This window comes from Oncorhynchus kisutch, linkage group LG13, assembly GCF_002021735.2.
Source record: "Oncorhynchus kisutch isolate 150728-3 linkage group LG13, Okis_V2, whole genome shotgun sequence".
Lineage (NCBI taxonomy): Eukaryota > Metazoa > Chordata > Actinopteri > Salmoniformes > Salmonidae > Oncorhynchus > Oncorhynchus kisutch.
In genome coordinates, this window is record NC_034186.2 from 71,670,167 (window position 1) to 71,775,752 (window position 105,586).

General features: G+C 42.5%; 3 protein-coding genes across 10 annotated transcripts; 2 read left to right on the top strand and 1 right to left on the bottom strand.

Moving 5' to 3' along the window:
* Positions 1–17,779: 17,779 nt before the first annotated feature.
* On the bottom strand, positions 17,780–28,901 carry LOC109878890 (carcinoembryonic antigen-related cell adhesion molecule 1). 8 transcript variants are annotated; one of them, XR_004202511.1, is made up of 10 exons: positions 28,767–28,901; positions 28,153–28,473; positions 27,439–27,714; positions 26,743–27,009; positions 25,432–25,707; positions 23,435–23,549; positions 22,563–22,606; positions 22,255–22,315; positions 22,108–22,148; positions 17,780–19,624 (listed from the first exon to the last, which is right to left on the bottom strand). XR_004202511.1 is itself a non-coding variant. In XM_020471082.2 (9 exons), the coding sequence occupies exons 1-9, from the start codon at positions 28,816–28,818 to the stop codon at positions 19,493–19,495; spliced, it is 1,524 nt and encodes a 507-aa protein (XP_020326671.1). In that variant the 5' UTR covers positions 28,819–28,901; the 3' UTR covers positions 17,780–19,492. The 8 variants fall into 8 exon arrangements, 4 of the variants coding, with proteins under 4 accessions (XP_020326671.1, XP_020326669.1, XP_020326675.1 ...); XR_004202509.1 differs by having other exon boundaries at positions 22,255–22,403; XR_004202510.1 differs by having other exon boundaries at positions 22,108–22,151; positions 22,255–22,403.
* Positions 28,902–31,563: 2,662 nt separating this feature from the next.
* On the top strand, positions 31,564–40,355 carry LOC116376724 (carcinoembryonic antigen-related cell adhesion molecule 1-like). The gene is made up of 4 exons (XM_031838105.1): positions 31,564–31,600; positions 38,743–39,063; positions 39,222–39,497; positions 39,671–40,355. The coding sequence occupies exons 1-4, from the start codon at positions 31,564–31,566 to the stop codon at positions 39,922–39,924; spliced, it is 888 nt and encodes a 295-aa protein (XP_031693965.1). The 3' UTR covers positions 39,925–40,355.
* Positions 40,356–60,984: 20,629 nt separating this feature from the next.
* Positions 60,985–97,710, top strand: LOC109878897 (NXPE family member 3). The gene is made up of 6 exons (XM_020471101.2): positions 60,985–61,075; positions 93,774–93,890; positions 94,851–95,623; positions 95,768–95,838; positions 96,089–96,307; positions 96,401–97,710. The coding sequence occupies exons 2-6, from the start codon at positions 93,789–93,791 to the stop codon at positions 96,943–96,945; spliced, it is 1,710 nt and encodes a 569-aa protein (XP_020326690.1). The 5' UTR covers positions 60,985–61,075; positions 93,774–93,788; the 3' UTR covers positions 96,946–97,710.
* The last annotated feature ends 7,876 nt before the right edge of the window (positions 97,711–105,586 follow it).

The following is a 105,586-nucleotide window of genomic DNA, read 5'->3' on the forward strand; positions in this document are numbered from 1 at the left end:
AGATTATATTGAATCATGTGTGTTAGAGTTGGGCTGGAACAAAAGCCTACACACTACCCTGTAGTCAACCCCTGTGGTTTGTGTATGATATCCCCCTGGTTAACTGGGTCACTGGAGTTCTTTACTGATCAAGATCCCTGACCTCTTGGCAATACTGTGGTAGTCAGTGACTAAACTGACTGGACATTACCGTCACTGTAATCTAGTTCCCCTGCTGTGTGCAGTAGCATGGGGATGAGGTTACTGTCACTGTAATCTAGTTCCCATGCTGTGCCCAGTAGCCCGGGGACGAGGTTACCGTCACTGTAATCTAGTTCTCCTGCTGTGCCCAGTAGCCCGGGGACGAGGTTACCGTCAATGTAATCTAGTTCCCCTGCTGTGCCCAGTAGCCTGGGGACGAGGTTACCGTCACTGTAATCTAGTTCCCCTGCTGTGCCCAGTAGCCCGGGGACGAGGTTACCGTCAATGTAATCTAGTTCCCCTGCTGTGCCCAGTAGCATGGGGATGAGGTTACCGTCACTGTAATCTAGTTCCCCTGCTGTGTGCAGTAGCATGGGGATGAGGTTACTGTCACTGTAATCTAGTTCCCATGCTGTGTGCAGCAGCATGGGGATGAGGTTACCGTCACTGTAATCTAGTTCCCCTGCTGTGTGCAGTAGCATGGGGATGAGGTTACCGTCAATGTAATCTAGTTCCCATGCTGTGTGCAGCAGCATGGGGATGAGGTTACCGTCACTGTAATCTAGTTCTCCTGCTGTGCCCAGTAGCCCGGGGACGAGGTTACCGTCAATGTAATCTAGTTCCCCTGCTGTGCCCAGTAGCCTGGGGACGAGGTTACCGTCACTGTAATCTAGTTCCCATGCTGTGTGCAGTAGCCCGGGGATGAGGTTACTGTCACTGTAATCTAGTTCCCCTGCTGTGTGCAGTAGCATGGGGATGAGGTTACCGTCACTGTAATCTAGTACCCATGCTGTGCCCAGTAGCCTGGGGACGAGGTTACCGTCACTGTAATCTAGTACCCATGCTGTGCCCAGTAAGTAGCCTGGGGACGAGGTTACCGTCACTGTAATCTAGTTCCCATGCTGTGCCCAGTAGCCCGGAGACAAGGTTACCGTCAATGTAATCTAGTTCCCATGCTGTGTGCAATAGCCCGGGGATGAGGTTACCGTCACTGCAATCTAGTTCCCCTGCTGTGCCCAGTAGCCCGGGGACGAGGTTACCATCACTGTAATCTAGTTCCCCTGCTGTGCCCAGTAGCCTGGGGACGAGGTTACCGTCACTGTAATCTCGTTCCCCTGCTGTGCCCAGTAGCCTGGGGACGAGGTTACCGTCACTGTAATCTAGTTCCCATGCTGTGCCCAGTAGCCTGGGGACGAGGTTACCGTCACTGTAATCTAGTTCCCATGCTGTGCCCAGTAGCCCGGGGACAAGGTTACCGTCACTGTAATCTAGTTCCCATGCTGTGCCCAGTAGCCCGGGGACGAGGTTACCGTCACTGTAATCTAGTCCCCATGCTGTGCCCAGTAGCCTGGGGACGAGGTTACCGTCACTGTAATCTAGTCCCCATGCTGTGCCCAGTAGCCTGGGGACGAGGTTACCGTCACTGTAATCTAGTTCCCATGCTGTGCCCAGTAGCCCGGGGACGAGGTTACCGTCAATGTAAAGGAGTGTAAGGTGTGTCTGAGCTGATGTGTTTGCAGGTGTGACCAGGAGCCACCAGGGGGTGATCAGGTTGCAGTATGTTCTATGACCTACTGTTTTACCTGACTACACCATGGACTGCACCAAAGATGTTCTATTATATTGACAACACTGTCGAGTAACCGTTGTAACAATGGAAATACATGTCCTCAAAGATGGAAGGCAGGCGGGAGAAGGCGAGATCAGGTGGGACTATTCTAGCCAATGAGAAGGCAAATGCAAGTGTGAACGGGAATGAAGAATCCAAAATACCACGTATGTCCACTTATATCAGTGCATTCTTAACAATCTAACATTACAAAACTTCTATTCAGTTTTGTACCACTCTTTCTGTGGCCACCCAAAATATATGGACACCTTTATAGCCTCAATAGTACAGGGAGGGTTATGTTGACATACTATAACGTCCTGGATTTCAACATCTGACTCACAAAATTATATTTATTCATACATTCTTCATTCTTTATACACGTCTCAGTCATCATGTGCTGAGAAACATTGACTAGAGATTCCAGGTAGTTAATAGATGATGTGTTTATTGTTTCCCTGTTTCCTTAAAGAGTGGGCTGGTTTAAATGATGACTTCAACACTACTATGTGAGTTCAGACTTGTGTAAAATGCCTTCCTCTCTTTCCACATTCCTTCATGACTGCTACGGCTACTGTAGCCAACCCCGGTGGTTTGTGTATGATATCCCTGTGGTTAACTGGGTCAAAGTCCCCTGACAAAGTTGTCCCCTGACAAAGTTCCCTGACCTCTTAGCATAGCTGTGGTAATCAGTGACTAAACTGACTGGAAGTTATCGTCACTGTAATCTCGTCACTGTAACATCATTCACACACTGTGAATGATGTTACCATCACCGGGTTAAAGGTTAAAGTTTAAAGGGATTGACTTATTGTATGTCGTCCCTTTAGCTAAAGAGCACCATCTTATTTAGGACTGGTTGCTGCATTCAGAAGATAACAACATTAAATACAGCATCCTCAATTTAAAATCTATATCACCAGAGGGCACAGACATGATTCAGCAACTGGCTATGGCCGATGAACCAAAACTAAACAGGTTGCTATGCCAGTCCAGTCTTCATGGTCCTCATAAATATGACTCCAAAGAGTAAAGGTTGACATGTAAAGCAGCAGGTGGAATGGAAATGGGACTAGGTCCGGACCAACACAATACATGTTGCAATTTACCAGCACATTGTAAAAGGGTTGCAATGCTGCATTATTCCTGGCAGTGACCCTACATTTGCCTTTTATGGGCTTTGCATGGTATCATCCATAAACCTCTTCCTCCCTCCTCTCTCTCTCTCACTCTCCCTCTCTCTGTTTCTCTCTCTCTCTCTTCTTTAGGATAGCATGAATACATTTTGAGTTATTGAGGGGAACTTAGAACTTCCTCAGCATTTGATGCTAATCATTTCTTAACTACACTTTCAGTAACTGCAGTCTATGGGTTTGATATAAAGGTGTTGCTTATGCTTCCTGTGCCACTGTATTATTGGTTTTAAATATGAAATGAAAGTTAGTTATTTTGCTCCTTACTTGTGGAATAATATCCAGTGCTCTAAAATTGGATGAATTGGTATCTCAGGGGAAATTCAAAAGGCTGATTGAGGACCTTTTTACTGAAGAATGTGTTTGTTTTCTATGATTGTGTTTTGCTTTTTGTTATTTATGTAAATATTGATATGAATATTGATGTGAATATTGGTATGCGTATTGATGCCTCATCTGTCAAATAAATCTTGACAAAAAATGATCAAAATGAAGGTTAAATAAATACAAAATATACACTGAATTAAAAAAATAAACACAACGTGTTGAAAATCCCAGAAATGTTCCATATGCACAAAAAGCTTATTTCTCCAACTGTTGTGAACATATTTGTTTACATCCCTGTTAATGAGCATTTATCCTTTGTCAAGATAATCCATTGACCTGGCAGGTGGTGCATATCAAGAAGCTGATTAAAAAGCATGATCATTAGAGGTGCACCTTGTGCTGGGGACAATAAAAGGCTACTTTAAAAATGTGCAGTTTTGTCCCACAACACAATGCCACAGATGCTTAACGTTTTGAGGGAGGCTGCAATTGGAATGCTGACTGCAGGAATGTCCACCAGGGCTGTTGCCAGATAATTGAATGTTCATTTATCTACCATAAGCTGCCTCCAGTGTCATTTGATAGAATTTGTCAGTACGTCCAACCGGCCTCACAACCACAGACCACGTGTAACCACGTCAGCCCTGGACCTCCACATCTGCCTTATTCACCTGGGGGATCATCTGATGGCAGGTGATAGTGGGGGATGCTGAGGAGTATTTCTGTCTGTAATGGAGCCCTTTTTTTGGGAAAAGCTCATTCTGATTGGCTGGGCCTGGCTCCCCATTGGGTGGGCCTAGCTAACAAGCAGGTGGGCATATGTCCACCAAGGCCCACCCATTGCTGCACCCCTGTCCGGTCATGTGAAATCCATAGATTAGGGCTTAATTTATTTATTTCAATTGACTGATTTCCTTATCTGAACTGAAACTCAATGAAATCTTAGAAATTGTTGCATGTTGCGTTTATATTTTTGTTCACCAGTTTTAGAACACATACTCAATCATGAGTTTTTCTTTGTTGTTACCATGTTCAACATTGTAGAATAATAGTGAAGACAGCACAACTATGAAATAACACATGGAATCATGTAGTCACCAAAAAAGTGTTAAACAAATAAAGATATCTTTTATATTTGAGATTCTTCAAATAGCCACCCTTTGCCTTGATGACAGCTTTGCACACTTTTGGCATTCTCTCAACCAGCTTCATGAGGTAGTCACCTGGAATGCATTTAAATTAACAGGTGTGCCTTGTTAAAAGTTACATTGTCAAATTTCTTTCCTTCTTAATGTGTTTGATCCAGTCAGTTGTGTTGTGATGAGGTAGGGGTGTAAACAGAAGATAGCCCTATTTGGTAAAAGACCAAGTCCATATTACCGCAAGAACAGCTCAAATAAGCAAAGAGAAACGACAGTCCACCATTAACTTAAGACGTGAAGGTCAGTCAATACGGAACATTTCAAGAACTTAGAAAGTATCTTCAAGTGCAGTCGGAAAAACCATCAAGCACTATGATGAAACTGGCTCACATGAGGACCGCCACAGGAATGGAAGAGTTACCTCTGCTGCAGAGGATAAGTTCATTAGAGTTACCAGCCTCAGAAATTGCAGCCCAAATAAATACTTTACAGAGTTCAAGTAACAGACACATCTCAACATCAACTGTTCAGAGGAGACTGTGTGAATCAGGCCTTCATGGTCGAATTGCTGCAAAGAAATCACAACTAAGGGACAACAATAAGAATAAGAGATTGCTTGGGCCAAGGAACACGAGCAATGGACATTAGACTGGTGGAAATCTGTCCTTTGTTCTGTTATGTACCATTTTTTTATTTTTGGTTCCAATCTCTGTGTCTTTGTGAGACGTGGTGTGGGTGAACGGATGATCTTTGCATGTGTATTTCCCATGGTAAAGCATGGAGGAGGAGGTGATATGCTGTGGGGGTTCTTTAATGGTGACACTGTCTGTGATTTATTTAGAATGCAAGGCACACTTAACCTGCATGCCTACCACAGCATTCTGCAGCGATACGCCATCCCATCTTGTTTGGGCTTAGTGGGACTATCATTTCTTTTTCAACAGGACAATAAGAGAAGGAGAGTGAAGGAGTGCTGCACACAATCCCCCCACCTAACCAAATTGAGATGGTTTGGGATGAGTCAGACCGCAGAGTGAAGGAAAACCAGCCAACTAGACTGTTGGAAAAGCATTCCAGGTGAATCTGGTTGAGAGAATGCCACGTGTGGAAAGCTGTCATCAAGGCAAATGGTGGCTATTTGAAGAATCTCAAATATAAAATAAAATTTGATTTGTTTAACACTTTTTTGGTTACTATATTATTACATATGTGTTATTTCATTTTTTTTATTATTCTACAATGTAGAAAATAGTAAAAATAAAGAAAAACCCTTGAATGAGTAGGTGTCTAAAACTTATGACCGGTAGTGTATATTAAAAAAATGGCTGCCTTCTTGAATCAGGTAAAAGAGATTTGTTGTCTCAATGGCATCACGTCTATAAATAAGGATCACATTGATTAAAAAAAAATATGTATGTGAGATTCTGTTAAATGAAGAGTTAGATGAGGTTGATGGGTGGCTGGTGTGTTTTGCTGAATTGAGTTTTTCCAATCTTTATTGAGCTTTGATAGTGCAAAAAATGAATAAACAAACACTGCAATGGTGACAACCTGTATGAATCAACATAGATATGATACAAATACACACTAATACATTAGCAATTTGTCTCCCTTTAAAAATAGGTAATTAGCCGCTTCCCCTGACTGTTACTGTTCCAACCTCCTATTTGCATTCTGTGAAACCCAATGTCACATGTGATGTACAGTATAACTGTATCTTTGTGTTTCAGAGACAGATGTGTATTCACGCTTCTAATGAATGTAAAACATATCCAAACTCATGTGAGAGGGAAAGAAAGTAAGAGAAAGAGAGAGAGTGTGTGTGTGTGTGTGCCTGTGTACGTTCAACTAGGACATTCCAGAAGCGTTACATTGTTAAAGGGCAACTCCACCAATTTTCAACCTCATTTTCATTATCTCCTGAACAATACCAGTGTCTACATACGTGAAACCGGACCATTTCTAAGTTTTGTAGAAAAATATATAAAGTTAAAAAGTTCTACCCAATGACATCCTCAAACATTGATTTTCAAACAATGTGAAATTTGAGGAGACGTGAGAGCAAGAAAATGACCCTCCCCCTGGCCAGAAACTGTTTGTAGGTTTTGAAAATTCCTGTTTTTTTGTGTTTTTTTTATTCTCCCAAGTTATGTCACAAAGAAGCATTTTTTAGGACCTTTCATATGTTTTCACATATGTCGATACTAGTTTGGTGCTGGAAATAATAAATATGTGATTGAAAAGTGGCGGAATTGCCCTTTAAAAGAGAGAAGTGCTTTAAAATGTTCCAGAAATATTACACTGTTAAAAAGAGACAAGGGCTTTAAAATTCTACATCGACCTCATTCATTACAGTTAATTATTAAAATTGAGAAAATGTTACTAATATATTATTTAGTATAAACCATTTAAACCCCAAATAGTCTGAAATGTACTTTGTCTGTACTACACAGCAATTTGAAAGCAGAACCCCATGTGTTTATTCCCTGCCAATCCAAGACAGAAATGTTAACCATGTTACAGCAAATATAATTTATTGGCATAAAAATTCAAATTCTTCCATAAATGTGCAATTATTTCAAAACAAATAGTTGCATTCCTCTTTTTTTAAAGGCAGACAAGTCTACAATTCATTATGACAATAATCATGTGCAGTATGTACAGTAGCAGTATACAGGTCAGAATGATAAAACTTCAATGACAAGCCCAAATTGACATCATAGGAACCAATGGATTCATATGAGTACAAAGGAATTACTAAGTGTATTGAGAGGGTTGACCGAGAGGGCCTTTGATGTTGGAGTATAGCAATTACCCACGCTGTGCCTTCCCCTGTGTTCTTACATAACTCTATGATTGGTTTGGTAGTAGATAAACTGGAATGTTTGGTTTGGTAGTAGATATGGAACTAAATCATGTACAGTACATTTGACATTAAATAAACCATTCTTAAGCATACAGACACTTCTGTTTTTGCTGCAAAATACATAATGACTCAAATATACGTGGATTCACAAATAACAAAAATGCTTGGAACCACAATAAACCATAAAGATTAATAAATGTATCTTACTGTAAATCAAGCCTGCTTTCTCACACATTGTACATTAATTTAATAATTTAAACATACAAATATAGTAGGTAGTTGTTGTGTAATTGTTAGATTATTTGTTAATATTGCGGCACGGTCGGAACTAGAAGCACAAACATTTCGCTACACTCATCTGCTAACCATGTGTATGTGACCAATAAAACTGGATTTGACTTCATATAAGTTGCTGAAGGAAGTTTGAGGTACAAGCATCACTGTAGAAAATGTCCCAAATAATAAATACAGCTTTGTTATTAAAGCTAAATGGGTAGTGTGGTGTTTAAAAACTTCCCATGCATGGCTGGGACTACAGTATGTTGTCCTCAAGCCAAAATACAGGTAGTTTTATGATGGATGTGTGTGGTACTGCACCTTGTCACCGACATAACCATTGTTGGTTTCGTTCATTTCAACTTACAGAAAAGAGCTATTGTTAATAAACAAAACATTTACACATACTGCACACAGGGCTATTTCATTTCCCGTAAACGATATCTAACAGCACTTAAGGTATCATGTACAGCGTACATGACCAGGGCAATGGTACCCAGATCACCCTGAGAGATGATGTTCCTCTATGTTGCTATTCTGCTAAACCATGGGATGCATGCTAATGCTTTTCCCAATTTGTGGTATAGTACAGTTACATCTACAGTATGTTTTAGAACTGTAAAGCGCAGCAAGAGAGACTGTATCTTATATCTTCAAATTCTAAATCAAATAGCTAAATGATCCTTGGTATGACCATCTTAAAACATTCCATCTGTTAGTTTAGTAGAACCCCCCCCCACCCCGCCTGTCACACAGCTTGTGAACCAGTTATATCTTTCGTATTTCTTTCGGTTGAGTTTCAGGAGATTCAATTGCAACCAAATGACGACATTAGGGCTCATGGCACTTGACAGACATACATTTGTCATCGCTGAATAGCCAAGGCAACAGTCTGTTGTAAATACTTGACAAGAAAAGGTGTGTGTGCAAGCTCAATATAATATTATCTTCCTGGTGCAAAGTCCCTCAGCCTTACAGTAAATAGGCCACGCATACTGCCCCCTTTATAATGATATGAGGTTATAAACCTGGTTAAATGTCAGACTGTGGATTAGCAGAAACAATGCCAAGATATACAACGTTGGCTACCATGAGCTTGGCTCTGGTGCCGTTTAAACAATTACTGTATATTATCTTATAGTTATTTTATGAGATATTTATATGTGATGATCACTATAGTCTTATACAACGATAGTATCTACTATACTGATCATGATATCTGATAGCCAGACAAGATATGTCACCCAATGTGCAGCTCTTTCTACATGAAATGGCCTAATCAAAATAACAAAAGCAGCTCAGTCGCTTATCTGTGCGCCTGCATGATGTCAATACCATAAACAAGAGACATATTATAGATTGGTATTACATTCATCTGAGTTAAACAAATGTGCTCTCAAAGCTGAGAAAACAGAAATGCATGACATTTAAATGCATGACATGACAGTACATAGTACCTGGTTTCCTTTCCCCCTCCATTAGCAGAATGTGTATATGCTGGGATGACACACAAACAGCAGTTAGAGATGGGACTGTACTTTACAGTACTGTAGGTTTTACAATCATGTCGCAATAATCAACTTGGTCCATACTTACACCTTCAATCAAATCATTGCATTAGATTACAAGCATTGGTAGGTTAATTAGTATTTTGTGTGTCTGTAGAAGAGTATGGTAAGAAGGAGCAGAGAGATAGGTTTGTTTTCTCAAAATATTTCCAGATCTGGGCACTAGATAAATTCATTTACTATTTGATAGTAGTAGTACACAGTGCAGAAATAGATTTAGACCAAAGGTCATCAAGTTCTCTTTAAGTGTGAATCTGACCATCACCCCTGGTGAGACAAAACCGTGACACGTCAGTGTAGAGCACTTTTTGCCAGTCCTGTCTGGTCCAGCAATGGTGGGTTTGTGCCCATATGCGACATTGTTACCGGTGATGTCTGGTGAGGCCTACAGGCCTACAAGCCCTCAGTCCAGCCTCTCTCAGCATATTGCGGATAGACTGAGCAATGATGGAGGGATTGTGCGTTGCTGGTGTAACTTGGGCAGTTGTTGTTGTCATCCTGTACCTGTCCCACAGGTGTGATGTTCGGATGTACCGATCCTGTGCAGGTGTTGTTACACGTGCTCTGCCACTGCGAGGACGATCAGCTGTCCATCCTGTCTCCCTGTAGCGCTGTCTTAGGCGTCTCACAGTACGGACATTGCAATGTATTGCCCTGACCACATCTGCAGTCCTCATGCCTCCTTGCAGCATGCCTAAGGCATGTTCACAGAGATGAGCAGGGACCCTGGGCAGCTTTCCTTTGGTGTTTTTCAGAGTCAGTTGAAAGGCCTCTTTAGTGTCCTAAGTTTTCACAACTGTGACATTAGATGTTAGTGTCTTAACGACCGTTCCACAGGTGCATGTTCATTAATTGCTTATGGATTGTTGAACAAGCATGGGAAACCCTTTATAATGAAGATATGTGAAGATATTTGGATTTTTACAAATGATCTTTGAAAGACAGGGTCCTGAAAAGGGGACGTTTCTTTTTTTGCTGAGTTTAAATAAGAATGTGTTCTTAACTGACTTGCCTAGTCAAATAAAGGTAAACATTTTTTAAAGTTTGATCAACACGCATAGCTATTGAAAAGCTAACCCAATAAATTGAACTCATAGACACCAATCGTACAGAGCAAGGATATTTTTGTATATTGCTGCCTTTTTGGTAAAAGAGATGTGTCATCTCAACGGCATCACGTCTATGAATAAAGGATTAAATGGATAAAAAATATTTATTTGAGATTCTGTTAAATGAAGAGTTACATGAGGTTGATGAGACAGTGTTATATCAGTACATGGGTGTCTGGTGTGTTTTGCAGGCCCTGAATGGAGAAAGCACTAAAACTGAATTCTATTTGCATAATTCTGTTTTTCCAATCGATTCAATGAGCTTTGATAGTGCAATAATAAATAAACAAACAAACACTCCGCTATGGTGACAACCTGTATAATGAGTCTCAACATAGATATGGACAAAAATGCACACACTAACTATATTAGCATTTTGTCTCCCTTTCAAAATCATTCATATGCTCTTTCCCCTGAATCTGTCACACATCCAACCTTTTAGTTGCATTCTGTAACACCCAATGTCAAACGTGATGTACCGTATAACTGCATCTTTTGTGCTTCAGAGGCAGATGTGTATTCACTTTACTAATGTATGTAAAACATATCCAAACTCATGCGAGAGAGAAATAAGTAATAGAGAAAGAGTGGACATGTGCCCGTGTATATTCAACGAGGAAGTTCCACTGTTAAAGGGCAATTCCCAGTTGTGGAAAAAGTACTCATTTGTCATACTTGAGTAAAAGTAAAGATAGAAAATGACTCAAGTACCAGTACAGTACTACTTGGGTAAAAGTCTAAAAGTATTTGGTTGTAAATATACGTAATTATCAAAAGCAAAAGTATAGTATTCCTTACATTAAACAAATCAGACGGCACAATTTTCTTGTTTTTTAAATTGATGGACAGCCAGGTGCACACTTCAACACTCAGACACCATTTACAAATAATGCGTTTGTATTTAGTGAGTCCGCCAGATCAGAGGGAGTAGGGATGACCAGGGATGTTCTCTGTTTAGTGAGTCCGCCAGATCAGAGGCAGTAGGGATGACCAGGGATGTTCTCTGTTTAGTGAGTCCGCCAGATCAGAGGCAGTAGGGATGACCAGGGATGTTCTCTGTTTAGTGAGTCCGCCAGATCAGAGGCAGTAGGGATGACCAGGGATGTTCTCTGTTTAGTGAGTCCGCCAGATCAGAGGCAGTAGGGATGACCAGGGATGTTCTCTGTTTAGTGAGTCCGCCAGATCAGAGGCAGTAGGGATGACCAGGGATGTTCTCTGTTTAGTGAGTCCGCCAGATCAGAGGCAGTAGGGATGACCAGGGATGTTCTCTGTTTAGTGAGTCCGCCAGATCAGAGGCAGTAGGGATGACCAGGGATGTTCTCTGTTTAGTGAGTCCTCCAGATCAGAGGCAGTAGGGATGACCAGGGATGTTCTCTGTTTAGTGAGTCCTCCAGATCAGAGGCAGTAGGGATGACCAGGGATGTTCTCTGTTTAGTGAGTCCGCCAGATCAGAGGCAGTAGGGATGACCAGGGATGTTCTCTGTTTAGTGAGTCCTCCAGATCAGAGGCAGTAGGGATGACCAGGGATGTTCTCTGTTTAGTGAGTCCGCCAGATCAGAGGCAGTAGGGATGACCAGGGATGTTCTCTGTTTAGTGAGTCCTCCAGATCAGAGGCAGTAGGGATGACCAGGGATGTTCTCTGTTTAGTGAGTCTGCCAGATCAGAGGCAGTAGGGATGACCAGGGATGTTCTCTGTTTAGTGAGTCTGCCAGATCAGAGGCAGTAGGGATGACCAGGGATGTTCTCTGTTTAGTGAGTCCTCCAGATCAGAGGCAGTAGGGATGACCAGGGATGTTCTCTGTTTAGTGAGTCCTCCAGATCAGAGGCAGTAGGGATGACCAGGGATGTTCTTTGTTTAGTGATTCCACCAGATTAGAGGCAGTAGGGATGACCAGGGATGTTCTCTGTTTAGTGAGTCCGCCAGATCAGAGGCAGTAGGGATGACCAGGGATGTTCTCTGTTTAGTGAGTCCGCCAGATCAGAGGCAGTAGGGATGACCAGGGATGTTCTCTGTTTAGTGAGTCCTCCAGATCAGAGGCAGTAGGGATGACCAGGGATGTTCTCTGTTTAGTGAGTCCGCCAGATCAGAGGCAGTAGGGATGACCAGGGATGTTCTCTGTTTAGTGAGTCCTCCAGATCAGAGGCAGTAGGGATGACCAGGGATGTTCTCTGTTTAGTGAGTCTGCCAGATCAGAGGCAGTAGGGATGACCAGGGATGTTCTCTGTTTAGTGAGTCTGCCAGATCAGAGGCAGTAGGGATGACCAGGGATGTTCTCTGTTTAGTGAGTCCTCCAGATCAGAGGCAGTAGGGATGACCAGGGATGTTCTCTGTTTAGTGAGTCCTCCAGATCAGAGGCAGTAGGGATGACCAGGGATGTTCTTTGTTTAGTGATTCCACCAGATTAGAGGCAGTAGGGATGACCAGGGATGTTCTCTGTTTAGTGAGTCCACCAGATCAGAGGCAGTAGGGATGACCAGGGATGTTCTCTGTTTAGTGAGTCCGCCAGATCAGAGGCAGTAGGGATGACCAGGGATGTTCTCTGTTTAGTGAGTCCGCCAGATCAGAGGCAGTAGGGATGACCAGGGATGTTCTCTGTTTAGTGAGTCCGCCAGATCAGAGGCAGTAGGGATGACCAGGGATGTTCTCTGTTTAGTGAGTCCGCCAGATCAGAGGCAGTAGGGATGACCAGGGATGTTCTCTGTTTAGTGAGTCCGCCAGATCAGAGGCAGTAGGGATGACCAGGGATGTTCTCTGTTTAGTGATTCCACCAGATTAGAGGCAGTAGGGATGACCAGGGATGTTCTCTGTTTAGTGAGTCCTCCAGATCAGAGGCAGTAGGGATGACCAGGGATGTTCTCTGTTTAGTGAGTCCTCCAGATCAGAGGCAGTAGGGATGACCAGGGATGTTCTCTGTTTAGTGAGTCCTCCAGATCAGAGGCAGTAGGGATGACTAGGGATGTTCTCTGTTTAGTGAGTCTGCCAGATCAGAGGCAGTAGGGATGACCAGGGATGTTCTCTGTTTAGTGAGTCTGCCAGATCAGAGGCAGTAGGGATGACCAGGGATGTTCTCTGTTTAGTGAGTCCTCCAGATCAGAGGCAGTAGGGATGACCAGGGATGTTCTCTGTTTAGTGAGTCTGCCAGATCAGAGGCAGTAGGGATGACCAGGGATGTTCTCTGTTTAGTGAGTCCTCCAGATCAGAGGCAGTAGGGATGACCAGGGATGTTCTCTGTTTAGTGAGTCTGCCAGATCAGAGGCAGTAGGGATGACCAGGGATGTTCTCTGTTTAGTGAGTCCTCCAGATCAGAGGCAGTAGGGATGACCAGGGATGTTCTCTGTTTAGTGAGTCTGCCAGATCAGAGGCAGTAGGGATGACCAGGGATGTTCTCTGTTTAGTGAGTCCTCCAGATCAGAGGCAGTAGGGATGACCAGGGATGTTCTCTGTTTAGTGAGTCTGCCAGATCAGAGACAGTAGGGATGACCAGGGATGTTCTCTGTTTAGTGAGTCCTCCAGATCAGAGGCAGTAGGGATGACCAGGGATGTTCTCTGTTTAGTGAGTCTGCCAGATCAGAGGCAGTAGGGATGACCAGGGATGTTCTCTGTTTAGTGAGTCTGCCAGATCAGAGGCAGTAGGGATGACCAGGGATGTTCTCTTTATATGTGTGTGAATTGGAGCATTTTCCTGTCCTGCTAAGCATTGAAAATGTAACGAGTACTTTTGAGTGTCAGGGGAAATGTATGGAGTAAACAGTACATCATTTTCTTTAGGAGTGTATTGAAGTAAAAATAAAAGTTGTCAAAAATATAAATACTAAAGTACAGATACTCAAAAAACGACTTAAGTAGTACTTTAAAGTACTTTTACATAAGTACTTAACACAACTGTCAATTCTAACACTTTTCAACATCATTTTACATTTCACATTTTTGTAATTTAGCAGACACTCTTATCCTGAACGTCTTGAGAGCATACATTTTCATATCTTTTCATTTCATTATCTCCAGCACAATACCAGTGTCTACATATGTGAAAACTGCACAATTTTATACTTTTTATAAACAAATATATAAAGTTCTACTCAATGAAATCCTCAAACATAGATTTTCGTGCACTATGAAATTTGCAGTGACGTGGGGAGAAAGAAAATGCCCTCCCTCTGGCTAAAAACTGATTACAAACAAACAAGATTTCTGGCTCTCACAGATGTGTAACTTCTTCTTTAAGAGGCTCCTCTGTCCTCCACTCGTTACCTGTATTAATGGCACATGTTTGAACTTGTTATCAGTATAAAAGACACCTGTCCACAACCTCAAACAGTCACACTCCAAACTCCACTATGGCCAAGACCAAAGAGCTGTCAAAGGACACCAGAAACAACATTTTAGACCTGCACCAGGCTGGGAAGACTGAATCTGCAATAGGTAAGCAGCTTGGTTGGAAGAAATCAACTGTGGGAGCAATTATTAGGAAGTGGAAGACATACAAGACCACTGATAATCTCCCTCGATCTGGGGCTCCACGCAAGATCTCACCCCGTGGGGTCAAAATGATCACAAGAACGGTGAGCAAAAATCCCAGAACCACACGGGGGGACCTAGTGAATGACCTGCAGAGAGCTGGGACCAAAGTAACAAAGCCTACCATCAGTAACACACTGCTGCCAGGGACTCAAATCCTGACATGTCCCCCTGCTTAAGCCAGTACATGTCCAGGCCCGTCTGAAGTTTGCTAGAGAGCATTTGGATGATCCAGAAGAAGATTGGGAGAATGTCATATGGTCAGATGAAACCAAAATATAACTTTTTGGTAAAAACTCAACTTGTCGTGTTTGGAGGACAAAGAATGCTAAGTTGCATCCAAAGAACACCATACCTACTGTGAAGCATGGGGGTGGAAACATCATGCTTTGGGTCTGTTTTTCTGCAAAGGGACCAGGACGACTGATCCGTGTAAAGGAAAGAATGAATGGGGCCATGTATCATGAGATTTTGAGTGAAAACCTCCTTCCACCAGCAAGGGCATTGAAGATGAAACGTGGCTGGGTCTTTCAGCATGACAATGATCCCAAACACACCGCCCGGGCAACAAAGGAGTGGCTTCGTAAGAAGCATTTCAAGGTCCTGGAGTGGCCTAGCCAGTCTCCAGATCTCACCCCCTTAGAAAATCTTTGGAGGGAGTTGAAAGTCTGTGTTGCCCAGCAACAGCCCCAAAACATCACTGCTCTAGAGGAGATCTCCATGGAGGAATGGGCCATAATACCAGCAACAGTGCGTGAAAACCTTGTGAAGGCTTACAGAATACGTTTGACCTCTGTCATTGCCAACAAAGGGTATATAACAAAGTATTGAGATAAACTTTTGTTATTGACCAAATACTTATTTTCCACCATAATTTGCAAATAAATTCATTAAAAATCCTACAATATGATTTTCTGGAATTTTTTTCTAATTTTGTCTGTCATATTTGAAGTGTACCTATGACGAAAATTACAGGCCTCTCTCATATTTTTAAGTGGGAGAACTTGCACAATTGGTGGCTGACTAAATACTTTTTCCCCCCACTGTACGTACTTTCAGTTCATCCCATTTGCAGGTCTAAAATGTTGTTTCTGGTGTCCTTTGACAACTCTTTGGTCTTGGCCATAGTGGAGTTTGGAGTGTGACTGTTTGAGGTTGTGGACAGGTGTCTTTTATACTGATAACAAGTTCAAACATGTGCCATTAATACAGGTAACGAGTGACCAAATACTTATTTTCCACCATCATTTGCAAATAAATTCATAAAAAATCCTACAATGTGATTTTCTGGATTTTTTTTCTCATTTTGTCTGTCATAGTTGAAGTGTACCTATGATGAAAATGTACAGGCCTCTCTCATCTTTTTAAGTGGGAGAACTTGCACAATTGGTGGCTGACTAAATACTTATTTGCCCCACTGTATATCCTACCAACGGGACATTAAAAACTGTGATATCATATGTTTCACTGAGTCATGGCTGAACGACATTAAGAACAAAGAGCTGGTGGGTTTACACTCTATTGGCAAGACAGAACAGCAGCCTCTGGTGAGACACGGGGCGGGGGCCTATGCATATTTGTAAACAATAGCTGGTGCACAATATCTAAGGAAGTCTCATGGTTTTGCCTGCCTGAGCTAGAGTATCTCATGATAAGCTGTAGACCATACCATCTACCTAGATTGTTTTCCTCTGTATTTTTCATAGTTGTCAACATACCATCACAGACTGAGGTTGGCACTAAAAACGCACTCAATTAGCTCTATTCCACCATAAGCAAACAGGGAAACGCTCATCCAGAGCATTAAAGTTGCGGACGGCGACTTTAATGCAGGGGAACTATATCAGTTTTACCTCATTTCTATCAGAGTGTTAAATGTGCAACCATATTCCAGCACTTATTGATGAAGTCAGTGACTGATGTGGTGTACTCCTCAATGCCATCGGAAGAATCCCGGAACATATTCCAGTCTGTGCTGGCAAAACAGTCCTGTAGTTTAGCATCTGCTTCATCTGACCACTTTTTTATAGATCGAGTCCACATCAACAACAAACTAGAATGGCCAAACACACCTAGACAGTCGTGAAGAGGGCACGACAAACACATTCCCCCTCAGGAGACTGAAAAGATTTGGCATGGGTCCTCAGATCCTCAAAAGGTTTTACAGCTACCCCATCGAGAGCATCCTGACAGGTTGCATCACTGCCTGGTATGGCAGCTACCACACAGCAAGCGGTACCAGAGCGCCAAGTCTAAGTCCAAGAGGCTTCTAAACAGCTTCTACCCCCAAGCCATAAGATTCCTGAACAGCTAATCAAATGGCTATCCAGACTATTTGCACTGCCCCTCCCCCCCGTGCTGCTGTTATTCTCTGTTATTATCTATGCATAGCCACTTTAATAACTCTATCTTCATGTACATAATTACCTCACATTGACTCTGTACCAGTACCCCATGTATACAGCCAAGCAATTGTTATCTACTGCTGCTCTTTAGCGATTTGTAAATCCTGTCTCTTACTTCTTTAGAGATTTTCTTAAAACCACATTGTTGGTTAAGGGCTTGTAAGTAAGCATTTCACTGTAAGGTCTACACCTGTAAGGTCTACACCTGTAAGGTCTACACCTGTTCGGCGCATGTGACAAATTTATTTAGATTTGATTTGATTCGTTTTGTGCTAGAGATAATGAATATGAGGTTGAAAGTGGTGTAATTGCCCTTCAAAAGAGAGAAGTGCTTTAAAATATTCAATGAGTAAATTCCCGAAATATTACACTGCTAAAAGAGAGAAGTGATTTCATATTATACGTGGAGCTCATTCATTACAGTTAATTATTACAATTAAGTATCTGTTACTTAAAGATTCTTTAGTTTAAATAATTTAAACCCCAAATAGTTTGTCTCAGTTGTACTTTGTCTGTACTACACAGCAATTTGAAAGCAGAACCCCATGTGTTTATTCCCTGCCAATCCAAGACAGAAATGTTAACCATGTTACAGCAAATATAATTTATTGGCATCAAAATGTAAATTCTTCCATAAAAGTGCAATTATTTCAAAACAAATAGTTGCATTCCTCTTTTTTTAAAGGCAGACAAGTCTACAATTCATTATGACAATAATCATGTGCAGTATGTACAGTAGCAGTATACAGGTCAGAATGATAAAACTTCAATGACAAGCCCAAATTGACATCATAGGAACCAATGGATTCATATGAGTACAAAGGAATTACTAAGTGTATTGAGAGGGTTGACCGAGAGGGCCTTTGATGTTGGAGTATAGCAATTACCCACGCTGTGCCTTCCCCTGTGTTCTTACATAACTCTATGATTGGTTTGGTAGTAGATAAACTGGAATGTTTGGTTTGGTAGTAGATATGGAACTAAATCATGTACAGTACATTTGACATTAAATAAACCATTCTTAAGCATACAGACACTTCTGTTTTTGCTGCAAAATACATAATGACTCAAATATACGTGGATTCACAAATAACAAAAATGCTTGGAACCACAATAAACCATAAAGATTAATAAATGTATCTTACTGTAAATCAAGCCTGCTTTCTCACACATTGTACATTAATTTAATAATTTAAACATACAAATATAGTAGGTAGTTGTTGTGTAATTGTTAGATTATTTGTTAATATTGCTACACGGTCGGAACTAGAAGTACAAGTATCTTACTGTAAATCAAGCCTACTTTCTCATATTGTACATTAGTTGAATAATTTAAAATATAGTAATATGTTATTGAAATAGGTTTGAGGTACAAGCATCACTGTAGAAAATGTCCCAAATAATAAATACAGCTTTGTTATTAAAGCTAAATGGGTAGTGTGGTGTTTAAAAACTTCCCATGCATGGCTGGGTGTTTTAATAATCAAATAGCCATAGGGAAATTATTGATCCAAATAATTATTGAATGCACACACTGTACACTCAGACAAACAAATCAACAGTGAGAGAGCCATCTATTGCTAATAAACAAAGCAAACAGTATTTATCATGTACACATACTGCACACAGGGCTATTTCATATCTAACAGTACATAAGGTATCATGTACACCATACATGCAAATGACCAGGGATAAGGTACCCATGTCACCCTGAGAACTGGTGTTCCTCTGTGTTGCTGTTCTAATAAATCATGGGATGCATGCTAAAGATTTTCACTATTTGTCGTATAGTACAGTTACTTCAACAGTACTGTATGTATGAGAACTGAAAAGAGCATTTAGAGAGACTATCTTTAATGGCACATTGTGTATGTAGCTGTATTATTTGTGTATATCAATATATTCACTATCCATCACGATCTGATGAGCTATTAGGACATTATCATTACTATTAGTTGAGTATGCATTTTAAAACAGATTAGCACCCAATGTAATGATAATAGCTAAGGGGTCAACTGACATTATTGTTTGTCCAGGGATCTCCAGGCCTAATAAGGGATACATTATTAGAAAACGTTTGGTTGGCACATTGACACAGAGAAGGTTGTGGGGCTTCACTGACCATGTCTGAACAGGCCTAGTCACCCTGACTGACCCCAACTGGTCCAGATGATTGACAGGGAGGGTTGGTCAGTTCCTTCGGACGTCTGAGTAGACGGTGGATGCAGCATCAGGGGCAGGCTTATGGGCAGGTTTTTTCACCTGGGTGTACTGGGATTGGTGGGCCTGGTAGGTGGGTTAGGTCGGCTGACCGGGCCTGTTGTTGACTCTGACCGTAGCGTACTCTGTGGAGGAAATACCCAGGTTCCCCAGCTGAACTGACCCACCATCCCTCTTCTGGAATTGCGTGATGTCTGCATAGTTCAGCTCCTAGGAGGAGAGAGGAGAGACATGTCTTAGTTCAGTCCATGACCTGACAAGGACAAACTCAGGGCCCTTTTTATACTGCATCACATCTAGAGCTATAAGCACCAGAGCAGTGGATAATTACAAACACAGAGTTAGTTCAGTCAACTTTTTTTGGTTATTTCTCGTACAACTTCTTGAGGGCAGGGAACTTGTTACATCCCCTCAAACTGTGTGGTCGTTACTAGCCTTGTATGCCAGGAGTGAAGGTGTGTCACACAGCTAGTGAACCAGTTACCAGACTAGGCCATTATGAGCAGGTTGTCATGTTTCTATTATTATCTTGAAAGAGGTCAGTGTTGTTGATTACGAAGATAGTTCCTCATATCTTTTATATTTCTTTCGGTTGAGTTTTAGAAGAGATTAAATTGCAGCCAAATGGACACATTAGGGCTCATGGCACTTGAGAGACATACATTTGTCATCGCTGAGTAGCCAAGGCAACAGTCTGTTGTAAATACTTGACAAGAAAAGTTGTGTGCAAGCTCAATATAATATTCTCTTCCTGGAGCAAATTCCCTCAGCCTTACAGTAAACAGGCAATGCATACTACCCCTGCCTGAAAGTGTGATTATCTCTATGATGTGCGGATATATACACATGGTTAAATGTCAGACTGTGGCTTAGCAGGAACAATGCCAGGAGATATACTGTAGCTGACCAGGAGCTTGGCTCTGGTGCCATTTAAGCTATTACTGTATATTATCTTATAGTTATTGTATAACTATTATACTGACCCATCATCTTCTACATTGTGTGATGAGATATTTATATGTGATGATCATTATAGTCTTATACAACGATAGAATCTACTATTCTGATCATGATATCTGATAGCCAGACAAGATATGATATCGTACATGTCGCCCAGAGTGTAGCTCTTTTTACACAAAATGGCAGTATCAAAGGCAGGTCAGTTAATTATCTGTGCACCTGAATGATGTCAATACTGTAAATAAAGGAAATAAACTCAGAAAAAAAAGAAACGTCCTCTCACTGTCAACTGCGTTTATTTTCCACAGACATGTGACTAACAGAAATGGAATAATTGGTCCTGAACCAGGGGGGGGGGGTGTCAAAATCAAAAGTAAGTTAGTATCAGGTGTGGCCACCAGCTGCATTAACTACTGCAGTGCATCTCCTCCTCATTGCCAGTTCTTGCTGTGAGATGTTACCTCACTCTTCTACCAAATCACCTGCAAGTTACCGGACATTTCTGGGGAATGGCCCTAGCCCTCACCCTCCGATCTAACAGATCCCAGACATGCCTAAAGGGATTGAGATCCGGGCTCTTCGCTGGCCATGGCCTTGCAGGAAATCATGCACAGAACGAGCAATATGGCTGGGGGCATTCTCATGCTGGAGGGCCATGTCAGGATGAGCCTGCAGGAAAGGTACCACATGAGGGAGGAGGATGTCTTCCCTGTAACGGACAGTGTTGAGATTGCCTGCAATGACAAGAAGCTCAGTCCGATGATGCTGTGACACACTGCCCCAGACCATGACGGACCCTCCACCTCCAAATCGATCCCGCTCCAGAGTACAGGCCTCGGTGTAACGCTCATTACATCAAAGATAAACACGAATCCGACAATCACCCCTGGTGAGACAAAACCGTGACTCGTCAGTGAAGAGCAGTTTTTGCCAGTCCTGTCTGGTCCAGCGACAGTGGGTTTGTGGCCATAGACTACGTTGTTTCCGGTGATGTCTGGTGAGGACATGCCTTACAACAGGCCTATAAGCCCTCAGTCTAGCCTCTCTCAGCCAATTGCGAACAGTCTGAGCACTGATGGAGGGATTGTGCGTTCCTGGTGTAACTCAGCCATCCTGTACCTGTCCCGCAGGTGTGATGTTCGGATGTACCAATCCTGTGTAGGTGTTGTTACACGTGGTCTGCCACTGCGAGGATGATCAGCTGTCCATCCTGTCTCCCTGTAGCGCTGTCTTAGGCGTCTCACAGTACAGACATTGACATTTATTGCCCTGGCCACATCTGCAGTCCTCATGCCTCCTTGCAGCATGCCTAAGGCATGTTCATGCAGATGAGCAGGGACCCTGGGCATCTTTCTTTTTGTGTTTTTCAGAGTCAGTTGAAAGGCCTCTTTAGTGTCCTAAGTTTTCATAATTGTGACCTTAATTGCCTACCTTCTGTAAGCTGTTAGTGTCTTAACGACTGTTCCACAGGTGCATGTTCATTAATTGATTATGGTTCGTTGAACAAGCATGGGAAACCGTGTTTAAACCCTTTACAATGAAGATATGTGAAGTTATTTGGATTTTCACAAATTATCTTTGAAAGACAGGGTCCAGAAAAATGGCTGTTTCTTTTTTAGCTGAGTTTATTATACATTGGCATGACATTCATGTGAGTTAAACAAATACCCTATCAAAGCTATGAAAACAGAAAACAATGACAGTTAAATGCATGACATGACAGTGCACAGTACCTGGTTTCCTCCTTTCCCCCCTCCATTAGTAGAGCTTTCACCTGCTGGGATGACACACAAATACCACTTAGAAATGGGATTGCACTTTACAGTAGAGTAGGTTTCACAATCATGAAGCACTAATCAATATTGACTGCTAATACTCACACCTTCAATCAAAGCATTGCCTTAGATTACAGGCATGATGGTTAGTTCGTTTGTTTTGTGTCTGTAGAAGATTATGATAATCAGGAGCAGAGAGATAGGTTTGTTTTCCCAAACAGACAGAGGACGTTAAGTATTTACACAGCTGGGAACTAGAGAGATGGAGATCAGTTGACTATTAGACAAAGTAGAAATATATGTATACCAAAAGTTCATCAAGTTGCCTTTTCTGGAAACAGAAATGTTTGATTCATTTACAAAATGGATGCCTGTGATAGCATAGCAAGCACAAACACACAACTTATACTTACTGTTGCTAACTGTACTTCCACCGGAAGTTATTTTCTTGAAGCAGCTAATTGAAAATAAGTAGCAGTCAGTATCTTTGGGAAATTACTATTGTTATGTTCAGGTACACGTATAATTCAGATAATGCAAATTAATGACATTGAACCACCAACAAATAATTTGTTCATAACCTTGACAACTCCAGCCCTGACATCCAACTACAGGAAGGATGAATAATATCCTGTTATGAGAATATAACTTTCACCTTTACTGTAAATCATACTCCACCTCTCTTCTATTCACAGGCCGGAGCAATTCTTAGGTTGTTATCAGTCTATAGTTACCTTTTAGAAATTGTCAAATGCTTTCCTGCAATTGACCTTTCACAGCTCCAATGCCACATTGTTTACATCTATTTATTTTGAACCCCTCTCATATTACAGTATAACCAACTACTCCTCAATTCATATCTGATTACAGAAATGTGTGTTTGCTTACATGAAAAGCCATTTCTTGCAAGAAAATCCCTGAGCCAATGTATGATAAGATCAAGCCTCTACAAGCCCTGTACTATAATAAACAGTTTCGAGAGAAGTGGTGACAACCAAGGAAGTTGACAAATGAAAACTCAACTAAATAGGGAAATCTCTCTTCTGGTCCTCCAACCTTGGCACTAGGTTCCAAGAGTTAAAGTCTGAGTTCAATCTGCCAGTCTCATCATGAGCAAACACCTATTATACTTTGAGCCATCGGTCAGGGAGACACACATTAAGCAAACCTAAAGGGTCAAGGTTCAGCTAACTAGTTGGCTGTCTGACTAACTATTTCAAGCATAGAGCTTAAAAGCTAAACCAATATGAAACACCATACAGAGCAAGGATATGCTGTTACTTACCCCTTTTTCATAGCTGCCACCACACCTATCGCTGTCACTGCAACCACAGCTACTGCACCCAAACTACCACCAACGATGGCACCAACATTCGGTCCACCTTGTGTTGATCCCTTCACTGCAAAGAACAGGGACAGAACCATACAGCGATGAGATTGAGCATATACAGTACACTTTGAATAAGCCATGTTGCCATCTCATCGGGTGAGGAGATCATTTCAAAGCAGCAAACTACATGAAGTTTAAAATCACATTTCTTCACCTTCCAGATTAGGTTGGTGAGTTCACATCTACATGCATAATTGTATCAAAGTGTTTTGATACAAAATGTTGCCCTTATGTCCAAACTCAAGGAAATCTTAACTACTTACAGTGGGGCAAAAAAGTATTTAGTCAGCCACCAATTGTGCAAGTTCTCCCACTTAAAAAGATGAGAGAGGCCTGTAATTTTCATCATAGGTACACTTCAACTATGACAGACAAAATGAAAAAAAAAATCCAGAAAATCACATTGTAGGATTTTTTATGAATTTATTTGCAAATTATGGTGGAAAATAAGTATTTGGTCACCTACAAACAAGCAAGATTTCTGGCTCTCACAGACCTGTAACTTCTTCTTTAAGAGGCTCCTCTGTCCTCCACTCGTTACCTGTATTAATGGCACCTGTTTGAACTTGTTATCAGTATAAAAGACAACTGTCCACAACCTCAAACAGTCACACTCCAAACTCCACTATGGCCAAGACCAAAGAGCTGTCAAAGGACACCAGAAACAAAATTGTAGACCTGCACCAGGCTGGGAAGACTGAATCTGCAATAGGTAAGCAGCTTGGTTTGAAGAAATCAACTGTGGGAGCAATTATTAGGAAATGGAAGACATACAAGACCACTGATAATCTCCCTCGATCTGGGGCTCCACGCAAGATCTCACCCCGTGGGGTCCAAATGATCACAACAACGGTGAGTAAAAATCCCAGAACCACACGGGGGGACCTAGTGAATGACCTGGAGAGAGCTGGGACCAAAGTAACAAAGCCTACCATCAGTAACACACTACGCCACCAGGGACTCAAATCCTGCAGTGCCAGACGTGTCCCCCTGCTTAAGCCAGTACATGTCCAGGCCCGTCTGAAGTTTGCTAGAGAGCATTTGGATGATCCAGAAGAAGATTGGGAGAATGTCATATGGTCAGATGAAACCAAAATATAACTTTTTGGGAAAAACTCAACTCATCTAGTTTGGAGGACAAAGAATGCTGAGTTGCATCTAAAGAACACCATACCTACTGTGAAGCATGGGGGTGGAAACATCATGCATTGGGGCTGTTTTTCTGCAAAGGGATGAGGACGACTGATCCGTGTAAAGGAAAGAATGAATGGGGCCATGTCGTGAGATTTTGAGTGAAAACCTCCTTCCATCAGCAAGGGCATTGAAGATGAAACGTGGCTGGGTCTTTCAGCATGACAATGATCCCAAACACACCGCCCGGGCAACGAAGGAGTGGCTTCGTAAGAAGCATTTCAAGGTCCTGAAGTGGCCTTGCCAGTCTCCAGATCTCAAAGCCATAGAAAATCTTTGGAGGGAGTTGAAAGTCCATGTTGCCCAGCAACAGCCCCAAAACATCACTGCTCTAGAGGAGATCTGCATGGAGGAATGGGCCAAAATACCAGCAACAGTGTGTGAAAACCTTGTGAAGACTTACAGAAAACGTTTGACCTCTGTCATTGCCAACAAAGGGTATTTAACAAAGTATTGAGATAAACTTTTGTTATTGACCAAATACTTATTTTCCACCATAATTTGCAAATAAATTCATTAAAAATCCTACAATGTGATTTTCTGGATTTTTTCCCCTCATTTTGTCTGTCATAGTTGAAGTGTACTTATGATGAAAATTACAGGCCTCTCTCATCTTTTTAAGAACTTGCACAAAGAACTTGCACAATTGGTGGCTGACTAAATACTTTTTTGCCCCACTGTATAGGTTGTGTCATACTCACAATTAACAGTGAGATTGTAAGATGCATTCTCATTGCTGAGAAGGTTGGCGAGATGACACAGGAATATTCCAGAATCTGTTAAATTCAAAGGACTGATAGAAACGGTCTTATTATCCTCAGAGAAGATGATTCTTTCACTAGGAGACAGAGGCTGACCATCCTTCCTCCAGTCTCTGTTGCTGATGGAGCCAGAAGCATCACAGGTTAAGGTGACAGAACCCCCTTCGATGATTGGAGGGTTTGGGGAAATTGTGAGTTTAGCACTAGATATTCTTTCTGTGAAAAGGAGTACAGGAATGGTTACTTGAATGAGAAAGGCAATAATGTAGTTTATACATTACCCTTGTTTTACTAATAGTGAACAACTCTACAAAAAGCCTGTTTTAGTCTTACATTCTGTACATACAGTACCAGTCAAAAGTTTGGCCACATCTACTCATTTAAAGGTTTTTCATTATTTTGACTATTTTCTACATTGTAAAAAGTTGAGAAATCAAAACTATGAAATAACTCATATGGAATTCACGTAGTAACCAAAAAAGTGTACTTTAAGACATTTAAGTCAGTAAATGAGGAACATTTCAAGAACTTTGAAAGTTTCTTCAAGTGCAGTTGCAAAAACCATCAAGTGCTTTGAGGAAACTGGCTCTCATGAGGACCGCCACAAGAAAGGAAGACCCAGAGTTACCTCTGCTGCGGAGGATAAATTCATTAGAGTTACTAGTCTCAGATTGCAGCCAAAATAAATGCTTCAGAGTTCAAGTAACAGACACATCTGAACATCGACTGTGTGAGTCAGGCTTTCCATTAGTAAGCACAAAACTCACATTGATGTAACAAAGACCAAATATCAGCTGTGACTTTCCTGTACCAATGAAAACATCAAAGCCAGTCTTTGTTTTCTCCAATAACTGTCTATTCCTCTTTCCTACTTACCTAGCCATGAATCAAAATCCCTTTTGTTGTTTACAGTCATTGGAGTTCTCTGGGGTTCCCCAAAAAATGACACACAGCTCTCGCATTGACACATGCATTGGAGCACACTGGCACACAAGGCTAACTTTGCAAAGTGAGATCATGGCCAGGACTGGTGAGTTTTTGGGCACACACTGAATACCCAGCTGTTATTACAACTGGAAATATTTTTCAAAAGATGCATGGTTGAGTGTGGGAAATCTCAGAGCTATTTAAAATGTCAATTGTTGAAGTCTGAAACATTCAGTTCTGGACAGAACCGCTGACACTACCCCACAGAACTACAAACACCGGTAAATAGTACAATGTGGATTTTGTGTCACAGCTACCACTTACCCAGCACAGTGATGTCAGAGGGCTCAGATGTCTGGTACCTCAGGGTTCTGGTATTATGGGCCCAGCAGCTGTACCTACCACTCTGATTGGCCTGGATTTTCTCCAGCCTGAGTACTGGTCCCTGATTGGACAGCAGTTCTCCATTCAGAGCCCACTGAAACTGGGCAGGAGGACTGGACTCAGATGAGCAGGACAGAGTGAGGTCTGACCCTGATCCATACAGTACATCTAGAGGGGTCACCTTCAATGTTATGTTTTCTGGACCATCTGTAATAAATGGTCCATGTCAAACACCTTTGCTAAAAAATAAGGATGACCAAAAGTAATCTACATTTCTAATACTGTAGACCACATTCATCAATGTCATGAATGTAAAAGTGGATCTATCTAGATCAAGCGTCCTATCGCCAAAGGCACACCACAACTGTCTCCAAATGTTTATGGTAGTGGAAGATGTTAGAATAGGATGAAGGGAATTTGCATACTAAACAGGAATGTTTTTTTCTATGCCAGAACAAGGGGAGTTATTTTCAAGATGTTTGATGTCTTGTTATTTTTCAGTTGAATTGCCACTATGGGAAGCAAACTCAAGAAATTACAAGATGAAGTACACAGGTAAACAATGTTTACACATACTGTATCTCTTTCCACATGCAGTTCACTTAGAAGGATAAGACATGCAGGTTAGAGACTCACAGCTGATGGTGAGGGTTATACTCTCATTGTCACTGTTGATGGGGTTGGAGACAATACACCAGAACGGCCCCTGGTCATACCGGGTCACTCTGACTATGGTGAGAGTGCTGTTTCCATCATCAAGCTGAACTCCATCACTGGCTGTGAACTCTGAGCTGCCATTCAGCCAGCGGTAAGAGAGGGAGGTGCCAGAGGAGGAGCAGGACAGACTGACAGAGCTGTTGAACTCCACTAAGTCTATGTTGTTGGCAGTTATTGTCATCTTGGAGACTGGCGCTGTGGGTTAAAAACACAATAACAACTTCCTATTGGCTTAGAAAACAATCTGATCCAAAGCCATAGAGTGTTTGGCCAGATTTTTTACAGATTGTTCATTTGAATGGAGCACTTGGATCTGTTCCATCCAGAAGAGCTCAACAGTATTGACCAATTGTAACTTGAACCAGCAAATTGCCAGTAACAATTATATATTTACTGAAAAAAAAGTACATAGGGAGGAAAAATGTACTGTATTTCAAAATCATTCCTAAAGGATGGTGTATCAGTATTATGGTACAGTACAGGTGACACATTTTGGAAAATCCAGCCTTCCTTGTAAAGATAATATAAGGCTTACTGTAATTAGAATTCAAGGTATAGTGTGTGGAGTGTACCGCTGATGTAAAACCAAATTGGTATTGTCAGAGAATGACTGCAGCAACACAAAGTACTCACCATACACCCTCAATGTAGCAGTCCCTTCCTTTGGTTGTCCAACTGCTAATATAGTGACTACATATTCTCCTGTGTCACTCAGGACTAGATTCCTGAGTTCCAGAGATCCAGTAGTAGAGTTCAAAGTGATTCTTCCTACATATCCAGTCCCTATATCGTCAGCCCCGCTGCCACCACTGGTTATTACATTAGTACCATTAGTTGTCCAGGCTACTACCCTAAATGGTGTGCTTGGTGGATTAACAATTGTGAATGTCACATTGTGTGAAACCTCCCCGACCATGGAATCTGCTGGTAACAAACCTTTTCCATAACACAACCCTGGAGAGACAAGCATAGGTTTGAGTAACAATTATTTCCTGAATTATCCACTATTTCAACTCTATGGCATACCAACTCAAGTAGTAGTCCATGCATTTGTATTGTTTTGTAGGTTGATAAAACAATTACACTATACATATCTTAAATTCCAACATTCAGAATGTAAATGTAAATAAAAACGACTAATTAAAATATTTTAAATGAATGTAAGCAGCACATTACTCAATACTGTGTATACATTTCACAGTACAAATGTGCCATCTACAAAAATCTATAAATTATATTGGTCTTACCTACAACATGAAAACATAGTGAAAGGTAAAAGTTAAAGGGTGGAGAATCCATTCGAACCACTAGACAGATGCATGTATAGTAGCTACTGTGTACGCTTTAGTTTGGTGAACACACCCAGTTGAAAGACTCTTCTTTTTGCCCTGGAAGCCACCTCCCAGACAATCCAGCCTCAGAGGCTGCACAATAAAACTCCACCCTCTTGCTCCTACCAATGAAATTAAACCTACTCCAGAAAGGAAATTGCAGCTGCTCGGTTCAGCACATACACAGAGTGTACAAAACGTTAGGAACACCTTCATAATATTGAGTTGCAATTCATCGGGGCTGTACACAGAGGGTCACTTGACTGGCGAGAAAAGTAAATGTTTGTGAATTGCCCCAGATCTACTAGATTTAATCAACCTAGCAACACATACAGTATAATAGGCGAGATAAGGAGAGAGAAGATGCCCACTACAGGTTCACAATGGTGGATATAGGTGCATACGGCCAAGAGAGCTATGACAGAGTGTTTCAAAATAGTTATTTTGGGTCGAAACTGCTGAAAAAGACCCTTGATTTATCACTGCCTGCTGTCCTGACTGGTACCACAGCAGCAAGTCCTCATGTTTTAATGGGAGATGCAGCTTTCCCTCTACATGATAGCCTCATGCGCCCTTATCCAGGTAGACTATATACACAAAAGTATGTAGACACCCTTCAAATGAATGATTTTGCTATTTCAGCCACACCCGTAGCTGACAAGTGTATAAAATTGAGCACACCACCATGCAATCTCCATAGACAAACATAGAGAGGCCTTACTGAAAAGCTCAGTGACTTTCAACGTGGCACTGTCATAGGATGCCACCTTTCCAACGAGTAAATCCGTCAAATGTTTTGCCCTGCTTGAGCTGCCCTGGACAACTGTAAGTCCTGTTATTGTGAAGCTGAACCGTGTAGGAGCAACAAATGCATAGTACCAACTGTAAACTTTGGTGGAGGAGGAATAATGGTCTGGGGCTGTTTTTCATTGTTTGGGCTATGCCTCTTTGGTCCAGTGAAGGGAAATCTTAAGCAAATGCATACAATGCCATTCGAGATAATTCTGTGCTTCCAACTTTGTGTCAACAGTTTGGGGAAGGCCCTTTCCTGTTTTAGCATGACAATGCCCCCGTGCACAAAGCGAGGTCAATACTGTGGAAGGACCACCAGAGGGCAGGCTGGGCTCACGTATAGTAGCCCAACAAGGCATGGGAGACAAGGTAACCAGAGTCAATTAAGCACAGCTGACATATTCTCCTTCCCCTATAAGAGAGAGTATGGAACCAGCAGAGAGGGGTGGAAACTATCTGCGGAAGATGGCCACCGAGACAGAGGTGCTATCCATGAAGAACCACTAAGACGGTGACAATCCCGTGACTTTTGTTGTAGTTTAAAGATAATCATATTGTGTTCCTGTTTCATCTGGTGAAGAAGATGTATGTTTTTCCTTGGGAGATTTTCATTGATTATGTTGGAGTGTTTGTGTTGACCAAATGCCCTCAATAGAGAACTGTGTTCAGTGAAGAAAACCTACTCCTGACTCGTTTATTCCACCTTCCCGCTTTAGAGTGATGCCCAATTACTTGGTCCGCTCACAATACAGAAAGGGCTTTTTGAGATTGGTGTGGAAGAACTTGACAGGCCTGCACAGAGCTCTGACCTCAACCCCATCGAACACCTTTGGGGTGAATTGGAACACCAAATGCGAGCCAGGCCTAATTGCGGAACATCAGTGCCCGGCCTCACTAATACTCTTGTGGCCGAATGGAAGCAAGACCCCGGAGCTTTGTTACAACATCTAGTGGAAAGCCTTCCCAAAAGAGTGGAGGCTGTTATAGCAGCAAAGGGTGGACCAACTACATATTAATGCCCATGATTTTGGAATGAGATGTTTGACAAACACCACATACTTCTGATCATGTAGTGTATTTATGAGTAATATAAATATTTTGGGAACAGTAGTAAGTCTTCTGAACAAACATGTAGATAACAAAAGTGTCCATGGAATAAAATGAAAGTGTCTGACTCCTAAGATGTCTGAACAACAACATAACAAGTTGGCCTATGCCCTCCCAGGCCCACCCATGGCTGCACCCCTGCCCAGTCATGTGAAATCCATACATTAGGGCCTAATGAATTTATATGAATTGACTGATTTTTGTTCAGTATAGTTCTGCAGTAGACTTGTCATGCAATAAAAACAGCTGTTGCCAGTCAACATGCGAGAAGACCTACCACTGGATCAATCCTCTACAGTGGGGAGAACAAGTAGTTGATACACTGCCGATTTTGCAGGTTTTCCTACTTACAAAGCATGAAGAGGTCTGTAATTTTTTATCATAGGTACACTTCAACTGTGAGAGACGGAATCTAAAACAAAAATCCAGAAAATCACATTGTATGATTTTTAAGTAATTCATTTGCATTTCATTGCATGACATAAGTATTTGATCACCTACCAACCAGTAAGAATTCCGTCTCTCACAGACCTGTTCGTTTTTCTTTAAGAAGCCCTCCTGTTCTCCACTCATTACCTGTATTAACTGTACCTGTTTGAACTCGTTACCTGTATAAAAGACACCTGTCCACACACTCAATCAAACAGACTCCAACCTCTCCACAATGGCCAAGACCAGGGAGCTGTGTAAGGACATCAGGGGTAAAATTGTAGGCCTGCACAAGGCTGGGATGGGCTACAGGACAATAGGCAAGCAGCTTGGTGAGAAGGCAACAACTGTTGGCGCAATTATTCGAAAATGGAGGAAGTTCAACATGACGGTCAATCACCCTCGGTCTGGGGCTCCAGGAGGTAGAATACTTTTACCAAATGCTTTTATTTTACGTATTTATTTTCAACACATTTTGTTATGCTGTGTGCTCTAATGAACACAACTCAGCTTCAATATAGAAAATGTCAAATCTAATTTTATTGGTCACATACACATATTTAGCAGATGGTATTGCAGGTGTAGCGAAATGCTTGTGTTCCTAGCTCCATCAGTGGAGTAGTATCTAACAATTCACAACAATACACACATCTAAAAGTAAAATAATGTAATTAAGAAATATATAAATATTAGATTGAGTAATGTCTGAGTGGCATTGACAAAAAATATAGTAGAATAAAATAGAATACAGTATATACATATGAGATGAGTAAAGCAGTATGTAAACATGATTTAAACATTATTAAAGTGGCCAGTGATTCCAAGTCTATGTATATAAACTTAAGGTGCATCTAAGGTGCAGGGTTGCGTAACTGGGTGGAAGCCGGCTAGTGATGGCTATTTAACAGTCTGATGGCCTTGAGATAGAAGCTGTTTTTCAGTCTCTTGGTCCTAGCTTTGATGCACCAGTACTGACCTAGCCTTCTGGATGATAGCAGGGTGAACAGGCCGTGGCTCGGGGGGTTGTTGTCCTTGATTATATTTTTGGCCTTCCTGTGACATCGGGTGCTGTAGGTGCCCTGGAGGGCAGGTAGTTTGCCCCCGGTGATGCGTTGGGCAGACCTCACCACCCTCTGGAGAGCCCCGTGGTTGCGGGCGGTGCAGTTGGCGTACCAGGCGGTGATACAGCCAGACAGGATGCTCTCAATTGTTCATCTGAAAAACTTTGTGAGGGTTAAGGGTCAAGCCAAAGGGTGGTTCAAATCAATAGAGGACAGCATCAACAGGGTTGAGCTCAGGTGGATGACAATGTACTGTTGTAGCTTTTGCCTTATAGATATGGTCTTTATGCTGTATCATTGCTAAAGTATGAAAGTCAAGGTTATTTTCTACCTCCACTTAAATCTACTGTAACAGCAAGAGAAGGAAAGTGGAAAGGAACCTGTAAAGTGGGATCAGAAAGGGGACAGCAGTTAGAGTACTCTAATTCTGTTAATAATGTTGTTAAAACCATATTTATAAGGCAACAGCTGCAACAGTTGTAAAAACAAAATATAACAACAAAGATAAACCTTGTGTATTAAAAAAAACATAGCTACACCTACAGTAGATATATGAAATATAGATAAGATAAAGATAGATAGACAAACAGTTGAAGTCGGAAGTTTACATACACCTTAGCCAAATACATTTAAACTCCGTTTTTCACAATTCCTGACATTTAATCCTTGTAACAATTCCTTCTCAACAGTGTATTTTGTGTCAGACCAGCAATAAATAATAATACATCATTTGGTGGGTGCTTATATTTGTCATATTTCAAGTGTGTATTGATAGACATAATCTGAATTGAAAATGTTATTTTTGCACATCCCAACTCTCCCTTTATCAATAGAAGACTGGTGTATGACCAGCCTGTCACAAAATTTAGTTGTCAGACCCATATAGAACGCACAGTGTTTGGCCTTTCCCTAGACGCTACATATTATCCCCTTTATCAACATTAATGTAGGTATTATGGCCTCCTAACAGTCTAGTTTTCACACGTCACTGATCTGCCCTTACAGACAGAAAGAGGGCCTTTGGTCCCTCCAAGATGGACTAGGAGCAGATCACCCTCTAGTGGCTTCACATCTCCTCTGCACTCAGGACTTAGTCTGAGGATGCGGCTAGGGATGTCGTCTGGGCCGGCAGCCTTGCGAGGGCCGGCAGCCTTGTGAGGGTCACCAAAAGCACTCACAAACTTTTACAGATGCACAATCGAGAGCATCCTGTTGGGCTGTATCACAGCCTGGTACGGCAACTGCTCCGCCTTCAACCGTAAGGCTCTCCAGAGGGTAGTGAGGTCTGCACAACGCATCACCGGGGGCAAACTACCTGCCCTCCATGAAACCTACACCACCTGATGTCACAGGAAGGCCAAAAAGATCATCAAGGACAACAACCACCCGAGCCACTGCCTGTTCACCCCGTTATCATCCAGAAGGCGAGGTCAGTACAGGTGCATCAAAGCTGGGGCCGAGAGACTGAAAAACAGCTTCTATCTCAAGGCCATCAGACTGTTAAACAGCCACCACTAACATTGAGTGGCTACTGCCAACATACTGACTCAAATCTCTAGCCACTTTAATAGTTAAAACTTGGATGTAATAAATGTATCACTAGTCACTATAAACAATGCCACTTTATATAATGTTTACATACCCTACATTACTCATCTCATATGTATATACTCTACTCTATACCATCTACTGCATCTTGCCTATGCCGTTCGGCCGTCGCTCATCCATATACTTATACGTACATATTCTTATTCATTTCTTTACACTTGTTAGATATTACTGCATGATCGGAACTAGAAGCACAAGCATTTCGCTACACTCGCATTAACATCTGCTAATCATATGTATGTGACAAATACAATTTGATGTGGTTCGACCTCGTATCCCAACCAGCTACTCTCCCTGGAGTCCACCCAAAACACAGCACAAAACAGTCATACACAGACTGAAGCAACAGCATAGATACGCTAACATTATGACATATTGACCCTAATAAAACAGACAAACTCTACTGTAGATTATTAATTTTAATCAGGCAGCAGACAATGCCTCCTCCACTGGCCAGGAGGGAGTAAGACAGGGGTCAGAGAGGGGGATTTGCCCTGATTGAACACACCAAGATGTATAGTAAACCTTGTATTGACGTTTCAAGCTTTGTATACTCATTCAGTTCCATTATCTACACTTGTTAAATTAATGAGGTTGAAAAATAGCCACATATTAAATTCAAACATCATAATGATGAGAATGAATAGGCTGTAAATGGAACATGGCTCCACAAGCTTGGCCAGATACAGTACATTTTTTGTCATTTAGTCATTTTATTTGTCATTTTTTAAAGTCATTTAGCAGACACTCTTAACCAGAGTGACTTACAGGAGCAATTTGGGTTAAGTGCCTTGCTCAAGGGCACATTGACAGACTTTTCACCTAGTCATCTTGGGGATTCGAACCAGCAACCTTTCAGTTACTGGCCAATGCTCTTAACCACTAGGCTACCTGCCACCTGCCACCAGTATTGCCTTTACACAAACATACTTCCATACAAAGGATTCAGCCACATTGAACTCACTGTCTGAAGTTGTGTGTGTGCGTGTGTGTGCGTGCGTGAATGTGTGCGCGTGCGTGCTTAAGGAATAGGCACTAAAAGAAAGATTTTGTTGGCCAGTCCCATTACATATAGAGTTCTCTGGCCTCATGCTTCCTGTCTATAGGAATGTGTGTTGACTTGGAGTGGCCAGTTTCAGTGAATACTCTGAGGTGTGTATGTATAGTGACGTCAGGGTGGCGCCAAGCTCCCACATAAACCCATGTCAGGAAATGGAGAACCATCTGACACAGATTACCTGGACAATTTAGTCAATGTGGAATTGTGCTTTTCTATACCATCACACATGTTTTGTACCTACATTGCATTCGGAAAGTATTCAGACCCCTTGCCTTTTTCCACATTTTGTTACATTACAGCCTTATTCTAAAACAGATTAACTAAAAAATATCCTCCTCAATCTACACACAATACCCCATAATGACAAAGTGAAAACAGGTTTTTAGAAATGTTGGTAAATGTATTACAAATACAAAACTGAAATACAATATTTATATAAGTATTCAGGCCCTTTGCTATGAGACTTGAAATTGAGCTCAGGGGCATCCTGTTTCCATTGATCATCCAGTGGTAAATTCAATTGATTGGACATGATTTGGAAAGGAACATACCTGTCTATATAAGGTCCCACAGTTGACAGTGCACGTCAGAGCAAAAACCAAGCAATGAGGTCGAAGGAATTGTCTGTAGAACTCCGAGATAGGATTGTGTTGAGGCACAGATCTGAAGAAGGGTAGCAATAAATGTCTGGATTATTGAAGGTCCCCAAGAAGACAGTGGCCTCCATCATTCTTAAATTGAAGACGTTTGGAACCACCAAGACTCTTCCTAGAGCTGGGCCGCCTGGCCAAACTGAGCAATCAGAGGAGAAGGGCCTTCATCAGAGAGGTGACCAAGAACCCGATGGTCACTCTGACAGAGCTCCATAGTTCCTCTGTGGAGATGGGAGAACTTTCCAGAAGGACAACCATCTTTGCAGCACTCCACCAATCAGGCCTTTATGGTAGAGTGGTCAGACGGAAACCCTTCCTCAGTAAAAGGAACATGACAGCCCTCTTGGAGTTTGCCAAAAGGCACCTAAAGGACTCTCAGACCATGAATGCCAAGCGTCACATCTGGAGGAAACCTGGCACCATCTCTACGGTGAAGCATGGTGGTGGCAGCATCATGCTGTAGGGATGTTTGGGAGACAGGGATTGGGAGACTAGTCAAGACTGAGGGAAAGATGAACGGAGCAAAGTACAGAGAGATCCTTGATGAAAACCTGCTAAAGAGTGCTCACGATCTCAGACTGGGGCGAAGGTTCACCTTCCATCAGGACAACGAACCAAGCACACAGCCAAGACAATGCAGGAGTGGCTTTGAGACAAGTTTCTGAATGTCCTTGAGTGGCCTAGCCTGTTTTTTTTGTTTTTTTATCAATTTGCAAGAAATTCTAAAAACCTGTTTTTGCTTTGTCCTTATAGGGTATTGTGTGTGGATTGATGATATTTAATACATTTTAGAATAAGGTTGTAACGTAACAAAGTGTGGAAAAAGTCAAGGGGTCTGAATACTTTCCGAATGCACTGTATGTACAATCACACGTGTTGTAAAGGATACCTACAGTGTGTACAATCGTGCATTTTCCTTTTGAGCAACCACAAGACAGGAGTTAGCATTTAAGGTTAACTTTGTCATGCAGTAAATGTTTTGTTTATTGTGTAAAAAAATGTAAATCAGTTTCAATACTCTCTCAAGGGATCCTATCATCAACATTGTTTCCTGGTTTTCAGACATACTGACAAATCTTGCCCAAACCTAGCTGGTTTTCATGGTTGTACAATAGGGAGAGACAAGTGTCTCCCAAATAAATCAGTGGAGTTTTTCTTGGTTGTTTGAAGATTTTCATTCGCTCCGTATTGTGGCACCTGACCTCTGACCCTGTGCTTTACCACTCGTCTAGTGTCTTTGATCCTCCTTGCGTTGGAATGCATCACAATGACTGACCCTGCTCAAACACAACTTCCAAACATAACCTTGTAAACCTGGTAAACTTCTGTTGTATGAATCACTGATGTAGGTCAATTTTGACTGAAATGTGTTTAAAGGCCCAGTGCAGTCAAAAATGTGATTTTTCTGTGTTTTATATACACAAAGTGTCCAAAACATGACTATGAGTGTCCAAAACAACACTATGACACCTTAGTGATGTCACTTGCTAAATCCACTTCAATCAGGGTAAATGAAGGGGAGGATTTTTAAGCCTTGAGACAACTGAGACATGGATTGTGTATGTGTGCCATTCAGAGGGTGAAAAGGGCAAGACAAAAGACTGAAGTGCCTTTGAACTGGTTATGGTAGTAGGTGGCAGGCGCTCCAGTTTGAGTATGTTAAGAACTGCAATGCTGCTGGGTTTTTCACACTCAACAGTTTTCTGTGTGTTTCAAGAGTGGTCCACCACCCAAAGGACATCCAGCCAACTTGACACAACTGTGGGAAGCATTGATGTCAACATGGGCAAGCATCCCTGTGGAACACTTTCGATAACTTGTAGAGTCCATGTCCCAACAAATTGAGGCTGTTCTGAGGGCAAAAGGGGGTGCAACTCATTATTAGGAAGGTTTTCCAAATATTTTGTACACTCAGAGTATATTGCCACACTATGAGGTTGGAATAATACTGTGAAATTGTGAAAATTATGATAATGCTCTTTTAGTGTAAGAGCCGTTTGAAAAGATCGCCCGAAATTTCAGTCTGTTTTGGTGGGATCGAGTTTTTGCCTGCCTGGTGACATCACTAGGTGGTAAATTAGTTAATAGACCAATAAGAAAGAGAGTTCCAAATCTCTCTACCAATAACAGCACATTTTCAGTTTTCCCTTCCCCTCTCAGACCACTCCCAGACAGTCCAGGCAAAATTCTTACTTGAGAAAGTACTCTTTGCTAAGAAGCAATTATTTTGTTTATTTTCGATCATTTTAATTGAAACCATTATAGTAAGGTACCTAATTGTTAGCCAGAATAATTTGATATTGAGATAAAAATGACTGCATTGGACCTTTAACCTGTATCTAAATAATGTATACTATCTCCATTATGTACCAAATATCGCATTTTAGGATTCTATCAAGTATCTTCTTGATATTCAGCACCTCTACTCTTTGATCATTATATATATTGTTAGTAGACAGTGCACTGGATTAAGAAACAGAAGGGTTCATTTCATCTAGTTCCATTTTAGGCTTTATTGAGTTCATTAGATTGTTGAAGCCTCCATTGATCACTCAGATAGACCAAAGCCAATAGGAATTAATCATCAATAGGATAGGTTATTGTCTCAATGGTAAATGGTACAGATAAAGACCTAAAGAGGAAGTCTCTACAAAGCAATTGGATGTTATTTTCCACTCATCAACGTGACCTCCAATAACTTCTTAGAGTGGAAATGCCCTGAGGGCATTGTAATGTGTGTACACAGCAATATCATAAAGCTAGGGCCGGGCCTTGTCTTCAGAGGGGACAATCAGAGGGGTATAGGAATATAAAAGGAGTAGGAACATGGTCTGGTCAACACTATAGGTACTTCCATTAGACAGAGCCATCCTTCACCATGGACTATACACTTTTCACAGCAGCCATTGTGTTTCTAACATCAGGTATGCCTATTGCTACAATTAACATGCAAAACATAATAGGTTTTGAAGGGTGTTATTCAAATAGTTTACCTGCTGAAACTATTTAACTAGCTATAGCGATACTGGACAATACTATTTTTTTGTGTATTTCACAAGCAAGGTTTTTACATAAGCCCATTTACTTAAAAATATTTAAATGTTTTGTTTTTCTTTTCATGTATTGTTACATCTTATGTGTACATGATTACATTTCCTTCCTCCTCCCTCTGTCCTGTCCAGGTCTGTGTGTAGGTCAGAATGTGTTACCGCCAGGACCATTGACTGGAGCCATAGGAGGGAGAGTGAAGTTCACCACAACCCTCAGTCCACCAGCCAAACCTTTTATCTCAGTGAGCTGGACCTTCAACAGGGTCAACATCATCACCTCTACTACGGTCAACATTACTAATGCTGACCACAAAGACCGGATCAGTCTGGACAGAACCACTGGCTCTCTGGAGCTGTGGAACCTGGGCCTGAGGGACCAAGGGGAATACAGAGTCAGCATCATACCAGACGGGGCTCTGGAGTTACAAGGAGCTATCACTCTGGATGTCTATGGTGGGCCAGAGTTCTATTCTTGGCAGTCACATCACCGTATCTTAGACTCACCAAGGCATTTTTTTCAGCTATGAATATAAAAATTGTATACATTAAGACAGATTATTCATATGTACTGTACCCGTCTTACTCTCCCCATGCTGTTAACCTCTTTACAGTGTTGCTATCTGCTGCCACCATCAATAGCTCCCCAGCCACCCTGATAGCTGGCATAAGCTCCACCAACCTGACCTGTGAGGCTGCTGGCAACATCAGCTGCATACAGTGGATCAAAGATGGCCTCCCTCTGTGTCCCAGCAACAATATCATCTTCTCTGCAGACAACAGGACAGTCTATCTCAGTCCTGTTCAGGACATTGACAACGGAGAATATGAGTGTTTAGTCAGCAACCCTGTCAGCAACCGGACAGCATCCCACAACCTGACCGTCAACTGTGAGTACTGCTTACTAGATCCTAATTCCAGGAGTGATTGTGATTGTGCTTGGCAACCTTGTGTCAATTATCAACTCACTGGATGTTGCCTTTGCTTTTAAACAGTGTATAGACCCACGGAATAAGTATTTTGTTTATTGCATTGATCCTTATTTTATTTGACCATGTTGCAGTTGGACCCCAGAACATTTCAGTATATGGACCAATAGCAGCACCAACAGGATACAGGGTAACTCTGAGCTGTTCGGCTGACTCTATCCCTCCTGCTACATTCACCTGGATGTTCAACAGGACAGAGACAGGTGTTAACAACACACTGTACGTCATAGAGAGGATGGAGGCGCTACATATTGGGAACTACACCTGCACTGCCACCAATAACATCACCGGACTGAAAGACTCTGTGGTCCACAAGCTGAGGGGTTAGTTACAGCTTGATGTTGCAGTTAGGATTCATGGAAAAATGAAGTGTATCCAAGATTAAGTACACAACACATATAAGTTAACAAAATAAGTGTATTGTGTAAAGTAAGACAGCTAGAACTTTGTGACTTGGCATTGTACCTTTACTTTGTATTCTATAATCTGAGCCTGGATAATAAGTTGCAAACCTGATATTTCAGTCAATCTAATTTGTGTAAATACAAAGGGTTTATTCGTGCCTTACACTCCTCTGTAATTTCATTGGAATTGATGGATAAGGTTTATCCCTGAGATCACTGCACTGACCTGACGTAGCTTCATACCAGAGCAGGTGATATGACTTGTTCCCCTCTACAGGCTCCTCTGCTGCCCCCATTTGGTCGTTTGCTTTGATGGTGACCAGTGTCCTGGCAGCGGGACTGCTGCAACTGTAGATGTCTGAAAGGAGAGAGAGGGATAAGAAGGGTGAGGATGAATGTGATGTATGCTGTCATAAATATGATGAGTATGTTTACATGTTTTAATGTTTAAATATTATTTTTTAAGTCTTATATTTATCCAATTGAATACAGAATTGTATGACATTATGTAATAATATTTCATCAATTTATTGATAATGAAAAACAATTCTATAATAATAGCCTATTTGTTGTTGTTGGTATAATAATGGCCATGATTTTGTGTTGGTTACTCTGTGTAAAACATGTTTTGTTGTAAATATTTCTGTAGATTTGTCAACCCCAGAGCCTCTTTGCTGATGAAGGACAATCTTGATTTGAAATCAAGAGGATGTTGTATAGAATCAAACCTGTCGTTAGTTTTCATATGTAGAGATGTACTTTAGCCTGTCAAACTGCAATATTACCTGGGCTTTATATCAAATATTATGATTATATATATATATATATATCAGTATATATAAATGAATCAAAGCAATCCATGGTACATGTCATGAAAGATTCCTGTACACAGAGAAAACATAAATGCAACATGTTAAGTGTTGGTCCCATGTTTCATGAGCTGAAATAAAACATTCCAGCAGTTTTCCAGACAAAAAGCTTATTTCTTTACATTTTTTGCACATTTGTTTACATCGCTGTTAGTGAGCATTTCTCGATTGCCAAGATAATCCATCCACCTGGCAGGTGTGGCATATCAAGAAGCTGATTAAACAGCACGACCATTACAAATCAAATCAAACTATATTTGTCACGTGTCAAATACAACACGTAACACTTACCTTGAAATGATTACTTACAAGCCCTTAATCAACAAAGCAGTTCAAGAAAGAGGTATGAAAATATTTACCAAATAAACTAAAGTAAAAAATTAAAAGTAACACAATTAAGTAACAATAACGAGGCTATATGCAGGGGGTAGGGGTACCGATTCAATGTGCAGGGATGCAGGTTAGTCGAGGTCATTTGTACAAGTAGGTAGGGGTAAAGTGAATATGCATAGATAATAAACAGCGAGTAGCAGCAGTATAAAAAAGGGGGGGGGGGGGGGGCAGGGTCAACGTAAATAGTCCAGGTGGCCATTTTATTAATTGTTCAACAGTATCATGGCTTGGGGGTAGAAGCTGTTAAGGAGCCTTTTGGTCCTAGTCTTGGCGCTCCGGGTGCATGGACACAGCTTGTGCTGGGGACAATAAAAGGCCACTCTAATGTGCAGTTTTTTCACACAACAGAATGCCATTTGCAATTGTAGTTATTATGGATCCCCAATAGCTGCTGCTGCTACTGGGATCCGACAAAATTAAAGCAGTTCTAAACAATTTAAAATATTACATGACATTGCATTTCATAACAATTTTCACAACAGATTGTGTTCCCTCATGCCACTACTCTACTATCACATATCTACAATACAAAAACCCATGTGTGCATGTTTATAGTGCTTATGTTGTCATGTGTGTGTATGCATGTGTCTGTGCCCACGTTTGTGTTACTTCCCAGTCCCAGCTGTTCCATAAGGTGTATTTATACCTGCTTTTTAAATCTGATTCTACTGCTTGCGTCAGTCACCTGATGTGGAATAGAGTTCCATGTAGTCATGGCTCTATGTAGTACTGTGCGCCTCCCATAGTCTGTTCTGGACTTGGGGACTGTAAAGAGACCTCTGGTGGCATGTCTTGTGGGGTATGCATGGGTGTCTGAGCTGTGTGCTGGTATTTTAAACAGACAGCTCAGTACGTTCAGTACTTACAGTGAAATGCTTTACTTACAGGCTCTAACCAATAGTGCAAAAAAGGTGATAGGTGAACAATAGGTAAGTTAAGAAATAAAACAACAGTAAAAAGACAGGCTATCTTGCCAATGAAAAAGTAATTAAAGTAGTTGGCAATATCAGTGGGTTTTGTGATAAATGAGCCATCTGATTCAATGAATGAAGGAGCCGAGTTGGCTTTTTTCCTCAATTTAATTTAAGGTGCTCCAAAGCTTTTTACTATCATTCGTTATAGAATTTCTTTGTTTCATAGTATAGTTTAATTTTTATTTAGCTTAGCCACATGATTTCCAAATTTGCAGTACGTTTGCCAATCAGTTGGGCTGCCAGATTTATTTGCCATACCTTTTGCCTCATCCCTCTCAACTATAAAATGTTTAAATTCCTCACCAATCCAAGGGGATTCAACAGTTTTTACAATAATTTTCTTAATGGGTGCGTGCTTATTAGTAACTGGAATAAGCAATTTCATAAATGTGTCAAGTGCAGCGTCTGGTTGCTCCTCATTACACACCACAGACCAGCAAATATTCTTTACATTATCAACATATGAATCACTACAAAATGTATTGTATGTCCTCTTATACACTATATTAGGCCCAGCCTTTGGAACTTTGGTTTTATATGGCTACTATATTGTGATCACTACATCCTATGGATCTGGATACTGCTTTAAAGCACATTTCTGCAGCATTAGTAAAGATGTGACACATGTGCAACCAGGGGGGAAAAAATCCTACATCACCTTCACTCCACACACAGAGATGCATACAAAGCTCACCCCCGCCCACCATTTGGCAAATCTGACCACAATTCTATCCTCCTAATTTCTGCTTACAAGCGAAAACTAAACCAGGAGGTACCAGTGACTCGCTCAGTACGGAAGTGGTCAGATGACGCGGATGCTACACTACAGGACTCTTTTGCTAGCACAGACTGGAATATCTTCCAATGCCATTAAGGAATACATCACCTCAGTCATCAGCTTCATTAATAAGTGCATCGATGACGTCATCCCAACAGTGACTGTACGTACATATCCCAACCAGAAGCCATGAATTACAGCAAACATCCACATCAAGCTAAAGCTGCTGCTTTAAAGGAGTGGAAGACTAAGCTGGACGCTTATAAGAAATCCCACTATGCCCTCAGACAAACCATCAAACAAGCAAATCGTCAATACAGGATTAAGATTGAATCCTACTACAAGGCCTCCCGGGTGGCGCAGTGGTTAAGGGCACTGTCCCTCAGAGTCCCTGGGTTCGTGCCCAGGCTCTGTCGTAACCGGCCGCGACTGGGAGGTCTGTGGGGCGACGCACAATTGGCCTAGCGTCGTCTGGGTTAGGGAGGGCTTGGTCGGTAGGGATGTCCTTGTCTCATCGTGCACCAGCGACTCCTGTGGCGGGCTTCCGGGTTGGATGCGCGCTGTGTTAAGAAGCAGTATGGCTGGTTGGGTTGTGTATCGGAGGACGCATGACTTTCAACCTTTGTCTCTCCCGAGCCCGTATAGGAGTTGTAGTGATGAGACAAGATAGTAGCTACTAACAATTGGATACCACGAAATTGGGGAGAAAAAGGGGTAAAAATCCACAACAAAAAAAAAAAACACTCATCGGATGTGGCAGAGCTTAAACTATTACGGACTACAAAGGGAAACGCAGCCGCGAGCTCCCTGTGACGCGAGCCTACCAGCTAAATGCCTTTTATGCTCGCTTTGAGGAAAGCAACACTGAAGCATGCACGAGAACACCAGCTGTTCTGGATGACTGTGTGATAACGCTCTCGGTAGCCGATGTGAACAAAACATTTAAACAGGTCAACATTCGTTGGCCGCTGGCCCAGACGGATTACCAGGATGTACTCAAAGAATGCGTGGACCAACTGGCAAGTGTCTTCACTGACATTTTCAATGTCTCACTGGCCGAGTCTGAAATACCTTCATGTTTCAAGCAGACCACCATAGTCTCTGTGCCCAAGGAAGGTAACCTGCTTAAATTATTACCGCCCCTTGGCACTCACGTCGGTAGCCATGAAGTGCTTTGAAAGGCTGGTCATGGCTCACATCAACAGCATCCTCCCGGGCACCCTAGACCCACTTAATTCGCATACTGCCCCAACAGATCCACAGATGACGCAACTGCCCACTGCCCTTTCTCACCTGGACAAAAGGAACACCTATGTGAGAATGCTGAGCATTCAACACCATAGTGCCCACGAAGTTCATCACTAAGCTAAGGACTCTGGGACTAAACTCTGGACTACAGGAAGAGGCGGGCCAAACAGGCCCTCATTAACATCGACTTGGCTGTAGTGTAGCGGATTGAGAGTTAAGTTCCTTGTTGTCCACATCACCAACGAACTATCATGGTCCAAACATACCAAGACAGTCAAGAGGGAACGACAAAACCTTTTCCCCCTCAGGAGAATGAAAAGATTTGGCATGGGTCCCCAGATCCTCAAAACGTTCTACAGCTGCACCATCGATAGCATCCTGACCGGTTGCATCACCGCCTGGTATGGCAACTGCTCGGCATCAGACTTTAAGGCACTACAGAGGTAGTGCGAATGGCCCAGTACATCACTGGGGCCAAGCTTCCTGCCATCCAGGACCCAGATATTAGGCTGTCAGAGGAAAGCCGATAAAATTGTCAGAGACTCCTGCCACCCAAGTTATAGACTTTTCTCTGCTACCGCACGGCAATTGGTACCGGAGCTCCAAGTCTAGGACCAAAAGGCTCCTCAACAGTTTCTACCCACAAGCCATTAGACTGCTGAACAATTCATAAAAATTGCCCCAGGACAATTTACATTGACCCCCCCCCCCCCTCTTGTATACTGCTGCTACTTGCTGTTTGTTTGTTACCTATGGATAGTCACTTCGCCCCCACCTACATGTACAGATTACCTCAACTAGCCTGTACCCCTGCACACTGACTCGGTACCGGTGCCCCCTGTATATAGCCTCATTATTGTTATTCTTATTGTGTTACTTTTTATTTTAGCATACTTGGTAAATATTTTCTTCTTCTTGAACTGCACTGTTGGTTAAGGGCTTGTAAGTAAGCATTTCACTGTAAAGTATACACTTATTGTATTCGGTGCATGTGGCAAATAAAGTTTGATTTGATCTTGTTGAGCATGTGACCTTGGTTCAAACGCAGGTCAGTCACACTGAGCCTTTAAAAGTTGAGTCTGCAATATGGGTGTATATCCACTGCATGCTTAGGTGTGTAATTGACATGACCAAGGAGCTTTGAAATGTAAAACTATGAAAAATGTATGTTACACTGTGTGATTTTACAGTACACAAACAAGAGTGTGCAATATATAAGGCTAGTCCGTGGGCATTCTGAAGTTTGTTTCAGTCCAGTAGGTCACATGACCAAGGAGCTATTGACATTTGTAAGTTTGAGAAATCATGTCAAAACAAGTGAGATGAAAATGGACATACTAAAGGCTGTGCAATGTGTAGGCCCTCTGACTGTACATTCTGAACCTTTTTAGAGTCCAGTAGGTCACATGATCAAGGAGCTATTGAATTAGTACGTTTGAAAAATGTATGTAAAAACGTGTGATATGAACAAACCAAAGGGTGTGCAATATAGAAGGGTAGTCAGTGGACATTCTGAACCTTGTTTGAGTCAAGTAGGTCACATGACCAAGTAGCTTTTGAAATTATAATGTAAAAAAAGTTTGTACTTTGTTTACGCTCCCTAACTTATTCAACTAGGAATACAAAATGCTGCTCACATTTCCACATGTTTATTAGCTTTGGAAAGCAAATTAATGTCCAAAAGGTGAAAATCAGACCTGTGCAATATTGTGCGCAATGTTTCAAACATCATGACACTTATTTGGAGTCTGTGGCTCAAGTGGTTTGAAAGCTATTAAGGTTTGAAAGCGCGAATATCCATTGAATATCCAGCTTGAAACTGTCTTTACCTCAGTTGTTCAAATGTAGACTAAATACTTTTTGTTCTCCTTAAAATGATCACGACTATTACATCGTAGACTACATCTTTGAAAACAGAAGTAAAAAACAACAACTTTTAAGTGGATTTCTGTTTTCTCACTGGAAAATAGTTTTTTGGCCTTCGTAAGAGCTTTTAAACCTTCTTTTAATTTCCAAATACGTTGGCACAGGGGACTCGTGATGTGGCTGCGTTATTGATGTCAATAAATCAGGCCTTTTGATTTGAACAGAGTGTTTTAGTTTTGTAGGCGAGGCTGCCTATTTAATTATTTCATTCATGCTTCAAGCCTTAGCAGACATTCTGATTTCATTCTCAATGATCAGTGTTTTAGTTTTGTAGGCGAGGCTGCCTATTTAATTATTTCATTCATGCTTCAAGCCTTAGCAGACATTCTGATTTCATTCTCAATGATCAGTGTTTTAGTTTTGTAGGCGAGGCTGCCTATTTAATTATGTCATTCATGCTTCAAGCCTTAGCAGACATTCTGATTTCATTCTCAATGATCAGTGTTTTAGTTTTGTAGGCGAGGCTGCCTACTTAATTATTTAATTCATGCTTCAAGCCTTAGCAGACATTCTGATTTCATTCTCAATGATCAGTGTTTTAGTTTATTATGTTGCTGTCCAGCAGTTCTGAATTTGTTATGCACCCGACATTCCACATGTGTCTGTGCAATAACCTTTATATTTGAACAATTGAAAAGTTCTGGTGTGTGTAATAAGCTATTTGATTTAATTTATATGTTACAGCCCATTGGTTTCACTTTTAAATATGATAGTAGATAGTCTTCCTATAACCAGCCTGAGTAGGCCTATAACGCCATTCCTATTCTATTCAGAGTTTAGAGAAACAAAATCCATACATGGAGCAGGGTTCAGTTCATGAGATGAATAAAACATCTAATTCCATTATTTTATTGGAATTTCAGTTAATCTTCTGCATCCTATATGGTGCACTAGTTTTGGCCAGAACCACATAGGTAGTGGATTAGGAGTCAGCAAGCATAGCAGGATCACTCAAACTTCCTCCTTACAGAGGAAAAAACAGCTGTTGCATCTGCTACATGTGTAATGTGGTTCAGTGTAGGAAGTTTCTATGAAAACTCCCCTGATGGCATTTAATGTAACACAGGTCATTATGGTCTGAGGGTCTGAATCATGGTGGTCTGAGTCCTCCTCATTCAAATGAGGAGGACTTCAACTGGGGTGTGCAATTTAAGGGGATACAATTTGTCCTTGTGTCTCAGTGTGCTGTTACCTGGTCTATATTACATTGAGCAATGAGACATAGCTGGATGGCTGAGGTGTACAAAGACCAGTGTCTCATCAGAGGTGGAGTACAGTAGTGTCTAGTCTTCTTGGCTGGTCATCCAGTGGTTTGTTGTGTCCATGTTTACTTGATTAAGGTGTAAAACGTGTGTGTAATTACTGTACTCTACTGTACACAGTAATCTATAGTACAATAATTTTATTTCAATGAAAGGAAACTGTAGCTGCATGAAATTAGCAACGAGTGCAGTTATTGTGCAGTTAGGGCTACGTGCAATTACAAGGGGGAAGGAAAACCATTTAATGTAACTAGACTGTAAATGTTCAACTCAAAGAGCTGTAAAGCATGGCCTAGGTAACAACGAGGTTTAAAGAGATAAAGAAGATTTCTGCTTTACTGTGAGTATGAACAGAGTGAGAGAGATGGCTACTGCAGTTTGCATTGCTGTTGGAATACCTTGTTCTGTTCCAGTTTTAGAGAGTGCTTCTAGTACACTCACAGTATGATGCTATACAATAGGCTGAGGTGACAAGGAAGTTCTGGTGACAAGGTGACGAGGATGTTCCCCATTTAGCATAAGCCACATTGCAGTGACCTTTGTATCGGTTCAGGTAATGGCCCTGTAATGTTATTGTGATACAGATATTTATGGTTTACTGTACATGGAGGACAGGAATTCGGGTAACTGGATAATGATCTGCATGGCAGATAAACACACACCTTTTCCTAACATCGTCATTCATTAATGTGATTCGCCATTCAGGATTGGGCCTTGCTGTGGACCATGATCCGGAATGAAGTTAGGCCACAAGGATGAGGACCAAAACTACAGCTTTTATTGAATCCAATGCTTCTCACCCACTCCCTTGGCTGAGAAGCGACCCCCACAATAATCCAATAAACAAGCTCTAGTTTAGTTGTAACTTTATTCAGTCTTTATCTGGACAGCCACACCCTCAATTAGCCAATTACTCCCATTTGTTAGACAATGTTACGTTTTTGGTAACATTTCCCTTTATTATAAATACACTGAACAAAAATAGAATGTATAAATATAACATGCAACACACAGATTTTACTGAGTTTCAGTTCATATAAGAAAATCAGTGAATTGAAACAAATAAATTAGGCTGTAATCTATAGATTTAACATGATTGGGAATAAAGATATGCATCTGTTGGTCACAGAAACCTTTAAAAAGAAAAGTAGGGGTGTGGATCAGAAAACCAGTCAGTATCTGGTGTGACCACCATTTGCCTCATGCAGTGTGATGTAGCGTCTGCTTCCAACTCACACTCTCAAACACATAGATCCCCTGAACGCAGCTCACGTTCCAGATCCTAATCACCTGAATTCTGATCACCTGTTCACACACCTGTATGTCATTATCACACCCTACTTAGTTCAGTTCTTTGCACCCTGTCATTGTGAGCTATTGTTTGTTTTGTGACACACTTTCAGTCAAAGTGCTGGGTTTCCCGTAATGGAATCCTCCCGTGTTAGATAGTTTTTGCCTGCCTCACTAACGATGCCTTTTTGCCTATTCCCTGCCTGTATTTTAGCAGATTGGATTTCCTGTTATCAACCTATTGCCTGCCTGATCTTACGAACAACGTTACTAGCCTTTTCCCTGCCTATACTGTTGCCTTTCTGGACCCTCTGTGTATGACCTTCTGCCTGCCCCTGGACCCAGCTACCTGGCTCCTCATTTTGGTCCTTTACAAATTTACACCATGCTCTTGAAACCAACTCTGTCTCCCATTGTGCTCATTACACGTGACACATCTCTTCTGTATAGAGTGGATCAGGCTGTTTATTGTGGCCTGTGGAATGTTTTCCCACTCCTCTTCAATGGCTGTATGAAATTGTTGGGCATTGGCGGGAACTGGGACATGCTGTCATACACGTCGATCCAGAGCATCCCAAACATGCTCAATGGGTGACATGTCAGGTGAGTATGCAGGTCCTGGAAGATTTGGGACATTTTCAGCTTCCAGGAATTGTGTACAGATCCTTGCAACATGGGGCTGTGCATTATTCATGCTGAAACATGAGTTGATGGCGGTGGATGAATGACACGACAATGGGCCTCTGGACCTTGTCACGGTATCTCTATGCATTCAAATTACGATCGATAAAATGCAATTGTGTTTGTTGTCTGTATCTTATGCCTGCCCATACCATAACCCCCACTGCCACCATGGGGCACTCTGTTCACAACGTTGACATAGCAAACCGCTCTCCCACATGACGCCATACACACTGTCTGCCATCTGCCCGGAACCGTTGAAACCAGTACTCATCTGTGAAGAGCACACTTCCCTGTTGGCCATCGATGGTGAGCATTTGCCCACTGAAGCCAGTTACAATGCCAAACTGCAGTCTTGTCACGGTACCCTGGTGAGGACAATGAACACACAGATGAGACAGTTTGGTCCTGGGCTGGCATGGTTGTACATGGTCTGCGGTTGTGAGGCCTCTTGGACATACTGCCAAATTCTCCAAAATTCTCTAAAGCGGCTTATGGTAGAGAAATTAATATTAGATGCTCTGGCAACAACTCTGGTGGATGTTACTGCAGTCAGCATGCCAATTGCACTCTCCCTCAACTTGAGACATGTATGGCCAGGAGTACGAGTAGAGGACATCATAAGGCTGCTTCCGACTGCTCTACAACAGATGCTGGGAGCTAACACTGTTGTAGTCCATGTGGGGTCAAATGACATCAGGAGGGCTAGCTCGGAACATCTGATAATTGATTTTTAAAGAACGAATTTTAGTATTAAAAGACTCCAAAAAACGTCCAATAATTTCTGGTCCGGTACCATCGTGTGATAGCTTCAGCAGGCTTCTAGCATTACACATCTGGCTAAAAGATTACTGTAGCTCTGCTGGAGTCACTTTTATAGATAATGTTGACACCTTCTGGAAACAGAAAATTCTCTACAGGAGTCCATCCAAATCAGCTCCTGGACTCTGTCCTTGCATTTCAAGGCGTTGAAACAATGACTTATCAATGACACAAAACCAGCTCACTTAATCCCTACCATTATAACAATGAGTCGTCATAATGTTGCATCAAATGTACATTATCCTTGGGGTGTTGGCTGACACAATGTAAGTAACTTAATGTATGTCCCCCTAATTACCCTGAATACCTTTGTTAATTATATAGCTATTGGATGCAGTAATCATGAGCCTATGAACCAGAGTTACACTGTTAGCACTGAGGCTGTGTGCCCTAGTAGGAAGGCCACTTTGTGCAGCTCATCCTGCACTATCAAGTCTACTTCTGATAAGCTTCCCAGTAAAGCATTTAAAACAATCACGCAACCCAGAAAAAAATGCCATATTAACATATGCAGCCTGAGAAACAAGATCCATGAAGTCAATAACTTGCTTGGTACAGATGACATTCCTATTCTGACTATGTCTGAAACTCACTTAGATAATACCTTTGATACAGTGGTAGCAATACACAATATACGTGTTACTATGGCCTATTTATTGCCTTACCTCCTCACGCCATTTGCACACACTGTATATAAACTTTATTTTTTTTCTATTGTGTTATTGACTGTATGCTTGTTTATTCCATGTGTTGTTGTTTGTGTTACACTGCTTTGCTTTATCTTGGCAGTTGTAAATGAGAACTTGTACTCAACTAGCCTACCTGGTTAACTAAAATAAAATAAAAATGTAGGTACATACAATTGTCATATCGGTTGAAAGCTTAAATTCTTGTTCATCTAACTGCACTGTCCGATTACAGTAGGTTATTACAGTGAAAACATGCCATGTGATTGTTTGAGGACGGCTCCCCACATCAAAATATTTTTCCACCGGCACAAGTTTCATAAATTCACAAATAGTGATTAAATATTCACTTACTTTTTGAAAATCATCCTCTGATTTGCCATCCAAAAGGTCCCAGCTATAACAGTGTTGTTTTGTTAGATAAAATCGTTCTTCATATCCCAAAAAGTCAGTTTAGTTGGCTCCATCGATTTGAGTAATCTACTTGTTCAACATGCAGAGAAAAGAATCCGAATATCTACCCTTAAACTTTGTTTCAACAAGTCAAAATACATTTCTATTCACTCCTCCGATACCCTAAAATGTAATCAAACTATAATATTTGTTACGGAAAGGATTATGTCAAGAGGAAACAATTTTTTTAGCAGGTGCGTCCTGTCTTCATCGTGCATGCAAACAACATTTCCAAGACTGTGTCCCTGTACTAAAACTGATATTTCTTATTTGTTTAAGTTACGAGCCTGAAACCTTGAATATAGGTTGTGGATGCCATAGGAATTGCATCATGGGAGCTAGAATTGAGTATGCCCTTATACTTGCCATTGTAAGAGCATGGTCTCTCAAAACATAAATTCTGGTTGGTTATTCTTTTGGATTGTCTCCTACCTATCTATTGTGTTATATTCTCCTACATTATTTTAACATTTCCACAAACGTCAAAGTGTTTTATTTCCAATGGTACCAATTATATGCATATCCTGGCTTCAGGGCCTGAGCAACAGTCAGTTTACTTTGGGCACGTCATTCAGGTGGAAATTGAGAAAAAGGGGGCCTAGAACTAAGATGTTTTTAAAGGAAAAAGTTTCTTCCTGTTCGCGGTAAGTTCTTTTTGGTCGTAACAGACGGTAGCAGCAACATTATGTACACAGTAAGTTAAAAAAACAAGTTACATAAAACACACAAAAAATTGCACAATTGGTTGGGAGAATGTAAAACATCAGCCATGTTCTTCGGCGTAATCTTTGTGAAGCCTGCTATGCTAAATGAATGCAGATTTTCTAGTTCTGCTCTATTTATGCACACTTGCAAACACTCATAGGGCAAATAGTTACCAGGTTCTTTGTGTTAACGTCAGGGGGACTGACAGAAACTGGTCCAAATATATCTGTATCTTCTTCCTGCTGGCCCTGTCATGGTTCTTCTTCCTGTTCAGCAATATCAACATTCTGGAGGTAGGGTAAATCCATCTGCACTCAAAATAAGTTACAGGTCAAACATGATTCAGTTCTCACATGGCTTCAATCACAATTTACCTCCTTTACCACCCTCTCACCCTCACATTGGAGCTGGGGCTTAGTCGAAAACTGTAGGTTTTTAGCTGCTACACTGGACAAAGATTTTTTTTACGCCAGCGTGAGCAGAGAACAAGCCACTTTACCAAATGTTCTCGGGTGTGAGCCATGTGTCATTCTTGAAAACACAAAAATAGAGTCATTTTACAATGACCAGCGCTAGCCTCTCACGGAGCCATGCTGCTTACGTCCAGGTATAATTGACATTTATTTGAGCGTAGCACTTTCTATAAAACTTATGCTTCCAGTGTTGCACACCTGTACCTCTACTCTTCTCAGCAGAAGCACAACTGCTAAATGATGTCAACGTTCTACCAGCTCCAGAGCAGCATCCACCCAGCTTTCATCACAGCGGGTCCTTCTCCTCTGCGCCGCAACCAGAGCTACTGGATGAGCAATACCTCCTGGAGTCCATCGCCTGGCCACAGCCTCAGCCCCATTCTGTGAATGTGTCCCTGAACCAGACCAGTGACCCAGCATACAGCCATTTTGTGATCCTGCCAGCAGGAGGCAGAAGAGAGTGGCATATGGGGAACCAGTTGGAGGTTCTGGTCCATATGCATGACTACCAGGGGCGTCCCAAGAGCTATGGTGGAGACTTCTTGCTGGCCCTTCTGCACTCCTCCAAGTTGGGGGCAGGCGTTGCAGTACAGGTGTTGGACCACAGGAATGGGACCTACTCTGCCATTTTCCCGTTACTATGGCAGGGATCTGCACAGGTGGAGGTGACACTGGTCCATCCTAGTGAGGCTGTTCATGTTCTAGGACGGTTACGAGAAGAACGGCCCAATTTGATTTTCTCTGTCTGTTCCGCTCTGGAAAACTGTCCCAAACATCTGTATGTAACCTGTGTCTGCTGACAAACCAGGAGCCATTGTGCAATTACACAGACCCCCACACAGGGGAACCCTGGTACTGCTACAAGCCCAAGCTGCTGAGTTGTGACACACAGATCAACCACGCTAGCAGAGGAAACTATGTGAAACATCTGCTCACCAACAGGAGGACCACCTTTTTTTGTTTATTTCCCTTTATACTAAATTGTTTATTACTAAACTCTCTAAGTTTTTCCCAAGTTTTCACCATTGTGCAGGTAGCTCAGTGGTTAGCGCATTTGGCCAGTAACTAATAGGTTGGTGGATTGAATCCCTGAGCTGACAAGGTAAAAATCTGTTGTTCTGCCCCTGAAGTTAACCCACTGTTCCTAGGCCGTCATTGTAAATAAGAATTTGTTCTTAACTGACTTGTCTAGTTAAATAAAATAAATTGTGAAGACCTAGTTATTTTGTTGTTTTGACAGAGTCATTTCTGAAGATTATTTACAGTATTTAATGTGATTCATTTACATTTGTCCCTCAGGTTTGAGGGGGGGGGGGGTAGATCAGCTTTAATATTGTGTGTTCTAGAACTCTTGTGTTAATATGGTAAAACATCTAGTATAAACTGAACAAAAACATAAATGCAACAATTACCAAGATTTTACTGTTCATATGAGGAAACAAGTCAATTTAAATAAATGCATTAGGCCATAATATATGGATTTCACATGACTGGGAATACAGATAACAGATATGCATATGTTGGTCACAGATACTGTACCTTAAATGCCACTTTTATATGTTTACATACCCTACATTACTCATCTCATATGTATATACTGTACTCGATACCATCTACTGTATTTTGCCTATGCCGTTCTGTACCGTCACTCATTCATATATTTTTCTGTACATATTCTTCATCCCTTTACACTTGTGTGTATAAAGTAGCTGTTGTGAAATTGTTAGGTTAGAGTACTCGTTGGTTATTACTGCATTGTCGGAACTAGAAGCACAAGCATTTCGCTACACTCGCATTAACATCTGCTAACCATGTGTATGTGACAAATAAGATTTGATTTGATTTATTAAAAAGAAAAATGGGCCTCAGGATCTCATCACGTTATTTCTGTGCCTTCAAATTGCCATCAATAAAATGCAGTTGTGTTTGTTAACCATAGCTTATGCCTGCCCATACAATAATCCCACAGCCACCATGGGGCACTCTGTCCACAACGTTGACCTAAGCAAACCGCTCGCCCATGCACTGGGTCTGTGGTTTTGAGCATACAGTTTTAATGTTTTTTTATTCCAATTGAGTGTGTGACTCTACAGGCTTTAACACTAGCTGGTTGCTATGGAGAGGACGTACCCGTCACCCCTCACCTATATCAACCCTCCCCATGGAGTTACATGGCCCAAATGTATGTGGACACCTGCTCGTCAAATATCTCATTCCCAGAGCATGGACATTAATATGGAGTTGGTCCGCCCTTTGCTGCTATACCAGCCTACACTCTTCTGGGAAGGCTGTCCACTAGATGTTGGAACATTCCTTCCCAAGTTGGAAGCACATAATCATCTAGAATGTCATTGTATGCTGTAGTGTTAAGATTTCCCTTCACTGGAACTAAGGGGCCTAGCCCGAACTATGAAACACAGCCTCAGATCATTATTCCTCCTCCAACAAACTCTACAGTTGGGTCCGGTAGCATACTTTTGGCATCTGACAAACCCAGATTTGTCCGTCGGACTGCCAGATGGTGAAGAGTGATTTATCACGCCATAAAATGCGTTTCCACTGCTCCAGAGTCCAATGGCGGCAAGCTTTACACCACTCCAGCCGACAAGTGGCATTGTGCATGGTGATCTTAGGCTTGTGTGTGGCTGCTCGGCCATGGAAACTAATTTCATGAAGCTCCCGGCGAACAGTTCTTGTGCTGACATTGCTTTACTTTCTGTTCAGTGAGAGTGTCAAAGGCGTTTGCTCTCCAAATCGTTAATCTGGCCTAGTTGTCAAAGTTTCAAGCTTTTATTTAGTCACTCTGTTTTTTGTCTTATACACATCATTACAATTCAATGGTTATACAGTTTCTCAATACAACAATAATGCTCAATCAATCCTTAATGCTTTAAGCTATGCCAGATAATATTGCAAGACTTTAAATGTGTTAACACTTCTAACAATATTGACTAAATAGAAAAAATAGTTCAATTACCTTAAATGCTCAGCCCCTTGGTCACTTTCCTGTAATCGGTATTCTCACAGCTATGACGCTAGATTCCGAATTCCAATATCTCTATACACTTCCAACTCTGTGTATGGACGCAATATATTGTAACTGGTACTTTGCTGTTTCCTTGTATTGCCAATCACATCTGTACCTGATGTCTCACTGAGTGACTGCCACTTCGTCTGTATTCAAGAGGCGTTTAGACCTCTGTGTTTCATAGACTCAGTCTCGGGGTCACTAAATTCAACCAAGTATATTCAGATAGTGATCCAATAAGTACTTAGGCAAAATAATCCAGTTCTCAAATATTGTTATAGTCTAACAAAAAGCGTATAGTGCAATAGTACATTTACCTGTGATGATTCTCCATATGAAGTCTGTCTCATATGTCAGTGAGGATCATGTTGTCTTATGATCTCTGTTCTCTTTATATACTTTTTTACAGGGGAAGTTCCCACTGGTGCTGTAGCTCTACGTAACCTTAGGCCTGTGTGTTAAACAGAAGCTTCCTATTATTACCATTTAAGGTCATGCACTACTGACTCTCACATTGCTGCTTCCCGTGAATGCCCTGTGTTGTTGTCCCCATTGCTTGATGGAGTGGGCAGATTATTTTCATCTCTTGTCAAAACTACAGCTCAGCGTTCAACACAATAGTGCCCTCAATGCTCATCACTAAGCTAAGGATCATGGGACTAAACACCTCCCTCTGCAACTGGATCCAATCCAGGTGGTAAGGGTATGCAATCCTCATTCTTGTAAGGTGGATGGATTCAACGGGGCTGTAGTGGAGCAAAATGAGAGCTTCAAGCTTCACATCACCAACAAACTATCATGGTCCAAACACACCAAGACAGTCATGAAGAGGGCACGACAATGCTTATTCCCCCTCAAGAGACATGGGTATAGGTCCTCAGATCCTCAAAATTCTACAGCTGCACCATCGAGAGCATCCTGACTGGTTGCATCACCGCCTGGTATGGCAACTGCTCGGCCTCTAACTGCAAGGCGCTACAGAGGGTAGTGCGTACAGCCCAGTACATCACTGGAGCCAAGCTTCCTGCCACCCGGGACATCTATATCAGGCGATGTCAGATGAAGGCCCTAATAATTGCCAAAGACTCCAGCCACCCTAGTCATAGACTGTTCTCTCTGCTACCGCACTGCAAGCGGTACCGATGCACCAAGTGTGAAACCAAGGGGACCATGAACAGCTTTTACACCCAAGCTGTAAGACTGCTAAATAGTTAGTAAACCAAATAGCTACACAGACTAATTAACAATCTGCATTGACCCTTTTTACACTAACTTTTTTGACTTATACACTGCTGCTACTGTTTACTATCTGTCACTGGATTACTAGTTCTATGTACATACTGTAGCTACCTCAACTACATCGTACCCCTGCACATCCACTCTGTACTTGTACCCCGTGTATATAGCCAAGTTATCGTTGCTCATTTTGTATTTATTATGACTTTTATTACATGTTTTACTTTTCTGCTATTTCTCTATTTCCCTTCTCTCTGCATTGTTGGGAAGGGCGCGTAAGTAATGGTAGCTAGAGAACCTCCGTTCATCAGTGTTCCGTACATTTGACCTTATTTTAGCGGCCAACATTTTTTATACTTCCAGGTCAACTGTAATATTAATACCATTGGAAAGCACAATTGCTCACCGTTCCAGCAAAATCAATGGTGAGACCTTCACGCTGCACGTCTCTCCATGATTGTACCAAGGATAGTAGACTAGCATGTTAGAAAACATAGATAGAGATAGTATCTTTAATGTTATAGAGCAAGAGTTTGTGTTTATGGTTATTGTTGTTCAATAAAAGCCTCAAATGAAAGTGTGAAAGTACTCGGTCAGTATCTTTCTGTTTTATATCATCATGTTTAGTGCAAAATATGCACTAAACTCTCCAAAGAATTGACATAGGAGAGGGATAACACATAAACAAATGGGTGCTCAGTCTGAAACAAATAACATAAGATACAAGACATGCTTTCAGACACACAAACAAAAAAAGAACAATTTCCGTTGAAACCAGGGAATGTGCAGCTGGTTCAGGACCCTGTCACAGTGTACCCTTTGACCTCCCTGCCAGCCCTAGAGACTGCCAAGGACACCAAAGTGGAGAAGATCGTCAGCAAGCAATTTACAATTACCCCCCCCCCCCCCCCCCCCCCCCTCTTGTACACTGAAGCTACTCAATGTTTGTTTGTTACCTATGCAGGTTGGAGTCATTCAAACTCGTTTTTCAACCACTCCACAAATTTCTTGTTAAAAAACTATAGTTTTGGCAAGTCGGTTAGGACATCTACTTTGTGCATGACACAAGTAATTTTTCCAACAATTGTTTACAGACAGATTATTTAACTTAGAATTCACTGTATCACAATTCCAGTGGGTCAGAAGTTTATATACACTAAGTTGAGTGTGGCTTGAAACAGCTTGGAAAATTCCAGAAAATAATGTCATGGCTTTAGAAGCCTCTGATAGGCTAGTGTACCTCATTTGAGTCAATTGGAGGTGTACCTGTGGATGTATTTCAAGGACTACCTTCAAACTCAGTGCCTCTTTGCTTGACATCATGTAAAAATCGAAAGAAATCAGCCAAGACCTCAGAAAGAAATTGTAGACCTCCACAAGTCTGGTTCATCCTTGGGAGAAATTTCCAAACACCCGAAGGTACGACGTTCATCTGTACGAACAATTGCACGCAAGTATAAACACCCTGGGACCACGCAGCCGTCACACCACTCAGGAAGAAGACGCGTTCTGTCTCCTAGAGATGAACGTATTTTGGTGCGAAAGGTGCAATCCTAGAACAACAGCAAAGGACATTGTGAAGATGCTGGAGGAAACAGGTACAAAAGTATCTATATCCACAGTAAAACAAGTCCTTTATTGACAACTTGAAAGGCCACTCAGCAAGGAAGAAGCCACTGCTCCATAACCGCCATTAAAAAAGCTAGACTACGGTTTGCAACTGCACATGGGGACAAAGATTGTACTTTTTGGAGAAATGTCCTCTGGTCTGATGAAACAAAAATAGAACTGTTTGGCCTCCATGACCATCATTTTGTTTGGAGGAAAAAGGGGGAGGTTTGCAACCGAAGAACACCAGCCCAACCATGAAGCACGGAGGTGGCAGCATCATGTTTTGGGGGTGCTTTGCTGCAGGAGGGACTGGTGCACTTCACAAAATAAATGGCTTCATGAGGGAGGAAAATTATGTGGATATATTGAAGCAACATCTCAAGACATCAGTCAGGAAGTTAAAGCTTGGTCGCAAATGGGTCTTCCAAATGGACAATGACCCCAAGCATACTTCCAAAGTTGTGGGAAAATGGCTTAAGGACAACAAAGTCAAGGTATTGGAGTGGCCATCACAAAGGGGGAGGTTTGCAACCAAAGAACACCATCCCAACCATGAAGCACGGAGGTGGCAGCATCATGCTGTGGGGGTGATTTGCTGCAGGAGGGCCTGGTGCACACAAAGTCAAGGTGTTGGAGTGGCCATCATATGTAAACTTCCGACTTCAACTGTACATGTACAGATTACCTCAACTAGCCTGTACCCCTGCACACTGACTTGGTACCGGTGCCCCTGTATAGAGCCTCTTTATTCTTATTTTGTTACTTTTTATTATTACTTTTTATTTTAGCATACTTGGGAAATATTTTCTTCTTTTGAACTGCGCTGTTGGTTAAGGGCTTGTAAGTAAGCATTTCACGGTAAAATCTACACTTGTTGCATTCAGCGCATGTGGCAAATAAAGTTTGATTTGATCTGAGAATCTCACAACCGAGCATTTTCATCTCCTCCTCTCTCTCCTTTGTTCCATTCTCGAGGGCGCAGAGAGGGAGGTGGTCAACAGTTTAATAAAATACACTATGTTTAGTTGTGAAACCATGTTGGTATCAATGTTCCCGAACAGATTTCACTTGGTTTCCCAAATGAAGCCCTGGGTAGCTGCAGGAACAGGGATGGAGAGCCCATGGCATACAGAGTACTGGGTAGCTGCAGGAACAGGGTTGGAGAGCCCACGGCATACAGTGTTTGGGTGGAATATCACCTGTCGTGCAGTAAGTGGCTGCATGCTCCTCAAACAGTGGTTGATGCCTGGAGTGAAATAGGCCAAGTGCTTTCTTATAAGCCCAGACATTTTTATATATGCAATCCTGTGTGAAAGAAGAGTTTTGATGGTTGTCACTAAAAAGAGGAGGATCCCAGCTGCTACTATATTTATTTCTCAGCTGCTATTAAACACAGGATCCACTATAAAACCGCAGTAGCCTATCCGGGGGAAAGTGGCCTCCATTCCCTATTCAAGTGCCTTGTTTCCACTGCCCCTGTTCCTGATAATGAGCCAGGAAGTCTAAACAAATTTGACATATTAGTAAAGACAATATTAAATTGAGAATAGTGTTACAATGGTAATTTTAAGGTTTGTGCTTTTCTTGTAACTAATTTCTTTGTTCAATTCATGTGCTGTTCTATAAACCAATTTCTGTGTTCATGCAAGTGGTTGACTGAACAAATCCTCCTCTTATCAGTAACTAGAAATTGGCAGTACACCCAGAACTTGTTTTGAGAACAAACTAAAGATATCTCAGTTTCAAAATCTCAGCTTAGAGATAGACTTCGAGTGTCCTTGTGTAAGAATTTCCACGACAGCGTGATAATATGATCACTTGATGATAGAACAGCCTGAGGCAAGGAAGAGAGCACAAGCTTTTTTTGAGACATTCTAAAATCAATATCCTATAGTCGCATCATGTAGCCCATACATGTTTTGATTTCTAAGACATTCTAAGGTTTGTATAATTCACAACTAAAGTAGCCAAATAACACAAAATCGAGCATATAGGACATATTTCAAATGATAACTTTTACACTCAACATAACCACTTCATATGTGCACTTGCCCCAGAAAGTCTGTTATAAAAATCTGTTATATTTTATTTAGCTAAGTTCAATTATATTGTTACTATAAAATCATATAATATAAAATAATGGCATGGAACTTATAAGCATATCTTGTCTACTAATTGAACTAGCCTATAGCCTATGGTATGGATGCATGGACAGAAAACATACAGGAGTAGACTGACTCATAATTCTGTTCTTCTGAAATACATTTTCTTCATATAATAATGTTTCTTAAGACCTGCCTAAAATAAATAATGGATGTATTGTGATGGTGTATATTTTTATTAGACTCTTAAATGTAGATGTTCCTTAGGTGCACATCAGCGGCTTGTATGCATGGAGGCCTGGAGATGCTGAACGTGTTTGTTAATTAACAGTCAATTACCGTAAGACCAGCAGACATTTGCATGACAATAACTGCCGGACAAAATGTCAATACTGACACAGCCCTGAATGCGCTCTCTATCTACCTCTATGGGTGTAAAGGACATATGAATGCTCTTCTGACAGACAGCCTCGAATAACAGTGGACAGGACATCAACATCGTAAATAATTTATTCTAAAGAGGGACAATACATAAACGGTAAGCAACTACAGCACAACTAACTAACTTAATCAATTATAACTGGAACCACATTAGCATATTTAATATGTTGGTACAGGCTGCATTGTATTGATATTTTCACAGTAAATGTGGAATCAAGGATTATAGAAAAGAAATGACATGCAAAGAGCCAATCTTTCCTTTTTGCTTGGTCTGTTCCTTACCGGGTTATTGATTAAGTGCCATTTCTCATTGATTGCTGTGGCCTACACCCTGCTGGCATTATAATCAACCTAATGAACTTTGTGCCAAAAATAATGGTCTTCTGGTCTTTCTGTTTCCTCCCCCCGTGTTTTGAGGGTATTTTAATACATCTCTTTTACCATTTAGAAATGAAAACACTTTATGTATCTTGTCCCCCCATTTATAGTAATTTGACACTTATAGTATAGTCCAAAGTTACATCAAGCTTTTGACTGTACAAACTTGTTGGATGCATTTGCAGTTTGTTTTGATTGTGTTTTGGATTATATTTTGCCCAATAGTAACTGAATTGTGTCATTTGAGTCACTTTTATTGTAAGAATAGAGCATAAACAATGTAATTGTAAACCAACACTTTTTAGTCTCTGATTATGGTTAACATTTTCATTTTGTCCAATGTGAGTAATTCTGTTGTTGAAGTACATTAGATCAATAAAGCAGGCTGATCACTAGAAATAGACTTTGGACATTTGAAACGGCCCTGAGAACCTTCGGCGCTCACAAATTGTTTAACTCTTGCCGAGCACTCATGCAACTAATGATGCTCAGAGGCAAAGCGCGCTGACCAGACTAAAGCATGCTGCTCTGACCACTGCGCTACGACAGTTCATAATGCTCTTGCAAGCCATGAGAATACTTGATGATACTTGATGGAAACAGTGCATTGTTTTTAATGATTTTGTTTTAAGCTTATCCCAAACCATATCCTGAATACCTAAGCTTAACCCTTTGAGTTGTTTCTGTTTTAACAGTGTAACCATGTGGAATTAATGCTTCCATAATACGTGGAATATGTGAAACTAGGAGATCTTGTTGCAATACAACTCCAGGACTCCAGCATGTGTCAAACCTTCGTACGCTGAAAAGTCTTGTTAGTGCATAGGTCAAATTAGCGTTTCAATTTCCTGTCTATTTCAGCTTCAGACAAAAGCTAATATTTCACAAAATGCATTTTGTTGTTTTAATAATAACTTAAACATAACAAATATATTGAAACAAAATGGAAGCAAATAGAATTTTACAACAAAATAAAAGGTTTCTGGGGCACAAGAGGATTTGTGACAGCTGTGAAGAAATGTAGATCTGCAGGCTACAGTAGCAATGGCAGCTATAAAAAAGAAACCTAGATAAACATTTAATTGTAACATCAACTATTTAGTTATTGGTCAGTGTTGTTGTTTCCTTGTACACACACACATACACATACACTCAAAAACCGTGGCAGGAACATGGGGGGGATATAAAGAACGTATAAAACAGCTGTGGCGTACTTATACCACATGTGGGCAGAGACATCCTCAAAGCACAAAACAGACACACACACAACATGTGAATACATGGATTCCACCACCATTGCACACACTCACATAGACTTTTTTTTCGTCAAGGGGTGAAGTTAGACGGCAGTGTGTTGGGATGGTTGAGTTTCTGTTATGTTATTTTGGTATTATGGTGTAATATCAAAGTAGCAGTCATATAACTTCATGTAAAGCCACAGAAAACCAGTAGCAGCCTGGCACTTTATGGTAGGAAAATTATTTCCAATCAATCAAATTCATCATGGTATATTATTGAGGGGGTCAAATTGACCTGTCTCTAATATTGGGGTGGGGGGGGCCTTGTCCCACCTGTAAGTTATGCACCTGCACACACACACACACACACACACACACACACACACACACACACACACACACACACACACACACTCGCCTATGTAATAGGTACATGTGAACGTAAGGGCAGTTCCTTCTGTCAGTCTGATTACGAGGGTCTCTAATTCCCCTCAAATAGCCCTTAAAGAGCCATAGTGTTCCCCCAGTACATGACACACACAATATTGGGCATCTTTAGTTAGACATATCCTTGATTTTGTGCAAGTTTTGTGGTGTCATCATGAACACATTTTGTTAAAATGGGTTACCTATCTCCCTTCTGGACATAATGCATTCCTATGGGTTTCAAATAAAATAAAATTGTATTGGTCATAAACACGTGTTTAGCAGATATTGTGGGTTTAGCAAAATGCTTGTGGTTCTAGCTCCGACATTGCAGTAATATCTAACCATTTTACAACATATACCCAATACACACAAATCTAAGTAAAGAAATGTAATTAAGAATACAGTGCCTTGCGAAAGTATTCGGCCCCCTTGAACTTTGCGACCTTTTGCCACATTTCAGGATTCAAACATAAAGATATAAAACTGTATTTTTTGTGAAGAATCAACAACAAGTGGGACACAATCATGAAGTGGAACGACATTTATTGGATATTTCAAACTTTTTTAACAAATCAAAAACTGAAAAATTGGGCGTGCAAAATTATTCAGCCCCTTTACTTTCAGTGCAGCAAACTCTCTCCAGAAGTTCAGTGAGGATCTCTGAATGATCCAATGTTGACCTAAATGACTAATGATGATAAATACAATCCACCTGTGTGTAATCAAGTCTCCGTATAAATGCACCTGCATTGTGATAGTCTCAGAGGTCCGTTAAAAGCGCAGAGAGCATCATGAAGAACAAGGAACACACCAGGCAGGTCCGAGATACTGTTGTGAAGAAGTTTAAAGCCGGATTTGGATACAAAAAGATTTCCCAAGCTTTAAACATCCCAAGGAGCACTGTGCAAGCGATAATATTGAAATGGAAGGAGTATCAGACCACTGCAAATCTACCAAGACCTGGCCGTCCCTCTAAACTTTCAGCTCATACAAGGAGAAGACTGATCAGAGATGCAGCCAAGAGGCCCATGATCACTCTGGATGAACTGCAGAGATCTACAGCTGAGGTGGGAGACTCTGTCCATAGTACAACAATCAGTCGTATATTGCACAAATCTGGCCTTTATGGAAGAGTGGCAAGAAGAAAGCCATTTCTTAAAGATATCCATAAAAAGTGTTGTTTAAAGTTTGCCACAAGCCACCTGGGAGACACACCAAACATGTGGAAGAAGGTGCTCTGGTCAGATGAAACCAAAATTGAACTTTTTGGCAACAATGCAAAACGTTATGTTTGGCGTAAAAGCAACACAGCTCATCACCCTGAACACACCATCCCCACTGTCAAACATGGTGGTGGCAGCATCATGGTTTGGGCCTGCTTTTCTTCAGCAGGGACAGGGAAGATGGTTCAAATTGATGGGAAGATGGATGGAGCCAAATACAGGACCATTCTGGAAGAAAACCTGATGTAATCTGCAAAAGACCTGAGACTGGGACGGAGATTTGTCTTCCAACAAGACAATGATCCAAAACATAAAGCAAAATCTACAATGGAATGGTTCAAAAATACACATATCCAGGTGTTAGAATGGCCAAGTCAAAGTCCAGACCTGAATCCAATCGAGAATCTGTGGAAAGAACTGAAAACTGCTGTTCACAAATGCTCTCCATTCAACCTCACTGAGCTCGAGCTGTTTTGCAAGGAGGAATGGGAAAAAATGTCAGTCTCTCGATGTGCAAAACTGATAGAGACATACCCCAAGCGACTTACAGCTGTAATCGCAGCAAAAGGTGGCGCTACAAAATATTAACTTAAGGGGGCTGAATAATTTTGCACGCCCAATTTTTCAGTTTTTGATTTGTTAAAAAAGTTTGAAATATCCAATAAATGTCGTTCCACTTCATGATTGTGTCCCACTTGTTGTTGATTCTTTACAAAAAAATACAGTTTTATATCTTTATGTTTGAAGCCTGAAATGTGGTAAAAGGTCGCAAAGTTCAAGGGGGCAGAATACTTTCGCAAGGCACTGTATATAAATATATGGACAAGCAATGTCAGAGCAGCATAGAAGAAGAGAGTAGAATAGTATAGAATACAGTATATATACATATAAGATGAGTAATGCAAGATATGTAAACATTATTTAAGTGGCCAGTGATTCCATGTCTATGAATATAGGCAGTGCTAAGTGCTAGTGATGGCTATTTAACAGTCTGATGGCCTTGAGTTAAAAGCTGTTTTTCCGTCTCTCGGTCCCAACTTTGATGCACCTGTACTGAACTCACATTCTGAATGATAGTGAGGTGAACAGGCAGTGGTTGTTGTATTATGTTTTTGGCCTTCCTGTGACATCGGGTGCTGTAGGTGTCTTGGAGGGCAGGTAGTTTGCCCACGGTAATGCGTTGGGCAGACCGCACCACCCTCTGGAGAGCCCTATTGTTGCGGCGGTGCAGTTGCCGTACCAAGCGATGATACAGCCCGATAGGATGCTCTCAATTGTGCATCTGTAATAGTTTGTGAGGGTTTTAGGTGCCAAGCCAATTTTTTTCAGCCTCCTGAGGTTGAAGAGACACTGTCTGTGTGGGTGGACCATTTCAATTTGTCAGTGATGTGTAACCCAAGGAACTTGAAGCTTTCCACCTTCTCCACTGTGGTCCCGTCGATGTAGATAGGGGGGTGCTCCCTATTCTGTTTCCTGAAGTCCACAATCATAATTTACTTGGAGTGATGTGGACAGGGTAGGTTTCTTGACACATTTCTTAAGTGGCATTTTATAATATCATATTGTAATTGTAATTTATTAGATTCATTATTTTCTTGCATTTAAGTATATACTGTTATTACTAAGTACTGACCTTCCTACCTTTGTCTTGTTTAACTGTCAGTATCAAATGTCTGCCAGTGTTGAATGTTATGGTTAAAGTTTGCTGCCAGACTTCGCCGAGGACACACTGATAATTGTTCACCTTTTTGTTCATTAATATCTTAGGGCCTTCTCAGAAAAGAGCCTATTCAACATTTTCTCTGCTTCTGTGTTGGAGGTATCTCCCTGTTGCAACTTATAATTAAACAGAAAATATTTTGATTGAAGTTATCCCTGACTGCTCTCCTTTTTGTTCAGCTGGAAACTCCAGTTACATATATTATATATCATTGTAATCAGTAGACTTCAGGGAACATAACTTTTTTACAGTGTAAAAGTTAACTTTGTATTTAATACATCACTTTCAAAGTAAGGAAATACCAATTTGTACAGCAATGTAAAATACATGTGTATCATTGTTGCAATCATCAAGGTAAAAACAAAGACAATATGGATTCAGTTGTTATTTAAATGTGTTCCTCAAACCAATACAAACATTTTAAGCTATTTAGAGGTTGTGTAGACCCAACACAGGGGAAGCCATTACACAAAATGTAAAAGAGTGCATTTTCAGCATACTGACCAAGGCTTAGCTAAAATGGCACTCTATCAGGTTTTGTTCAGCGCCTATTTTCACACTTCTATACCAAATCAAAAAAAAATTCTAGCTTATCTACTGGACTAAGAGAAGAAGCGTTTCAAAAAAAAGTATTATTATTTTAAATGACGTAAAATACATCATGGAGGACCTTGTGTCCTTGAGACATATTTTTTCCTTGTAAGGGGAGGGATCCCTGTACTGAATTTCTGGACTCTAGCTCAAACAGGGGGCATGATGTTTCAAAGTTTGCATCTTCAATCCCTTGTTATAGCGCCACCATGTGGCCAATTCACATGGCATTGCATGAAAGAGTATGGCCCATGAGCCTTTACCATCATGCCAAGTTGCACCCACCTAGGCCTTACGTGATCCTTTCAACTCATCCTGTGGTATATAATCAAATTCTTAGCTATTTTATAACGTCTCAAATTCATCACTTTACTTAAGCCGGTGTCTGTGAACACTCTATAAGGGCATATGACATGGTTACGACACCCATCATTCCATTCAATGTAATAATGTGGCACAAAGGTTGGTAAATTACATAACACCTTGTTATAACATCTGGTATGCAGACCAGCATGTAACAACATATGAAATAAGTTGTCATGCAGCCTGTGTAATAGCAGCAGTGGTGGAAAAAGTACCCAATTATCATACTTGAGTAAAGGTAAAGATACCTTAATAGAAAATGACTCAAGTAAAAGTAAAAAATCTCCCAGTAAAAATTCTACTTGAGTAAAAGTCAAAGTATTTTGTTTAAAATTATGTATCTTATGTATCATTAAGCCAACCAGATGGCACCATTTTCTTGTTTGTTTTTTACATTTACAGATAGCCAGGGGCAACCTCCAACATTCAGACATTATTTACAAATTAAGCCTGTGTGTTTAATGAGTCCACCAAATCAGAGGCAGTAGGGATGACCAGAGATGTTCTGTTGATAAGTGTGTGAATTGGACCATTTTCCTGTCCTGCTAAGCATTCAAAATGTAAAGAGGACTTTTGGGTGTCAAGGTAAATGTATGGAGTAAAAAGTAGAACATTTTCTTAAATAATGTAGTGAAGTAAAAGCAAAAGTAGTCAAAAATATATATAAATAATAAAGTACAGATACCCACAAAAGTAGTACTTAGTAGTACTTTTACTACTAAGTAGTAAAATATTTTTACTTAAGTACTTTACACCACTGAATAGCAGTTGTTATTAACAGGTGGCATTAGAGCGTATGACAAAAGGATGAACAGTATTCTATAACACTCATTATAACTAGGTTTATAAAATTGTATGCCGTTAGCCACAACTATTTAATTAAGCAATAAGGCACTCGAGGTGAAAGCAGAGGTACAGTACAACAGTACAACACTGCCTCACATGCCTTATTGCTTTTCTATAGCATTTACCAACATATTATAATGACAATGAATTACACATTTTCATGAAACTTTATTTTGATAAGTCAATTCATACAATTGAATTCTTCCACCAGAGGAAATAGTCCGGACAGAAATCTGGTAGTTAGTTATTTTGGAGTTAGTGCTATCCGGATACCTTAAAGCCTAACACCTGGGTAAGAAAAAACAGGTTGGCCCTGTGCAGTAAAAACTTGATTTTTCTGTGTTTTATATATATTCCCACACTATGAGGATGTAACAATACTGCGAAATTGTGAAAATAATGATAATGCCGATTTAGTGTAAGAGCTGTTAGAAAAGACTGCATGAAAATTCAGCCTGTTTTGGTGGGATGGAGTTTTGGCCTATCTGGTGATTTCAACTCTGTCACGTCAAACATTCCACATGGAACGACAGGCCTACACTAGCTTTTTTTCTAATGGAATTTACTTAGATAGATCCATAATAATGACGATGATGCATTATTTCGTCTGGCCAGAAAACTTTGACAAAAAGCCAGGATATGTCTAACTATGTCACATTCTGACCATCAATCGTATGTGTTTTCCTTGTTTTAGTGTTGGTCAGGACGTGAGCTGGGTGGGCATTCTATGTTGTGTGTCTGGTTTGTCTATTTCTATGTTTGGCCTGATATGGTTCTCAATCAGAGGCAGGTGTTAGTCATTGTCTCTGATTGGGAACCATATTTAGGTAGCCTGTTTTGTGTTGGGTTTTGTGGGTGATTGTCCTTAGTGTCTTTGTTCCTGTCTCTGTTAGTTTACGCAAGTATAGGCTGTTTTCGGTTTTCGTTACGTTCGTTACGTTCTTTGTTTTTGTAGTGTTTATAATTGATTCGTGTTTTACATTTGTTTATTAAACATGGATCGCAATCTACACACTGCATTTTGGTCCGACTCTCCTTCACACCTAGAAAACCGTTACAAACTAAAGATCCAATATTGTGTGTGTGTGTGTTTAATGTACAGGGGGAAACTATGGCTCTTATTCGAGACCCTCTTAAAACCTGGGCTAAATCAGGGTCATGTAGAGGGTTTCTTGGTCGTATTATACAAACCTACTTTGAAACAAAATTATACACCTCACACAGGGTTGTGGGCATAAAATAAATTAGACACCTGCACCATGTCAGATATACTGTAGACTTGAAATGTATTCAGTTTTGAGTTTGCATCCCAATATTAGACTTTATTTACATCACAGAAGACTGAAATATAACAAAACCGTTTGACGTAGAAACACCGGATTTGAAATGAAGAATATTAATAACTTTCTACTCATGAGGCCACTAGAGGGCGATTTTGTCATTCGACTGCAGGAAAGGAACTGCCCTCACATTCACATGAAAGATCAAATGAGGATGTCTAATGGACAGCAATGGGGGTATCAGTTTGATTACCAGGCCTGTAGAGTGAAACTCTATACGGTAGCTGAAGAAGAAGAATATACAGACCAGACTTTAGGAGTGGACTACGGGCTTGAAGAACGGACGGTTTTTCCCAAGGTTGTGTGTACCGAACTGAGAGTTATCACAAAGGGGTATAGTGTGTTCACGGGCTACCAGACCCGTTGGAAAGGTACCCCTGTGTCAGGGTCATCATAAGGAGGATACCAAGGCGCAGCGTGATAAGCGTACATTCTAATTTATTGAACGAATGCAACACTGAACAAAACTATACAAAATAACAAAACGAACCGTGAAGCAATATGACTAGTGCGAACAGGCAACTAAACATAGAATAACAACCCACAAAATACCCAAGGAATATGGCTACCTAAATATGGTCCCCAATCAGAGACAACGATAAACAGCTGCGTCTGATTGAGAACCAATCTCGGCAACCATAGACATATAAACACCTAGACTAGAGAAACCCCTAGACATACAAAAAACCCTAGACAATACAAAAACTAAACAAACCACCCTTGTCACACCCTGACCTAACCAAAATAATAAAGAAGACAAAGATAACTAAGGTCAGGACGTGACCCTGACTCCTCAGGAAGAGTATTTCACAGGGTGAAAATACAAAGAAAGAATGGACTTCCATGTGGATGTGTGGAGTTCTATATCAGCAACGAGGAAACCCGCAACCAAAACATTCCTGATGGTGGCCTGACTGGAGATTTTATGTTGCGCATGCTTATTCCTTTTAAAAGTTGGGATCTAATGGAATTGAAAATGTTAGAGTTGTCGGACGCTCTTTTTGTACAGAGCCAAAAGCGGCAGAGCATTGTTCAGCTAAGGAAGTATATAATATATACAAATCCTGAGGATTATGATTCACAGGAACCCCAAGAAGGTACATCCTCAGAAGAGTCAGCCCCCGAAGAAAACTAAGTACACGGCTGCGTTAACCACGCCCTGATACCCAAAGGACTGGTTCAACAATAAAAGGAGTGCCCTTAAAGCCTCCAGTTCTTCATTTCAGCATATACCATGGATATTCATACAACATACCAGGACTCCGATTCGTCATGGGGGCCAGACCCTAAGGACTCTATGTCACGCAGCCCACCATTCTACTCCCCCCAGGCAAGACCCCGACACCTCCTACATGTACACAGCCTGAGGATGTGTTTGATGGGGTGGTCAGTACTATGTTTGTGGACACCATCAAGGCCTCTGTAGCCACACTTTTAGACCTGGTGATTGGAGAGTATATAAGAGAAAAATGCATCGGTTGTGAGATCAATCACCCTAGCCAGCGCCATCATCCATGCCTATACGAGCCCCCAAGATACTACTTCAACCATTTTGAAGAGCTGGTGAAAAGACTGTGGTCCTGCAGGTTTATACCTGCAATGGTCAGAGCCCTGGAGTCTATGGGTCTTGTGCCGTCTATTCCCAGAGTTTACGGGGTAACCGGGGCTTTCCTACATGAACTGAAGGAGGCGATCTACATCCACGAGAAACTCAAAGAAATCCAACACACCCTGGTGGACGACGATATGCATATGATATGCATACGATGTTAGAGAGAATAAATACATTTTTTATTTTGAGAGAACATGCAAATGTTATGCATCAAATTATTGAAAATAAAGTGAACAATGTATCGTTCTACACAACCCTCAATTCCGGGACTAATGTAGAGCGTGTGTTGAAAATGGAGCAAATCATGAATCATATTTGTTGTTTATATACTTATATAGCGGATGTGTGTGTTTTAAAAATTCAGCGACACAAGCCTGTAAATCTAAACCAAATATACAAGGTGTTGCATGCTGGCATCGTTGAGAAACGGGTACAAGTATCCTGCAACTAATCCTGAATTGTCTGTATACTTAATACTTGATGTTTGCAACAAAAAAAAATTGAAATGAAAATGAAATGTTTTAGTTATTTGAAAGGGGTTCATTAACGTTATTGTACCTCAGAGAGGCAAGAAGGATGGCGGAGCAGACGTTGAAAAACATTTATTATACCCCCTCTAACCCAGGGTCTTATGGGGGTAAGGAGCGTTTAGAGAGCTATAGCCGAAGAAACAGGTAGCCGGTTAAGCGCTGCTCAACTGAATGAGTGGTTAGCAGAGCAGGACGCTTAATACTCTACATAAACCTGTACGAAAACAATTTCCAAGAAATGTAGTTTTTTCTTCTCATTCCTTGTCCCAATTTCAGATCTATGTGACATTGATTTCCTCCTCTTATTCTCTGTACCCAACGCTCTAGGCGACCAGTTTTGATAGCCTTTAGCCGCACCCTCATACTACTCCTTCTCTGTTCCGCGGGTGATGTGGAGGTAAACCCAGGCCCTGCATGTCCCCAGGCACCCTCATTTGTTGACTTCTGTGATCGAAAAAGCCTTGGTTTCATGCATGTCAACATCAGAAGCCTCCTCCCTAAGTTTGTTTTACTCACTGCTTTAGCACACTCTGCTAACCCTGATGTCCTTGCTGTGTCTGAATCCTGGCTCAGGAAGGCCACCAAAAATTCAGAGATTTCCATACCCAACTATAACATCTTCCGTCAAGATAGAACTGCCAAAGGGGGAGGAGTTGCAGTTTACTGCAGAGATAGCCTGCAAAGTAATGTCATACTTTCCAGGTCCATACCCAAACAGTTCGAACTACTAATTTTGAAAATTACTCTCTCCAGAAATAAGTCTCTCACGGTTGCCGCCTGCGACCGACCCCCCTCAGCTCCCAGCTGTGCCCTGGACACCATTTGTGAATTGATCGCCCCCCATCTAGCTTCAGAGTTTGTTCTGTTAGGTGACCTAAACTGGGATATGCTTAACACCCCGCCAGTCCTACAATCTAAGCTAGATGCCCTCAATCTCACACAAATCATCAAGGAACCCACCAGGTACAACCCTAACTCTGTAAACAAGGGCACCCTCATAGACGTCATCCTGACCAACTGGCCCTCCAAATACACCTCCGCTGTCTTCAACCAGGATCTCAGCGATCACTGCCTCATTGCCTGTATCCGCTACGGAGCCGCAGTCAAACGACCACCCCTCATCACTGTCAAACGCTCCCTAAAACACTTCTGTGAGCAGGCCTTTCTAATCGACCTGGCCCGGGTATCCTGGAAGGACATTGACCTCATCCCGTCAGTTGAGGATGCCTGGTCATTCTTTAAAAGTAACTTCCTCACCATTTTAGATAAGCATGCTCCGTTCAAAAAATGCAGAACTAAGAACAGATACAGCCCTTGGTTCACCCCAGACCTGACTGCCCTCGACCAGCACAAAAACATCCTGTGGCGGACTGCAATAGCATCGAACAGTCCCCGTGATATGCAACTGTTCAGGGAAGTCCGGAACCAATACACGCAGTCAGTCAGGAAAGCTAAGGCCAGCTTCTTCAGGCAGAAGTTTGCATCCTGTAGCTCCAACTCCAAAAAGTTCTGGGACACCGTGAAGTCCATGGAGAACAAGAGCACCTCCTCCCAGCTGCCCACTGCACTGAGGCTAGGTAACACGGTCACCACTGATAAATCCATGATTATCGAAAACTTCAATAAGCATTTCTCAACGGCTGGCCATGCCTTCCGCCTGGCTACTTCAACCTCGGCCAACAGCTCCACCCCCCCCGCAGCTCCTCGCCCAAGCCTCTCCAGGTTCTCCTTTAACCAAATCCAGATAGCAGATGTTCTGAAAGAGCTGCAAAACCTGGACCCGTACAAATCAGCTGGGCTTGACAATCTGGACCCTCTATTTCTGAAACTATCTGCCACCATTGTCGCAACCCCTATTACCAGCCTGTTCAACCTCTCTTTCATATCGTCTGAGATCCCCAAGGATTGGAAAGCTGCCGCAGTCATCCCCCTCTTCAAAGGGGGAGACACCCTGGACCCAAACTGTTACAGACCTATATCCATCCTGCCCTGCCTATCTAAGGTCTTCGAAAGCCAAGTCAACAAACAGGTCACTGACCATCTCGAATCCCACCGTACCTTCTCCGCTGTGCAATCTGGTTTCCGAGCCGGTCACGGGTGCACCTCAGCCACACTCAAGGTACTAAACGATATCATAACCGCCATCGATAAAAGACAATTACTGTGCAGCCGTCTTCATCGACCTTGCCAAGGCTTTCGACTCTGTCAATCACCATATTCTTATCGGCAGACTCAGGAGCCTCGGTTTTTCGGATGACTGCCTTGCCTGGTTCAGTGCGTCAAATCGGAGGACATGCTGTCTGGTCCTCTGGCAGTCTCTATGGGGGTGCCACAGGGTTCAATTCTCGGGCCGACTCTTTTCTCTGTGTATATCAATGATGTTGCTCTTGCTGCGGGCGATTCCCTGATCCACCTCTACGCAGACGACATCATTCTATATACTTTCGGCCCGTCATTGGACACTGTGCTATCTAACCTCCAAACAAGCTTCAATGCCATACAGCACTCCTTCCGTGGCCTCCAACTGCTCTTAAACGCTAGTAAAACCAAATGCATGCTTTTCAACCGGTCGCTGCCTGCACCCGCATGCCCGACTAGCATCACCACCCTGGATGGTTCCGACCTAGAATATGTGGACGTCTATAAGTACCTAGGTGTCTGGCTAGACTGCAAACTCTCCTTCCAGACTCATATCAAACATCTCCAATCGAAAATCAAATCAAGAGTCGACTTTCTATTCCGCAACAAAGCCTCCTTCACTCACGCCGCCAAGCTTACCCTAGTAAAACTGACTATCCTACCGATCCTCGACTTTGGCGATGTCATCAACAAAATGGCTTCCAACACTCTACTCAGCAAACTGGATGCAGTTTATCACAGTGCCATCCGTTTTGTCACTAAAGCACCTTATACCACCCACCACTGCGACTTGTATGCTCTAGTCGGCTGGCCCTCGCTACATATTCGTCGCCAGACCCACTGGCTCCAGGTCATCTACAAGTCCATGCTAGGTAAAGCTCCGCCTTATCTCAGCTCACTGGTCACGATGGCAACACCCATCCGTAGCACGCGCTCCAGCAGGTGTATCTCACTGATCATCCCTAAAGCCAACACCTCATTTGGCCGCCTTTCGTTCCAGTACTCTGCTGCCTGTGACTGGAACGAATTGCAAAAATCGCTGAAGTTGGAGACTTTTATCTCCCTCACCAACTTCAAACATCAGCTATCTGAGCAGCTAACCGATCGCTGCAGCTGTACATAGTCTATTGGTAAATAGCCCACCCTTTTTCACCTACCTCATCCCCATACTGTTTTTATTTATTTACTTTTCTGCTCTTTTGCACACCAATATCTCTACCTGTACATGACCATCTGATCATTCATCACTCCAGTGTTAATCTGCAAAATTGTAATTATTTGCCTACCTCCTCATGCCTTTTGCACACATTGTATATAGACTCCCCCTTTGTTTTCTACTGTGTTATTGACTTGTTAATTGTTTACTCCATGTGTAACTCTTTGTTGTCTGCTCACACTGCTATGCTTTATCTTGGCCAGGTCGCAGTTGCAAATGAGAACTTGTTCTCAACTAGCCTACCTGGTTAAATAAAGGTGAAATAAAAAATAAAATAAAAAACATGCAGGCCCTTGCAGATAAAAATTATGGAAATCGCTACATGCTAATGGTTATAGATATTTTCTCTAAAATAGCATTTGTAAGGGTCTTAAAAAATAAGAGTTTGACTCTATCTTGAAGGAAGGAGGAGTCCCCAAGAAAGTGCAGACTGATGGCGGAAAATACTTTTTTAATAAGACTTTTCAGAAACTTATGAAGCACAATATAGTACATTTTGCTACTGGCTCAGATTTGAAAGCATCAGTAGTTGAATGCTTTAACAGAACTCTGAAGGAGTGGATGTGGCGATATTTTACAGCTCACAACACGCATAGATATATTGATATAGTTCAAGATTTAGTTAAGGGGTACAACAACAGCTACCATAAGAGTATACGGATGAAGCCCTCCGAGGTCTCTTCTGAAAACTCTTTTCAAGTCTTTAAAAATCTATATGGTCTGTTCCCCCATCGCCGTAAGAAAAAAATGGATTTTAAATTCATAGTGGGGGACTTGGTGTGTGTATCCAAGTTGAGGGGTGTTTTCGCCAAAAAATATGAACAAGGTTACAGCGATGAGGTGTTCACCGTTACCGAATGTCTACTGCGCATACCCCCTGTCTACAAGTTAAAAGATTATGACGGGGAGCTTATAGAGGGATCTTTTTATGAGAAGGAAGTACAGGTCCGGTAGTTGCAACCGGGGGTCAAAACATTCTACAGCAGCCATTATATCTTAAGCTTTAAGACACACTGGGGCTTGTAGCATAAGTCAGTAGCCAAAGGGCAATGTGGCCCCGTCAGGCAAAAGCAGTCTCTTGTCATAGACTACCCTGAATCTTTTAGTAAGTGGGGCATTCCTTAGATGGAAGCGCTTTTTTATCCCTAACAATTTTTTTGTAGGAGCTCAAAATCTCCAAGTCACTATTCAGGTCGTTTATGAACCCCTCGACACACGGGGCATTTTCATAGTTTTGAGTCACGCCTTTGGCTTTCAACACAACGGGATTGTCTTTAGTCCTAAAAGCATAGCTTTTGGGACCACAGGAGGACCATTCTGTGATATGGTCGACATCTTCGAGTTCACTCGTTAAACCACCCAGATAGTTGCTAAGTGGGGTGTTCCAATCAACCTTTTTGCTTACATAGACCACAGAGTCTGTGTCGTGGTAAAGAACCCGCCTCTGAAGCTGCTCCATGAGGGTGTACAGTTCAAGTCGGCCATAGGCCGTGGTAAATGCTGCAAGAACCACATTTACATTACCCGGGGGTAGAACTCACTTCTTGGTACGTCTCCATTGCAACAGGGCAATGTCTTGACTCAAGAATGAAAAATGGGAAATTTCGTATTGGTCCGATACAACAAATTACAAAAATTCTTCAGGGTCTTTAATCATCGACGTTGTTAGCATATTGCATCTCTGCGAAAGCTTCCCCCAAAGAGAGTTTAAGTACAATTTCGGCACATTTCTTTTGGTTTTGTTGACCTCTATTCTGTCAGGGTCAAGAAGTATGCCTTCTCTGTCGTGATAGTCTTGAATGTACTTGTCTTTGCTCTCTTGATCTGTGACCGATGCAGGATAGCTTGAAGCCATTTGCTTGCATCTCAAGAAGGTGTTAATGTACTCTTTAAAAAGAGTGTCTGATTTCCTGGAAAAGTTCCACACTTCAAAGATTTTGGCCACACGATACCACATCTCTAGAGCCTTAGAGAATTCAACTGTGACCCATACACCTGTCAGGGCTCTTTCTTGATCTGAGTGATCACAAGGGTTTTCCTGGCTGTTGTTTTCACTGCAGGTGCAACAAAGGGGAAAGAAAAGTTTTCCTTGAGGTCCCTTGTAAGGCAACACTGTTATAAACAAACCCCTAGGAGGGTAGACAGTTGCTTTGATTAGACCAAAATAGTTTTGGGGTAAGTCAAAGTCGTGGTGAATAATTTCAGGATGCCCCATAGGATAGCATGAGGAACTCATTACATGAGGATAAAGGGATGTAAAATCTACATATCCTATTGTCTCGTCGGGTTGCGCTACATACCTCAATGTCAAAGCATTGGTACGGCCTCCATACAAGGCCTGTCATGGTTCCAAGGGTTCTGGTGTGTCAAAGCTGGAAAGGAAGGCTCGAAAATGAGGATCAGACTTTTTGAGTGTGGTCCACTCATGCTCCCACATCATATTCCCTTTTAAACCGTAAGTAGCCTGTAAAGATTCCAATTTGTTTTGAAACTCTTGGTACTCTTGGTACCAGACACCAAAAGTGTTTTGCACTACAAGCTCGAGGGTCCTATCGGCTATGACGGATCAATTTTACTGAACAAGTCGTTCCAGCAGGGCTATAAATGGTTCAAGGTCTGCTTCACCATTGGGTAAAATAAGAGATACAGTGTTTTTCAGGCTATCTCCACAAATTTCCAACTGTAAGACATCACAAGGTTCGCCATAATCTCTTGCCCTGTCTAACAGTTCGTTCAGAGTATCCAATATCATTACATAAAACACTGCATAGTCAAGATTCTGATTCATTCATGTGAAATTGAAAAACTGTCAAATCTCTGTATTGCTGAATTTATTTCGGTACACAACCCAGACACTTCTATCGATACCATCGCCCTCCTGATTTATTAGACAATTTTCCAATTCCTCAAAAACATTGTATTGTGTTTCAGACTCTTCGGACATGGGTGTTAATGGCGGGGTTTGTGGGGGGTTAATTAAAGATATGAGGGCGTCCAGGATCTGGCATAACAGGTTTTCATCGGTCGTCCCTGACTCATTCATACGATTAATTACTTTTATGAGTTTGGCGGGAATCTGGGAAAATATGGTTTCATCTATCGGTATTATGTCTGTTACTCCCGCCTCATTCATAGGTTAATTATAGCTAGGAGTTCGGGGAGTATCTGGGACAACAGGGGTTCAACTGTCTCAATTATGTCTGTTGGCTCAGCCATTTTGATAATTAATGATGTGTGTTCTTGTGGTATTCTGGAAGGATACATGTTACATATATGTTTGTGGCACCTGTATTTGCGGTTTTTAATCGGATTGCTGTTTAACAAACGTGGCATTGTTCTATGCCAGAAGGATAGATCCTGACTGTATTGTCGCTCGAGTAAAGCCCCCATTTGTTTGTGGAGCAAAACCTTTCGGGATTTTGGAGCCCTGGAAAAGGCTGTGAAAAACCTAGCTTGTTCTATTTCAGGTTTGGGTGTTTCCACCAAGAAATTGGCTGAATCAAGAAGGCTGGCTGCTTCACATAATAGCAAGTCGTCTACCTCGGAAATGTCATTTAAAACGGTGAAATCCTCCAGTTTCTGTGTTTTATTGTGAATGTCCGGTGCATCCGCGTGCTCTAGGTGTGTAGGTCTTCTGTGCCGTTATACGCCGGGGGAGGAGTCTGAAAGAAAATAATACATACAAAATAGATTATTAAACATAAAATATATTAGATAAAAAATGTCAAATACATTTCAGATATAATACTATATATTAACAATACATAATTAAATTACCTCAGCTTTTTTGAGAGGACTGGAGGTCCCATGGAGGTCTGGATTTGGAAATTAAAGTGGAAAACCACACTACAGGCTGATCCAACTTTGATGTAATATCCTTAAAACAAGTCAAAATGAGGCTCAGTAGTGTGTGTGGCCTCCACGTGCCTGTATGACCTCCCTACAACGCCTGGGCATGCTCCTGATGAGGTGGCGGATGGTCTCCCGAGGGATCTCCTCCCAGACCTGGACTAAAGCATCCGCCAACTCCTGGACAGTCTGTGGTGCAACGTGGCGTTGGTGGATGGAGCGAGACATGATGTCCCAGATGTGCTCAATTGGATTCAGGTCTGGGGAATGGGCGGGCCAGTCCATAGCATCAATGCCTTCCTCTTGCAGGAACTGCTGACACACTCCAGCCACATGAGGTCTTGCATTGTCTTGCATTAGGAGGAACCCAGGGCCAACCGCACCAGCATATTTTCACACAAGGGGTCTGAGGGTCTCATCTCGGTACCTAATGGCAGTCAGGCTACCTCTGGCGAGCACATGGAGGGCTGTGCGGCCCCCCAAAGAAATGCCACCCCACACCATGTCTGACCCACCGCCAAACCGGTCATGCTGGAGGATGTTGCAGGCAGCAGAACGTTCTCCACGTCGTCTCCAGACTCTGTCAAGTCTGTCACATGTGCTCAGTGTGAACCTGCTTTCATCTGTGAAGAGCACAGGGCGCCAGTGGCATATATGCCAATCATGGTGTTCTCTGGCAAATGCCAAACGTCCTGCACGGTGTTGGGCTGTAAGCACAACCCCCACCTGTGGACGTCGGGCCCTTATACCACCCTCACGGAGTCTGTTTCTGACCGTTTGAGCAGAAACATGCACATTTGTGGCCTGCTGGAGGTCATTTTGCAGGGCTCTGACAGTGCTTCTCCTGCTCCTCCTTGCACAAAGGCGGAGGTAGAGGTCCTGATGCTGGGTTGTTGCCCTCCTATGGCCTCCTCCACGTCTCCTGATGTACTGGCCTGTCTCCTGGTAGCGCCTCCCTGCTCTGGACACTACGCTGACAGACACAGCAAACCTTCTTGCCACAGCTCGCATTGATGTGTCATCCTGGATGAGCTGCACTACCTGAGCCACTTGTGTGGGTTGTAGACTCCATCTCATGCTACCACTAGAGTGAAAGCACCAAAACATCAGCCAGGAAGCATAGGAACTGAGAAGGGTTCTGTGTGAAATTTATTGTCAATCAGTGTTGCTTCCTAAGTGGACAGTTTGATTTCACAGAAGTGTGATTGACTTGGAGTTACATTGCGTTGTTTAAGTGTTCCCTTTATTTTTTTGAGCAGTGTATAATGGCTTCATACCTTGTCCATTGACCTCCGTTTCTTGAAGCAGGAAGTTTCCGCCCCAGTAACACTTTTCGGTCTGGGGTGATTCTGCGCAATGTACTTGCACCCGAGTTGTGCGTTGCTTGTTTGGGTCTGGAATATGGAGCGAGCGGGTGGAGGTTCCCGGGGGATTTTATGGGGCGTTTAAATCCTTGGTTCTAGGTGGGTTTGAAATAACGGGAGAATGGCATCTACAGTGGGGAGAACGAGTATTTGATACACTGCCGATTTTGCAGGTTTTCCCACTTACAATGCATGTAGAGGTCTGTAATTTTTTATGATAGGTACACTTCAACAGTGAGAGACGGAATCTAAAACAAAAATTCAATAAAATGCAAATTAATTACTTAAAAATCATACAATGTGATTTTCTGGATTTTGTTTTAGATTCCGTCTCTCACTGTTGAAGTGTACCTATGATAAAAATTACAGACCTCTACATGCAAATACTTGTTCTCCCCACTGTATGTCATCTTCTCCGCCGTAGTCGTTCAGAGTACATAATGCAGCCGTGATCCTTCTTGGCGGTCTGTCAGCAGTAAACACAAAAATAGCTTTTAATAAAGGGTGCACAGTTTTTGTTTTTAATGTATAAATATTCTTATGGATTTATTATTGGACTTACGTTGACAATAGTGTGATGGGGACTGGCTGCATGCGTTTTGCTCCTCTGAACCCCCTTCTAACGAAGGCTGTTCCAGATCATTTATTCCCCGGAGCAATATTAACATGTATTTATACTATATATTAACATGTATTTATACTATATATTAACATGTATTTATACTATATATTAACATGTATTTATACTATATATTAACATGTATTTATACTATATATATACATTTTTTTAATTATAAGAATATGGAATTTGACATATTACCTAAAAAATCGTTGTCCCCGGTTTAAAAAAAACATATAACTCCTGTTTAATATTACAATAATATCAATAATATCCATGCCATTCCCTGAAAATACCTAGCCTTCAAATCTAATATATTATTTTCACTAACTCACCTTCAGAAAGCTCCATTAGGATGGATTCACAGGTGGTCTTTTAGCTGTTCTAGGCTGCTGGCCATGTCTGGAGTTGCGCTTTTGGTCATTCGTACAGAGTGGATTGGTTGTCACTCGCGCTGCGGTCGGGGCTCAAAGGAGATATATTAGCTTACAGAGCGTGTGGGTGACGTTTTTTCCGGCGTCAAAATAAATGTCCATATAGTAACCCTGAATGTTTAGAGACCCCAAAACCACAGGTGGTTGTCTCAACATATTCTGTCTGCCAGCTCTATAAATGTATAGAGCTGGGTGGGGGGCCATTTGTATAGCACTGATTTTAAACCGTAGGAAGTTGTCTAGACAAGATATCTTCTGCCGGTGTTGTTAGACTTTTTAGCCTCCCACGTCCTTGGGGGTGAGATAAATATGTATTTGAAAGGCATGTGTGTTAATGAATCGAAAGTGCCCATTTTAAGAGACACATACCCAATTCTAAACAGCCTCACACACCTTATTGGTTTCAAAAACCCCATGCAGAGTTTTGGGGCTGTTTCTGGGCAACACGGACTTTCAACTCCCTCCAAAGATTTTCTATGGGGTTGAGATCTGGAGACTGGCTAGGCCACTCCAGGTCCTTGAAATGCTTCTTACGAAGCCACTCCTTCGTTGCCCGGGCGGTGTGTTTGGGATCATTGTCATGCTGAAAGACCCAGCCACGGTTCATCTTCAATGCCCTTGCTGATGGAAGGAGGTTTTCACTCAAAATCTCACGATACATGGCCCCATTCATTCTTTCCTTTACAAGGATCAGTTGCCCTGGTCCCTTTGCAGAAAAAAACAGCCCCAAAGCATGATGTTTCCACCCCCATGCTTCACAGTAGGTATGGTGTTCTTTGGATGAAACTCAGCATTCTTTGTCCTCCAAACACGACAAGTTGAGTTTTTACCAAAAAGTTATATTTTGGTTTCATCTGACCATATGACATTCTTCCAATCTTCTTCTGGATCATCCAAATGCTCTCTAGCAAACTTCAGACGGGCCTGGACATGCACTGGCTTAAGCAGGGGGACACGTCTGGCACTGCAGGATTTGAGTCCCTGGCGGCGTAGTGTGTTACTGATGGTAGGCTTTGTTACTTTGGTCCCAGCTCTGCAGGTCATTCACTAGGTCCCCCCGTGTGGTTCTGGGATTTTTGCTCACCGTTCTTGTGATCATTTTGACCCCACGGGGTGAGATCTTGCGTGGAGATTATCAGTGGTCTTGTATGTCTTCCATTTCCTAATAATTGCTCCCACAGTTGATTTCTTCAAACCAAGCTGCTTACCCATTGCAGATTCAGTCTTCCCAGCCTGGTGCAGGTCTACAATTTTGTTTCTGGTGTCCTTTGACAGCTCTTTGGTCTTGGCCATAGTGGAGTTTGGAGTGTGACTGTTTGAGGTTGTGGACAGGTGTCTTTTATACTGATAACAAGTTCAAACAGGTGCCATTAATACAGGTAACGAGTGGAGGACAGAGGAACCTCTTAAAAGAAGAAGTTACAGGTCTGTGAGAGCCAGAAATCTTGCTTGTTTGTAGGTGACCAAATACTTATTTTCCACCATAATTTGCAAATAAATTCATTAAAAATCCTACAATGTGATTTTCTGGGTTTTTTGGGGCATTTTGTCTGTCATAGTTGAAGTGTTCCTATGATGAACATTACAGGCCTCTCTCATCTTTTTAAGTGGGAGAACTTGCACAATTGGTGGCTGACTAAATACTTTTTTGCCCAACTGTATACATCATTACCAGACAGTACTAAACTTGAAATAACCTTTATTAATGTTTATAATATACAATTGTGCAGGTAGACCCTGGGTATGTCTTAAGGATAGAAGCGGCCAGCGCCGTAATCATGTCCAGCTTATTCATCAGGGTTATGAATATAGGGTAATCAATCCATTTAAAGCTAAACACTGGCATAAAAACGTTTACATCCTTGCAGGCTTTGGAAAATACATATGAACTGACAGACTTCGTCGCATTTGTACTATCAAATTGTTCATATGCTAAAATTGTCACTTTGGTGTCGGGGCTATACGCCATTGAAGAGATCCTTATGGCTTTCAAATCACGGCACCCGCACACAACCTCTTCCAATGCAAAGCCAGGCATGTTTGTACCACTCAGGGCCTGTTCAATTTGACAGAGCACTTATCTTAAGCCATTCTCTCATACGCAGCGCAGGAGAAAAACTCCCGGGTTTTGCATGATAAAGGGGTTTGGGTCCGCTGTCTGTGAAAATCTTGACAGTAGAATCCTCAGATTGGAATATGTAAGCCATATGTCCATCACTCATATCCAAAACTCCTTTAAAACATTCAGGGGCAAAAGTATACAGAATGGTGTCGTCTGCATAGAGGTGGATCAGAGAATCACCAGCAGCAAGAACGACATCATTGATGTATACAGAGAAGAGAGTTGGCCCGAGAATTGAACCCTGTGGCACCCCCATAGAGACTGCCAGAGGTCCGGACAACAGGCCCTCCGATTTGACACACTGAACTCTATCAGAGAAGTAGTTGGTGAACAAGGTGAGACAATCATTTAAGAAACCAAGGCTGTTGAGTCTGCCAATAAGAATGTTGTGATTGGCAGAGTCGAAAGCCTTAGCCAGGTCGATGAATGCGGCTGCACAGTAATGTCTCTTATCGATGGCGGTTATGATATCGTTTAGGACCTTGCGCGTGGCTGAGGTGCACCCATGACCAGCTCGGAAGCCAGATTGCATAGAGGAGAAGGTATGGTGGGATTCGAAATGGTTGGTGATCTGTTAGTTAACTTGGCTTTCGAAGACCTTAGAAAGGCAGGGTAGGATAGATATAGGTCTGTAGCAGTATGGGTCTAGAGTGTCACCCTCTTTGAAGAGGGGGATGACTGCGGCAGCGTTCCAATCTTTGGGGATCTCAGATGATACGAAAGAGAGGTCGAACAGGCTAGTAGCTGTTGCAACCATTTCAGCAGATAATTTTAGAAAGAGAGGGTCCAGATTGTCTAGCCCGGCTGATTTGTAGGGGTCCAGATTTTGCAGCTCTTTCAGAACATCAGCTATCTGGATTTGGGTGAAGGAGAAATGGGGGAGGCTTGGGCAAGTTGCTGTGGGGGGTGCAAGCCAGTTGACCGGGGTAGGGGTAGCCAGGTGGAAAGCATGGCCAGCCATAGAAAAATGCTTATTGAAATGTTCAATTATCGTGGATTTATGACAGTGTTTCCTAGCCTCAGTGCAGTGGGCAGCTGGGAGGAGGTGCTCTTATTCTCCATGGACTTTACAGGGTCCTACAACCTTTTTGAGTTTGTGCTACAGGATGCACATTTCTGGTTGAAAAATCTAGCCTTAGCTTTCCTAACTGCTTGTGTATATTGGTTCCTAACTTCCCTGAAAAGTTGCATATCACGGGGGCTATTTGATGCTAATGCAGTATGGCACAGGATGTTTTTGTGCTGGTCAAGGGCAGTCAGGTTTGGAGTGAACCAAGGGCTATATCTGTTCCTGGTTCTAAATGTTTTGAATGGGGCATCCTTATTTAAATTGGAGAGGAAGGCACTTTTAAAGAATAACCAGGCATCCAATACTGACGGGATTAGGTCAATATCCTTCCAGGATACCTGGGCCAGGTCGATTAAAAAGGCCTGCTCGCTGATTACAAAAGCCTGCTCGTTTTAGGGAGCATTTGACAGTGAATAGGGGTGGTCATTTGACCGCAAACCCATTACGGATGCAGGCAATGAGGCAGTGATCGCTGAGATCTTGGTTGAAGACAGCAGAGGTGTATTTGGAGGGCAAGTTGGTTAGGATGATATCTATGAGGGTGTTTACGGATTTGGGGTTGTACCTGGTAGGTTCATTGACAATTTGTGTGAGATTGAGGGCATCAAGCTTAGATTGTAGGGTGGCCAGGGTGTTAAGCATGTCACAGTTTAGGTCACCTAGCAGCACGAGCTCTGAAGATTGATGGGGGGCAATCAATTCACATATGGTGTCCAGGACACAGCTGGGGGCAGAAGGTGGTCTATAGCAAGCGGCAACGGTGAGAGACTTGTTTCTGGAAAGGTGGATTTTTAGAAGTAGAAGCTACGGCAGAGACGTTAGCCAAGAGTAGCAACTCGGATTGCAGCTAGCTAGCTGCGATGATCCAGGTGAAAAGTTTCAGAGCTTGTGGTAGGAATCCAGAGATATGGAGAAAAAATAAGTCCGGTATGCTCTGGTTTGAATCGCATTGTGCAAACTGGCGAGAGATTTCCGAGCTAGAGGTTAGCTGATGACCGCTAGCAGTGGTTGGCTGACTACTAGCTAGTAGCTAGTTAGCTGGCTAGCTTCTGTTGGGGGATTCTGGTTCGAAAGTAAAGAAAAATATTTTTGAGGACCCATGCCAAATCTTTTCAGCGTCCTGATGGTGAATAGGTTTTGCCTCTTCATGGCTGTCTTGGTGTGCTTGAACCATGTTAGTTTGTTGGTGATGTGGACACCAAGGAACTTGGCTCTCAAGCTCTCAACCAGCTCCACTACAGCCCCGTCGGTGAGAATGGGGGCGTGATCAGTCCTCCTTTTCCTGTAGTCCACAATCATTTCCTTTGTCTTGATCATGTTGAGGGAGAAGTTCTTGTCCTGGCACCACACGGTCAGGTCTCTGACCTCCCCATAGGCTGTCTCCTTGTTGTCGGTGATCAGGCCTACCACTGTCATCTGCAAACTTAATGATGATGTTGGAGTCGTGCCTGGCCATGCAGTCATGAGTGAACAGGGAGTACAGGAGGGGACTGAGCATGCACCCCTGAGGGGCCCCCGTGTTGAGGATCAGCATGGCGGATGAGTTGTTACCTACCCTTAACACCTGGGAGCGGCCCGTCAGGAAGTCCAGGATCCAGTTGCAGAGGGAGGTGTTAAGTCCCAGGGTCCTTAGCTTATTGATGAGCTTTGAGGGAACTATGGTGTTGAATGCTGAGCTGTAGTCAATCAATAGCATTCTCACATAGAGAGTGCAATAGAGACGGCATCATCTGTGGATCTGTTGAGGTCGTATGCAAATTGGACTGGGTCTAGGGTTTCTGGGATAATGGTGTTGATGTGAGCCATGACCAGCCTTTCAAAGCAATTCATGGCTACAGACGTTAGTGCTACGGGTAAATAGTCTTTTAGGCAGGTTACCTCAGTATTGTTGGGCACAGGGACATTTTGGTATTATAGACTCAGACAGGGAGAGGTTGAAAATGTCAGTGAAGAAACTTGCCAGTTGGTCAGCGCATGCTCCGAGTACACCTCCTGGTAATATGTCTGGCCCTGCGGCCTTGTGAATGTTGACCTGTTTAAAGGTCTTACATCAGCTGCGGAGAGCGTGATCACACAGTGGTCCAGAACAGCTGATGCTTTCATGCATGTTTCAGTATTACTTGCCTCGAAGCGAGCATAGAAGTTATTTAGCTCGTTTGGTATTCTTGTGTCACTGGGCAGCTCTTGGCTGTGCTTCTCTTTGTCGTCTGTAATATTTTGCAATTCCTTACACATCCGACGAGCATCGAAGCCGGTGTAGTACGATTCAATCTTAGTCCTGTATTGACGCTTTGCCTGGTTGATGGTTCATCGGAGGGTATAGCGGGATTTCTTATAAGCTTCTGGGTTAGAGTCACACTCCTTGAAAGCGGCCGCTCTACCCTTTAGCTCAGTGTGAATGTTGCCTGTAATCCATGGCTTCTGGTTGGGGTATGTACACAAAGGGTTGTGAGACATGGGTTTGATTTTTGACACATGAAAAGTGGGATGTATACGGAGGGTACGGAACAACAGAATATGAACAGCAGAGGGGCTAATGACCTTGGAGATGGGGAAAGGGCAGATGAACTGGGGGGATGAACCGGGGAGAAAGTTTGCAGGACAGCCATACCTTCTGCCCATACCTTTTGCCCGAGATGATACTGGGGAGCCGGGGTCCGGTGGCATTCCACTTTCATCGATAGCAGGGGAGTCGGGGTCCGGTGGCAGTCCACTTGTCATCGATACCTGGAGGTGGTCTTAAGAAGGGCCGATCGGGCTCTCTTCCAGGTACGATGACAGTGGTGGACAAACACTTGGGCTGAAGGTATGCCAACCTCTTCCTCTTGCTCAGGGAAGAGTGGGGGCTGATAGCCCAGGGAACACTTAAAGGGCGAGAGACCCATGGCAGAGCAAGGAAGGGTGTCGCGGGCGTATTCGACCCACTCTAGTTGCTGGCTCCAGCTGGTGGGGTTGGTGGAGACCAGGCAGCGAAGAGTCGTTTCCAAGTCTTGGTTGGCTCGCTCTAACTGGCTGTTAGACTGGGGTTGGAACCCGGACGACAGGCTGGCCCGACGACCCAATGAGCGTGCAGAACGGGCTCCAGCCCATAATAGCACCAGCAGTCCAGTCTATGATTGGATTGTGCCGCTCGAGCCAAGAGAATCCCAATACCTCGGGAACCTGATGCGTCTTAATCAGCATAAATTGGATTGCCTTGCTGTGGTTCCCTGACACTCGTAGGTTGATGAGAGTGGTATAGTCAGTGACCCGTTCTATAGAGCGCCTGTCCAGCGCTCTAACGTCCATGGGAATGGAGAGAGACTGAGTGGGAGGTCCATTTCGGATGCCAGGGTAGTGTCCCAAAAACTCACATCGGCCCTAGAATTTATGAGTACATGGAAAGATTTTGACTGGTTCCCCTACAGCAGGATGGCATGGAAAGGGGTGCGAGTAAGGGGAGAGGAATAAGGCCCACCAGAGTACTCGCCCCTTCATGATGAGCCTGGTTTTTTAATGGGCAGGTAGCTACAAAATGTCCCATTTTATTTATTCGTTATTTTACCAGGTAAGTTGACTGAGAACACGTTCTCATTTGCAGCAACGACCTGGGGAATAGTTACAGGGGAGAGGAGGGGGATGAATGAGCCAATTGTAAACGGGGGATTATTAGGTGACCGTGATGGTTTGAGGGCCAGTTTGGGAATTTAGCCAGGACACCAGGGTTAACACCCCTACTCTTACGATAAGTGCCATGGGATCTTTAATGACCTCAGAGAGTCAGGACACCCGTTTTAACGCCCCATGCAAAAGACGGAACCCTACACAGGGCAGTTTCCCCAAACACTGCCCCGGGGCATTGGGATATTTTTTTAGACCAGAAGAAAGAATGCCTCCTACTGGCCCTCCAACACCACTTCCAGCAGCATCTGGTCTCCCATCCAGGAACTGACCCATAGCTCCACAATAAAGACAGCTCTGGGTGTGGAGTTGGCGTAAAGGCTCAGCCGGAGTCAATCTAGCCCTGCCCAGGGCTAGATTGAAGGAGTCGGCAGCCCTTGGTGATTCCCAAGGGTGACGTCTCTCAGACTTGTAGACGTCAGCTGTCTCCAGGATTCTTTGGAGGCGAGGTGGGAATCGAGGGTGAATGCAGGCAACAGGGCACAAATTCCCTCTCCTTCCTACGATCTCGAAGCCGCCCATCAATCTGGACGATTAAGGCTATGAGGGAGTCCAGGTCAATGGGCAGCTCCCGGGCTGCAAGCTCATCTTTGACCACCTCCGATAATCTGTGAAGGAACATGTCGAACAATGCTTCCAGGTTCCAGAAACACTCAGCTGCCAACGTGCAAAAATCCACTGTGTAGTCTGCCACACTATGGGAGTCTTGACGTAGCTGGAGCAGCTTACAAGCAGCCTCTCTCCCGGACAACGGAGAATCAATCACCTTCACAATTTCTGCCACAAACTAATCTAGATTGAGAAAGATGGAGAACAGTTGCTCCTGCACCGCCGTAGCCCAGGTGAGTGCCCTCCCGGACATCAGCGTTATGATCGACGCTATCCTTGAGCGGTCCGAGGGGAACGAAGAAGGCTGCAGCTTGAAAATGAGAGAGCACTGGGAGAGAAAAGCCAAGCAGGTTCCAGAATATCCAGTGTAGCGCTCCGGAGGAGGTAAGAGGGGTTCTCGGGACACTGGGGTAGGCTGGGAGATTACAGCTGTGACCCGCTGCCCAGTGAGGAATCTGCAGAATTGCTCCAGCAAAGTCTCGAATACCTGGGCATGGCGTTCTGCCAGGGTATGGAGTCCCTCCATAAGACATTGCAGTAACTCCTTGTGTCGTCCAATGGTGGCAGGGAGACAGCATTGTGGAGCTGGTCTGAATCTGCTGTGTCGGTCATGCCCAGTTCATACTGTTTTAGGGAAGACCCAGATGCAGACAGTGCCAAAGTAACAAAAGTTTATTACTAGAACAGGGGGCAGGCAAAACGACAGGTCAACGGCAGGCAGAAGTCAGTGTGGTGGGACAAGGTACAGGACGGCAGGCAGGCTCAGGGTCAGGGCAGGCAGAATGGAAAACTAGTAAACAGAAATAAAAAACAGACAGGAGCAAGGGGGAAAACGCTGGTAGGCTTGACAAATAAAACGAACTGGCAACAGACAAACAGAGAACACAGGTATAATTACACAGGAGATCAGTTGGTGCTAAATACGGCTGCTAGAATCCTGACTAGAACCAAAAAATTTGATCATATTACTCCAGTGCATGCCTCTCTACACTGGCTTCCTGTCAAAGCAAGGGCTGATTTCAAGGTTTTACTGCTAACCTACAAAGCATTACATGGGCTTGCTCTTACCTATCTCTCTGATTTGGTCCTGCCGTACATACCTACACGTACGCTACGGTCACAAGACGCAGGCCTCCTAATTGTCCCTAGATTTTCTAAGCAAACAGCTGGAGGCAGGGCTTTCTCCTATAGAGCTCAATTTTTATGGAACGGTCTGCCTACCCATGTCAGAGACGCAAACTCGGTCTCAACCTTTAAGTCTTTACTGAAGACTTATCTCTTCAGTGGGTCATATGATTGAGTGTAGTCTGGCCAGGAGTGGGAAGGTGAACGGAAAGGCTCTGGAGCAACGAACCGCCCTTGCTGTCTCTGCCTGGCCGGTTCCCCTCTTTCCACTGGGATTCTCTGCCTCTAACCCTATTACAGGGGCTGAGTCACTGGCTTACTGGGGCTCTCTCATGCCGTCCCTGGAAGGGGTGCGTCACCTGAGTGGGTTGATTCACTGTTGTGGTCATCCTGTCTGGGTTGGCGCCCCCCCCTTGGGTTGTGCCATGGCGGAGATCTTTGTGGGCTATACTCGGCCTTGTCTCAGGATGGTAAGTTGGTGGTTGAAGATATCCCTCTAGTGGTGTGGGGGCTGTGCTTTGGCAGAGTGGGTGGGGTTATATCCTTCCTGTTTGGCCCTGTCCGGGGGTGTCCTCGGATGGGGCCACAGTGTCTCCTGACCCCTCCTGTCTCAGCCTCCAGTATTTATGCTGCAGTAGTTTATGTGTCGGGGGGCTAGGGTCAGTTTGTTATATCTGGAATTCCTCTCCTGTCCTATTCGGTGTCCTGTGTGAATCTAAGTGTGCGTTCTCTAATTCTCTCTTTCTCTCTCTCTCTCGGAGGACCTGAGCCCTAGGACCATGCCCCAGGACTACCTGACATGATGACTCCTTGCTGTCCCCAGTCCACCTGGCCGTGCTGCTGCTCCAGTTTCAACTGTTCTGCCTTATTATTGTATGACCATGCTGGTCATTTATGAACATTTGAACATCTTGGCCATGCTCTGTTATAATCTCCACCCGGCACAGCCAGAAGAGGACTGGCCACCCCACATATGCTCTCTCTAATTCTCTCTTTCTTTCTCTCTCTCGGAGGACCTGAGCCCTAGGACCATGCCCCAGGACTACCTGACATGATGACTCCTTGCTGTCCCCAGTCCATCTGACCGTGCTGCTGCTCCAGTTTCAACTGTTCTGCCTTATTATTATACGACCATGCTGGTCATTTATGAACATTTGAACATCTTGGCCATGTTCTGTTATAATCTCCACCCGGCACAGCCAGAAGAGGACTGGCCACCCCACATAGCCTGGGTCCTCTCTAGGTTTCTTCCTAGGTTTTGGCCTTTCTAGGGAGTTTTTCCTAGCCACCGTGCTTCTACACCTGCATTGCTTGCTGTTTGGGGTTTTAGGCTGGGTTTCTGTACAGTACTTTGAGATATCAGCTGATGTTCGAAGGGCTATATAAATAAATTTGATTTGATTTGATTTGATTTGACAGGCGATAATGAGGAGAGATGGGAGACACCTGGTGGGGGGTGGAGACAAGCACAAAGACAGGTGAAACAGATCAGGGTGTGACAGATCAATGGAAACAGGATGCACCTGAGCTCAATTTTGAGTCTCATAGCAAAGGTTCGGAATACTTATGTAAATAAGGGTCTGAATACCTATTTAATACATTAGCAAATATTTCTTAAAACCTGTTTTTGCTTTGTCATTATGGGTTATTGTGTATAGATTTATGAGGGAAAACAGTTATTTTATCAATTTTATAATAAATCTGTAACTTAACAACATTTTGAAAAAGTCAAGGGGTCTGAATACTTACCAAATGCACTGTACTTCCATAAAACATTTTAAACTGGTACCAGGCTACCTTCAGAGGAGAATTGTGAGGCTTGTGGGCATCCTAGAGAAAAACAGACATGTTCGTGAGAGTCTCAACTTTCGATGGAGGGCTACCGAGTGGGCAGCGGTCTAAGGCACTGCATCTCAGCGCTAGAGGAGTCACTACAGACCCTGGTTAGATTCCAGGTTCTATCACAACCGACTGTGATTGGGAGTCCAATAGGGTGGCGCACAATTGGCCCAGCATCGTCCGGACCAGGGTTTGGCTGGGGTAGGCCATCATTGTAAATAAGAATTTGTTCTTAACTGACTTGCCTAGTCAAATAAAGGTTAAATAAAATAAAAAATACAGACAGACGTTGGCAGATCTGCGGTACTGGCTTCAGACAAGTCCTGTGACGCTTGTGGTGGTCATAGAGCAAAACAGAGAACACCATTGTGTTCGTGCGAGTATGGATTTTGGTTCGCACGATTCAGACGTTGTCGTGAGAAGACCGATTTTATGTTATTTTAGATTCTTGGTCTGACAAACACTGCTGTAGCTCTCCCATCTTCCACAGCAGATGTGTAAGGATGACAAGGGCGGATGCAGTGGACTGAGACAGCCCATTATCAGCCTTATGGTGGCATTCTGAAACTGTTTTGAAAAAAACATAAATGTCACTGTTTTTCGCAATACATTGCAGTCAATAGGAATAGATGAGTGTCACAGGGTTGATGTTTTTCTCAGTACATTGCAGTCGATGGAAAAAGATGTGTGTCACGGGGTTGATGTTTGTCATTACATTGAATGGGAAAAGATGGGTCACAGAGTTTATGCCTAAGTGAATGTATTGTATTGAATGGGGGAAGATTTGCATCACAATATGGATTTGGAAGAGAAAGACATCACAGACATGACACCTCTATCCCTCTCTTTCTCTCATTCTTTTTATTCATCAATCTACACACAATAACCCATCATGTGAAAAGAGGTTTTTAGAAATGTTTGCAAATGTTTTAAACATACAAAACAGAAATACCTTATATAAGTATTCAGACCCTTTATGTGAGACTCCAAATTGAGCTCAGGTGCCTCCTTTCCATTGATCATCCTTGAAATGTTTCTACAACTTGATTGGAGTCAACCTGTTGTAAATTCATGTGATTGGACATGATTTTTAAAGGCACACACCTGTCTATATAAGTCCCACAGTTGACAGGGCATGTCAGAGCCAAAAAACCTAGCCATGAGGTCAAAGGAATTGTTCGTTGAGCTCCGATACAGGATTGTGTTGAGGCACAGAGTAGACAGTGGCCTCCATCAGTCTTAAATGGAAGAAGTTTGGAACCACCAAAATTCTTCCTGGAGCTGTCTGCCTGGCCAAACTGAACTTTGGTCAAGGATGTGACCAAGAACCTGATGGTCATTCTGACAGAGCTCCAGAGTTCCTCTGTGGTTATGGGAGAACCTTCCAGAAGGACAACCATCTCTGCAGCACTCCACCAATCAGGCCTTTATGGTAGAGTGGCCAGATGGAAGTCACTTCTCAGTTAAAGGCACATGACAGTCCGCTTGTAATTTGCCAAAAGGCATCTCAGACCATGAGAAACAAGATTCTCTGGTCTGATGAAACCAAGATTGAACTATTTTGCCTGAATGCCAAGCATCATCACGTCTGGAGGAAACCTGACACCATCCTTATGGTGAAGCATCTTGGTTGCATCATTATGCTGTGGGGATGTTTGTTAGCGGCAGGGACTGGGAGACTAGTCAGGATCGAGGGAAAGATGAACAGATAGATCCTTGATGAAAACCTGCTCCAGAGCGCTCAGGACCTCAGACTGGGGCAAAGGTTCACCTTCCAACAGGACAACGACCCTAAGCACACAGCCAGGGCAACGCAGGAGTGTATTCGGGACAAGTCTATGAATACCCTTGAGTGGCACAGGCAGAGCCTAGACTTGAACCTGATCAAACATCTCTGGAGAGATCTGAAAATAGCTGTGCTGCGACTCTCCCCATCCAACCTGATAGAACTTGAGAGGACCTGCAGAGAAAAATGAGAGAAACTCCCCAAATACAGGTGTGCCACGCTTGCAGCATTATACCCAAGAAGACTCAAGGTTCTTCAAGAATGTACAAAGTAAAGGGTCTGAGCACTTCTGTAAATGTGATATTTCATTTTTATTTTTATACATTTGCAAAAATGTCTAAAAACTTGTTTTTGCTTTGTCATTATGGGGTATTATGTGTAGAATGATGAGGGAAAAAAGCAATTTAATACATTTTAGGATAAGGCTGAAACCTCCCACTCCTCTTTCTATTCTGATTAGAGCCCATTTGCACTGCTCTGTGAAGGGAGTTGTACACATTTCTCAGAACAAGAATAGACTGACGAGTTTCAGAAGAAAGGTCTTTGTTTCTGTCCTATATCTGAGAGGTATAAGAAAGAAAATGTTAAATTTTAAAACTTTTTTTAACAATTTAACTTGGTCAAAGAAAATGGCTCAACAGAATTAAATACAATTATTATCTGTCCCTTACCAGCTTCTTTGTGTCAATATCAGGCTGACTGACAGAGAATGGACACCATGTGGAGGAGCCTGTCCAGATATATCTGTATCTTCTTCCTGCTGGCCCTGGCAGGCCTCTTCTTCCTGTTCAGCAACATTAACATTCTGGAGGTAGGGTACAGCCATCTGGCCTAATATGAACCAATCATTCTGGAGGTAGGGTACAGCCATCTGGCCTAATATGAACCAATCATTCTGGAGGTAGGGTAAATCCATCTGGCCTAATACGAACCAATCTCACATGGCTTCTATCACCCTCTCCCCCTCATCAGGGGAGCTACACTGGGGTGTCTCTAGCTGCTCTTATCAACGTGGGTGTATTTACATACACTAGTGTTGCTTTTAATTATATTGGGTGGCACAAAAACAGTCCACTGCGTTGCCTTAAGTTAAATACAATTAACTTATTGTGCTGGGTGCCAGGAATGTTGGTCATTATGAAGTTTGGAATTTGAGACAAAATATCTGAAGAATCGTATTATTAAACAGACTTTCCAAATGTGGGTCTGTTGTAGACCCACTTCCTCTCTGTCCACATATGGCACACGTGAAGGACTTTTATTTTGACCTGAGGTAAGCAGAGGAAGTCAGTTGACAACAGACCCACATTTGGAAAATCTGTAATACGATCCTTTAGATATTTTTCCCAAAGTCAGCCTTCATAATAACCAACAGTCCTGCCCATCGGCACAGTAAGTTGAAATGGAAATGGATTTAATATTTTTGTACAACCCAATACAATTGAAAGCAAAGCTAGTGTACCACGTTGCTAAGAGCAGCTAGGGCATCACGAAAACAGTAGGTTTTTAGATGCTACACTTGATGCATAGATTTTGCCAGCATCAGCAGAATGCAAGCCAACTTTATCAAGTGTTCTTGGGTGTGAGTCATGCATCAAATTCTTGGAAATAGTACCAGAGAGTCATTTTACACTGAACAGCGCAAGCCTCTCACAGAGCTGTGCTGCTTATGTCCAGGTTTCATTAAAATGAATGGAAGCGTCACACACTCTACAAAAGTTAGTGTCCAGTGTATCATGCCTGTTAGTGACCTCTCCTCTTTACTCAGCAGAAGCTCAACTGCCAAGCAGTGTCAATGTTCTACCAGCACCAAAGCAACATCCACTCAGCTTTGCTCCCAGAGGGCCCTTCTCCTCTGGACCACAACCAGAGCTACTGTAGCCAGGAGCCCTCACCGGAGGAGGCTCTGGAGGAGCGTGACCTCCTAGAGTCCATCGCCTGGCCACAGCCTCAGCCCCATTCTGTGAATGTGTCCCTGAACCAGAGCAGTGACCCTGCACACAGCCTTTTTGTGATCCTGCCAGCAGGGGGCAGGAGAGAGTGGCACGTGGGGAACCAGTTGGAGGCTCTGGTCCATATGCATGACTTCCAGGGGCGTCCCAAGAGCTATGGTGGAGACTTCTTGCTGGCCCGGCTGCATTCCTCCACATTGGGGGCAGGCGTTGCAGGACAGGTGCTGGACCACAGGAATGGGACCTACTCTGCCATTTTCCCGTTACTATGGCAGGGGTCTGCACAGGTAGAGGTGACACTGGTCCATCCTAGTGAGGCTGTTCATGTTCTACGACGGATACGAGAGGAACGGCCTGACCGGATTCCCTTTCAGAGTCTGTTCCGCTCTGGAAAACTGTCCCAGACAACTGTATGTAACCTGTGTCTGCCGACAAACCAGAAGCCGCTGTGCAATTACACAGACCCCCACACAGGGGAGCCCTGGTACTGCTACAAGCCCAAGCAGCTGAGCTGTGACACACGGATAAACCACGCCAGGGGACCCTATGTGAACCATCTGCTCGTGAACAAGGAGGCATTGCTCTTTCAAAGGTTAGTGAGTTTTACAGTATGCAAGTGAATGAGTTTAAAAGTGTGTGAAATGTATTCTCAGACTTTGTTTCCAATGTATCAGATTGCATGCTGCATTGAATTTATTTAACATTGAAATATGATTCTTTCTCCACTTTTTCTCAGTGGTGTAAATATCAAAGTTCCCATTCATCCTTCAGGGTCTGACAGTGTCATTGTGCTGCCTGAGAAAAAAGGTAGGCAAGCAAGGAGATACCACAGTACAACTGTGTGTATATCGTTTTAACACTAGTTAACCAGCCTACTAACTGCTCTGCTCCGCTGTGTGGCTGTTTACTTCAACTCTGGAGAGTTTCTGGGTGTGCAGGACAGTATTCGAGCCAACTACTGTATCTACAGTAATGTAAGGTGGGAAAGCCCTAGCACTTCTATTGCCTGTAAAGTGATGATGCTAGCTGGTGCAAGAGGCTTGCTTTTCTCTTTCAGACAAAGCAGACGTGGAGAGAAGCAGCATGAAGACAGAGTCTACCAGGATCACTCCTTCCGGGTATTACTTCCAAGGGTCATGGCGAGCTCTGGGTGGTGGTGTCATGCGCCAGTTTAACATCTCATCTGCCACTCAGTGTCTGAAGGGCAAGGTGGTGTACATGTACGGAGACTCTACTGTCAGACAGTGGTTTGAGTACCTCAACACCTTAGTACCAGGTTAGTCTTGCGGCATCTTTCACTCTCTACTGTGCTTTCTAACACTCTCTTCTGTTTGTCCAACTCCCAACTCTCCCTTCCTCCTTGTGACAGACCTGAAGGAGTTCAACCTTTACAGTCCTAAGAATGTGGGGCCCTTCATGGCAGTGGACAGCACCCACAACATCCTGCTGAAATACCGTTGTCATGGTCCTCCAATCCGCTTCAACACTGTCATCGCCAGTGAGATGCGCTATGTAGCTAATGAGCTGGATGGCCTAACTGGTGGGTCAAATACTGTGGTGTTCATCAGCATATGGTCCCATTTCAGCACCTTCCCTGTGCAGGTATACATTCGCCGACTACGCCACATTCGGCGGGCGGTGGTGCGGCTTCTGGACCGAGCTTCGGGGACCCTGGTGGTGTTGCGCTCGGCCAACCTCCAGGCCCTGGACCCGAAAGTGAGCCTGTACAATAGTGACTGGTTCTCAGTGCAGCTGGACGGGGTGCTCAGGGCTATGTTCAAGGGTCTGGATGTTGTACTTATAGACGCCTGGGAGATGACCCTTGCCCACCACCTCCCCCATGCCCTCCACCCACCTCCTATCATCATCAAGAACATGATAGACATTATCCTCTCTCAAGTCTGCCCAGAGTAGGGCTAGCAGATTAAGAATGATTTTATCATTCAACACCTACAGTATACAATATTTAAAAAAATGATAAGAAATACCAAATTCTGCATTATGTGTTTTTACTGTTGTCACATCACCCTTGATAGTATCACCGATATTTAATAAGCTTACGTATCGGCCACACGGCCTTCGTCAGAGCTTTTGTTATGTCGGTAAAACCACCCGCTCTCTCGAACATAAAAGTTAAATCAGGAGAAACGACAGGGATTATCCAGTCGCTGTACATTTCAATGACCTGAAGCATGACATTTCTACCTTTAGATTTTGTGGCATAGAGAAAGTTAAGATATCAGACAGGGGTGATATTAATAATACTCCGAGTAAAAGAGAATGCTTTGGGATTTTCACCCTCCAGACATTATTTCCTAAAGGTCTTAATGATGAAATGCTTGTTATGTTGTGAATTTGAACATGAAATATGTGTCTCTTGTAGATTATTCTGACGTTTTTCGAACGATGTACCCTATGACTAATGAAAACTTACTATGTCCTCATTGAGATTTTACAGACTTTTACAGACCTTATTTATGCACTTTTGTAATATTTATGAAATGCATATTGTTATATTTGGTAGCACTTATTTGTTTTTCCTTTGCCTCCAACCCCCTTCGATGTGTAGAACGGATGTGGGTGGGGCCAGGTCTACATAAGGGTGCACATTTTTTGTAATCACAAAAACTCTGACGAAGGACGTGTGGCCGATACGTAAGCTTATTAAATATCAGTGATACTATCAAGAGCAGTGTGCGGTTTCCTTTTTCCTTCATCTTGTTCAATTGTTGCCATGCACCTGCAAAAAAGATTGCTCAGATGTGCGAGTGCCTTTTGAATACTGTTGTCACATCACAATGAATGATGATTGTTACTGATTGTTACATTTTGTCTGTGAACATTTGTGTCCAGATTTCTCTATTGAGGCTTACACTGAGTGTACAAAACATTTAAAGACAACAGCTCCTCCAATGACCAAGTGAATTGAGGTTAAAGCTATGATCCCTTATTGATGTCACTTGTTAAATCCACTTCAATCAGTGTAGATGATGGGGAGGAGACAGGTTAAATAAAGATGTTTAAGCCATGAGACAATTGAGACATGGATTGTGTATGTGTGCCATTCAGAGGATGAATGGGAAATACACAAGATTTAAGTGCCTTTGAATGGAGTATGGCTGTAGGTGCCAGGTGCACACCGTTGGCATAAAGAACTGCAATGCTGCTGGGTTTTTCACGCTCAACAGTTTCCCGTGTGTATCAAGAATGGTTCACCACCCAAAGGACATCCAGCTAACTTGACACAACTGTGGGAATCATTGGAGTCAACATGGGCCAGCATCCCTGTGGAATGCTTTCGACACCTTGTGGAGTCCATGCCCCTGACGAATTGAGGCTGTTCTGAGGGTAAACTGGGAGGGTGCAACTCAATATTAAGAAGTTGTCCTTAATGTTTTGTACACTCAGTGTATGTCAAACGTGATTTGCTTATTTTAAATGTTTTATAAAAGTACGGACTGAGCTTCAAAATAGCATAATATCATACACTGTAGTTGGAGAAAACATGGGAAAGTTATTTTGCTTTAAAAGGTGATAAACTTGTTGTCCCACATTGGAGACAAGTAAGAGAAAATTCCCTTAGATTTTTATGAGATTTTCACACCTCCTAGAGGGCTCTTCTTTGTTTACACCCATTCAGCATAGTTCACACCCACCTGATGGTCCAGGTTTCCTCCAGACATGACGCTTGGCATTCAGGTCAAAGAGTTCAATCTTGGTTTCAGCAGACCAGAGAATCTTGTTTCTTATGGTCTGAGAGTCCTTTAGGTGCCTTTTGGCACACTCAAAGTGGGCTGCCATATGCCTTTAACTGAGGTGTGTCTTCTGTCTGGCCCCTCTACCATAAAGGCCTGATTGGTGCAGTGCAGTGCAGAGATGGTTGTCCTTTTGTCCTTAATGTTTTGTACACTCAGTGTATGTCAAACGTGATTTGCTTATTTTAAATGTTTTATAAAAGTACGGACTGAGCTTCAAAATAGCATAATATCATACACTGTAGTTGGAGAAAACATGGGAAAGTTATTTTGCTTTAAAAGGTGATAAACTTGTTGTCCCACATTGGAGACAAGTAAGAGAAAATTCCCTTAGATTTTTATGAGATTTTCACACCTCCTAGAGGGCTCTTCTTTGTTTACACCCATTCAGCATAGTTCACACCCTCTTAAGCCTTAGCCCAACCCACAAATTGTTAACGCATGTGAGTCAGCATGGCATTGTCCTCCAGAATGTAGTCTCACTACTTTATCCCTAAGAGTCTGTTGATGCACCCGTGTGTCAATCCAAGTAACATAATAAAAAAATCCCTTCAAAATCCATCAGGCTGCGTCTCAATCCACCTATGCTGGCTTTCTGCATCTGCCTATGCTAGCTTTCTGCATCTGCCTATGCTGGCTTTCTGCATCTGCCTATGCTGGCTTTCTGCATCTGCCTATGCTGGCTTTCTGCATCTGCCTATGCTGGCTTTCTGCATCTGCCTATGCTGGCTTTCTGCATCTGCCTATGCTGGCTTTCTGCATCTGCCTATGCTGGCTTTCTGCATCTGCCTATGCTGGCTTTCTGCATCTGCCTATGCTGGCTTTCTGCATCTGCCTATGCTGGCTTTCTGCATCTGCCTATGCTGGCTTTCTGCATCTGCCTATGCTGGCTTTCTGCATCTGCCTATGCTGGCTTTCTGCATCTGCCTATGCTGGCTTTCTGCATCTGCCTATGCTGGCTTTCTGCATCTGCCTATGCTGGCTTTCTGCATCTGCCTATGCTGGCTTTCTGCATCTGCCTATGTTGGCTTTCTGCATCTGCCTATGTTGGCTTTCTGCATCTGCCTATGTTGGCTTTCTGCATCTGCCTATGTTGGCTTTCTGCATCTGCCTATGTTGGCTTTCTGCATCTGCCTATGTTGGCTTTCTGCATCTGCCTATGTTGGCTTTCTGCATCTGCCTATGTTGGCTTTCTGCATCTGCCTATGTTGGCTTTCTGCATCTGCCTATGTTGGCTTTCTGCATCTGCCTATGTTGGCTTTCTGCATCTGCCTATGCTGGCTTTCTGCATCTGCCTATGCTGGCTTTCTGCATCTGCCTATGCTGGCTTTCTGCATCTGCCTATGCTGGCTTTCTGCATCTGCCTATGTTGGCTTTCTGCATCTGCCTATGTTGGCTTTCTGCATCTGCCTATGCTGGCTTTCTGCATCTGCCTATGCTGGCTTTCTGCATCTGCCTATGCTGGCTTTCTGCATCTGCCTATGCTGGCTTTCTGCATCTGCCTATGCTGGCTTTCTGCATCTGCCTATGTTGGCTTTCTGCATCTGCCTATGCTGGCTTTCTGCATCTGCCTATGCTAGCTTTCTGCATCTGCCTATGTTGGCTTTCTGCATCTGCCTATGCTGGCTTTCTGCATCTGCCTATGCTGGCTTTCTGCATCTGCGATCGAAGGTGCCTTAGTTACAGTGTTATTTGGAGTTACAGTGGTGTTTGTCAGACCATGAGACATCCCGAAAATTGGTCTTCTTACGAAACATCTGTAGCGTCCAAACGGTTTGGCCTACAAAACTATTATGACCCCTCTATGGAAAGGGAGACTCTCACAAACACGATGGTGTTCTCTGTTTTGCTACGACAACCACACGTGTCACAGGACCCTTACGAATGTGTGGAAGTATGGAGGTAGTTTTGTGCCCCCCAAAATAAGGGGTGTTAACAAAAACAAACAAATCCTGAGCTTTCTAATATTCGGAAAATGTTCAGACCCCTTCACTTTTTGTTAAGTCCTTATTCTAACATTGATTAAATTGTTTTTTTTCCTTCTCATCAATATACACACAACACCCTATAATGAGAAAGCAAAAACAGTTTTTTTTTATGTTTGCAAAAATGGAAATATCACATTTTCATAAGTATTCAGACCCTTTATTAATCAGTACTTTGTTGAAGCACCTTTGGCAGCGATGACAGCCTCTAGACTTCTATGGTATGAACCTACAAGCTTGGCACACCTGTATTTGGGGAATTTCTCCCATTCTTCTCTGCAGATCCTCTTAAGCTCTGTCAGGTTGGATAGGGAGCGTTGATGCACAGCTATTTTCAGGTCTCTCCAAAGATGTTCGATTGGGCTCAAGTCCGAGCTCTGGCTAGGCCAATCAAGAACATTCAGAGACTTACCCCGAAGACACTCCTGCGTTGCCTTGGCTGTGTGCTTAGGGTCTTTGTCCTGTTGGAAGGTGAACATTCACCCCAGTCTGAGGTTCTGAGCACTCTGGAGCAGGTTTTCATCAAGGATCTCTCTGTACTTAGCTCCGTTCATCTTTTCCTCGATCCTGACTAGTCTCCCAGTCCCTATCGCTGAAAAACATCCCCACAGCATGATGCTGCCACTGCCATTCTTCACTTTAATGATGGTCCAGGTTTCCTCCAGACATGACGCTTGGCATTCAGGTCAAAGAGTTCAATCAACCTTCTGGAAGGTTCTCCCATCTCCACAGAGGAACTCTGGAGCTCTGTCAGAATGACCATCGAGTTCTTGGTCACCTCCCTGACCAAGGCCCTTCTTCCCAGATTGCTCAGTGTGGCCGGGCAGCCAGCTCTAGGAATAGTCTTGGTGGTTCTAAACTTCTTCCATATAAGATTGTTGGAGGCCACTGTGTTCTTGGTGACCTTCAATGCTGCAGTTTTTTTTTGCTACCCTTCCCCAGATCTGTACCTCGACACATTCTTATCTCAGAGCTATCTCGAACAATTCCTTTGAGCTCATTGCTTGGTTTCTGCTCTGACATGCACTGTCAACTGTAGGGGACTTACAGTTGAAGTCAGAAGTTTACATACACCTTAGCCAAATACATTTAAATTCCCTGTCTTATGTCAGATAGGATCACCACTTTATTTTAAGAATGTGAAACAGAATAATAGTAGAGAGAATTATTTATTTCAGCTTTTATTTCTTTCATCACATTTCCAGTGGGTCTAAGTTTACATACACTCAATTTGTATTTGGTAGCATTGCCTTTAAATTGTTTTGGGTAGCCTTCCACAAGCTTCCCACAATAAGTTGGGTGAATTTCGGCCCATTCCTCCTGACAGAGCTGGTGTAACTGAGTCAGGTTTGTAGGACCCCTTGCTCTCACACGCTCTTTCAGTTCTGCGCACAAATGTTCTATAGGATTGTGGTCAGGGCTTTGTGAGGGGCACTCCAATACCTTGACTTTGTTGTACTTAAGCCATTTTGCCACAACTTTGGAAGTATGCTTGGGGTCATTGTCCATTTGGAAGACCCATTTGCGACCAAGCTTTAACTTCCTGACTGATGTCTTGACATTTTGCTTCAATATATCCACATCATTTTCCTCCCTCATGACGCCATCTATTTTGTGAAGTGCACTAGTCCTTCCTGCAGCAAAGCACCCCCACAACATGATGCTGCCCCCTCGTGCTTCACGGTTGGGATTGTGTTCTTCGGCTTGCAAGTCTCCCCCTTTTTCCTCCAAACAAAACGATGGTCATTATTGCCAAACATTTCTATTTTTGTTTCATCAGACCAGAGGACATTTCTCCAAAAAGTACGATCTTTGTCCCCATGTGCAGTTGCAAACCGTAGTCTGGCTTTTTTAATGGCGGTTTTGGAGCAGTGGTTTCTTCCTTGCTGAGCGGCCTTTCAGGTTATGTCGATATAGGACTTGTTTTACTGTGGATATAGATACTTTTGTACCTGATTCCTCCAGCATTTTCACAAGGTCCTTTGCTGTTCTAGGATTGATTTTCACTTTTCGCACCAAAGTACGTTCATATCTAGGAGACAGAACACGTCTCCTTCCTGAGTGGTATGACGGCTGCGTGGTCCCATGGTGTTTATACTTGCGTACTATTGTTTGTACAGATTAAAGTGGTACCTTCAGGCGTTTGGAAATTTCTCGCAAGGATGAACCAGACTTGTGGAGGTCTACAATGTTTTTTCCTGAGGTCTTGACTTATTTCTTTTGATTTTCCCATGATGTCAAGCAAAGAGGCACTGAGTTTGAAGGTAGGCCTTGAAATACATCCACAGGTACACCTCCAATTGACTCAAATGACATAATTTTCTGGAATTTTCCAAGCTGTTTAAAGGCACAGTCAACTTAGTGCATGTAAACTTCTGGCCCACTGGAAGTGAGTTATAAGTCAAATAACCTGTCTGTAAACAATTGTTGGAAAAATTACTTGGGTTATGCACAAAGTAGATGTCCTAACCGACTTGCCAAAACTATAGTTTGTTAAATAAGAAGTTTGTGGACTGGTTGAAAAATGAGTTTTATTGACTCCAACCTAAGTTTATGTTAACTTCAGACTTCAACTGTATGTAGACAGGTGTGTGCCAAGTCCAATCAATTGAATTTACCAATCAAGTTGTAGAAACATCTCAGGGATGATCAATGGAATCAGGATGCACCTGTCCTGAGCTCAATTTCGAGTCTCATTGCAAAGGTTCTGAATACTTATATAAATACATTATATAAATACATTACATATATTTGCAAACATTTCTAAAAACCTGTTTTTGCGTTGTCATTATGGGGTATTGTATGTAGATTGAGGAGGGGAATCAGTAATTAATCGAGTTTAGAATAAAGCTGTAATGTAACAAACTGTGGAAAAAGTCATGGGGTCTGGATATAGGACAGACACTTCAAAACTTTATTCCTCATTATTAGTTTTTTGACTGTCTTTTTGCCAACTATTAATACTGTATGTTATTCAATATGTGTTTCAGTGTTTCTATGGGATATGATGGTAAAGGCCAAATTCAAAATGTATCTGGATGTGGTGGTCCTGGGCTGAAGTGGTTACACGTGGTTTGCTGTTGTGAGGCCGGTTGGACGTACTGCCAAATTCTATAAAACAACATTGGAGGCGGCTTATGGTAGAGAAATGAACATTAAATTCTCTGGCAACAGCTCTGGTGGACATTCCTGCAGTCAGCATGCCAATTTCACGCTCCCTCAAAACTTGAGACATCTGTGCTATTGTGTTGTGTGACAGAACTGCATCAGGTGCACCTGTGTAATGACTATACTGTTTAATCAACGTTGATATGCCACACCTGCCAGGTAAATGGATTATCTTGGTAAGGAGAAATGCTCACTAACAGGAATATAAACAAATTGGTTCAAAAAGTTGAAAGAAATATGCTTTTTGTGTGAATGGAACATTTCTGGGCTTTTTTATTTCAGTTCATGAAACATTACAATGAAAATTACTATGAAATAATAAAATATTTCAGTTGTGTATATTACTTAGTATTTATTTGATGACTATATTGTTTTTCATTCCTTAAAGTCATCATCTCATTTCTGCTCAAGCAGTAGCAGCTCCAGAGCTGAAATCATTTTACTAGTTCTTCAAATTAGATAAAGCATACTTTCTCCAACTTTCTCTATCCCTCTAGTCATTGTGTTGTGTACATTCCTCTCTCATGTGATCGGTGTGTATCTAATGGCTCCCGAGTGGCACAGCGGTCTAAGGCACTGCATCTCAGTGCAAGAGGTGTCACTAGTACTACCCCTGGTATAAATCCAGGCTGTGTCACATCTGGAGGTGATTGGGAGTCCCACAGGGCAGCCCATCGTTGTCCGGGTTTGGCCGGTGGTAGGCCGTCATTGTAAATAAGAATTTGTTCTTACCCGACTTGCCTAGTTAATTAAAACTGTATAAGTCTCTGTGAGTTTCCATGAGATAGCACAGTGACAAAATTGGCTATATTGTGCAAATTCATGAAAACAAAAATGAGCTTTTTGGTCATATAGTGAGGGTTAGGCACAAGGTTTGCAGTGTGGTTAAGGTTAGGTTTAAAATCACATTTTATGAAGAGAAATTGTAGAAATAGGTAGGGTTTTATAACTTTGTAGCAACTAGTGACAACAGTCTTTGTTTGAGCTGGAAACAACAGGTGCAATGGATTAGGGTCATTGTAGTTAATTACCAAGTTTCTGCGCTGAATAAGGGTGAATATTTGCTTAATGAAAACTACAACTCCCTTCAACCCAGCATCCCACATAGTTCTTGACTTGATTTCTCTCGGGAGTGATTTGATTTCACACTGGAGAAGTAACTAAATGGAATTCAAGTAATTGAACAGATGTCGGTCATTTTACCACTAATCTGTCTTAAAAATGTTATACTTTTTTGTATGTTATCTTTTATAAATATATGAAAGAGGGAGGTGCCTACAAGCCTCTCAAAAAAAATGTCTTACCTCTCCTGCACATGCTATTTTCATTGGACTTATAAACTCTCATCATACTGTAAATAAATAAATACACATTTCAAAACAAGTTCAAATGTTTTGATAAACTTACATTCAGTTTCCCCTCCCTGTTGCAAACAGCAAACTTGGCTGGATTAAGATGAAATCGTCAAACCTGTTACATTCAACCCTGTTACTATAATTGTAACCTTTTATGGTCATTTTTCTTCTTTTAACCTCTGGAGATAAAACATGTTTGTTATGAAGTTGAACATGTGTTCTTTATGACAGAATGTTAAAATGTAGTGAAATCAATAGTTATTAAACTACCCAAAATACACTATCAGTGGAA

Coding starts and splice junctions, on each gene's coding strand:
- LOC109878890 (XM_020471080.2), bottom strand. CDS start 28,818: ATGGATTCTCCACCCTTTAACTTTTACCTTTCACTATGTTTTCATGTT. Junction 27,715..28,152: donor TGCTACATTGAGGGTGTATG/GTGAGTACTTTG, acceptor TTTAACCCACAG/CGCCAGTCTCCAAGATGACA. Junction 19,625..22,107: donor GGGGGAAAGGAGGAAACCAG/GTACTGTGCACT, acceptor CTCTCCTCCTAG/GAGCTGAACTATGCAGACAT.
- LOC116376724 (XM_031838105.1), top strand. CDS start 31,564: ATGACGGTCAATCACCCTCGGTCTGGGGCTCCAGGAG. Junction 31,601..38,742: donor TCGGTCTGGGGCTCCAGGAG/GTAGAATACTTT, acceptor TGTCCTGTCCAG/GTCTGTGTGTAGGTCAGAAT. Junction 39,498..39,670: donor CCACAACCTGACCGTCAACT/GTGAGTACTGCT, acceptor ACCATGTTGCAG/TTGGACCCCAGAACATTTCA.
- LOC109878897 (XM_020471101.2), top strand. CDS start 93,789: ATGGACACCATGTGGAGGAGCCTGTCCAGATATATCTGTATCTTCTTC. Junction 93,891..94,850: donor GCAACATTAACATTCTGGAG/GTAGGGTACAGC, acceptor TTTACTCAGCAG/AAGCTCAACTGCCAAGCAGT. Junction 95,624..95,767: donor GAGGCATTGCTCTTTCAAAG/GTTAGTGAGTTT, acceptor ACTTTTTCTCAG/TGGTGTAAATATCAAAGTTC.